The sequence below is a fragment of the Mobula birostris genome, chromosome 13 (assembly GCF_030028105.1).
Source record: "Mobula birostris isolate sMobBir1 chromosome 13, sMobBir1.hap1, whole genome shotgun sequence".
NCBI classification, from domain to species: domain Eukaryota; kingdom Metazoa; phylum Chordata; class Chondrichthyes; order Myliobatiformes; family Myliobatidae; genus Mobula; species Mobula birostris.
The window spans coordinates 56,734,385-56,878,563 of record NC_092382.1 but is presented as its reverse complement, the minus strand read 5'-3'; the positions used below and the strand labels follow the sequence as shown (position 1 = coordinate 56,878,563).

Here is a 144,179-nt window from a genome sequence, read left to right as displayed (position 1 = left end):
CACCGTACCCACACAAACCAGGGTTTGGGGTGGCAGAGCCATCTCACGGGATTGACGGGAGCAGAGTGCGTATTTCGTAGACTTAAACAGACAAAGAAACAGGGTCGGTCAGCGATAGTGTTATCGTTTTATGGGTCACGGTTTTATATGTAGTTTAAACTTTGTCCATCGTGAGACTCGAGTAGCAATGGAATTACCAGTATACTGAGAGAATGTTCTGAATAAGAAGTGGTATTCTCTGTGCGAGAGACCGGGTGACCGAATAAGCTCTGATAATTACATTGCAGTATTGACGGAACTGGACAAGCAATGACATTTTCTATGTTGCCGGTGGCATGTCAGTGAAAGCACTGATAACACCAGCGAGGTCTATGATGGCCCTATAGGACAGTGACAGATTTTCTCATTGCTGTAATGGACCCATTGGAAAGAGGAAAATACGGCACTCATCTCCTCACGTCGCACAGAAATCATAAAAGCATCTGTCTCATATCTCTTGTGTTTCTCAATCTATGGTGAAGTATCATTATGTTCTTTGGAAACGTCCTTCTCATTTGTACAATATATCTGTATGAATTATTGTTATTTTAAACGAACATGAACCGCCATAACAGAAAAGGAACAGATATTTTTGGGAGTACTCGACAGACATCTCACAGCCACTACTACTCCACTGCCCCTCAGTGATCATATTGGTTATTGTACCAGAGAAAGTGTCAGACCTGGTGCGAAAACACTCAGAGGATGCGCAATTCCAAAAAAAAAACACTAATAACTCCTTAACGTTTACCTTTGACGCGTAAGGAGATGTGCAGAAGAATGGGAAAATATTGAATTTGGGGAGGGAAGGAACTATGCGATTGCGTAAAATCGTGAGATCATAAAATGGGAACAGATGTACGGGGAAATGCACTAAATTAATATAGAGATTGTTAATGGAGAACTTGTATTGGGCTTTTCATAGATTTGACTCAATGGAGAAGGAAAGGAATGATAGGATATGGAGACATGGTTCATAATAAATATGAAAACCCTACTCAAGAGGAAGACGAAGCGCACTTTACGAAGCAGGGGTCAGAGAAGGCTCGAGTATTACAAGGCATCTAGGAAGGGAGCTGGAAATGGACCTAATATTGCGTGAAGGGAATAGCAGAAGGCGTTGCTGAGTAGGATGAAGGAAACAATCAGGAGGTATAGACGCACATGAGAATAAGGAGGACTGATCATGGGTAAAACCGGGAACGTGCTGGAGTGACAGGGGAGCAGCAGCTGTCAGTAATGAATAATTTGCTTCAGTATTCACACATGGGAGAGGCATTAACCGCTGGGAAAGCCAACTTGTATAGTGTTTAAAGCAGGGGTAAATAGGTTCTGATTAGACTGGACATCAAAGGGGACGGGAAGAAGCTGGCAGAATTGAGTTGTGGGAATGGTAAATCAGTCATGATGGAATTTTGGAGCAGAATGGTCCGAATTTTCTAATTCTGCATCAATTAGAGGAGGACTTGGAAGTTTAAAAGACAATGCAGAATAGATTTACCGAGATGCTACTCAGGTAAGAGATCAAGTCTAGTGAGGAAACGTTGAGGGTTCTCTGGATTTTGGATTTTGTGCGAAGGAATATGGCAGAATTCATGATAGAAGAGTATAAGGTGTAAGCGGTATTCAGGGATTGTGCAGCAAGACATTATCTTGGGAGTAAGTGTCTAATAGGAGGGCCATAACATTAAGATAATCGGAGGAAATTATAGCGCGCTGTGACATGTAACCTTTTTTTTCCACGCACAGAATGTGCTTCGAGCCTGGTGTTCGGTGCTGAGACATTAGCGATATTTCAGACATGCATGAGTGAAAGCAAAATAGAGGACTAACCTATGGGAGTCATTATGTTGAACTTGGAGTATGTTCTAAGGAAGGTGGTTTGCACCTGAACTGAAAGGGGACTGATATCCTTGCGCGAACAGGACTGCCCCAGAGCAGAGAGTGGAGAGATTGTAGAGACAGATGTTGTTATGACGATAGTCAAAGTCAGGAAGGAAAATGTTCAGCATGGGTCGACAACTGTGCTCACCTGCAGATATTCCAATACAAAAAGCATTGCATGAAAGCCAGCTGAGCTCAGGGCTCGTGTAACTACTATATTTAACCATTAAGAAGCAAAGGGGACGCATTAAATGAACTTGTAGGGCACTACATAACAACCATCAGTCCGATTGATTTAGAAGATGACATTTGAAGAGAAATTGCAGAAAATTGCAGGAAACATAGGTTGTGATAACAGCTGATTTTAACTTCCCAATTTTTGACTGCGACTTCCATAGTGGAACTAGATGGAATATTGGTTGTGAGATATATTATGGCAAGTTTTTATTTTTTAAGCACCGGATAAAAGTCCCAAATGAACGACTGGACGATACTTGATCTGCATTTAATGAACGAGACAGGGTAGGTGGCAGAAGTTTTTCTAGCGGAACACTTTGTATCCAGTAGTCCGCAGGCCATTAGTTTGAAAATATCTATGCAAAAAACAGGCCTTGATCTTGGATTGCGATTTTAGATTGGACATATTTTAATCTTGCTGGTGTCAGAAACGATTTTGCAAGTGTTGACTGGGACAGGCCGTTTTCCGTCAAAGGTGTACGTGGTAGGTGGGAGTTCTTCAAAAGTAAAATTTTGAGAGAACAAAGTTTGTACGGACCTGTCACAATAAAGAGTAAACCTAACAGGTGTCGAGTACTTGGAATTTCAAGTGATATGGAGGCTCAAGTGAAGAAAAAACAGGAGATGAATTACAGGTGCAATGAGGTGCGTATCGAGTGCAGGGAATGCAAGAGAACACTTTAGAAAGAGAGCAGAAGAGTCAAGAAAGGATGATTTTGCCCTAGTTCAATCGTAAGGAATGCTGCACGTAGTTTCAGAGCAAAAGTATTTCAAGAGACATAATTAGACCACTGGAAGTTGACAATTGGACAATAGCGAATCCAAATGTGGTGCCAAAAGCGCTAATTTTTTTGCATCCGTACTTATCTAGGAGTCGGATGCAGTTTATCGAGGTAAAACAAAACTGAATCAACTTCCCGGACTCTATACAGATTACAAAGGTGGAGACGTTTGGATGAGGCACATTAGAGTGGATAAATCACCCGAACCTGACAAGGTGTTCCTTCGGACCTCGCGAAAGGAAAAACTTGCAGGAACCCTAGCAGAGATATTTACGTCATTCTTAAACAAGGTAACTGGAGGATAGCAAATGTTGTTCCGTTTGTTTAAAAATGCTCTAAAAATAATCTATAATTTTATTGTCTTTTGAGCCTGACATCATTAGTGGGAAAGTTGCTGGAAGGTATTTTAATGGGCCGGATACATGAGTTTCTTTTTAGATATTGACTGATTAACGATAGACCACATAGCTTCGTTTGTGGCAAATCGTGTCAAAGAAGTTACCAGGAATGTTGTTGAAGAAAAAATATAGGCTGCTGTCGACGTGGTATTTTGCAAGACATTTGACAGTTTCCCGCAATGTTGAGTCATTCTGCTATGAAAATGAGGTAGTAAATTTATGAGACATTTGCTTTGTGAAAGGAACCAGAGATTGGTAGCAGTTGGTTGCCTCTCTAACTGGATACCTGTGAAAAGCAGAGAACTGCACAGACCGGTGCTGGTTCCTTTGCTGTTTACATCTGTATCAACGATCTGGATGATAATGTGCTAAGTTGCATCAGGAAATTTGTGGATGCTGCCAAGACAGGGAGAATGATATACAGAGAGGAATAGTATCATGGTGTGTGGTCGAATATAGAGCAGCTGGGAGCAAATTGGTTAAGGGTAATACTGCCGTAAAGAAAGCCGTTGGCATATTATCCGTCATAAATCAAAGTACATAATACAGGTGATAAAATGTCATCTTCAGGTTGGATAAGATATGGCTGAGGCCACACATGAATTATTATGAAGTATGGTAAACTTCCTACAGGGAATGTGTACGTAAATACGTTGAAAAGGGTGCAGAGAAAATTTACAAGGACTTTGGCCCGACAGGTGGACCTGAGATACAAGGAAATCGATCATGAGTTTTGACTTCAATCCCTGATGCATAGAAAATTAAAATTAGACTGCTTTCATTACTCTCTATATCTACACCCATCTTAATTTTATATACCTCTGTCGCTTCTTTCTTCTATGCTCCAGGGAATAAAGTCCTAACCAATGCAACCTTTCTCAGTAGCTCAGTTTCTCAAGTCCCGGCAACATCCTTGTAAACCTTTTCTGCACTCTTTCAACCTTAGTAATATGCTTCCTGTAATTTGGTGACCAAAACTGCAAACAATTCTCTAAACCTGGCCTTACCAATGCATTATACAACCTCACCATAACATTCCAACTCTCATACTCAATACTTTGAATTATAAAGGCCTTTGAGATAAGGTTGGAAGCTCTCTTTACGACCCTATTTATCTGTGACACCACTTTTAGGGAACTTTGTATCTGTATTCCCCGGTCCCTCTGTTCTACAGCACTCCTCAGTGCCCTACCATTTACCTTGTATTTTCTACTTTGGTTTGTCCTTCAAAAGTGCCATACCTCACACTGGTCTGTATTAAACTTCATCTGCCATTTTTCAGCCCATTTTTCCAGTTGGTCCAAATCCCTCTGCAATCTTTGAAATTCTTCCTCACTCTCCAGTACACCTTCAATCTTTGTATCATCAGCAAAGGATACTTTAGATGTGTGGGTATGGAGGGCTATGCCGACTGAAGTAGGCAATTTAAATATCTCGGCCGAAGGGCCGGTTTCTGTGCTGTTCTTTCCTAAGGGACCATGTCTACCTGACCACTGATTCATAACACAGAAACAGGTTGATTATATCGAAATCCGAAATGACTATAGTTTGATTTATTCACCGAGAATATTCTAACAGCGTGGATAATTTTGTAGGATGTCAGCAGGTCCCGCAACAACAACAAAACGAATAACATACAGAGGTTTCGTGCCGTCACACTTTAGTGCAACTGGAATGTGAGGGTTGTTTTTCTGTGAGAATCTGATCTAAGAGTCTGTCTACAAGCAGTCACATTCCTCAGAATAAGGAGTGTACGTTCTGTTAAAATGAAATCGAACTGGTTCGACATTCCAATGTGACCAAAGTAATTTAAATTATGCTTAGCGACAGGTAAGGTACCGGAGGATTTGAGTTCGCTTACGAAAGGCTCAGAGACTCAGCCAAGTAATTACAAGCCAGTGCTCCTGACATCAGTGGTGGGAAAGTTATTTGAAAGACCGAATTTGTGAGAATTTCAACAAACAGAATGGATTGGGTATAACTTTGTGTATTCATGGCAATCTTATAGAGTGTTTCGAAGAGGTTACGAATAATACTATTCAGAACTTTGATGAAAGCAAGGCAGGGTACATTGTTTAATTGTACTTTATCAAGATATTCAACAAGTTGCCGCGTGGGAAGTTTGTCAACAAAATCCTCGTTATTCAAGATGAGGTGGTAAATTGGAGTGGACATTGAAATTGTGGGAGATGGTGGATAGTGCTATTGACTGGTTGCCTCCCTGACTAGAGGCCCGTGTATAGTGGAGTGCCAGATGGATCGGTGTTGGATGCATTATCTGTTACCAATAGGAATGCTCTGGATGATCATGTAATTAATTGGATCTGTAGATTTGCCGATGACACTAAAATTGGAGGTGTAGCCAACAGCCAGGAAGTCCATCAGAACTTTCAGCAGGATCTGTTCTAGGTGGGAAAATCTGCTAAAAATAGCAGAAGTAAAATTAATGCAGGCAAATGTAGGGTATTGCACTTCGGTTCGACCAACTAAGGTAGGTCTCACACATTAGAAAGTAGGGCACTGAGGTGTGTCGTAAAGCGAAGTGATTTAGGATTACAGGTTCAGAATTAATCGAAAATTGAGGCATAGGTATATAGGGTGGTAAGATAAGCTTTTGGCACACTGGCCTTCATAAGTCAAATTATTGAGTCTAGGAGATGGGATGTTATGCTGAAGTCATATTACACATTGGCGTGGCCTAATTTAGAATATTGTGTGCAGTTTTGTTCACCTACCTACAGGAAACATGCAACTATGGTTAAAATAGCACAGTGAAATTTAAAAGGATTTTGGCGGGATTGGAGTACCTGGGTAAAACAGAAAGTTGGAATAGATTAGTTTTTTATTCCTTGGAAAGAATAAGATCTAAAGGAGATTTGATATAGGTATACTAAATTGTGAACGGTGTAGGTAGGGTAAATGGAATAGAGGAGTGGAGAGAGAGGTATCGATGAGGGCGAGAGAGGGGATTAAAGAGAGGGAAGACAATGGAGCGAGAGGGAGAGAGAAATTATAGAGGGGTATGCAGCCGTTGAAAGAGGGGTGCAGGACAAGAGTTGGAGTGCGACAGGATAGTGTGAGGGGCTCAAGCAGGGAGCGAAAGCGAGGGATACGTGCAAGAGTGTGCTAACGAAGCTTACGGAGTGGCAGAGTCGGGGAGATGGTATGCAGATGGAGAAAACAAGCGTGATGACTGTTTTAATCATCTTCTCCCTCTCCTGCCCTTCTCTTTTCACACTGCACCTTACCTAGACTCTGACTGCTGTCCCCTCTTCACTCGCCGTTCCCCAGGACAAGGATGGTGATGATCGACGCTGACCAGTCCGAAGGCTTGGCCCTCAACACCAGTTTGTCCAGAAAGCCAGCCAGCTACCCATCTTCCCTTTGATGCGGCCTGGTTATGACACCTTTCCAGCTCTATGGCCTGTAAGGGTCAGTGATCCATTCCATCCCGGGTGCCATTTTAAAACCACGCGTCACTTCTACCCTGCCAACCATTTTAAATTGGAATATCAATCCTTTCCCGACTCCCATTTGTAATCAGGACACAATTCCTTCCCTGGTGATCATTTTCAATTAGTACGTCATTCCATCCCAGTCGGACATTTTAACGTAGGTGCAAGTCAGTGAAGAGAATACTTCAGAATGAAAGCAGAAGTGTCATCGAAGGCCTTCTGTTGCCTTAGCAGACAAGTTGAAGGAGAATCCTAACGGATGCTACAGGTATGTTCAGAGCAAAGGGATTTCAGGGTCAGAATGGGTTCTCTGGAATATCACAATGAGAGTATAGCCAACCCATATGTGGAGACAAAACGGATGATTATTTTTTGTACATCTGTATTTACTCAGCAAACAGAGACAGAGTCTATAGAAACACCGTTTTCACAGAATCTATACAGATTACAGAGAAGGATGTGTCTACTGTCCTCTGGCTAATTCCCTGGGCCTGGAGAGGTGTTCACTAGGACACTACGGGAGAAAGAAGTTGTCGGATCCCTAGCAGAGATGTTTAAATCATCCTCAGGCCAGAGGGCTGAATGATAGCCAATGCTGTTCAGCTGTTTAAGAGCGGCTTTAAAATAATCCAAGAAATTATAGGCCTCTGAGCTTGACATCAGTAGAGAGAAGGTTATTGGGAGGTATTCTAGCGGACCAGAACTATGAGTGTTTGGATAGATAATGGCTGATTAAGGGTACTCAGCAATTCTTCGTAAGTGGTAAGTCGTGTCAAGGAAGGTACCAGGAGTGTGGATGAGGGCACGGCAGTGGATGTTGTATACATGGATCTTAGCAAGGCATTTGACAAGGTCCTTCATGGAAGATTTGGTCTCTCGGCTTTGAAAATGAGGTAGTAAATTTGATGAGACCATTGGTTTGAGGATGAAGCCAGAAAGTGGTAACAGATGGTTGCCTCACTGATTGGAGACCTATGAGTAAGGGCGTACTGCAGGGATTTGGAAATTTTAAACACTATGCGGAATAGATTTACTGAAATGCTACTTAATTAAGAGAAAAAAAGAATATGAGGAAACGATAAGGGATCTCTGGTTTCTGCCTCTGGAGAGGACTATGATAAATTTCTTGATAGAAGACTATAAGGTAATAGGAGGTATTGAGAGATTGGACAACCAGAGATGATCGAGGCTAATAGGAGACACGTGAGTGGAAGAAAAAAAGTAAAGGGTTAAACGGAGGTTATAACCTGAAAAAAGACCAAATTGTGCTAATAGCTCTAAAACAGCAGGGATGGATTTTTGGGGATTAGAAATACATAAAAGTAAGTCATCTGCATAGAGTGATATTTTATGGGACTTTAAGCCCCGAGTTATCCTAGTAATATTTGGATATTCTTGAATGGCAATTGCAAGAGGTTCTAAGGCAATATCAAATAATAAAGGACTAAGAGGACACCCTTGTCGAGTACCTCGAAAAAGAGGGGAAAAAGGTGAGCTTAAAGAGTTAGTACGGACCGAAGCCACAGGAGAATGATATAACAATTTAATCCAGGATATCAATTTCGAGCTAAAATTAAACATTTCAAGCACCTTAAATAAATAAGGCCATTCTACTCTATCAAAAGCTTTCTCAGCATCTAAAGAGATAACACACTCAGGAACATTTTGTGAGGGGGTATAAACAATATTTAACAGTGTGCGAATGTTATAAAACGAGTAACGACCTTTAATAAAACCCGTTTGGTCTTCCAAAATAATAAAAGGAAGTATTTTTTCTAATCTATTTGCTAATAACTTAGAAAAAACTTTAGAATCAATATTTAATAAAGATATTGGTCTATAAGTTGCACATTGAGCAGGATCTTTATCCTTCTTTAATATTAGAGAGATTGACGCTCTATTGAACGATTCAGGAAGTTTACCAAGTTTTAATGAAGCCTCAAAAACCCTACAGAGCCAAGGGATTAATGAAGGTGCGAAATATTTATAAAATTCTACAGTAAACCAATCAGGGCCAGGAGCTTTCCCCAAATTCATAGAGAAAATAACATTCTTAATCTCATCCGTGGTAATTCCATAGAAGACATATCCTGTGAAATCTCAGGGAAGTCTAGATTATCTAAAAAATCATTCATATATTTAGAATCTCGAGGAGACTCTGATTGATATAAGGAAGAATAAAAATCACAGTAAGTTTGATTAATCCCCACATGGTCAAGTATCAATCGGTCATTTTGGTTATAAATCTGATTAATTTGAGATTTAGCATAATTAGACTTCAATTGATTAGCCAACAGTTTGCCAATTTTGTCACTGTGTACATAAAATTCACTTCGTTTTCTTGAATTGGTTTACAATCGAGGACGAAAGTAATAAACTGTGTTCCATTTGAAGTTCAGTGCTTTGTTTATATAACTCCTCAGAAGGAGCCATAACATATTTCTTATCAATTTCCTTAATCTTGTCCACGATTACCAACTCCTCCTGCTTCAGCTTCTTCCTCAAAGCAGCAGAATACGAGATAATCTGACCACGAATATAAGCTTTAAAAGTATCCCAAAGAATGTTCACAGAAATATCCTCTGTATAGTTAATTGTAAAAAAAAGATCAATCTGTTCACTCATAAAGTTAACAAAGTCCGAGTCCTGAAGCAACAACGAATTAAAACGCCACTGTCTATTATTTTGTGTATTGGCCTGAATTTTAATAGAAAGCTTAAGTGGAGCATGATCCGAAATGGTTATAGAGTCAGAATCACATTTAATCACTGCAGAAATAAGACGAGAATCAATAAAGAAATAATCAATTCTTGAATAAGAACGGTGAACATGTGAGAAAAAAGAAACATCTTTTTCCTGAGGATGCAAAAAACGCCAAATATCCGTCGACCCAGAATAAGAAAGGAATGAATCAATCAAAGTTGCAGATTTATTAGGTAAAGTCCGTACAGGAGCCGAACGGTCCAAAGCTGGAGATAAACAGGTATTAAGTTGAGGGGAAGAAAGAATCAAAAGGAGAGTGGAGGGGTAAGCAGGGCGGCCGGAAAAGGCATAGTGTTTATAGAAGCTGGAGAATGGGAAGCTCAAGTTCTTCGAGTGTGTGGGAGGAATAGGGGATAGTGGAGAGATGGACTGAGAAGAAAAAAGTAGTGTTAAAGAGAGAGGGAAAGGGTGAGAGACAGAGGCTGGAAGGGAGACAGAACGTTTGAGTGAGAGGGAGAGCGCGAGGGATGCGGGAAAGGCTCAGAAATAAATCATGGAATCCTAGGCCGGTGCTCCTGACATCAGTAGTGGGAACGCTTTGGAGCACCGTATGTATGAGTATTTTAATAGACAGGACAGTCTAGAGATAGTCAGCATGGTTTTGTGTATCCCACGACATGCTATAGAGTTTCTTGAAGAAGTAACGAAGAATGTTTCCAAGAGAGTTCATGAAGGCACTGCAGAGGATGATACCTAAATGGACATTTTCAAGAGATTTTATCAAAGATCCGCATCGGAATTTTGTCAAGAAAATCCACGAGCTTTGCATTCAAGATGAAGTAGTACATTGGAGTAAACATTGGCGTAGTAGCAGGAGGCAGAGAGTGGTGGCAGATGGTTGCCTTTCTCAGTAGAGGCCTGTGACTGTTGGAGAGCAGCACGTTTCGGTGCTGGGCACGGTAGCACTGAGGCCATGTCCATGTTGCTGGAGCAACAAATTTTGTTCCGTGTGGTTAACCTCAGACATGATGGTATGAGCATGAATATCTCGAACTTCCTGTAACGACCCCTTCCATTTCACTATTCCCCATTCTCATTTCCCTTTTTCACTTTTTCTGCTTACGTTCAAACCCAACTGCTGGCGGTGCCAAAAATCGGAAATAAAGCGCATCTCGTCTGGAGATTCACAGACGGCCAGAGATGATTCTGATTTTTATTCAATTACTGCTACAAAGAGAAATTAGTAAATCTCTGTTATTATTTGTCAGCCCACTGTCAAATCCAAGCTATTGGATTTAGGATTGAAAGCGGAGGCTAATATGTTCTCGATCAGTCAGAACTTCACATTTAATTGTTGAGCATAGTGCGATTAATGTACACAGCAGCAAATACATCAGTGTAAGAATTGTGCCATATGGCATAAAAGAGCACGTGGATTTACAATATTTTCGCCATTAGTGAGACGGGTGTAGTAGGAGCAGGACTGGCAGCTCAGGATTCCACCGCTCCACTGTCAAAATGAAGCAGAGGGGGAAAGAATAAATGAGGAGGGGTGGCGTTACTAGTTAAGGAAGATGTCACATCAGGCTGGACTGGTGCAAGGCTGTAATAAGTAAGGTATGCCCATGCTGAATGTACTTTAGCTTTGGAGCGATGGTGTATGATACGTGTATTACAGGCCATTACAGCCCATCCTACAGACCGAGGGATTTAGAGGAACAAATTTGATGAGAAGTTGCAGAGAATTCCAGGAAACATCAGTTTGTTATGGAAGCTGACTGTTTATTCTTTTCTAGAGATGCTGCCTGTCATGTTGACTTCCTTCAGCATTTTGTGCGTTGGTCTGGATTTATAACACATGTAAGATCTCTAGTCTTTAAGTATTTGCGACATTGCCAGAATCTGTATTTGAATTGAGTAAGATCACGTTATTTCTTTTTTTTCTTTGCTTCTGCTCTTCGTCCGATCTTTCAGGAAACGTTTTATTTATTGGTGCTTATTTTATAAAATTTCCAACTGTATTACAAAATAATATCTCCAGAGAAACAACACCAATTGCATTCTAACAAATTGTAATCAACTGTCGTCACGATAACTGCACGATAGATGCACACTTAAGGTAAAAGCGGATGAACGGGGTGAGCAGTGATTCTGGATTTGAGCTTGTCAGCACAGCTGCAGAACAGTAACATCTGGAGTAATTATGCCCCTTGGTTCTTCGCTCTATCGCTCAGGGCCGCAATGCCATCACAGCCTATGTCGACAACAACCAAAACGAGTAATGTGCAGAATAGAGGGCTGTAGTTTCTTGATCCGATCGATATCAGCTATTACCTGATTGCAACGATCAGTAAAGGCGTTGGATAAATTTCCATCTGAAGCTTGTACATAGAGGAGAAATTTAAAATGTGGATGCCGGAGAAATGTATTTCAGTGCATGACCAGTTTTCGCCCTGACGTCCTCACGTTGCTCACTTGAGACTGCACAAGCGACAACATTATCGGCCGGATGAGTGAAGACGCCATCATCCTGGCCAGCAGTGTATATTAATTTTAGCTCAGTGATGGTTCAAGCGAAGCAGTGTTAACATCGGCGTGGTCAGTGACGTGTTAGTAAAAGCGCAGACTATGCTGTTTACTAAAAGGAAGTGTATCTTTGAACAATAAGCCAGGCCCATATTTCTTTGGGTCTGGAACATTACAGTCAAACTGTCTGCTTCATTTCTGCTATCGTCCAATCCCAAACCAGGTCTTAACTCTGCAGTAGCTGAGACAAATGACCACGAGTGCGCTAAGTGGAGATTCACATCGGCCTGTCTTTCATATTACTGCCCATCTGCAGAGACAGCTTTAGCCTGTTCCTTGCAATGTTGGGTCTCATTCGAGCATTATTTACAAAATATTACGAAACCTGTTCGAAGAAATGTCCTGTTTTTATCGCACACAAACATACATCTTACGTATTTTGTAACTCTGCACGTGCCGAACAATAACATTTTAACCACATCTCATTTGACAGTAATTAATCTGTTCAATAATGTGCAATAATTCTCCCTTGTTGTTCCACACGGTCTGGTTAAAGCAAACAAAACAAAACATAATCTCTGCATTCAGCACGTTTCCTAAATGTGTAAGTATGTCAAACGCATGTTTACATGTATACGGAGATTTTCACAATTAGAGTGACTATTTTATTCCTGGTGTAGGACATCAGAGAAAAAACATATCTGTCCTGTGAACATGTTAGACCGTGAGGCAGAGGAACCGGATTAGACCCCCTGTCCTATCGACTCTGCTCCGCCATTTACTTATGGTTGACCCTTTTTTCCTCCTCTTCAACCCGAGTTGCCGGCCTTCGCCCATAATCCTTGATGTCATGCCAATCGAGAACCTACCAATCCCTGACTTAAATAAACCCAACGACGAAGAAATCTCGCTTTTCCTATGTTCACCGCTAGTTTGCCTTATCGGAACCTGCTGCATATAGGCTGAACCAAATTTCATTTAGATATGTAAAAAAACAAAATATGCCGATGACTTGGAATGTGAACACGGCCCAATGTGATGATAAAAAAATAAAAGGATGTACAGGAATATTGTTATGGTTTTATGGGCTCATGGTCTGACATGTGGTTTTCGCTGCGTCCACCGTGAGACTGTACAGACAATGAACTTACCAGTACACTGAATAAGCAGTGGCATTCTCTGTGTGAGGGATTGTGGGACCGAATGAGGTCTGATAATAACATTACGGTGCCAGGGCTGCAGGGTGATCATTTCTCCCTAACTGCCGTGTCACTCCAGATTTCTGTCCGGAAATAATAATAAAAGCCCAGCGCCAATACCATTATGTTCCACTGTTATTTTGGTCACTCGTTGGTAAATATTTCCTCTGAAAATTTGAGCAGATATAAGCAAGTCCATAACGATACGTTGAACTGAAAAAACTGTCCACGACACTTCACAAGTCTCTCGCTGTGCAGGGCGCTATAAATATAATTGATAATTGCATATTTGAAGCATTGATTCTGCGGTATGTAAGCGGTGGCATCTTTATTTGTCGCAGAAGAGCGCGCACTGAGAAGAAAATATATGATCAATATTTTCTGACATCCAGTGACAGTGTGCTCGGTGATGACTGGTCATTATCTATGACAGTGTGATTGTGCTGAGGAACATTTTTATAAAGAGGGATTTAACACCCTAAGAAAGGTTTCACTGCTAACGTAGTGGCTTTTCTGTAGAAGCAGTCTTTGGTTGAAATTTAGAGATTTCGGATGCTTTGGAATGTGAACCGTCCAACCGGGGTGGGTGGGTTCTGTTGTGTTCTGACGTCGGAATGAGCTGGGGCCTTTTGTCCAGTGGGAGACGAAGTGAGAAGACACTGGGGAGAACAAATCCTCGGGTAGGACCCGGTGGGAGACCCGTTTGTTCGAAATGGTTTGCGAGCGAATATCGGAAGATGCTGTGTGCTTCCACGCAAAGCGAGGGCCCCAGAGCGTGAGTTCAGGATGAGATCCAACTTGTGCACATTTGGCTGGTTAATTACAGTGGGCCGATTTCCTTTATTTCTTTCTATGCCTGAATGACTCTTCAGTTAATTAACATTCATAAAGATAATTCCTTTAATCGTATGCAGTGTGTTGTCTGTTATAACGTGACGCTGAGTTATAAAAGGGTAGTAAATTACACAACACACACAGAAAGCGGAGTTTGGGGTGACAGAACCATTTGAATCTCACGGGTCAGGCGGGAGCAGTGAGTGTATTTCCTGGAATCACGCAGACTCGGAAATCAGGATATTTCAGGGATATCGTTATAGCTTTATGAGGCTATGGTCTGACGTGTAGTTTTCACTGCGTCCTCCGTGAGACGGGACAGACAATGAACTTACCAGGACACTGAATAAGCAGTGGTATTCTCTGTATGAGAGGTTGTGGGACCGAATGAGCTCTGATAATAACATTACGGTGCCTGGGCTGCTGTTCGGGGCTGAGAAATTAGGGGCGTTTGTGAGGCGCGTGAGTGAAAGTAAAATAGAGGACTAAGGTCAGGGAATCATTAGGTTGATCTTGGAGTAGGTTCCAAGGAAGGTGGTTTCAATTGAACTGAAAAGGGACTGATATCCGAGCGGGAAGGTTTCCTACGGCTGCTGGCAGGGGTGGGGCGGGGTGCACAGGTGAGGGTTAAACTAGACCTGACACTGGATGGGAAGAGGACTGCCCCAGAACAGGGAGTGGAGGGGTTGTGGAGACAGATGTTGTAAAAACCACACACAAAGTCAGGAATGAAAAGGTCCAGCATGGGCCGACTGGTGATCTTACCTGAAGATATTTCAATGCACGAAGCATTGTATGGAAGGCAAATGAGCACAGGGCCGGAATAGGAAAGTGGAATTACTATACTTTAGCCATGAGTGAGACGCTTACGGTAGAAGCACGACTGCCAGCTCAGTATTTCGCCGCCCCGTTGTTTAACACGAAAGAGTGGGGGGGGGGGCGGTGTTGGGGGGCGGGGGCGTATTAAATGAGGAGTGGTGGGTTACTAGTGAAGGAAAATATCATAGTCATGCCGGACTGGAGAACTCAGCTGGTAAGACGCTCTATGTACAACGTAGTAAGAAGAAAGGTATGCCCTTTGGAGCGATGGTGCACGATGGGTGTGTTACAGGGCACTAAACACCATCAAACAGTCCGATAGAATTAGAGAGTCACATTTGAAGAGAAATGGCCGAAAACCTCACGAAACATAAGGTTGTAATAACAGCTGGTTTGAACTTTCCAAGTTTTAACTGGGAAACTGGGAACCCATGGTGTGAAAGGAATAGATGGAATAGAGGTTGTGAATAGATGTTCTGGATAGTTTCTTAAACAGTAGATAAAAACCTGAAATGACGAAGACTGCGATTCTTGATCTTCTCTGAGGGAACGGGAGAGGACCGGTGGCAGAAGGTTGCCTCGGGGATCACTTTGCTTCCACTAGTCCGCAGGCCATTAGTTTGAAATTAAACAGGCAAAAGCAGGCCTGGTTCTCGGGCTGCGATTTTAGATTGGAGACAGAAAGAATCTTGTTGGTATCAGAGAGGATTTTGCAAGTGTCCTCTGGGACATTCTATGGTAAGTGGAAGGTCTTCAAAAGTGAAATTTCGAGAGCGCAAAGTTTGCACGGGCCCGTCAGAATAAATGGTAAACATAACAGTGCCGGTAACCTGGAATTTCAAGTGATATGGAGGCCCAAGTGAAGAAAGAAAATGAGGTGAATTGCAGGTTCAGTAATGTGTTTATGGGGTGTAGGAAATGCAAGAGAGCGTTTATCAAAGAGAGGAGGAGGGTGAGAGAATGATATGACTTTGTCCGAGTTGAATCGAAAGGAATGCTGCACATATCTTAAGAGCAAAAGGATTTCAAGAAACGTAATTAGTCTTCTGGAACTGGGACCATAGCTAATTCACATGTGGTGCCAAATGAGCTGATGTTTTGCATCTGTATTTATCCAGGAAACCGATACAGTCTATTGAGGAAAGCAACATTGAATCATCTTCGTGGACTCTACAGAGATTGCCGAGGAGAAGGCCTTTGCTGTCTTCAGGCAGATTAGAGTGGATAAATCCCCAGAACCGGTCAAGGTGTTCTTTCGGGCCCAGCGAAAGGATGAACTTGCAGTAAGTCTAGCAGAGATATATACATCATTCTTAAACCAGGCATAGCCAATGTTGTTCCTTTGTATAAGAAAGGCTCTAAAAATAATCCATGAAATAATAGTCTTGTGAGCCGGACATCATTCGTGGGAAGGTTGTTGGAAGGTAGATTAACGGGCGGAATATATGATTTTCCTTTTAGATATGCACTGATTAACGATAGTCCGCATGGCTTCATTAGTGGTAAATCGTGTCAAAGATCTTACCTGGAATGTTGATGAAGAAAAAATATAAGGTGCTGTCGACATGGAATTTTTCAAGACATTTGATCGTTTCCGGTAAGGTTCAGTCTCTCCGCTCTGAAAATCAGGTAGTAAATTTATGAGCCACTTTCTTTGTGAAAGTAACCACGGAATGGTAGCAGATGGTTGCCTCTCTAACTGGATACCTGTGAGTAGCGGAGTTCTACAGAGACCGGCGCTGGTTCCTTTGACGTTTACATCTGTATTAACGATCTGGATGATGATGTGCCTCAGACAGAATCAGTAATTTAAATCACACACATCCAAGTTTCTGGTGAACTTTGACGTGTGTTGCTAGAATTTCCAGCATCTGCAGAATTTCTCGTGTCAGGAATTTAATTGTTGATCATGGTGCGAGTAATGTACTCAGCTGCAGATACCTCAATGTAAGAAGTATTGTATTGAAAGGCGGATGAGACCATGGCATGAATGAGCACGTGGATTTACTATATTATCGCCATTAGTGGGATGGTTGCAGTATGAGCAGGACTGGCAGCGCAGTATTCCACCGCTCCGCTGTTTAAGATGAAGCAGAGGGGGAAGGAATAAATGAGGAGGGATGGCGTTACTAGTTAAGGAAGATGTCACATCAGGGTGGATTAGAGAACTCACCTAGTGAGGCGTTCAATGTGGAACGTCGTAATAAGACAGGTCCGGCCGTGTTAAAGGGGCTTTGGCTTTGGAGCGATGAAGTATGATAGATGTATTACACGGCATCACAGCCCAGACAAGTGTCCGTGGGAGTTAGAGGAACAAATGTGAAGAGAAATTGCTCAGAATTTCAGCAAACGTCAGTTTGTTATAGGAGCTAGGCTTAAATTTCCAGGTTTTGACTGGTACTCCCAAACAGTAAAAGGACAAGATGGAATAGACGTTGTCATCTATTTTCTGGAATGTTTTCTTAATCAGTACATAAAAGTCCCAAGTGCGGGAGTGTGCGATATTGATTTGCATTTAGGGAAGGAGGGAGGCCAGGTGGGACCATTTTGTACAGGGGAACACGTTGCATCCAGTAGTCCGAAGGAAATTAGCTTTCAAGTAAATGTGCAAAAGAAAAACAGATCGGGTCCGCAGTTTGCGTGCTTAAACCAGCGGACCCGAGGAGAGCCCAGCGTTCTTCCGTTGCTTAAGATAGGCTCTAAATTAATCTGTGAAATTTCAGCCCTCTGAGCATGCTATCAGTCGTGGGAAAGTTATTAAATATATTGTAAGGGACCAAAGAATTTAATTGTATCGGCTGCGGCCCCACCAATTTCCCCACTTACCTCCCACGGTTTTTTGACCTATTCCTAATCGGAGTCTACAATTCGCCTAAGAAACAGAAAGAAACATTTCTAAGCTTTATGAAATATCATGTAGGCTCATATTTTATTAATTACACAGTAATTGTCGAATTTATATTCTGAGCAGTATTTGAGCTCCCCGAAATTGCATAGTTGGCAATAAACTGCACTGGGCCTCAGAGAATCCGATGAGATTCGAGCAGCGATGGTGTTCTGTGGATTCAGCTTGGGAGAAGCAACCGGTCAGATGGAGTCCAATGTTAGAAAGGAGGTCACTCACCTCGGTCGAAGAGGCGGTAATGGTGAAGAGCTGACGTGCTGAGGGAGATTTTGAAATGTTGTAGGCAGTGAAGAAGGTCAAAGGTACAATGTATATAATCCAAGCGTTATTGGGTATACGACTGGAAATAACTTTGCAGGATTATTTCTGACATTACTGAGATTGCATAGTTTTTCGAACATTGCATAAATCAATACATTGAGCACAGGAAATGGGATTTTTGTTGGTGTGGTATAAGGCATTGCTGAGGCTGAATTTGGAGTATTGTGTGTAGTTTTGGTCGCCTACCTACAGGAAAGGATACAGAGTAAGAGTACAGAGAAAAACTACCAAGAGGTTGCCTGGTATGGATGACCTGACTGATAAGATAACCTTTCAGAGTATTGGACTTCATTCCTTGGAACTTGGAGCACTGAGCGAAGCTTTGAGAGTGGTGCACAAAATTATGGGTGTATAGATATAACTATATAAACATACAACAATTACAGCACGGAAACAGACCATGTCGGCCTTTCTAGTCCGTGCCGAACTCTTACTCTCACCTAGTCCCACCGACCTGCACTCAGCCTATAACCCTCCATTCCTTTCCTGTCCATTATCTATACAATTTAACTTGAAATGACATCATCGAATCTGCCTCAACCACTTCTGCTGGAAGTTCGTTCCAAACAGCTACCACGCTCTGAGTAAAGACGTTCCCCCTTATGTTACCTCTGAACTTCTGCCCTTTAAATAACAAATCTTGTTTGAATTGCCCCCACTCTCATTGGAAAAAGCCTATCCACTTCAACTCTATTTACCCCCCTCATAATTTTAAATGCCTCTATCAAGACCTCCCTCAACCTTCTACGCTCCAAAGAATAAAGACCCAACTTGTTCAACTTCTCTCTGTAACTTAGGTGATGAAACCCAGGTAACATTCTAGTAAATCTTCTCTGTACTCTCTCTATTTTCTTGACATGTTTCCTATAATTCGGTGACCAGAACTGTACACAATCCTCGAAATTTGGCCTTACCAATGCGTTGTACAATTTCAACATTACAACCCAACTCCTATACTTAATGCTCTGATTTATAAAGGCCAGCATACCAAAAGCTTTCTTCACCACCCTCTCCACATGAGATTCTACCTTCAGGGAAGTATACACCATCATTCCTAGATCCCCCTGTTATACTGCATTCTTCAATGCCCTATCATTTACCGTGTATGTCCTATTTTGATTAGTCCTACCAAAATGTAGCACCTCACAATTATCAGCATTAAACTGTGTCTGTCATTTTTCAGCCCACTCTTCCAACTGGCCTAAATCTGTCTGCAAGCTTTGAAACACAACTTCATTTTCCGCAGCTCCACCTATCTTAGTATCATCTGCATACTTACTAATCCAATTTACTACCCCATCATCCAGATCATTAATGTATACGACTAACAACGTTGTACCCAGTACAGATCCCTGAGGCACACCCCTCATCACCGGACTCCAATCTGACAAACAGTTATTCACCACTACAGTCTGGCGTCTCCCATCCAGAAACTGCTGAATCCATTTTACTACTTCAATATAAATACCTAATGAGTGAACCTTCCCAGCTAACAGTCCACGTGGAACCTTGTCGAAAGCCTTACTGAAGTCCATATAGAAAACATCCACTGCTTTACCCTCGTCAACTTTCCTAGCAACGTCTTCAAAAAAATAATTAAAAAAAATTATCAAACATGACCTTCCACGTACAAATCCATGTTGTCTACTCCTAATCAGACGTTTTCTATCCAGATAATTATATATACCATCTCTAAGAATACTTCCATCAATTTACCCACAACTGACGTCAAACTCACAGCCTGATAATTGCTAGGTTTACTCTTAGAACCCTTTTTAAACATATCTTCTTTTATCTTTTCTAATTTCTTTCTTAAGATTCTTTTTATATTCTTTATATTTCTGCAGCACCTCATTTACTCCATGCTGCCTATATTTATTGTAGATAGCTCTCTTTTTCCGAACCGTGTTTCCAATATCCCTTGAAAACCATGGCTGCTCAAACGCTTAACCTTTCCTTTCAACATAACAGGAACATAAAGATTCTGTACCCTGAGAATTGCACCTTTAAATGACCTCCATTACTCTATTACATCCCTCCCATGAAACAATTTGTTCCAATCCACTCCTTCTAAATCCTTTCGCATCTCCTCAGAGTTAGTCTTTCTCCAATCAAAAATATCACCTCTGAATCCAGACCTATCCTTCTCCATAATTATATTGAAACTAATGGCATTGTGATCACTGGACCCGAAGTGCTCCCCAACACAAACCTCCGTCATCTGCCCTATCTCATTCCCTAACAGGAGATTCAACACTTCTCCCTCTCTGGTTGGTACCTCTATGTATGGCTGCAAAAAACAAAAAATCCTGCACACATTTTACAAACTCCAAACCGTCCAGCCCTTTTACAGTACTTTTACAGTATGGGCTTCCCAGTCTATGTTTGGAAAATTAAAATCTCCCACAATCACAAGCTTGTGTTTACTCCAAATATCTACTATCTCCTTACAAATCTGCTAGGGTAAATGCAGGTTGGAATTTTCCACTGAGTTTGGATGCACTAACAATTAGAGTCATATGTTAATGGTGGAAGGTTTAAGGGCAACATGAAGCAGTTTGCAGTTGGAAGGTGGGGCTGAAGCGCCTGTTTCCATATTATACTGATCTACAACTCGCTGACTCATTCATCATTGATTGATAACACAGATATCTGGATTAATGTCCAAATAAATATCATAAGTTAAATTTTTCACAACTGAATTCTCCCAAAATACTTTAACAGCGTGCTTATGTTGTGAAGTCCACTCATACTGCCCAACTGTTGATCCCACACACTCCCTCTCGCCGATCATCCATAGATATTGTAATACACAAAATGATGGAGGAACTCAGCAGGTCAGGCAAAGTCTATGGAATTGAATAAAAATTCGACTTTTCGAGCCGAGACGCTTCAGAGAAATTAGAAATGAAGAAGCAACATTGATTGATTAGGAAGGTTTTGGTTGTTGTTCTGTGAGATTCGCAGCTCAGTGTCTCTGTCTAATCAGCTGCCTGGACACGCAAATTTTGTTCTGCTGAAATCAAATCCACCATCACCCTTGTTCAGTTGTGAATACTGAGTCTTTAATACATTAAACCATTTCTACTAAAGAGAAGACTGATGGAACCTTTAACAGTCTAAAGAAGGTTACCAGGGCCCAGAAGCTGCATAGTTATTTTTAACCCTAATCCAATCATCCACAGTTGTTTTAAAACATTTTTTTTTTTTTGCCATTTGAACAAATCAGACCATATCATCCTTAACCTTTGCCACCTTTTAACTGATGTTGATGTGCGTCTGAGAGTGCGATGGGGAGTGTTGGTGACGGGAAGGAAGAGGCAGAAGGAGAGTGCATGGGTGAGCATGGAGAGGGGATGGGGCACGGTGTGTGTGAAAGGTGCAGATAGGGAAGCTGAAGGTGGATGAATATGTGGGCAAGAAGAGGGATCGAGAGTGTGCAGAGTGGAGAGAGTGAGGAGAGGGGTGAGATAAAGAGATATAGACAGTACAGACAGAGCGAAATTGTGAGAGAGGGGGAATAGGAGGTAGAGTGCACGGGTAAGTGAGAGGTATAGAGCGTAGGATGTGGGAAACTCTCACAAATCAACCAAATAATTATAGGCCACGCTAATATTTTGAAACAACGACTTATATTTCGTCTTCGAAACAAAAGAGTGTAACAAGATTTACAAATAAATGACTCCGAATTGCTTTTACATATACGAAAAACAAAATGGACCAGTGACTCGGAATGTAAACCCGGCCCAATGTGATGACAAAAAATAAAGCGTGAACGTTTATCCCTGACCGCCGGGTCACCTGTGATATCAATCCACAAATAAGTACAAAAGTCCAGGGCGAATAATGTACCATCATGTTTCACTGTTATCTTATTCATTCCTTGGTAAATATATCCTCTGAAATGTTTATCAGGTATAAGCAAGTCCCCATAACGTTATGTTGAAAGGAAATCCGGTCCACATCACTTCAGACATATCCCCCTGTGCAGGGCGCTTTAAATATCATTGATAACAGCACATTTGTGATAGTGATTCTGCAGCATGTCAGTTGTTCCGGTTTTATTTGCTACAAATGGCGAGCACTGAGAATTAAACATATGGCCAATATTTTCTGACAACCAGTGACAGTGTGGTGGGTTATGACTGGGCATTATCACTGGCAGTGTGATGTGCTGACGAGCATTTTTATAAAGATGTGTGTCACGCCCTGGAAGGAGACTTTATTGCTATTGTAATGGTCTATATGGAGAAGTCGTGTTTGTAGAACATAGAACATAGAATAGTACAGGACAGTACAGGCCATTCGGTCCACAATGTTGTGCCGACCCTTAAACCCTGCTTCCCATATAACCCAACACCCCACCTTAAATTCCTCCATGTACCTGTCTAGTAGTCTCTTAAATTTCCCGAGAGTATCTCCTTCCACCACTGACTCAGGCAGTGCCTTCCACGCACCAACCCTCTCTGAGTGAGAAATCTTCCTCTAATATCTCCCTTGAGCTTCCAACCCTTTACCAGAAAGCCATGTCCTCTAGTATTGAGCAGTGCTGCCCTAGGGAAGAGGTGCTGTCTGCCCACTCTATCTGCTCCCCTTAATATCTTGTACACCTCTATCATGTCTCCTCTCATCCTCTTTCTCTCCAAAGTGTAAAGCCCGAGCTCCCTTAATCTATGATCATAATCCATACTCTCTAAACCAGGCAGCATCCTGGTAAATCTCCTCTGTACCCTTTCCAATGCTTCCACATCCTTCCTATAGTGAGGCGACAAGAACTGGACACAGTACTCCAAGTGTGGTCTAATCAGAGTTTTGTAGAGCGGCATCATTAACTCGCAACTCTCAAATGCTATCTCTCGACTTATGAAAGTTAATACCGCATAAGCTTTGTTAACTTCCCTATCTAACTGTAAGGCAACATTCGTTTAGTTTATAGCTGGAGATTTCCGATGCGTCGGAATGTGAGCCGTCCAATGAGCGGGGTGTGCTTTTCTGTTGTGTACTGACGCCGTTGTGAGCCGGGGCCTTTTGTTCGGCGGGAGACGAAGAGAGAAGACGCAGGTAAGAACCAGTGTCGGATAGGACCCGGTGGGAGACCATTTGTTCGAAATGGATTGCGAGCGACGATCGGAAGGTGGTGAGAGCTTCCACGCAGACCGAAGTCCAGCGCGTCAGTGACAGAAAAGTTCAAGATGAACTCCAACGTGTTCACATTTGACTGGTTAATTATAATACGCCCTTTTTCTTTCTTTATTTCATTTCTTTAATGACCCTTTAGTTATGTAACATTAAGTAAATATGATTCCTTTAATCACATGCAGTGTGTTGACTGTTATGTCTTGGCACTGATATACAACAGCGTAGCAAATTACACCGTAACCACACAAACCAGGGTTTGGGGTGGCAGAGCCATCTCACGGGATTGACGGGAGCAGAGTGCGTATTTCGTAGACTTAAACAGACAAAGAAACAGGGTCGGTCAGCGATATTGTTATCGTTTTATGGGTCACGGTTTTATATGTAGTTTAAACTTTGTCCATCGTGAGACTCGAGTAGCAATGGAGTTACCAGTATACTGAGAGAATGTTCTGAATAAGAAGTGGTATTCTCTGTGCGAGAGACCGGGTGACCGAATAAGCTCTGATAATTACATTGCAGTATTGCTGGAACTGGACAAGCAATGACATTTTCTATGTTGCCGGTGGCATGTCAGAGAAAGCACTGATAACACCAGCGAGGTCTGTGATGGCCCTGTAGGACAGTGACAGATTTTCGCATTGCTGTAATGGACCCATTGGAAAGAGGATAATACGGCACTCATCTCCTCACGACGCACAGAAATCATAAAAGCATCTGTCTCATATCTCTTGTGCTTCTCAATCTATGGTGAAGTATCATTATGTTCTTTGGAAACGTCCTTCTCATTTGAACAATATATCTGTATGAATTATTGTTATTTTAAACGAACATGAAACGCCATAACAGAAAAGGAACAGATATTTTTGGGAGTATTCGACAGACATCTCACCGCCACTACTACTCCACTGCCCCTCGGTGATCATATTGGTTATTGTACCAGAGAAAGTGTCAGACCTGGTGCGAAAACACTCAGAGGATGCTCAATTCCAAAAAAAAACACTAATAACTCCTTAACGTTTACCTTTGACGCGTAAGGAGATGTGCAGAAGAATGGGAAAATATTGAATTTGGAGGGGGAAGGAACTATGCGATTGCGTAAAATCATGAGATCATAAATTGGGAACAGATGTACGGGGAAATGCACTAAATTAATATAGAGATTGTTAATGGAGAACTTGTATTGGGCTTTTCATAGATTTGACTCAATGGAGGAGGAAAGGAATGATAGGATATGGAGACATGGCTCATAATAAATATGAAAAAACTACTCAAGAGGATGACGGAAGCGCACTTTACGAAGCAAGCGTCAGAGAAGGCTCGAGTATTACAAGGCATCTTGGAAGGGAGCTGGAAATGGACCTAATATTGCGCGAAGGGAATAGCAGAAGGCGTTGCTGAGTAGGATGAAGAAAACAATCAGGAGGTATAGACGCACATGAGAATAGGGAGGACTGATCATGGATAAAACCGGGAACGTGCTGGAGTAACAGGGGAGCAACAGCTGTCAGTAATGACTAATTTGCTTCAGTATTCACACATGGGAGGGGCATTAACCGCTCGGAAAGCCAACTTGTATACTGTTTAAACCAGGGGTAAATAGGTTCTGATTAGACTGGACATCGAAGGGGAAGGGAAGAAGCTGGCAGAATGGAGTTGTGGGAATGGTAAATCAGTCATGATGGAATTTTGGAGCAGAATGGTCCGAATTTTCTAATTCTGCATGAATTAGAGGAGGACTTGGAAGTTTTAAAGACAATGCAGAATAGATTTACCAAGATGCTACTCAGGTAAGAGATCAAGTCTAATGAGGAAACGTTGAGGGTTCTCTGGATTTTGGATTTTGTGCGAAGGAATATGGCAGAATTCATGATAGAAGAGTATAAGGTGTAAGCGGTATTGAGGGATTGTGCAGCAAGACATTATCTTGGGAGTAAGTGGCTAATAGGAGGGACATAACATTAAGATAATCGGAGGAAGTTATAGCGCGCTGTGAGATGTAACCTTTTTTTTCTACACAGAGAATGCTTCGAGCCTGGTGTTCGGTGCTGAGACATTAGCGATATTTCAGACATGCATGAGTGAAAGCAAAATACAGGACTAACCTATGGGAGTCATTATGTTGAACTTGGAGTATGTTCTAAGGAAGGTGGTTTGCACCTGAACTGAAAGGGGACTGATATCCTTGCGGGAACAGGACTGCCCCAGAGCAGAGAGTGGAGAGATTGTAGAGACAGATGTTGTCATGACGATAGTCAAAGTTAGGAATGAAAACGTTCAGCATGGGTCGACAACTGTGCTCAGCTGCAGATATTCCAATACAAAAAGCATTGCATGAAAGCCAGCTGAGCTGAGGGCTCGTGTAACTACTATATTTAACCATTAAGAAGCAAAGGGGACGCATTAAATGAGATTGTAGGGCACGTCATAACACTCATCAGTCCGATTGATTTAGAAGATGACATTTGAAGAGAAATTGTAGAAAATTGCAGGAAACATAGGTTGTGATAACAGCTGATTTTAACTTTCCAATTTTTGACTGCGACTTCCGTAGTGTAAAAAAAAAAACTAGATGGAATATTGGTTGTGAGATATATTGTGGAAAGTTTTTATTTTTTAAGCACCAGATAAAAGTCCCAAATGAACGACTGGACGATACTTGATCTGCATTTAATGAACGAGACAGGGTAGGTGGCAGAAGTTTTTCCAGCGGAACACTTTGTATCCAGTAGTCCGCAGGCCATTAGTTTGAAAGTATCTAAGCCAAAAACAGGCCTTGTTCTTGGATTGCGATTTTAAATTGGACATATTTTAATCTTGCTGTTGTCAGAAACGATTTTGCAAGTGTCGACTGGGACAGGCCATTTTCTGTCAAAGGTGTACGTGGTAGGTGGGAGTTCTTCAAAAGTAAATTTTTGAGACAACAAAGTTTGTACGGACCTGTCACAATAAAGAGTAAACCTAACAGGTGTCGAGAACTTGGAATTTCAAGTGATATGGAGGCTCAAGTGAAGGAAAAGCAAGAGATGAATTACAGGTGCAATGAGGTGTTAGCGAGTGCAGGAAATGCAAGAGGACACTTTAGAAAGAGAGCAGAAGATTCAAGAAAGGCTGATTTTGCCCTAGTTCTTTCGTAAGGAATGTTGCACATAGTTTCAGAGCAAAAGGATTTCAAGAGACATAATTAGAGCACTGGAAGGTGAGAATTGGACAATAACGAATCCAAATGAGGTGCTAAAAGCGCTCATTTTTTTGCATCCGTATCTATATAGCAGTCGGATGCAGTTTATCGAGGTAAAACAAAACTGAATCAACTTCCTGGACTCTATACAGATTACAAAGGTGGAGACGTTTGGATGAGGCACATTACAGTGGATAAATCACCCGAACCTGACAAGGTGTTCCTTCGGACCTCGCGAAAGGAAAAACTTGCAGGAACCCTAGCAGAGATATTTACATCATTCTTAAACAAGATAACTGGAGTGTAGCAAATGTTGTTCCGTTTGTTTAAGAATTGCTCTAAAAATAACCTATAATTTTATTGTCTTGTGAGCCTGACATCATTAGTGGGAAAGTTATTGGAACGTATTTTAATGGGCCGGATACATGAGTTTCTTTTTAGATATTGACTGATTAACGATAGACCATATAGCTTCGTTTGTGACAAATCGTGTCAAAGAAGTTACCAGGAATGTTGTTGAAGAAAAAATATAGGCTGCTGTCGACGTGGAATTTTGCAAGACATTTGACAGTTTCCCGCAATGTTGAGTCATTCTGCTATGAAAATGAGGTAGTAAATTTATGAGACATTTGCTTTGTGAAAGGAACCAGAGATTGGTAGCAGTTGGTTGCCTCTCTAACTGGATACCTGTGAAAAGCGGAGAACTGCACAGACCGGTGCTGGTTCCTTTGCTGTTTACATCTGTATCAACGATCTGGATGATAATGTGCTAAATTGCATCAGGAAATTTGTGGATGCTGCCAAGACAGGGAGAATGATAGACAGAGAGGAATAGTGTCATGGTGTGTGGTCGAATATAGAGCAGCTGGGAACAAATTGGTTAAGGGTAATACTGCCGTAAAGAAAGCCGTTGGCATATTATCCGTCATAAATCAAAGTACATAATACAGGTGATAAAATGTCATCTTCAGGTTGGATAAGATATGGCTGAGGCCGCACATGAATTATTATGAAGTATGGTAAACTTCCTACAGGGAATATGTACTTAAATACGTTGAAAAGGGTGCAGAAAAAATTTACAAGGATTTCGGCCCGACAGGTGGACCTGAGATACAAGGAAATCGATCATGAGTTTTGACTTCAATCCCTGATGCGTAGAAAATTAAAATGAGACTGCTTTCATTACTCTCTATATCTACACCCATCTTAATTTTATATACCTCTATCGCTTCTTTCTTCTATGCTCCAGGGAATAAAGTCCTAAGCAATTCAATCTTTCTCAGTTGCTCAGTTTCTCAAGTCCCAGCAACATCCTTGTAAACCTTTTCTGCACTCTTTCAACCTTAGTAATATGCTTCCTGTAATTTGGTGATCAAAACTGCAAACAATACTCTAAACCTGGCCTTAGCAATGCATTATACAACCTCACCATAACATTCCAACTCTCATACTAAATACTTTGAATTATAAAGGCCTTTGAGATAAGGTCGGAAGCTCTCTTTACGACCCTATTTATCTGTGACACCACTTTTAGGGAACTTTGTATCTGTATTCCCCGGTCCCTCTGTTCTACAGCACTCCTCAGTGCCCTACCATTTACCTTGTATTTTCTACTTTGGTTTGCCTTCAAAAGTGCCATACCTCACACTGGTCTGTATTAAACTTCAGCTGCCAGTTTTCAGCCCATTTCTCCAGCTGGTCCAAATCCCTCTTCAAGCTTTAAAATCCTTCCTCATTCTTCACTACACCTTCAATCTTTGTATCATCAGCAAAGGATCCTTTAGATGTGTGGGTATGGAGGGGTATGCCGACTGAAGTAGGCAATTTAAATTTCTCGGCCGAAGGGCCAATTTCTGTGCTGTTCTTTCCTAAGGGACCATGACTACCTGACCACTGATTCATAACACAGAAACAGGTTGATTATATCGAAATCCGAAATGACTATAGTTTGATTTATTCACCGAGAATATTCCAACAGCGTGGATAATTTTGTAGGATGTCAGCAGGTTCCGCAACAACAACAAAACGAATAACTTATAGAGGTTTCGTGCCGTCACACTTTAGTGCAACTGGAATGTGAGGGTTGTTTTTCTGTGAGAATCTGATCTAAGAGTCTGTCTACAAGCAGTCACATTCCTCAGAATAAGGAGTGTACGTTCTGTTAAAATGAAATCGAACTGGTTCGACATTCCAATGTGACCAAAGTAATTTAAATTATGCTTAGCGACAGCTAAGGTACCAGAGGATTTGAGTTCGCTTACGAAAGGCTCAGAGACTCAGCCAAGTAATTACAAGCCAGTGCTCCTGACATCAGTGGTGGGAAAGCTATTTGAAAGACCGAATTTGTGAGAATTTCAATGAACAGAATGGATTGGGTATAACTTTGTGTATTCATGGCAATCTCATAGAGTGTTTCGGAGAGGTTACGAATAATACTATTCGGAACTTTGATGAAAGCAAGGCAGGGTACATTGTTTATCTGTACTTTATCAAGAAATTCAACAAGTTGCCGCGTGGGAAGTTTGTCAACAAAATCCTCGTTATTCAAGATGAGGTGGTAAATTGGAGTGGACATTGAAATTGTGGGAGATGGTGGATAGTGCTATTGAATGGTTGCCTCCCTGACTAGAGGCCCGTGTATAGTGCAGTGCCAGAGGGATCGGTGTTGGATGGATTGTTTGTTATTCATAGGAATGCTCTGGATGATAATGTAATTAATTGGATCTGTAGATTTGCCGATGACACTAAGATTGGAGGTGTAGCCAACAGCCAGGAAGTCCATCAGAACTTTCAGCAGGATCTGTTCTTGGTGGGAAAATCTGCTAAAAATAGCAGAAGTAAAATTAATGCAGGCAAATGTAGGGTATTGCACTTCGGTTCGACCAACTAAGGTAGGTCTCACACAGTAGAAAGTAGGGCACTGAGGTGTGCAGTAAAGCGAAGTGATTTAGGATTACAGGTTCAGAATTAATCAAAAATTGCGGCATAGGTAGATAGGGTCGTAAGATAAGCTTTTGGCACACTGGCCTTCATAAGTCAAATTATTGAGTATAGGAGATGGGATGTTATGCTGAAGTCATATTACACATTGGCGTGGCCTAATTTGGAATATTGGTTGCCGTTTTGTTCACCTGCCTACAGGAATCATGCAACTATGGTTAAAATAGTACAGTGAAATTTAAAAGGATTTTGGCGGGATTGGAGTACCTGGGTAAAACAGAAAGTTGGAATAGATTAGTTTTTTATTCCTTGGAAAGAATAAGATCTAAAGGAGATTTGATAGAGGTATACTAAATTGTGAGCGGTGTAGGTAGGATAAATGGAATAGGGGAGTGGAGAGAGAGCTATCGATGAGGGCGAGAGAGGGGATTAAAGAGAGGGAAGAGAATGGAGCGAGAGGGAGAGAGAAATTATAGAGGGGTATGCAGCCGTTGAAAGAGGGGTACAGGACGAGAGTTGGAGTGCGACAGGATAGTGTGAGGGGCTCGAGCAGGGAGCGAAAGCGAGGGAGACGTGCAAGCGTGTGCTAACGAAGCTTACGGAGCGGCAGAGTCGGGGAGATGGTATGCAGATGGAGAACACAAGTGTGATGACTGTTTTAATCATCTTCTTCCTCTCCTGCCCTTCTCTTTTCACACTGAACCTTACCTAGACTCTGACCGCTCTCCCCTCTCCACTCGCCGTGCCCCAGGACAAGGATGGTGATGATTGACGCTGACCAGTCCGAAGGCTTGGCCCTCAACACCAGTTTGTCCAGAAAGCCAGCCAGCTACTCATCTTCCCTTTGATGCGGCCTGGTTATGACACCTTTCCAGCTCTATGGCCTGTAAGGGTCAGTGCTCCATTCCATCCCGGGTGCCATTTTAAAACCACGTGTCACTTCTACCCTGCTAACCATTTTAAATTGGGATATCAATCCTTTTCCGACTCCCATTTGTAATCAGGACACAATTCCTTCCCTGGTGATCATTTTCAATTAGTACGTCATTCCATCCCAGTCGGACATTTTAACGTAGGTGCAAGTCAGTGAAGAGACTACTTCAGAATGAAAGCAGAAGTGTCATCGAAGGCCTGCTGTTGCCTTAGCAGACAAGTTGAAGGAGGGTCCTAACGGATGCTACAGGTATGTTCAGAGCAACGGGATTTCAGGGTCAGAATGGGTTCTCTGGAATATCACAATGAGAGTATAGCCAATACATATGTGGAGACAAAACGGATGATTATTTTTTGTACATCTGTATTTACTCAGCAAACAGAGACAGAGTCTATAGAAACACCGTTTTCACAGAACCTATACAGATTACAGAGAAGGATGTGCCTGCTGTCCTCAGGCAAATTCCCTGGGCGTGGAGAGGTGTTCACTAGGACACTACGGGAGAAAGAAGTTGCCGGATCACTAGCAGAGATGTTTAAATCATCCTTAGGCCAGAAGGCTGGATGATAGCCAATGCTGTTCAGCTGTTTAAGAGCGACTTTAAAATAATCCAAGAAATTATAGGCCTCTGAGCTTCACATCAGTAGACAGAAGGTTATTGGGAGGTATTCTAGCGGACCAAAAGTATGAGTGTTTGGATAGATAATGTCTGATTAAGGATACTCAGCAATTCTTCGTAAGTGGTAAGTCGTGTCAAGGAAGGTACCAGGAGTGTGGATGAGGGCACGGCAGTGGATGTTGTATACATGGATCTTAGCAAGGCATTTGACAAGGTCCTTCATGGAAGATTTGGTCTCTTGGCTCTGAGAATGAGGTAGTAAATTTGATGAGTCCATTGGTTTGAGGATGAAGCCAGAAAGTGGTAACAGATGGTTGCCTCCCTGATTGGAGACCTATGAGTAAGGGCGCACTGCTGGGATTTGGAAATTTTAAACACTATGCGGAATAGATTTACCGAAATGCTACTTAATTAAGAGAAAAAAAAATATGAGGAAACGATAAGGGATCTCTGGTTTCTGCCTCTGGAGAGGACTATGATAAATTTCTTGATAGAAGACTATAAGGTAATAGGAGGTATTGAGAGATTGGACACCCAGAGATGATCGAGGGCTTAAGTGGTTAAGAGGAGACACGTGAGTGAAAGAAAAACGTAAAGGGTTAAACGGAGAGAATGGTTTTGTTGATCTTGGAGTCGACTGCAAAGAAATGAAGGTACTAGTCGCTTTAGCGGGAAGGTTTACTAGGACTGCTCGAGGTGGGTGGGCGGGAATGGTGGGAGGTGGGAGGGTAAAAGTAGACATTGAAATGATGGGAACAAGACTACCGCGGAACAGAGAGTGGAGAAGTTGTGGAGACAGAAGCTGTGAAGGCCTCAGACAAAATCAGCAATTTAGATGTTGAGCATGGTTCGAATAATGTCCTCAGCTGCAAATTATACAATGTATTGTATGAACGGCGAAAGAGCCATGGGCATGAATAAGCACGTCGAATCGCTATATTTTCGACGTCAGTGAGAGGGTTGAAGGAGGAGCAGGCCTGGCAGCGGAGTACTCCACCTCTCAGTTGTTTTAGATAAAGCGGATGGGGAAGCATTGAATGAGAAGAGGTGGCGTTAATAGTTAAGAAAGCTGTCACAGTCCCGTTGTGTCATAACGGGGGCTGTGGGAGCAGACGCAAAAACAAGACACAGACACAGAAGTATCAGGAACAGGATTAGGTATGCAAAGAAAACGGGGGAAGTGGGGAAGAAACGACGCTGGACGAGACTAAGATACAGGACCTAGTCTAGGACGAGACTAGGGAAACGGGATCAGGACAAGGAAAAAGGAACTTGGAACGTGGCTGGAACTCCGAGCAGGAGACTAGACAAGGACCCAGAACCTGGGTCTTGACTCGGGCTCGGACCCCGGAACCAGGCGAGGACATGACGTGGCTACAGAACAGGACGTGGAATTCCAGAACAGGACGTGGAACTCCTTCACAGGACGAGGCATATGGACAGTACGAGAACTCAAAGCCTTGACTTGGACAAGACGAGGTTCCCAACTCAACGATAGACAGTTCCTTATATTGACACTGCAAAGCTCCGGTTACGCTCCGGTGGTGGAACTTGACAAGGTTGCCGGGCAAGGCTCCGGGCAAGGCTTCAGGCAGAAGGTGAAAGGAAAGGGAAGGGAAGGGAACAGTCCAGCAACTGCAGCGGACCCCAGGAGCTGTTTATGTAGCATGCCCAAAACCAGAATCATGTGCCTCAATTAAAGCACAGAAAAGGACAAGGGAAAACCGGATAACCTGGAATATGGATCGCTGGAACGGACCGTGAAACTGAATACGGACTTCACGGACCGGACCATGAGAGGTTGGAGTGGAAAACTAACCTAGTGACCCGCTCTATGTGGAACGGAGTAACAAGAAAGGTATGTCCATGTTGAAGGATCTTTGGCTTTGGAGAGATTGTGTTTGATGTTTATGTTACAGGTTATTAAGCTATCTACAGTCCACAGTCCGAAGGAGTTAGAGAAATATACTTGAAACTAAGAAAACATAACTTAGTTATATAACGTGATTTTAAACTTCCACGTTTTATTTCAGACTCCCACAGTAAAAAAGGACAAGATGGAGTAGAGGTTGTCAAAAATCTACTGGAAATTTCTCATAAAGAAGTCGATAAATGTCCTGAACGATACCTGATCTGTATTTACAGAATGAGAGAGGGCAGGTGGCAGAAGTTCGTGCAGGGAAGATTTTTCATCTGGTCGTCCTAAGGACATCAGTTCGAAGGCGGTTGTGCTTTGCGATGCTTAGGTTTTTTTCACTGTTGCTTCCCTTAGTGACCGAGCTATTCCCAAAATATGTCCACAATTCGCTTAAGGGAGCTTAAGCAACATTTCCATGTTTTTTTTTTTATGTGCTCACTGTTTATTAATTAAAGAGTATTTGTCGAATCTATTTTCTAGACGTTATTTGAAACTACAGTACCTCCCCGAATTGGCGCAGTTGGCAATAAACTCCTCTGGGGCTCAGAAAATCCAATGAGGTTCCTGAATTGATGGACAAGTTGTAGGGATTCAGATTGGGGAGAAGTAACAGGTCAGATGGAGTCTAATGTAGGAAATGAGTTCACCCAGTTCTGTAGAAGAGGCAGAATTGGTGGAGGATTGAGGTGGTGAGGGAGGTGTTGAAATGAGGTAGCTACTGGGTGATAGCAAAGTAAAATGTATATAATCGAAGCTTTATCGGGTATACGAATGGTAATAACTTTCCTACGTTATTTAAGACTTCACTGAGATTACATTGCTTTTGACACATTGGTCTTCATAAACGAATACTTTGAATACAGGAGATGGGAAACATGTTTGAACCTATATGAGGCATTTCTGAGGCCGAATTAGGAGCATCCTGTGCATCTTGGTCACCTACCTACAGGAAGTTTACAGTAACGAGAAGAGAGAAAAATTACTGGAAATTTGCCCAGAATGGAGGACATGAGCCATGAGGAAATTTTGAATAGGATCGGAATTTATTTTTTGGAAATCAGAACAATGAGGGACGATTTGATAGAGGTACATGCAAAGATGAGTGGTAGTTATAGGGTAAATGCAAGTAGGTATTTGCATTGAGTTTTGGGGGACTTACAATCAGAGCTCAAGTGTTAAGTGGGGAAGGTGAAAAGTTTAATGGGAACATGAAAGAAAACTTGTTCATACAGAGGGTTGTAAGATTGTAAAAATAGCTGCCTGAAGAAACGGTACAGGCCCGCATGTCCGACAGAATAGGGAGTGGCCTTTCTGCTGAAATTAACTCCACTCTCACTCTCATTCACCTGCGAACACTGTCTTTAACATTGCAATTAACTACCTCTGCTGCAGGGAAAAGCGTTATAACTTTTAACCTTATAAAGAAAATTTCTCAGAGTGAGAATATGCATTTTATTTTAAATTCAGACTCCAATCTACAGCAGTTGTTTTTAAAAAAATATTTTTACGGTTCATTCAAATAAATCAGGCAACTGCATTCGTAACTCTTTGCCAGTAACATATTAAATGAAGTTTATGTGAGGTTGAGGGGAAGAAGGAATCAAAAGGAGAGTGGAGGGGTAAGCAGGGCGGCCGGAAAAGGCATAGTGTTTATAGAAGCTGGAGAATGAGAAGCTCAAGTTCTTAGAGTGTGTGGGAGGAATAGGGGATAGTGGAGGGGTGGACTGAGAAGAAAGAAGTAGTGTTAAAGAGAGAGGGAAAGGGTGAAAAGTTTAATGGGAACATGAAAGAAAACTTGTTCATACAGAGGGTTGTAAGATTGTAAAAATAGCTGCCTGAAGAAACGTTACAGGCCCACATGTCCGACAGAATAGGGAGTGGCCTTTCTGCTGAAATTAACTCCACTCTCACTCTCATTCACCTGCGAACACTCTCTTTAACATTGCAATTAACTACCTCTGCTGCAGGAAAAAGCGTTATAACTTTTAACCTTATGAAGAAAATTTCTCAGATTGAGAATATGCATTTTCTTTCTTTCTTTTTAAATCTTTTTATTAAATAAGTATACAAAAAGGTAAGCCATATAGGCACTAATACACTGTTAGAATATAATAAAATTACAGGAAATATTGATACAAAAAAATACAAACAATGCAATTTAAACATAACATACCAAGGTAACGTAACAGTATACTAATTTTTATATATATCAATAGAGAAAAGGAAAAAAAAAAACCAAAAAAACCCACCGTGCAACTAACTAAAAGCAAAGCAAAGCAATGGGCTAACTTGAAACCAAATAGAGTTAAAAAACTTAAAATCACGTCCTCAATCCCGACCTCCATTAAAAACAGTAAAAAAAAGCAAGAAGGATATATATTACATTAAATGAAAATACCGAATAAAAGATCTCCAAGTCTGTTCAAATTTAAATGAAGAGTCATGAAGATTGCTTCTAATTTTCTCCAAATTCAAGCATAATATCATCTGAGAAAACCAAAAAAAGGTAGTTGGAGCATTAAGCTCTTTCCAATGTTGTAAAATACATCTTTTTGCCATTAAAGTAAGAAATACAATCATTCTACGGGCTGAAGGAGAGAGATTACTGGAAATTTTAGGTAGTCCAAAGATAGCAGTGATAGGGTGAGGAGAGATATCTATATTCAATACCTTGGAAATAATATTAAAAATGTCTCCAAAAAGTTTCCAGAGTAGGACAAGACCAAAACATATGAGTTAAAGAAGCTATCTGCCCCGTACATCTATCACAAAAAGGATTAATATGAGAATAAAAGCGAGCTAATTTATCTTTGGACATATGTGCTCTATGAACAACTTTAAACTGAATTAGGGAATGTTTAGCACAGATAGAGGAAGTATTGACTAATTGTAAAATCTGCCCCCAGTCATCCACGGAAATAACAGATCCCAATTCTTGTTCCCAATCTGACCTAATCTTATCAAATGGAGCTTTCCTAAGTTTCATAATAATATTATAAATAATAGCCGATGCACCTTTCTGACATGGATTAAGGTTAATTATAGTATCTAAAATGTATGTAGGAGGAAGCATTGGAAAGGAAGAAAGTATGGTACTTAGGAAATTTCTAACTTGTAGATATCTAAAAAAATGTATTCTTGATGAGTTATATTTATTAGATAATTGTTCAAAAGACATAACGGAACCATCTAAAAATAAATCCAAAAACCATGAAATACCCTTAGTCTTCCAAATTTGAAAAGCACGATCCGTAAAAGAGGGAGGAAAAAATATGTTACCTAAAATAGGAATCGCTGGCCCAAATTGGTTAAGATCAAAACATTTTCTGAATTGAAACCAAATACGTAAGGTATATTTAACTATCGGGTTAGACACCTGTTTAAGGCGTTTCAAATCAAAAGGAAGAGAGGAACCTAAAATAGAGCCAAGTGTATAGCCCTGAACAGATTGTAATTCCAATGCTACCCATTTAGGAATGGATAGTATATCCTGGTCAAGTAACCAAAATTTCATATGTCGAATATTAATTGCCCAATAATAAAATCTAAAGTTAGGTAATGCTAAGCCTCCATCTCGCTTAGCTTTCTGTAAATGTATTTTACCCAGTCTCGGGTTTTTATTTTGCCAAATAAATGAAGAAATTTTGGAGTCAACTTTATCAAAAAAAGATTTTGGAACAGAAATTGGTAATGCCTGAAATATATATAAAAATTTTGGCAAAAAAAAAGAAACATCTTAACTGCATTAATACGACCAATCAAAGTTAAATATAAAGGAAACCATTTAGATAAAAGTTGAATAATATGATCAATTAAGGGTAAAAAGTTAATCTTAAATAAATCTTTGTTTTTACAAGTAATTTTAATCCCAAGATATGAAAAATAATTATTAATCAATTTAAAAGGAAAGTTATGATATAAGGGAAGTTGTTTATTAATCGGGAAAAGTTCACTCTTACTAAGATTTAATTTATAACCTGAAAAAAGACCAAATTGTGCTAATAGCTCTAAAACAGCAGGGATGGATTTTTGGGGATTAGAAATATATAAAAGTAAATCTTCAGCATAGAGTGATATTTTATGGGACTTTAAGCCCCGAGTTATCCCAGTAATATTTGGATATTTTCGAATGACAATTGCAAGAGGTTCTAAGGCAATATCAAATAATAAAGCACTAAGAGGACACCCTTGTCGAGTACCTCGAAAAAGAGGGGAAAAAGGTGAACTTAAAGAGTTAGTACGGACCGAAGCCACAGGAGAATGATATAACAATTTAATCCAGGATATCAATTTCGAGCTAAAATTAAACAATTCAAGCACCTTAAATAAATAAGGCCATTCTACTCTATCAAAAGCTTTCTCAGCATCTAAAGAGATAACACAATCATGAACATTTTGTGAGGCTGTATAAACAATATTTAACAGTGCGCGAATGTTATAAAAAGAGTAATGACCTTTAATAAAACCCGTTTGGTCTTCCAAAATAATAAAAGGAAGTATTTTTTCTGATCTATTTGCTAATAACTTAGAAAACAACTTTAGAATCAACATTTAATAAAGATATTGGTCTATAAGATGCACATTGAGCAGGATCTTTATCCTTCTTTAATATTAGAGAGATTGACGCTCTATTGAAAGATTCAGGAAGTTTACCAAGTTTTAATGAAGCCTCAAAAACCCTACAGAGCCAAGGGATTAATGAAGGTGCGAAACATTTATAAAATTCTACAGTAAACCCATCAGGGCCAGGAGCTTTCCCCAAATTCATAGAGTAAATAACATTCTTAATCTCATCCGTGGTAATGGAAGTATCTAACATAGAAGACATATCCTGTCAAAATCTCAGGGAATTCTAGATTATCTAAAAAATCATTCATATATTTAGAATCTCGAGGAGACTCTGATTGATATAAGGAAGAATAAAAATCACAGAAAGTTTGATTCATCCCCACATGGTCAAGTATCAATCGGTCATTTTGGTTATAAATCTGATTAATTTGAGATTTAGCATAATTAGACTTCAGTTGATTAGCCAACAGTTTGCCAATTTTGTCACTGTGTACATAAAATTCACTTCTTGTTTTCTTTAATTGGTTTACAATCGAGGACGAAAGTAATAAACTGTGTTCCATTTGAAGTTCAGTGCTTTGTTTATATAACTCCTCAGAAGGAGCCATAACATATTTCTTATCAATTTCCTTAATCTTGTCCACGATTACCAACTCCTCCTGCTTCAGCTTCTTCCTCAAAGCAGCAGAATACGAGATAATCTGACCACGAATATAAGCATTAAAAGTATCCCAAAGAATGTTCACAGAAATATCCTCTGTATAGTTAATTGTAAAAAAAAGATCAATCTGTTCATTCATAATGTTAACAAAGTCCGAGTCCTGAAGCAACAACGGATTAAAACGCCACTGTCTATTATTTTGTGTATTGGCCTGAATTTTAATAGAAAGCTTAAGTAGAGCATGATCCGAAATGGTTTTAGAGTCATAATCACATTTAATCACTGAAGAAATAAGACGAGAATCAATAAAGAAGTAATCAATTCTTGAATAAGAATGGTGAACATGTGAGAAAAAAGAAACATCTTTTTCCTGAGGATGCAAAAAACGCCAAATGTCCGTCGACCCAGAATCAAAAAGGAATGAATTAATCAAAGTTGCAGATTTATTAGGTAAAGTCCGTACAGGAGCCGAACGGTCCAAAGCTGGAGATAAACCGGTAATAAGATCTCCGCCCCAGATCAATGAAAGCTCATTCAAATTCGGGAACTGATCAAATAATGATTTATGAAATTCCGGACAGTCCATATTAGGAGCATAAACATTAACCAAATCTACCTTTTTATTAAATAGTAGACCACTAACCAGTAGAAATCTACCATTCGGATCAGAAATAATATCATGTTGTATAAAAGTAACTGAGGAGTCTATAAAAATAGAGACGCCTCGAATCTTAGCGTTGGAGTTTGATGAAACTGTTTACCCTTCCAGAATTTAAAAAAAACGTAGTCTGTCCCCTCTCCGCACATGGGTCTCTTGTAAAAATAAAATTTGTGGTTTAAGTCTCCGGAACACTTTAATTTTTTTTTTTTTTCCTTTTAATAGGATGGTTAAGACCATTAGTATTCCAGGAGACAAAATTAATAATAGACTCCATAAACCCTAAACTCAACCCGCAAAAAGGAGGATTGACGATAGGCTCGACCCACGAACCCGGAAAGGGAACAGAACAAATAAGAGATACCGGGAAAGAGAACGCAACCAATACTTCAATAGTGTACATAGCCCAAGAAGAAAAAAAACTAAAACGTGAAGCCCCTCCCACCACCCCCCACCCCCCACCCCATGACCCCAAGGCTAAATCTAACACAGACCAGCCAGAAAGAAGCAAGCACTAAAACTACCCCCATGACTTCCGGTATACGCTCCCTAAAAAAAAGTGTAAATATAAAAAAGATCAGCAAGTTATAAAACAGTAAAAGAATAAAAACAGGTAAATCAATTAAAACAAACACTTAATATAACAGAGAAAAAGCCAGAAAATATAAAAAAAACCACAACAAACCCCAGACCCTATAAGTAAACAAAACAAAACCAAAAAACAAATTGAGATTATTAACATAAACTAGTTACAAAAACCAACAAAACAAAGTTGATTTAAAAAACTACAAAATTTAAGGCCACAAAGGAAATACGTAAAATGACGGTGAGGGAATAACCACCCAGAATCCCCTGGGAAAAAGAAAGGAATGACGCAGTTGAAAGGAAAGTTTAGCAACCATATTAAATAATCAAAAATAAACTTTTCTGCCCATATAGGACACAAAAAAATTAAGACTGACAAATTCACAATCTCCGCTCAACGGAGATAGTTAAAAAATTACGATTAAGATGTTGAAGGTGAAAGTTGATCGAGATAACTCCGGGTATCCGAAAGAGAATCAAAAAAAAGGAGGGCTCCATCCAACGTACGAATCCTTAGACGTGCAGGGTAAAGCAGCGCTGGTTTTAAATCCATCTTGTAGAGTTCCGACATCACAGATCTGTAACGAACCCGTTGATCCCGGATCGGTTTACTGAAATCCTCCACGAATCGGAACTTAAGATCCAGAAAATCAATATAACCTTTAGATCGAACAAAACGAAACAGTTTCTCCTTGTCTTCAAAGTAATGAAAACGTAAAATGACATGTCGAGGTTTATCTGACCTAAGCGAGTATGATGGAACTCTGTGAACACGATCCAATAATGGTGGTTGGTTAGGAAATACAGCAGGAAATGCATCTTTTAAAAGTTGAGAAAAAATACTTCATAGGGTTATCAGATTCAACAGGTTCACGCACCCCAATCATTCGAATATTCTGCCGTCGCATTCTGGATTCTAAGTCAGAGTTTTTAAAGGTCAGAAAGTCGAGTTTCTTCTTCATTACATTAATTGTTTCTTCGATTTTCTCCATCTTGAGCTCACTTTGTTGCGTGGATTTTTGAAGATCAGATATAGCCGACTATGCATTTTATTTTAAACTCAGACTCCAATCACCAGCAGTTGTTTTTAAAAATATTTTTTACGGTTCATTTAAATAAATCAGGCAACTGCATTCGTAACTCTTTGCCAGTAACATATTAAATGAAGTTTATGTGAGGTTGAGGGGAAGAAGAAATCAAAAGGAGAGTGGAGGGGTAAGCAGGGAGGCCGGAAAAGGCATAGTGTTTATAGAAGCTGGAGAATGGGAAGCTCAAGTTCTTAGAGTGTGTGGGAGGAATAGGGGATAGTGGAGAGATGGACTGAGAAGAAAGAAGTAGTGTTAAAGAGAGAGGGAAAGGGTGAGAGACAGAGGCTGGAAGGGAGACAGCACGTTTGAGTGAGAGAGAGAGCGCGAGGGATGCGGGAAAGGCTCAGAAATGAATCATGGAATCCTAGGCCGGTGCTCCTGACATCAGTAGTGGGTACGCTTTGGAGCACCGTTTGTATGAGTATTTTAATAGACAGGACAGTCTAGAGATAGTCAGCATGGTTTTGTGTATCCCACGATATGCTATAGAGTTTCTTGAAGAAGTAACGAAGAATGTTTCCAAGAGAGTTCATGAAGGCACTGCAGGGGATGATACCTAAATGGACATTTTCAAGAGATTTTATCAAAGATCCGCATCGGAGTTTTGTCAAGAAAATCCACGAGCTTTGCATTCAAGATGAAGTAGTACATTAGAGTAAACACTGGCGTAGTAGCAGGAGGCAGAGAGTGGTGGCAGATGGTTGCCTTTCTCAGTAGAGTCCTGTGACTATTGGAGAGCAGCACGTTTCGGTGCTGGGCATGGTAGCACTGAGGCCATGTCCATGTTGCTGGAGCAACAAATTTTGTTCCGTGTGGGTAACCTCAGACATGATAGTATGAGCATGAATATCTCGAACTTCCTGTAACGACCCCTTCCATTTCACTATTCCCCATTCTCATTTCCCTTTTTCACTTTTTCTGCTTACGTTCAAACCCAACTGCTGGCGGTGCGAAAAAATCGGAAATAAAGCGCATCTCGTCTGCAGAATCGCAGACGGCCAGAGATGATTGTGATTTTTATTCAATTACTGCTACAACGAGAAATTAGTAAATCTCTGTTATTATTTGTCAGCCCACTGTCAAATCCAAGCTATTGGATTTAGGATTGAAGGCGGAGGCTAATATGTTCTCGATCAGTCAGAACTTCACATTTAATTGTTGAGCATAGTGTGATTAATGTACACAGCAGCAAATACATCAGTGTAAGGATTGTGCCATATGGCATAAAAGAGCACGTGGATTTACAATATTTTCACCATTAGTGAGACGGGTGCAGTAGGAGCAGGACTGGCAGCTCAGGATTCCACCGCTCCGCTGTCAAAATGAAGCAGAGGGGGAAAGAATAAATGAGGAGGGGTGGCGTTACTAGTTAAGGAAGATGTCACATCAGGCTGGACTGGTGGAAGGCCGTAATAAGTAAGGTATGCCCATGCTGAATGGACTTTAGCTTTGGAGCGATGGTGTATGATACGTGTATTACAGGCCATTACAGCCCATCCTACAGACTGAGGGATTTAGAGGAACAAATTTGATGAGAAGTTGCAGTGAATTCCAGGAAACATCAGTTTGTTATGGAAGCTGACTGTTTATTCTTTTCTAGAGATGCTGCCTGTCCTGTTGACTTCCTTCAGCATTTTGTGCGTTGGTCTGGATTTATAACACATGTAAGTTCTCTAGTCTTTAAGTATTTGCGACATTGCCAGAATCTGTATTTGAATTGAGTAAGATCACGTTATTTCTTTTTTCTCTTTGCTTCTGCTCTTCGTCCGATCTTTCAGGAAACGTTTTATTTATTGGTGGTTATTTTATAAAATTTCCAACTGTATTACAAAATAATATCTCCAGAGAAACAACACCAATTGCATTCTAACAAATTGTAATCAACTGTCGTCACGATAACTGCACGATAGATGCACACTTAAGGTAAAAGCGGATGAACGGGGTGAGAGTTATTCTGCATTTGAGCTTGTCAGCACAGCTGCAGAACAGTAACATCTGGAGTAATTATGCCCCTTGGTTCTTCGCTCTATCGCTCAGGGCCGCAATGCCATCACAGCCTATGTCGACAGCAACCAAAACGAGTAATGTGCTGAATAGAGGGCTGTAGTTTCTTGATCCGATCGATATCAGCTATTACCTGATTGCAACGATCAGTAAAGGCATTGGATAAATTTCCATCTGAAGCTTGTACATAGAGGAGAAATTTAAAATGTGGATGCCGGAGAAATGTATTTCAGTGCATGACCAGTTTTCGCCCTGATGTCCTCACTTTGCTCACTTGAGACTGCACAAGCGACAACATTATCGGTCGGATGAGTGAAGACGCCATCATCCTGGCCAGCAGTGTATATTAATTTTAGCTCAGTGATGGTTCAAGAGAAGCAGTGATAACATCGGCGTGGTCAGTGACGTGTTAGTAAAAGCGCAGACTATGCTGTTTATTAAAAGGAAGTGTATCCTTTAACAATAAGCCAGGCCCATATTTCTTTGGGTCTGGAACATTACAGTCAAACTGTCTGCTTCATTTCTGCTATCGTCCAATCCCAAACCAGGTCTTAACTCTGCAGTAGCTCAGACAAATGACCACGAGTGCGCTAAGTGGAGATTCATATCGGCCTGTCTTTCATATTACTGCCCATCTGCAGAGACAGCTTTAGCCTGTTCCTTGCAATGTTGGGTCTCATTCGAGCATTATTCACAAAATATTACGAAACCTGTTCGAAGAAATGTCCTGTTTTTACGTATTTTGTAACTCTGCACGTGCCGAACAATAACATTTTAACCACATCTCATTTGAAAGTAATTAATATGTTCAGTAATGTGCAATAATTCTCCCTTGTTGTTCCACACGGTCTGGTTAAAACAAACAAAAAAAAAAACATAATCTCTGCATTCAGCATGTTTCCTAAATGTGTAAGTATGTCAAACGTATGTTTACATGTATACGGAGATTTTCACAATTACAGTGACTATTTTATTCCTGGTGTAGGACATCAGAGAAAAAACATATCTGTCCTGTGAACATGTTAGACCGTGAGGCAGAGGAACCGGATTAGACCCCCTGTCCTATCGACTCTGCTCCACCATTTACTCATGGTTGACTCTTTTTTCCTCCTCTTCAACCCGAGTTCCCGACCTTCGCCCATAATCCTTGATGTCATGCCAATCGAGAACCTACCAATCCCTGACTTAAATAAACCCAACGACGAAGACGTCTCGATTTTCCTATGTGCACCGCTGGTTTGCCTTATCGGAACCTACTGCATATAGGCTGAACCAAATTTCATTTAGATATGTAAAAAGCAAAATATGCCGATGACTTGGAATGTGAACACGGCCCAATGTGATGATAAAAAAATAAAGGGATGTACAGGGATATTGTTATGGTTTTATGGGCTCATGGCCTAACATGTAGTTTTCGCTGCGTCCACCGTGAGACTGGACAGACAATGAACTTACCAGTACACTGAATAAGCAGTGGCATTCTCTGTGTGAGGGATTGTGGGACCGAATGAGCTCAGATAATAACATTACGGTGCCAGGGCTGCAGGGTAATCATTTCTCCCTAACTGCCGTGTCACTCCAGACTTCTGTCCGGAAATAATAACAAAAGCCCAGCGCCAATACCATTATGTTCCACTGTTATTTTGGTCATTCGTTGGTAAATATCTCCTCTGAAAATTTGAGCAGATATAAGCAAGTCCATAACGATACGTTGAACTGAAATAACTGTTCACGACACTTCACAAGTCTCTCGCTGTGCAGGGCGCTATAAATATAATTGATAATTGCACATTTGAAGCATTGATTCTGCGGTATGTAAGCGGTGACATCTTTATTTGTTGCAGAAGAGCGGGCACTGAGAAGTAAATATATGATCAATATTTTCTGACATCCAGTGACAGTGTGCTCGGTGATGACTGGTCATTATCTATGACAGTGTGATTGTGCTGAGGAACATTTTTATAAAGAGGGATTTAACACCCTAAGAAAGGTTTCACTGCTAACGTAGTGGCTTTTCTGTAGAAGCAGACTTTGGTTGAAATTTAGAGATTTCGGATGCTTTGGAATGTGAACCGTCCAACCGGGGTGGCTGGGTTCTGTTGTGTTCTGACGTCAGAGTGAGCTGGGGCCTTTTGTCCAGTGGGAGACGAATGAGAAGACACTGGGGAGAACAAATCCTCGGGTAGGACCCGGTGGGAGACCCGTTTGTTCGAAATGGTTTGCGAGCGAATACCGGAAGATGCTGTGTGCTTCCAGGCAGAGCGAGGGCCCAGAGCGTGAGTTCAGGATGAGATCCAACTTGTGTACATTTGGCTGGTTAATTACAGTGGGCCGATTTCCTCTATTTCTTTCTTTGCCTTAATGACTCTTCAATTAATTAACTTTCATAAAGATAATTCCTTTAATTGTATGCAGTGTGTTGTCTGTTATAACGTGACGCTGAGTTATAACAGGGTAATAAATTACACAACACACACAGAAAGCAGAGTTTGGGGTGACAGAGCCATTTGAATCTCACGGGTCAGGCGGGAGCAGTGTGTTTATTTCCTGGAATCACGCAGACTCGGGAATCAGGATATTTCAGGAATATTGTTATAGCTTTATGAGGCTATGGTCTGACATGTAGTTTTCACTGCGTCCTCCGTGAGACTGGACAGACAATGAACTTACCAGTACACTGAATAAGCAGTGGTATTCTCTGTATGAGAGGTTGTGGGACCGAATGAGCTCTGATAATAACATTACGGTGCCTGGGCTGCTGTTCGGGGCTGAGAAATTAGGGGCGTTTCGTAGGCGCGTGAGTGAAAGTAAAATAGAGGACTAAGGTCAGGGAATCATTAGGTTGATCTTGGAGTAGGTTCCAAGGAAGGTGGTTTACACTTGAACTGAAAAGGGACTGATATCCTAGCGGGAAGGTTTCCTACGGCTGCTGGCAGGGGTGGGGCGGGGTGCACAGGTGAGGGTTAAACTAGACCTGACACTGGATGGGAACAGGACTGCCCCAGAACAGGGAGTGGAGGGGTTGTGGAGACAGATGTTGTAAAAACTACACACAAAGTCAGGAATGAAAAGGTCCAGCATGGGCCGACTGGTGATCTTACCTGAAGATATTTCAATGCACGAAGCATTGTATGAAAGGCAAATGAGCACAGGGCCGGAATAGGCAAGTGGAATTACTATACTTTAGCCATGAGTGAGACGCTTACGGTAGATGCAGGACTGCCAGCTCAGTATTTCGCCGCCCCGTTGTTTAACACGGAAGAGTGGGGGGGGGGCCTAGTAAATGAGGAGTGGTGGGTTACTAGTCAAGGAAAATATCATAGTCAGGCCGGACTGGATAACTCAGCTGGTAAGACGCTCTATGTACGACGTAGTAAGAAGAAAGGTATGCCCATGGAAAAGAGGCTCTGCCTTTGTAGCGATGGTGCACGATGGGTGTGTTACAGGGCATTAAACACCATCAAACAGTCCGATAGAATTAGAGGGTCACATTTGAAGAGAAATGGCCGAAAACCTCACGAAACATAAGGTTGTAATAACAGCTGGTTTGAACTTTCCAAGTTTTAACTGGGAAACTGGGAACCCACGGTGTGAAAGGAATGGATGGAATAGAGGTTGTGAATAGATGTTCTGGATAGTTTCTTAAACAGTAGATAAAAACCTGAAATGACGAAGACTGCGATTCTTGATCTTCTCTGAGGGAACGAGAGAGGACAGGTGGCAGAAGGTTGCCTCGGGGATCACTTTGCATCCACTAATCCGCAGGCCATTAGTTTGAAATTAAACAGGCAAAAGCAGGCCTGGTTCTCGGGCTGCGATTTTAGATTGGAGACAGAAAGAATCTTGTTGGTATCAGAGAGGATTTTGCAAGTGTCCTCTGGGACATTCTATGGTAAGTGGAAGGTCTTCAAAAGTGAAATTTCGAGAGCGCAAAGTTTGCACGGGCCCGTCAGAATAAATGGTAAACATAACAGGGTCGGGAACCTGGAATTTCAAGTGATATGGAGGCCCAAGTGAAGAAAGGAAATGAGGTGAATTGCAGGTTCAGTAATGTGTTTATGGGGGTGTAGGAAATGCAAGAGAACGTTTATCAAAGAGAGGAGGAGGGTGAGAGAATGATATGATTTTGTCCGAGTTGAATGGTAAGGACTGCTGCACATATCTTAAGAGCAAAAGGATTTCAAGAAACGTAATTAGTCTTCTGGAACTAGGACCATAGCTAATCCACATGTGGTGCCAAATGAGCTAATGTTTTGCATCTGTATTTATCCAGGAAACCGATGCAGTCTATTGAGGAAAGCAGCATTGAATCATCTTCGTGGACTCTACAGAGATTGCCGAGGAGAAGGCCTTTGCTGTCTTCAGGGAGATTCCAGTGGATAAATCCCCAGAACCGGTGAAGGTGTTCTTTCGGGCCCAGTGAAAGGATGAACTTGCAGTAAGTCTAGCAGAGATATATGCATCATTCTTAAACCAGGCATAGCCAATGTTGTTCCTTTGTATAAGAAAGACTCTAAAAATAATGCATGAAATAATAGTCTTTTGAGCCGGACATCATTCGTGGGAAGGTTGTTGGAAGGTAGTTTAACGGGCGGAATATATGATTTTCCTTTTAGATATCCACTGATTAACGATAGTCCGCATGGCTTCATTAGTGGTAAATCGTGTCAAAGATCTTACCTGGAATGTTGATGAAGAAAAAATATAAGGTGCTGTCGACATGGAATTTTTCAAGACATTTGATAGTTTCCGGTAAGGTTCAGTCTCTCCGCTCTGAAAATCAGGTAGTAAATTTATGAGCCACTTTCTTTGTGAAAGTAACCACGGAATGGTAGCAGATGGTTGCCTCTCTAACTGGATACCTGTGAGCAGCGGAGTTCTACAGAGACCGGCGCTGGTTCCTTTGACGTTTACATCTGTATTAACGATCTGGATGATGATGTGCCTCAGACAGAATCAGTAATTTAAATCACACACATCAAAGTTTCCGGTGAACTTTGACGTGTGTTGCTAGAATTTCCAGCATCTGCAGAATTCCTCGTGTCAGGAATTTAATTGTTGATCATGGTGCGAGTAATGTACTCAGCTGCAGATACTTCAATGAAAGAAGTATTGTATTAAAAGGCGGATGAGACCATGGCATGAATGAGCACGTGGATTTACTATATTATCGCCATTAGTGGGATGGTTGCAGTATGAGCCGGACTGGCAGCGCAGTATTCCACCGCTCCGCTGTTTAAGATGAAGCAGAGGGGGAAGGAATAAATGAGGAGGGATGGCGTTACTAGGTAAGGAAGATGTCACATCAGGGTGGATTAGAGAACTCACCTAGTGAGGCGTTCAATGTGGAACGTAGTAATAAGAAAGGTATGGCCATGTTAAAGGGGCTTTGACTTGGAGCGGTGAAGTATGATAGATGTATTACACGGCATTACAGCCCAGCCAAGTGTCCGTGGGAGTTAGAGGAACAAATGTGAAGAGAAATTGCTCAGAATTTCAGCAAACGTCAGTTTGTTATAGGAGCTAGGTTTAAATTTCCAGGTTTTGACTGGGACTCCCAAAGAGTAGAAGGACAAGATGGAATAGACGCTGTCATCTATTTTCTGGAATGTTTTCTTAATCAGTAGATAAAAGTCCCAAATGAGGCAGTGTGCGATATTGATTTGCATTTAGGGAAGGAGGAAGGCCAGGTGGCACAATTTTGTATAGGGGAACACGTTGCATCCAGTAGTCCGAAGGAAATTAGCTTTAAAGTAAATGTGCAAAAGAAAAACAGATCGGGTCCGCGGTCTGCGTGCTTAAACCAGCGGACTCGAGGAGAGCCCAGCGTTCTTCCGTTGCTTAAGATAGATTCTAAATTAATCTGTGAAATTTCAGCCCTCTAGCCCTCTGAGCTTGCTATCAGTTTTGGGAAAGTTATTGAAAGATATTGTAAGGGACCAAAGAATTTAATTGTATCCGCTGCGGCCCCACCAATTTCCGCACTTACCTCCCACGGTGTCTGACCTATTCCTAATCGGAGTCTACAATTCGCCTAAGAAACAGAAAGTAACATTTCCAAGCTTTATGAAATATCATGTAGGCTCATATTTTATTAATTACACAGTAATTGTCGAATTTATATTCTGAGCAGTATTTGAATTCCCCGAAATTGCATAGTTGGCAATAAACTGCACTGGGCCTCAGAGAATCCGATGAGATTCGAGCAGCGATGGACACGTTCTGTGGATTCAGTTTGGGAGAAGCAGCCGGTCAGATGGAGTCCAATGTTAGAAAGGAGGTCACTCACCTCGGTCGAAGAGGCAGTAATGGTGAAGAGCTGAGGTGGTGAGGGAGATGTTGAAATGTTGTAGGCAGTGAAGTAGGTCAAAGGTACAATGTATATAATCCAAGCGTTATTGGGTATACGACTGGAAATAACTTTGCAAGGTTATTTCTGACTTTACTGAGATTGCATTGTTTTTCGAACATTGGCCTACATAAATCAATACATTGAGCACAGGAAGTGGGATTTTTGTTGGTGTAGTATAAGACATTGCTGAGGCTGAATTTGGAGTATTGTGTGTAGTTTTGGTCGCCTACCTACAGGAAAGGATACAGAGTAAGAGTACAGAGAAAAACTACCAAGAGGTTGCCCGGTATGGACGACCTGACTGATAAGGTAACGTTTCAGAGTATTGGACTTCATTCCTTGGAACTTAGAGCACTGAGCGAAGCTTTGAGAGTGGTGCACAAAATTATGGGGGTATAGATATAACCATATAAACATACAACAATTACAGCACGGAAACAGGCCATGTCGGCCCTTCTAGTCCGTGCCGAACTCTTACTCTCACCTAGTCCCACCGACCTGCACTCAGCCTATAACCCTCCGTTCCTTTCCTGTCCATTATCTATACAATTTAACTTGAAATGACATCATCGAATCTGCCTCAACCACTTCTGCTGGAAGTTCGTTCCACACAGCTACCACGCTCTGAGTAAAGACGTTCCCCCCTTATGTTACCCCTGAACTTCTGCCCTTTAAATCTCAAATCTTGTTTGAATCGCCCCCACTCTCATTGGAAAAAGCCTATCCACTTCAACTCTATCTACCCCCCTCATAATTTTAAATACCTCTATCAAGACCTCCCTCAACCTTCTACGCTCCGAAGAATAAAGACCCAACTTGTTCAACCTCTCTCTGTAACTGAGGTGATGAAACCCAGGTAACATTCTAGTAAATCTTCTCTGTACTCTCTCTATTTTCTTGACATGTTTCCTATAATTCGGTGACCAGAACTGTACACAATCCTCGAAATTTGGCCTTACCAATGCGTTGTACAATTTCAACATTACATCCCAACTCCTATACTTAATGCTCTGATTTATAAAGACCAGCATACCAAAAGCTTTCTTCACCACCCTATCCACATGAGATTCTACCTTCAGGGAACTATGCACCATTATTCCTAGATCCCCCTGTTATACTGCATTCTTCAATGCCCTATCATTTACCGTGTATGTCCTATTTTGATTAGTCCTACCATAATGTAGCACCCCACAATTATCAGCATTAAACTCTGTCTGCCATTTTTCAGCCCACTCTTCTAACTGGCCTAAATCTGTCTGCAAGCTTTGAAACCCAACTTCATTTTCCACAGGCCCCACCTATCATCTGCATACTTACTAATCCAATTTACTACCCCATCATCCAGATCATTAATGTAAACGACAAACAACGTTGTACCCAGTACAGATTCCTGAGGCACACCACTCATCACCGGACTCCAATCTGACAAACAGTTATTCACCACTACAGTCTGGCGTCTCCCATCCAGAAACTGCTAAATCCATTTTACTTCTTCAATATAAATACCTAATGATTCAATCTTCCCAACTAACAGTCCATGTGGAACCTTGTCAAAAGCCTTACTGAAGTCCATATAGACAGCATCCACTGCTTTACCCTCGTCAACTTTCCTAGCAACGTCTTCAAAAAAATAATTAAAAATGAGATTTGTCAAACATGGCCTTCCACGCACAAATCCATGTTGTCTACTCCTAATCATACGTTTTCTATCCAGATAATTATATATACCATCTCTAAGAATATTTTCCATCAATTTATCCACAACTGACGTCAAACTCACAGCCTGATAATTGCTAGGTTTACTCTTAGAACCCTTTTTAAACAATGGAACAGCATGAGCAATAAAACAATCCTCCGGCACCATCTCCGTTTCTAATGACATTTAAGATATTTCTGTCAGAGCCCCTGCTATTTCCACACTAACTACTCTCAAGGACCTAGGAAATATCCTGTCAGGACCCGGAGACTTATCCACTTTTGGTATTCCTTAAAAGCTCCAGTACTTCCTCTGCTTTAATCATCATAGTTTCCATAACTTCCCTACCTGTTTGCCTTATCTTGCACAAGTCAATATTCTTCTCCCCAGTGAATACCGAGGAAAAGAAATTGTTTTGCATGGCCCAAATCTCTTTTGGCTCCACACATAGCTGTCCAGTCTGATTCTCTAAGGGACCAATTTAATTCTCCACTATCCTTTTCCTATTAATACAACTGTAGAAACCCTTTGGTTTTATTTTCACCTTACTTGCCAAAGCAACCTCATATCTTCTTTTAGCTTTTCTAATTTCTTTCTTAAGATTCTTTTTATATTCTTTATATTTCTGCAGCACCTCATTTACTCCACGCTGCCTATATATATTGTAGATATCTCTCTTTTTCCGAACCGTGTTTCCAATATCCCTTGAAAAACATGGCTGTCTCAAACGCTTAACCTTTCCTTTCAACATAACAGGAGCGTAAAGATTCTGTACCCTCAGAATTGCACCTTTAGATGACTTCCATTACTCTATTACATCCCTCCCATAAAACAATTTGTCGCAATCCACTCCTTCTAAATCCTTTCGCATTTCCTCAAAGTTAGTCTTTCTCCAATCAAAAATATCAACCCTGGGTCCAGACCTATCCTTCTCCATAATTATATTGAAACCAATGGCATTGTGATCACTGGACCCGAAGTGCTCCCCAACACAAACCTCCGTCATCTGCCCTATCTCATTCCCTAACAGGAGATTCAACACTTCTAATTCTCTGGTTGGTACCTCGATGTATGGCTGCATAAAACAAAAATTCATGCACACATTTTACAAACTCCAAACCGTCCAGCCCTTTTACAGTACTTTTACAGTATGGGCTTCCCAGTCTATGTTTGGAAAATTAATATCTCCCACAATCACAACCTTGTGTTTATTCCAAATATCTACTATCTCCTTACAAATCTGCTAGGATAAAAGCAGGTTGGAATTTTCCACTGAGTTTGGATGCACTAACAATCAGAGTCATGTGTTAATGGTGGAAGGTTTAAGGGCAACATGAAGCAGTTTGCAGTTGGAAGGCGGGGCTGAAGGGCCTGTTTCCATATTATACTGTTCTACAACTTGCTGACTCATTCATCATTGATTGATAACGCAGATATCTGGATTAATGTCCAAATAAATATCATAAGTTAAATTCTTCACAGCTGAATTCTCCCAAAATACTTTAACAGCGTGCTTATGTTGTGAAGTCCACTCAAACTGCCCACCTGTTGATCCCACACACTCCCTCTCGCCGATCATCCATAGCTATTGTAATACACAAAATGATGGAGGAACTCAGCAGGTCAGGCAAAGTCTATGGAATTGAATAAAAATTCGACTTTTCGAGCCGAGACGCTTCGGAGAAATTAGAAATGAAGAAGCAACATTGACTGATTAGCAAGGTTTTGGTTATTGTTCTGTGAGATACGCAGCTCAGTGTCTCTGTGCAGTCAGCTGCCTGGACACGCAAATTTCGTTCTGCTGAAATCAAATCCACCGTCACCCTTGTTCAGTTGTGAATACTGTGTCTTTAATACATTAAACCATTTCTACTAAAGTGAAGACCGATAGAACCTTTAACAGTCTAAAGAAGGTGACCAGGGGCCAGAAGCTGCATAGTTATTTTTAACCCTAATCCAATCATCCGCAGTTGTTTTAAAACATATTTTTTTTGCCACTTGAACAAATCAGACCGTATCATCCTTAACCTTTGCCACCTTTTAACTGATGTTCATGTGCGGCTGAGAGTGCGATGGGGAGTGTGGGTGAGGGGAAGGAAGAGGCAGAAGGAGAGTGCATGGGTGAGCATGGAGAGGGGATGGGGCACGGTGTGTGTGAAAGGTGCAGATAGGGAAGCTGAAGGTGGATGAATATGTGGGCAAGAAGAGGGATCGAGAGTGTGCAGAGTGGAGAAAGAGAGGAGAGGGGTGAGATAAAGAGATATAGACAGTACAGACAGAGCGAAATTGTGAGACGGGGGAATAGGAGGTAGAGTGCACGGGCAGGTGGGAGGTATAGAGCGTGGGATGTTGGAAAGGCTCACAAATCAACCAGAGAATTATAGGCCACACTAATATTTTGAAGCAACGACTTATATTTCGTCTTCGAAACAAAAGAGTGCAAAAAGATTTACAAATAAATGACTCCGAATTGCTTTTACATATACGAAAAACAAAATGGGCCAATGACTCGGAATGTAAACCCGGCCCAATGTGATGACAAAAAAATAAAGCGTGAACGTTTCTCCTTTTCCGCCGTGTCAGCTGTGACATCAATCCACAAATAAGAACAAAAGCCCAGGGCGAATACTGTACCATCATGTTTCACTGTTATCTTAATCATTCGTTGTTAAATATCTCCTCTGAAATGTTTATCAGGTATAAGCAAGTCCCCATAACGTTATGTTGAAAGGAAATCCGGTCCACATCCCTTCAGACATACCCCCCTGTGCAGAGCGCTTTAAATATCATTGATAACAGCACATTTGTGATAGTGATTCTGCAGTACGTCAGTTGTGACGGTTTTATTCGCTACAAATGGTGAGCACTAAGAAGTAAACATATGGCCAATATTTTCTGACAAACAGTGACAGTGTGGTGGGTTATGACTGGGCACTATCACTGGCAGTGTGATGTGCTGACGAGCATTTTTATAAAGATGTGTGTCACGCCCTGGAAGAAGTCTTTATTGCTATTGTAGTGGTCTATATGGAGAAGCCGTGTTTATAGAAGATAGAACATAGAATAGTACAGACAGTACAGGCCATTCAGCCCGCAATGTTGTGCCGACCCTTAAACCCTGCTTCCTATATAACCCCACACCCCACCTTAAATTTCTCCATGTACCTGTCCAGTAGTCTCTTAAATTTCCCGAGAGTACCTGCCTCCAGCACTGACTCAGGCAGTGCATTCCGCGCACCAACCCTCTCTGAGTGAGAAATCTTCCTCTAATATCCCCCTTGAACTTCCAACCCCTTACTAGAAAGCCATGTCCTCTTGTATTGAGCAGTATTGCCCTAGGGAAGAGGTGCTGTCTGCCCACTCTATTTGCTCCCCTTAATATCTTGTACACCTCTATCATGTCTCCTCTCATCCTGTTTCTCTCCAAAGTGTAAAGCCCCAGCTCCCTTAATCTATGATCATAATCCATACTTTCTAAACCAGGCAGCATCCTGGTAAATCTCCTCTGTACCTTTCCCAGTTCTTCCACATCCTTCCTATAGTTAGACGACCAGAACTGGACACAGTACTCCAAGTGTGGCCTAATCAGAGTTTTACAGAGCTGCATCATTACCTCGGGACTCTCAAATGCTATCTCTCGACTTATGAAAGTTAATACCGCATAAGCTTTGTTAACTTCCCTATCTAACTGTAAGGCAACATTCATTTAGTTTATAGCTGGAGATTTCCGATGCGTCGGAATGTGAGCCGTCCAATGAGCGGGGTGTGCTTTTCTGTTGTGTACTGACGCCGTTGTGAGCCGGGGCCTTTTGTTCGGCGGCAGACGAAGAGAGAAGACGCAGGGGAGAACCAGTGTCCGGTGGGAGACCATTTGTTCGAAATGGATTGCGAGCGACGATCGTAAGGTGGTGAGAGCTTCCACGCAGACCGAAGACCAGCGCGTGAGTGACAGAAAAGTTCAAGATGCACTCCAACGTGTTCACATTTGACTGGTTAATTATAATACGCCCTTTTTCTTTCTTTATTTCATTTCTTTAATGACCCTTTAGTTAAGTAACATTAAGTAAATATGATTCCTTTAATCACATGCAGTGTGTTGACTGTTATTTGTTGGTACTGATATACAGCAGCGTAGCAAATTACACCGCACCCACACAAACCAGGGTTTGGGGTGTCAGAGCCTTCTCACGGGATTGACGGGAGCAGAGTGTGTATTTCGTAGACTTAAACAGACAAAGAAACAGGCTCGGTCAGCGATATTGTTATCGTTTTATGGGTCACGGTTTTATATGTAGTTTAAACTTTGTCCATCGTGAGACTCGAGTAGCAATGGAATTACCAGTATACTGAGAGAATGTTCAGAATAAGAAGTGGTATTCTCTGTGCGAGAGACCGGGTGACCGAATAAGCTGTAATAATTACATTGCAGTATTGATGGAACTGGACAAGCAATGACATTTTCTATGTTGTCGGTCGCATGTCAGAGAAAGCACTGATAACACCAGCGAGGTCTATGATGGCCCTGTAGGACAGTGACAGATTTTCTCATTGCTGTAATGGACCCATTGGAAGGAGGAAAATACGGCACTCATCTCCTCACGTCGCACAGAAATCATAAAAGCATCTGTCTCATATCTCTTGTGTTTCTCAATCTATGGTGAAGTATCATTATGCTCTTTGGAAACTTCCTTCTCATTTGAACAATATATTTGTATGAATTATTGTTATTTTAAACGAACATGAACCGCCATAACAGAAAAAGAACAGATATTTTTGCGAGTACTCGACAGACATCTCACCGCCACTACTACTCCACTGCCCCTCAGTGATCAGATTGGTTATTGTACCAGAGAAAGTGTCAGACCTGGTGTGAAAACACTCAGGGGATGCGCAATTCAAAAAAAAAACATTAATAACTCTTTAACGTTTACCTTTGACGCGTGAGGAGATGTGCAGAAGAATGGGAAAATATTGAATTTGGGGAGGGAAGGGACTATGCTATTGCGTAAGATCGTGAGATCATAAATTGGGAAGAGATGTACGGCGAAATGCACTAAATTAATATAGAGATTGTTAATGGAGAACTTGTATTGGGCTATGGGAGCAGACAGCTGAATGGCTCGGCCGAAGAGCATGGTTTTGTTCTGTCCTTTTAGACAATGCAGACAGCCTATTGGAGCCTGCTGCTGGATCTGGGCTGACTGACTGAAAACAGCAGTTGGAATCTAATGCAGGCAAGTGCAAGGTGTTGACCGTCGCTGGCCTAAGCAAGGTGGGTCTCACACAGGAAGAGGTAGGGAACTGAGGTGTGCGGGAAAACAAAGGGATGAGGGATTACATGTCCCTAATTCGTTGAAAGTAGCGTCACAGGTAGATATAGTCGTAACGAAAGTGTCTGCACACTGGCCTTCATAAGTCAAAGTATTGAGTGCAGGACTTGGGATGTTATGGTGAAGTCGTATAAGACACCAGTAAGGTCTAATATGGAATATTGTATGCAGTTTCGTTTGCCTACCTACAGGTAACGTGGAATTGTTGTTTAAAGATTACAGCCAAAATTTAAAACGGGCGATTGGAGTACATGGGCAAACAGGTCAGGTTCAATAGGCTTGGACTTCGTTACTGGAGATTTGCAGATTGCTTGTAGATTTGATGCAGGTATTCAAATGTGTGAGGGAATAGACAGGGTAAAATGGGTGGAGGGATGTGTGAGAGCGGGTTTAATGGGAGCGAGAGAGGGAATTGGGGAGAAGGGAGAGGAGGGAGTGAGTGGAGAAAGGTTGTGCAGAGGGGGGGTACGTATATATTCCCAAACCAAAAGCCGTGGATGAACCAAGAGGTACAACGTCTACTGAAGGCCAGATCTGTGGCGTTCATGTCCGGCCACCCAGGTCCGCACCGAAAAAGCACGTATGACTTTCAGAGGTAATTTAAAGGGCACAGAGGTACTTTCGAAATGGCTTCAGGCAACATCGGATGTACAGCAACTCTGGAAGGGTTTGTACGTCATTACTTCCTATAAAGCGAAACCCAACAGCATGAATGGCAGCGATGCTTCACTATCGGATGAACCCAACACCTCCTGTGCCGGCTTTGAAAGGATTAATGTAACTGCAGCTGTTAATATCCCCGATGGCACTGTGACCTCGGTCTCGGAGGTCCGTATTAGGCTGTATTTAAAGAGGGCAAAGCTTCGCAAGGAGGGAGACCCAACGGAATACCTGGAAATGTTAAGAAAACGTGTGCCAACTAACTGGCGAGAGCATTAAAGGATATTGTCCAACTTTCACTGCTGCGGGGTGGGGGATTTCCCACTTGCTCCGAAGGGGCAACAATTATACCAGTGCCTAAGAAGGGTAGTATGAACTGCTTTGATGTGTATCGCACAGAAGCACTCACATCTACAGTGAGGAAATAGCTTAAGAGTTTGTTTTTGACTGGACTGAACTCTTGCATGGGCAAGAACCTGAAGCCATTGCAATTTGCCTATCGTCACAATCGGTCAACAGCAGGTGGAATCTCAATGGCTCTTCACAAGGCCTTCTACTTCGACAATACAAACAATTATGACAGGAAGCTGTTCATCGACTACTGCTCAGCATTTAACACCATCATTCCCACAATCCTGACTGCTAACTTACAAAATCTGAGCGTCTGTACCTCCCGCTGAAATTGAATCCTCAACTTCCTAACTGGAAGACCACAATCTGTACGGATTGGTGATAATATCTCCTCCTCGTTAATGATCAACACTGGAGTACCTCAGGGGGCTGTGTGTGTTAACCCACTGCTGTACTCTCTCTGTACCCATGACTGTGTGTCTAGGCATAGTTCAAATAGACCTATCAATTTGCTGAGGATACAACCATGGTTGGTAGAATCTCTGATGGAGGTGAGTGTGCATACAGGAGCGAGATATACCAACTGGTGGCGTGCTGACGCGGCAACAACCTTGCACTCAGCATTAGGAGACCGAAAGTTCTGATTGCGGACATCCGGAATGGAAACACGAAGGAATGAAGACCAATCCTCATAGAGGGGTCAGAAGTAGACAGAATGAGTAGTTTCAAGTTCCTGGGTGTCAAGACGGCTCGGGACCTAAGCCGGCCCAGTACATCGATGTAGCTTAAACAAGGCAAGACAGCGACTTCGTCAGGTGGGTGACAGATTTGGTATATTAACCTTTGTATACTGTTCGGGTCAAATTTGACCGGTTTTGACATTAGACAGCAGTAAAAACACCCTAATTGACATTTTTAGCCGAAATTCGATGACTTTTCTTAAAGTGACCCAACATGCGCAAAAATGAAAATAATTTTTAAAAAATTAAACACGGGGAATCTGCAGATGCTGGAAATTCAAGCAACACAAACAAAATGCTGGTGGAATGCAGCAGGCCAGGCAGCATCTCTAGGAAGAAGTACAGTCAACGTTTCGAGCTGAGACCTTCGTCAGGACTAACTGAAAGAAGGGATGGTAAGAAATTTGAAAGAGGGAGGGAAAGGGGGAGATCTTAAATGATAGGAGAAGACAGGAGGGGAGGGATAAAACTAAAAGCTGGAAAGTTGATTGGCAAAAGGCATACAAGGCTGGAGAAGGGAGAGGATCATGGGACCGGAGGCCTAGGGAAAAAGAAAGGGAGAGGGGAGCACAAGAAGAAGATGGAGAAAGGTCAAGGAGTTATTGTGAGGGGGACTGAGAGAGGAGGGGGAAGGGAGGAAAATAAGCAAATAAAGAGGCAAAGAAACAAATAAATAAATAAGGGATGTGGTAAGAGGAGGAGAAGGGGCATTAGCGGAAGTTAGAGAAGCCAATGTTCATGCCATCGGGTTGGAGGCTACCCAGACGGAATTTAAGGTGCTGTTCCTCCAACCTCTGTGTGATTTCAACTTGACAGTAGAGGAGGCCGTGGATAGACGTATCAGAATGGGAATGGGACCTGTAATTAAAATCTGTGGCCAGTGGGAAATCCTGCTTTCTCTGGCGGACAGAGCGCAGGTGTTTAGCGAAACAGTCTCCCAGTCTCTTCGGGACTCACTAATATATAGAAGACAGCACCGTGAGCACCGGACGCAGTATATCACCGTAACCGACTCACAGGTGAAGTGTCGACTTACAGGCGAATGACTGTCTGGGGCCCTGAATGGTCACCCGCAACGGGATCTCACGACCAAGCAGATCTTTCTCTCTTCCCCCTCCCTTTTCTGCTTTCTGCAGGGATTGCTCCCTACGCGACTCCCTTGCCCATTCTCCCCCCTCCATCCCTTCCTACCAATCTCCCTCCCTGCACTTATCCTTGTAAGCGGAACAAATGCAACACATGCCCTTACACCATCCTCCCGCACCATTCAGGGTCCCAGACGTGTATACCTATATTGACAAATACGGAGATATGTGTCTCAGGGATAGACAGAAAGGGAGAAAGAGACGAAAAAGAAAGAGAGATAGGGAGAGAGAGGGGAGTGGATACAGAGGGAGAGAGAACATAGATGATATAGTGAGAGCCTGGAGGAAGAGTGGGAGAGAGAAGACAGGTAACCTTGAGAGCGGAAGTCTGTGCATTAGGCAGAAAAAGCAAAGCGTGAAACGGAGAAAGAGAAGGGGAAATAACAAGCAACACACATCAAAGTTGCTGGTGAACGCAGCAGGCCAGGCGGCATCTCTACGATCCTCCCCCTCCTGTCTTCTCCTATCATTTTGAATCTCCCCCTCCCCCTCCAACTTTCAAATCTCTTACTCACTCTTCCTTCCGTTAGTTCTGACGAAGCGTATCGGCCTGAAACGTCGACTGTACCTCTTCCTAGAGATGCTGCCTGACCTGCTGCGTTCACCAGCAACTTTGATGTGTGTTGCTTGAATTTCCAGCATCTGCAGAATTCCTGTTGTTAGGGGAAATAGCAATATGTGGAGTGTAATCACTCTCTTATGTAGAGACTAGTGTTTTACTACAGAGACGGTGAGTGGTCCACATTGTCTCTGTGTTGACTTGCTGTATTAAGTGTGCGCTTGTCCGGAGCCTGTACATAACGAGAGATGACACGAGATATTGACATCCACAAGAGCCAATGCTTGAGAAGAAAAACAACTCATGAGTTTAAGGACTCCAATCGGAAATGTTACATCCTCTAGTGTAGCTACCTTGTGCAAACAGAAGCTCATTAATTCATCTGGACACACTGCATCAAGAACAACATCAAGAATGAGTCTAGAGAGCATCTGAAGCTGCCACCTACTTTGCCTACTGGGTAGTTAGTTGATGAAGCCCCTCGCTATTCTCCGCAAAGTTTCCAACTCAACATGAATCACACATGCAAATATAGGAAGCCATCTGCTAGCTCGGTGCTTTGATCACCCCCGCATTTATAAAGTTAGACGGAGCTGCATCTGGCTTGTTAGCAACCAAATGACCCTCAGTGTGTGTTCCAATAAGACTATAAGGCCCTAAGACATGGAAGCAGAATTCGTCCATTCGCCTGTCAACTCTGCTCCGTCAATCTATCATGCCTGATGCAAGATCCCACTCAGCTGCATAAATCTGCCTTCTCGCCATAACATTTCATGCCCTGACTAATGAGGAAACTATCAATGTTTCCTTTAAATATATCCACGGACTTGGCCTGCACATTTGTTTTTGGCAGAGCATTGCACAGATTCACAGCTCTCTGGCTAAGCAACATCATTCTTCCTTTTGCTCTAAAATGATTCCCTCAAACTTCAGGCTGTGTCCTCTTTTTCTGGAGACTCCTACCATGTGAAACATCGTTTCCACATCCACCTAAACTAGTACTTTCAACATTATGTACGTTTCCATGCGATCAATCTGCATTCTTCTAAATTCCGCTGATTACAGGCACAAAGGTGCAACACCCTCACATGTTCACCCTTCCTTCCCGGAATAATCCTCGTGATCCTCCTCTGTACTCTCCCCAATGAGAACACATCCCTTCTGGGATATGGGTGGCAGCGCTCCAAGTGCGGACTGACCTGTGTCTCACACGTCGTCAGCAATATCTCCTGTTTTTTTTTTTTTTTTAATATTCTATTCCCCTTGAAATAAATAGAAGCATTACAATTGTTTTCTTTACCATAAACTCAATCAGTAACTTGACCTTCTCGGAGATTCGCAAGGGTTTCTTAAATCCCTTTGCACCTCTCATGTTTGAATTTTCTCTGAATTTAGATAACAGTCTGCACTTTTCTTCCTTAACCATTCGATACTTTTCGATCTCTCTCTCTCTCTATCCCTGTATCTATCTGTCCATCTATCTATATGCTGCCACAAAGCCAGTAGTTTTAACTCATATTGAATAACAGTGATAATAAACCGTATTCTGATTCTGATTGTTAATGTTTACTCCAATGGACAGAAGACTGTTCCTCCACAGGAAGTCTTCCTGCACTCTCTGAGACCAAAGCTACCCACAATACACCGGGTACATCAGCAAAAACAACACGTGAAATTGGAAAGGACATGCCCGGAAAAATAGAGCAGTGGCCTATAGACCTTAATCTACAGATTAAGTCAGCAATTGTTCCCCACTTGCATGGTGGTACAACTGCTCAATCTGGAATTAATCTCTCTTCATTTAATAATGACAGTTGTCTGCACCGCAGTGGACGTATTATATTTAACATTACGATATTCCATCTACACTTTCTCACCCAGTCTTTCAAGTGATCCATCACCCCTTATGGCCTCCCAAGACCTGCTTGGCACTCACAGCTACACACTGATGAGTATGGGCAGAAACCACGGGAATTGGGCATGTGCCCCTCCCCCGTTAAAGGACTTTCATTGTTGGGACCTGAGCACCACTGCCGTGATTTCCCACTGTTCACAGCTTGCCAGCGTGGCAATGATTACATCAATCCCACTCTACATTGTATGGATATTAACCGAGACTCCGCCTTTAATCTCAACAACATCTCCAACACGGTGTTATGTCTGATACTGAGTTCCTTTGGATGGGATGAAGACGAAGTGCGAGGCAAAGCGAAGGATGGGTCTCTATATACCAGACCAATATCGAGGGGTATGTGTAAGAGATTAGATTACATTATGAGAACATAAAGTCCTCTTTAATTGTTATTTCGTCATGCATGCATTAAGAAATGATACAATGTTCCTCCAGAATGATATCACAGAAACACAAATCAAGACTGAAAAACTGACAAAAACCATGTAATTATAACATATTGTTACAACAGTGCAAAGCAATATCGTAACTGTATAAAGAACAGACCACGGGCACGGTAAAAAAAAAAGTCTCAAAGTCCCTCGAATGTCCCATCATCTCAGGCAGACGGTAGAAGGAAGAAAATAAAAACTCTCCCTCCAGCGCCGCAAACTTGCCGATGCAGCACCCTGGAAGCACCGGACCACAGCCGACTCTTGAGTCCGTCCGAAAACTTCGAGCCTCCGACCAGCCCTCCGACACAGAGCACCGAGCGCCATCTCTGCCGAGTGCTTCGAACTCAGCCCCGGCAACAGGCAATAGGCAAAGCCGAGGATCTGGGGCATTCCCCTCCGGAGATTCTCGATCGCACACTAGCAGCGGCAGCGAAGCAGGCATTTCAGAAGTTTCTCCGTGATTCTCACGTCTTTCTGATAGACAGAAGAGAGAGAGAGAGAGAGAGAGAGAGAGAGAGAGAGAGAGAGAGAGAGAGAGATACAGAAAGAGAGAGAGGGGCAGAGAGAGATACAGAAAGAGCGATTAGGTGACAGAAAGACAGAGAGAACAAGAGTGCATAGCTGAAATACTAAGAGTTTAAGAGGCTGCAGGAAGAATGAGCAAGGGAACAGATTATTGAGAGCGAGATTGGATTGTGTGCCTTAGACAGATACAGCAAAGCGTGAAACCGAGAGAGAAAGGGAAAGAACAGTAGATGCAGTATAGTCTCTTGACTCTCATACCTAGAGACCGCAGTTTCACTGCAGAGACAATGAGTAGTCCGCATTACATCTGTGTTGCAATGATGCACTAGGTGTGTGCTTGTCCGGAGCCTCTGTTTACTGAGAGATGACACTGGATATTGACATCCACAACAGCAAATCAGCAAGTACATGACAAGGAAATCAACTCCTGCATTGGCTGTTCTGGATAGCAACAGCCCGCATCATCTTGCCGTATATAGAGGCTCCGGACAGGTTCACACCCAGTACAGCAAGTCAGCAAGTTAACAAACGAGGTAAGTCTGTCTACTTATCGTTTTTGCAGCAGAACTTTAGTTTCTGGATATTAGGGACAGGGGATTATACTGCAAATATCGTTCTCTCTCTCTTTCTCTCTCTCTCTCTCTCTCTCTCTCTGTCCCTCTTTTTCTCTCTCTCTCTCCACTCTCCTCTCTCTCTCTCGCTTTCTCTCTCTCTCTCCCTCCCTCTCTCTCTCTCTCTCTCTCTCTCTCTCTCTCTCTCTCTGCTTGTCTCTCCCTGTCGATCTCACTCCCTTTTGTTTGACTGTATTTATCTCCTTCCCAGCCTCCTTAACGCACACACTCCCCACCTCTCTGTCTGCCTTACGGACCCTTTCCTGCTCTTCCTCCACCCCCTCCACCCCATACTGTTCCTCTTCGTTCAGTCTCTATCTCACTAATTCAGCTCTGCTCTCTCTCTCTCTCTTTTCCAATCTCTCCCTCTAGCCTTGTCGCTGTTTCTCACCCCCATCCCTCGGCCTCTGGAGAATTCTTACCCACCTCCCACCCTACCTGCCGGACCGTCTTCATTCCACTAAAATAAACTCGGTATTGGGCGGACAACAGTGTTAGAGATTTGGGTGGGATTAAAGGCCAAGACTCGGTGAATGATTACACAACAAACAATGGGATTAAATTCATCTCTGGCGGGTTGGCAGACTGGGAGTCTCGGGAAATGACGTTCAGTGGTGCTCTGATCGCAAAGACCAGGCCATTAACTGAGGCTCGTGAGGTGTGGTCACTGGTCCTATTTCCGTGATGTCTGACCACACTCTCCAAGGTGTAGCTATGAGTCAGTGGGTGACGATAGCAGATACATAAACATAAGCCCATCTGGCTTGGTGCCGAAAACTGAGTCATTACTAAATGAGCAGAGACCTGTTGACAGTGATGTCCAGAGTGTGTAGCTGTGCCAGCACGTCACAGACCATCCTGGAGTAACAAATCCCGAACTCACTGCTGGTCTTTATACCTAGGCAGCCTGATTACTGAAGTGAGCAAAGTTCATTCCAGTTGAACGCGCCATTGTTGCAGATACACCAGAGTACTGTTGACAGTTTTGGTCTTCCAAAGTGCAGGGACAATCCCCTGTGGAAGGATGCTGGTCTGTCCTTTTAAGGAGGAATTAACAATCAGAATCAGAATCAGGTTTATATTCTCTGAGATACTGCGTGATTGTGAAATTTGTGTTTTTGTGGCAGCAGCACAGTGCAAAGGCAGAAAGAATGGCAAAAAAATAAATAAAAATGGTTGGATAGATTTACATATAGATAGATAGACAGATAGACCGATATATAAACAGATAGATCGATTCATTCATTCATTCGTAGATTGAGATAAATGGACAGATAGATAGATAGATAGTCAGACAGTTAGTTATAGAGATTGAAGCGTATCCAATTGACAAGCACTCAGCAGGTTGGAGACAGGGAGCATATTTTCCTTGCTTCAAGTGTTTTGGATCAGGGTTCCAAACACACTCCGAATGATGTAAAATATCACGGACATATGGGCGATATGTTTTGCTTGTTGCAACAGTGCAACATGAAGACAGAAAGGTTGTAAATTAGAATAAATAAATATTTCGCTCGGGCACCAGCTGTAGGAAGAGGAAGTGGTGACAGTTTAGTTCCAGTGAGCTTCACTAGAACTGAGGAGAGAGAGGAAAGCAGTGAGCTTGGGCAATGGAGAATGTGGATCAGCTTTGTAGGAACAAAATAAATGTCTCATTTCCGCTGAGATTGGATCATCTCATGCGGCAGAGAAATTATTTTATCTCAAATACGGAGATTCAGGGAAAAAAAAAAACTTGCTATGAAGCCCATATAAAAGGGTATCTCCGTCCCGCAGTTTCTTTCCCAATAGCCCACCTCTTCCAGCACCCATCCTTTTCCGCCTCTCTCCGCCCCTTCTCTCGCCCTTCTTCATCCCCTTCCCCACAGTGCTGTGTGCCCTTATTTTTCTAGTGTGGAGGAGATTAACTAAGACGTTCGACCCGATGGGAATTATATCCCGTGTATCAGATATTTCAATAGAGCACAATATAGATCCAAGATGCGGGTGAGCGGTTCGGCAGGATTGTGTAGAGACCAGTTTTTAACTATATATATTTGCTGGGGGTTCTGGAACCTGGAATACGCCGCAGAGTGTGTTAGGTGGAACGGTGCGTGGATGTTGAGACCATCGTACTCCCTAGCATCAGGACCAACACACTGAAGTTGTGGCTTTGTAGCCTGGTATTAAGTACTAAAATGGTTTCAGTGTGTTAAAGGGTTGCTTGCTATACAACCAAGTGAACGGTCTTAATGCATTGGCAAATTCTGGGCAGTGACTGATTCTATTTCCCACAGTGTGATCATGCTGTCTCTATTTCTGCTGGTTGCCGCACTTGTCATCGAGGAGGGGTTGGGTGACAGGTAAGGTCTAAGCCAAGTTCCATTCCGTCCGCAACCCTACATCTGTCGGTCTGCCCGATTCCGTGTCCAGCTCCGCACCCTCCTCAGCCACGTCGCCGTCCCTGTCCCGGCTCTGTCCGTGTCCTGGTTGCCTCGCCTTCTTCCCCAATCCCACGTCCCTGCACCAGCTCCGCCTCTCCAAACCGCCCCGCGTAAATCCCTTTCTCTCTGCTACGTATCCCGGGACAAGAACGACAACAGGGTATAAGGATTGAACATTTGCGCCCAGTCACGTCAGTAACAGGAGACGCTTTGTAACATGCACTACAAGAGCTCCTAACGGAGCTCCTTTGATTAAAAAAAAAAGAAAATAAAACAATCGCAGTCAAAAGCCGAAAAAGGAGAATTACTCTCGCACGTCCGACGACCAACCAATTCAACACGTCATCGAGGGGCTGCATACGCCTTTGCCACATGATCGCAATCGACCTGATATAGTCCCACCACTCCTCAGCCGCGTTTCCCTCGGCGCGACCTCGTGTTTTCAGTCCCAATCTCTCCCAGCCGCATTCACTTTCTCAACTCAACACCTCTGTCCAGCTTCACTTGCTGTGTAGACTCTCTGGCATTCCATACGTCCACACTCACTAATCCTCTGTCCTAGCCCACCTTCCGCGCATCTCCCCTGAGGACTCCTTCTGCCCCATGCTGTCTACAGAGTCCCCTGTGGCATTCAAGCTCTGCCTACCTTACTGATAACCGCAGCATTTTCTATCGCTGCTGTACCCAGCGCCGCATCATACCTTTGCCCTGCTTTGCTCTTCAGCACAGCATACCTCACCAACCCAAACTCCTTCCCAACAACCCGCCTCCCACTTGTCCAGTGCACCCCACTCTCAGTGTCGCTTCCTCTTACACTGGTGGTTTTTGGTCTGTGAGACTCCGTTGGCTCACTTCTGATGATCCATTGCCCTGTGAACTGTGTGGGATGACTGATTCCTGTGCTGCAACTGAGCTGTTTAATTCTCTCAATGTGTTTCTGCTTCCAGTCATTGTCTGGATTCGGATGTCCTGTGCACCACTGCGGATTATCAGGTAACGTGTTCGCGAACATCACTGTTCCCTCCCTCCTTCAGACCGAGCCACCGTCTCTCCTTCAGCCGGATCTGTTCATTTATCGGATAACCCATCTCATCTCCAGGCAGCCACCTAGTCGCCTATCATAGCTCAGCATCTTCATCTGTGTATCCAATTAGCAGCCGGCGACTTGCATAAACCACACTCTTCAGGAACAGCCATGAGCATGCTCCTTCTCGTCACGTTGCATCAGGACCTGGGGTGAATCACATACGATCTTTCGTCACTGGTTCGGAACCCTGGAAATCCTTACCCCTCATACAGTGGTATCTGTAGCAACAGAAGGACAACAGACAATTAACCCCCACTTTGGCCTGGGAGGGAATGTGTGAAGGGTAAAGCAACAATTATAGGAAGGTTGCGCATTCTTTGGAGCGGGTATAGAAGCGCTCTACTAGATTACTCTACCTGGTTAGAGGGGAATGAAAGCATACGGACAGTGAGAAGGAAAGGGATATTAGTTCACTTAGCCATTTGATTACGAATTTAATAGACTAGACGCAATACGGTGATCCGAGGGACCCGTTCCTGTGCTCTGGTGTTCTATGTTCTATATTCTATGCTATATAGAACCATAGAACTATAAAACACTACAGCACAGAAAAAAAGGTCATTCGTCCCTTTTAGTGGTGTGGCTTTGCTAGTCAGGAAAATGTCACAGCAGTGCTCAGGCAGGACAGATTAGAGGGCTTGTCTACCGAGGCCATATGGGTGGAACTGAGAAACAGGAAAGGTATGACCACGTTGATGGGATTGTATTCTAGACCACCCAATAGTCAGCGAGAGTTGGAGGAGCAAATCTGCACAGAGATAGCAGACAACGGCAGGAAACATAAAGTTGTGATAGTAGAGGATTTAAACTTTACACATATTGCTTGGGACTCCAACACTGGTAAAGGTCTAGACGGGTTCGAGTTTGTAAAATGTGTTCAGGATTTTTTTTTTTCTAGTCAATATATAGAGGCAACAACTAGAGAGAATACAATATTAGATTTCCTATTAGGAAACGAGTTAGGACAGGTGACAGAAGTGTGTGTAGGGGAATACTTTGGTTCCAGTGATCATAACACAATTAGTTTCAACTTGATCATGGATAAAGGTAGATCTGGTCCTCGCGTTGAGGTTCTAAACTGGAAAAAGGCAAAATTTGAAGAAATGGGAAAGGATCTAAAAGGCGTGGATTGGGACAGGTTGTTCTCTGCCAAGGATGTGATTGGTAAGTGAGAGGCCTTCAAAGGTGAAATTTTGAGAGTGCAGAGTTTGTGTGCTCCTGTCTGGATTAAAGGCAAAGTGAATAAGTGTAAGGAACCTTGGTTCTCAAAGGATATCGGAACTCTGATAAAGATGAAGATGGAGATGTATGACATGTACAGGAAACAAGGAGGAAGTAAGGTGCTTGAGGAGTATAAAAAGTGCAAAAATAAACTTAAGAAATCAGGAGAGCTAAAAGAAGACATGAGATTGCCTTGGCAGTCAAAGTGAAGGATAATCCGAAGAGCTTTTACAGGTATACTAAGAATAAAAGGATAGTAAGGGATAAAATTGGTCCTCTTGAAGATCAGAGTGGTCGGCTATGTATGGAACCAAAAGAAATGGGGGAGATCTTAAGTCGGTTTTTGCGTCTGTATTTACTACGAACACTGGCATGAAGTCTATGGAATTGAGAGAATCAAGTAGTGAGATCATGGAATCTATTCAGATTGAAGAGGGGGAGATGCTTGATATCTTGAGTCAAATCAGAGTAGATAAATCCCCAGGACCTGACAGAGTATTCCCTCGGACCTTGAAGGAGACTAGTGTTGAAATTACAGGGGCCCTGGCAGATATATTTAAAATATTGGTATCTACCAGTGAGGTGCCGAAGGATTTGAGGATAGTTCATGTGGTTCCTCTGTTTAAAAAATGCTGTAAAGATAATCCGGGAAATTATAGGCCGGTAGTAGGTAAATTATTGGAAGGAGTACTAAGAGAAAGGATCTACAGGTATTTGGGTAGACAGGGACTTATCAGGGAGCGTCAACGTGGCTTTGTGCGTGGTAGGTCATGTTTAACAAATCTGTTGGAATTTTTCGAGGAGGTTACCAGGAAAGTGTATGTTGTCTACATGACCTTTGACGAGGTCCCGCATGGGAGGTTAGTTAGGAAGATACATTCGCTAGGTATACATGGAAATGTAGTAAATTGGATTAGACATTGACTCAATGGAAGAAGTCAGAGAGTGGTAGTGGAGGATTGCTTCTCTGAGTGGAGGCCTGTGACTAGTAGTGTGACTCAGGGATCAGTGCTGGGTCTATTGTTATTTATTATCTATATCAATGACCTGGATGATAATGGGGTAAATTGGGTCAGCAAATTCGCTGATGATACAAAGATTGGTGGTGTAGTGCACAGTGAGGAAGGTTTTCAAAACGTCCAGAGGGATTTAGGACAGCTGGAAAAATGGGCTGAAAAAATGGCAGATGGAGTTTAATACAGACAAGTGTGAGGTATTGCGCTTTGGAAGGACAAACCAATGTAGAACATACAAGGTAAGTGTTAGGGCAATGAGGAGTGCAGTAGAACAGAGGGATCTGGGAACACAGATACAAAATTCCCTAAAAGTGGCGTCATGGGTAGATAGGGTCGTAAAGAGAGCTTTTGGTACATTGGCCTTTATAAATCAAAGTATTGAGTATCAGAGTTGGAATGTTATAGTGAAGTTGCACAAGGCATTGGTGAGGCCGAATTTTGAGTATTGTGTGCACTTTTGGTTACCAAATTACAGGAAGGATATAAATAAGATTGAAAGAGTGCAGTGAAGGTTTACAAGGACGTTGCCAGGACTTGAGAAACAGAGTTACAGAGAAAGGTTGAATAGATAGAGGTATATAAAATTATGATGGGTATAGATAGAGTGAAGGCAAGCAGGTTTTTTTTCCACTGAGGCTAGGGGAGAATAAAAAAAAAAAACACAGGACATGGGTTAAGGATGAAAGGGGAGAAGTTTAAAGAGAACATTAAGAGAGGCTTCTTCGCACAGAGAGTGGTGGGAGTGTGGAATGAGCTGCTAGATGAAGTGGTAAATGCGGACTCACTTTGAACATTTAAGAAAAACTTGGACAGGTGCATGGATGAGAGGTGCATGGAGGGATATGGTCCAGGTGCAGGTTAGTGGACCTAGGCAGAAAAAAATGGTTCGGCACAGCCAAGAAAGGCCAAAAGTCCTGTTTCTGTACTGTAATGTTTTATGGTTCTATGGTTCTAGTCTGTGCCGAAACTTCATTGCGCTGCTGCCATTGACCTGCATCCAATCCATAACCCTCCAGAGCTCTTCGATCCATGTATCTGTCCAAATTATTCTTCAAACTTAAGAGTGAGCCCGCATTTACCACGTCAGCTGGCAGCTCGTTCCACACTCCCACCACTCCCTGAGTGAAGACGTTCCCCCTAATGTTCTCTTAAAACCTTTCCCCTTTCACCCTAATGCCATGTCCTCTCGTATTTATCTCTCCTAATATAACTGGAAAGACCCTAATCGCATTTACTCTGTCTATACCCCTCATAATTTTGTAAACCTCTATTAAATCTCCCCTCATTCTTCTGCTCTCCAAGCAGTAAAGTCCTAACCTGTTCAATCTTTCCCTCTAACTCAACTCCTGAAGACCCGGCATATCCTAGTAGACCTGTTCTGCACTCTTTCAATCTTACTGATATCCTTCCTATTGTTAGGTGACCATAAATGCACAGAACACTCCAAACTTGGCCTCACCAATGTCTTATACAACCTCACCAAAACATCCTAACTCCTATATTCAATACTTTGACTTATGAATGACAGGATGCCAAAAGCCTTCTTTACTACCCTGTCAACCTGTGACGCCACTTTAAGGGAATCATGTACCTGAACTCCCAGATCGCTTTGTTCCTCCGCACTCCTCAGTGCCCTATCATTTACTGTGTATGTCCTACCTTGATTTGTGCTTCCAAAATGCAACACCTCACACTTGTCTGCATTAAATTCCATCTGCCATTTTCTGGCCCATTTTTGCTGTTGGTCCAGATCCCTCTGCAAGTTTGAAAGCCTTCCTCGCTGTCCACAACGCCTCGAATCTTAGAGTCACCAGCAAACTTGCTGATTCATTATAATCTAGATCACTGATATAGAAAACAAATAACAATGGTCTCAGCACAGATCCCTAAGGCACACCACTAGTTACAGGTCTCCAGTCTGCGAAGCGATCATCCACTTCCACTCTCTGTCTTCTCCCACACAGCCAATTTCGAATCCAAATTAAATATTGAAACATACAGTAAATCCGGCGTTTGCATCGGCGCCCAATATATTCTAATGTTGAGTGGCGGGCAGTTTGCAAGGATCGGCACACTTCTGCTGCCGCCTTCGGAGCTCCACAAATTTCTAAGCCTGACACGTACGTCCACGGAATGTACAAGGCCCACCGGAGCACCCGAACTAACCCACGCGATTACAGAGAGAACACCGATACTCTTTACAGCCGGGAGTGCAGTGATGGTCGTGTGCATAGAGCTATAAATCTCTACGCTAGTCGCTACATTACGCTACCGCCCTGCCGGAAGTCCCAGAAGAGACTGATGCAACACACACAAAATGGTGGTGGAACTCAGCAGGCCAGGCAGTATCTATCATAGATGCTGCCTGGCCTGCTGCGTTCCACCAGTATTTTGTGTGTGCTGCTTGAATTTCCAGCATATGCAGATTTTCTAGTGTTTGCGTTTTTAAAGGGCTGATGTCACAGGTGCGGAGTACCTGTTGTACCTGCTCAGAGTTACTTGTGGCACGTTGAGCCCTTCGCCTCGTCAGTGCCGTGTGGCTGTACTATTTACCTTGAGGTTATGGTGCCACTTCACTGTCTGCTAATCTTGCTTCCCACCCCTCTCCGAGCCCCACACCACAGTCCCAGACTTCCAACTCCGCACACTAACAATAGCATCGTATATCGACAGATCCGGCGTTACAAGGAATCGGTCTGGGTTGGAACACACGTGGATGCTAGCATCAGTCGCGTAGTTGACACTTTCATGCACATCCTAATCGACTATACAGTGCGGGGCAATTCCGCAGGTAGGTTGGGAGTGTGGGTGGGTTGGGATGTCAGGAAAGAAGTGGTGACTGTCACAACCCAGCTGTTTCGCAGCTGTCCGCTCTGCATCTTCACCATTGCAGGGCGACCCAGTCTATGTGGCAGCGAGCAGCTGCATACCGCTCCCCCTCGCGATGTGCCTGCACAGTCATGTGGAAGTCTTTATCAAGTAATCGATCAGTTGAAAACAGCGGCATTTTTTTTTCCAGAAGGTTAAGAGTGTTTGCAGTCCAAAGGCCTGAGCCATAATCCATGATGAATTCAGCTTTACTGGTAGCACCATATTCCAACAGAGTGTTTGTGAATGTGGAACGGTTATGGTAGATCAGCAAATCGGAGAGGATTGAAATCACAGCCGTGAATAAATTTCAGTTTAATAAAGAGAAAATTACAGTATCACCGAACATAAGAGTACAACGTGGCACAGACTCTCCGGGGCACGATGATGTCCTGACACTTTATCCAGCGTGAGATCAATTTAACCCTCTGTCCTGCGTAGCCTCCCTTTTAATTTCTCATCCGTGTGCCCATTTTGGAGTTTCTTCAATTCTCCGAAAGTATCTGTCTCATTCTACGCCCTTGGCCGCGCGTTCCACACACCCACCATTCTCCACGTACAGGAACCTGCATCATATTTCACATATATACCCCTCCAATAACCCTCCCATCTGCTCCCTAGTGCTAGTCCTTATTATGCTCGGCAAAAGTCCAAGTCGTTTTCGTCGTCGTTGTCGTCGTCTTCTTTTCTTCTTCTTCTCCTACTTCTTCTTCTTCATCTTCCTCTTCCTTCTCTTTCTTCTTCTTCTCTTCTTCTTCTTCTTCTTCCTCTTCCTTCTCTTACTTCTCTTCCTTCTCCTCCTCCTCCTTCTTCTTCTTCTCCTCCTCCTCTTCCTCTTCTTCTTCTTCTTCTCCTCCTCTTCCTCTTCTTCTTCTTCTCCTCTTCCTCTTCTTCTTCTTCTTCTCCTCCTCTTCCTCTTCTTCTTCTTCCTCTTCCTTCTCCTCCTACTTCTCCTTCTTCTTCTTCTTCTCCTCCTCTTCCTCTTCTTCTTCCTCTTCTTCTTCTTCTTCCTCTTCTTTTTCTTCTTTTTCTTCTCCTTCTTCTTCCTCTTCCTTCTTCTTCTTCTCCTCCTTCTTCTTCTTTTTCTTCTCCTTCTTCTTCCTCTTCCTTCTTCTTCTTCTCCTTCTTCTTCTTCTTCTCTTCTTCCTCTTCTTCTTCTTCTTCTCCTCTTCCTCTTCCTTCTCCTCCTTCTCCTCCTCCTTCTTCTTCTTCTTCTTCTCCTCCTCCTCTTCCTCTTCTTCTTCTCCTCCTCTTCCTCTTCTTCTTCTTCTTCCTCTTCCTTCTCTTCCTTCTCCTCCTTCTCCTCCTGCTTCTTCTTCTTCTTCTTCTTCTTCTCCTCCTCCTGTTCTTCTTCTTCTTCTCCTCCTCTTCTTCTTCTTCTTCTTCCTCTTCCTTCTCCTTCTTCTCCTTCCTTCTCCTTCTTCCCCTTCCTCTTCCTTCTTCTCCTTCTTCTTCTTCTCTTCTTCTTCTTCTCCTTCTTCTCCTTCTTCTCCTTCTCCTCTTCTTCTTCTTCTTCTCCTCCTCTTCCTCTTCTTCTTCTTCTTCTGCTTCTTCCTAGTTGCCCAAACAGGTTCACAGGTCACTGACAGGAGCACGGAGAAACCTTTATCCTGGGTTTTTACAACTACCTTTCAGCCATGATTCAGTGATGGCCACAACATCATAACTGACAATTAGCAACTATGGAACAATATCATCTACCTTGTTTCTTGTACTCCGTGAACTGAGATATAGCACTTTGAGTGCCGTATTTGTTATCGCTTTTGATTGTGCATTCCTAATGCACTGATGTTCACCCTGCTGACTGCAATTTTGGCTTTTCATCTGCTGCTCTTCCTAAGAGTCTGACAGCACGCTTAAATAAAAAACATCCGTCCTACCGTGAGTCCATTCATCAAGGTCCCACACGCTGTCAAATTAGATTAAATCCTCCCGAACAGTTCCATCAAATGGGACAACGAGAATATTGCCCCTCCCTGCGACATGTGCAACTTTTCACTTTTCTACAGGTCATTAATTCCCCAGATGAAATCCCAAATGTAAAAAATAGCGAGCCCAATAGACTCCCAATTGGAACACAACTGGGTGCCTGCATTCAACAAGAAACGGCTTACTTTAGTCCCACTCTTTGCGTCCGACCAAGTAGCTACTGTTCTATCCATGCTAGAATGTTTCCTGTAATACCACAGGCTCGTAGTTTGTTCACCAGACTCATAAGTGGCATCTTGTCAAAGGGCTTCAGAAAATCTATGTACACTGCATCATCGAATTCTCCTTTGACTACTCTGCTTATTATTTTTCAATTATTTATGCAAATTGGCATAGGAACAAAAAGATCTGATCGCAGTTCAAGGATTAGTGTGGGAGCAGTGGGTTTGAATTCATGGGAAATTGACACCAGTATTGGGGAAGAATGGAGATGTGCCTATGGGACGGGCTCCAGCTGAAACGTGATGTGACCTGGATACATAATTAGGGCTGTGGACATGGCTTTAAACTAAATTGCAAGAGGGTGTGTTCAACAATTTGGATAAGTATGCATAAAGTAATAAAAAGAAAAGTGTCGATAAAATAAGTAAATGCAAAAGATAAAAAAGGGAAAAGTATGGAGTATCGAACAGTCAAGCACAAAAGAGCAAATGATTAAAATATCAGTGTCAGGGCAATTCATTGGAATTCCCGCAGTATTCGAAATAAGGTCAATGAACTTGCGGCACAGAACCAAGGGGTACTATTTAGTGTCTGTCACAGAGACTTGGTTGCAAGGTGATGAGGATAGGGTATTAAATATCCAAGTATATAAGGTAATACGGATGGATAGACAGAAAAGTACGGGAGGTGGGATAGCGCTCCTATTCAAAGATGAGTTCAGGGCTATAGTGAGAGGCGATGCAAGATTTGAGGAGCAGAATATTGAATCCATCTGGGAAGTGATTAAGAAAGGGAAAACATCACTCGTGGGAGTTGTCTGTCGGTCACCGAATAATAACATTACAGTGGCAGAGCAATAAACAGAGAAATATCTGAGGCATGTAAGAACGGACAGCAGTTATCATGGGGGTATTTTACTTGCACGTAGATTGAGCAAATGATTGGGCGAGGCAGTCCTGAGGAAGATTTCACAGAGTGCAACCTTAATGGTTTTCTTGCACAATACCACACAATGAAAAAAAAAAGAACAGAAAGAGTGTTACTCTTACTAACTCATCTTTCAATTAGTCCTGACGAAGGGTCTCTGCCTGAAACGTCGATTGTATCTCTTTCAATAGATGCTGCCTGGCCCGCTGCGTTCACCAGAATTTTTTTTATGCTTTGCTTGAAATTCTAGCATCTGTAGATTTCCTCGTGTTTGCAATAGAAAAAATGTTGTTTTTTTTTGATAATTTTATAAATCGGAAAAGGTTAGCTAAAGTGAATGGATGTCCCCTGGATATTGGGAAGGGGGAATTGATGTCGGGTAATCAGGAAATACCCGAGGCTTGGAATGAACATTCTGTGCCTGTCTTCACCGTTGAGCACACATCTAATATACCAAAGAGAGCTGTTATGGATGAGATAGGAGGTAAGGACCTCGATATAACCGATAGCAAGAAAGAGGTGGTGCTGAACAAACTTGATCAGGGTCCCTCGGAACTGAAAAAAATAGTAGAAGTTATAGTAGATGCTTACCAAAATGTACTGGACTCTGAGCAGCTCCCCGTAAAACGGAAGACGGCAAATGTCACGTCACCATTAAAAAAAAAGGATATAGGCAAAAGACATGTAACTATAGGCCAGTTAGATTAACATCCGTAGCTGTGAAAATGTTTGAAGCCATCATTAGCAAAGAAATAGCGAAACATCTGGAAACAGATGGATCCATCAGGCAGACACGGCATGGATTCAGGGAAGGTAGGCTTCGCTTGAGAAACTTACTGGAGTTATTTCATAATTTAACGAGCCCAGTGGATAGAGGGGGACAGATGGACGTTATTTACTAGGAGTTCCGGAAGGCGTTTAATAAGGTAAAACATGAAAGACATACATGGGATAAGGATGCATAGAGTTGGGGTGCTGTATTAGCATGGGTAGAGGATTGATTAACTCAGAGGAAAAGAGAGAGTCGGTATACGTAGATATTACTCTGTTTGGCAATCAGTTGTTTGCATTTTGCCGCAGGGGTCGGTGCTGGGTCTGCAACTGTTCAGGATGTACATTAGCGATCTGGAAGAGGGGAACGAGTGCAGTGTGTCTACGTATGTTGATAATACTACACTGAGAGGAAAATACAATTGTGCAGAAGATACGGAGAGTCTGCAGAGAGATATAGATAGCTTATGTGAGTCGGCAAGGGTCTGGCTGGCGGACTACAATTTTGCTAAATGCGAGGTCATCCAATTTGCAAGGGAAAATGGAAGAGCAGATTATTATTTAAATGTAAAAAAAAATGCAGCAAGCTGCTGTGCAGAGGGACTTAGGAGTGATCGGGCATGAATCAGAGAAGGTTGGAGTGCAGGTGAAACAGGCTATCAAGAAGGCAAAAGGAATGCTGGTCTTCATTGCAAGAGGGATTCAATTTAAGAGCTAGGAGGCCATTCTGCAACTGTACAGGGTATGATCAGCTTCACCTGGAGTACTGTGTGCAGGTTTAGTCTCCTTATTTGAGGAGGAATATACTGGAGTTGAGCGCCCTGCAGAGGAGATTCCACAGATTGAATCCAGAGATGAGAGGGGTGAGACGATGAGGCGAGATTGAGTTGCCTGGGACTCTACTAGCTGGAATTATGAAAGCGGCTAAATTAATCCTCTATAAGATAAACAACAGGAATTCTGCAGATGCTGGAAATTCAAGCAACACACATAAAAGTTGCTGGTGAACGCAGCAACTTTTATGTGTGTTGCTCTATAAGATAAAGGCGGGATGGTTGTTTGCACTGATAAGCGAGAGTACAACGAAGGGATATAGCCTCAAATTCGTCGGAATAATTTAGAACAGGATGAAGAGGAAATGTTTTTTCCCAGAAAGTGGAGAATCTGTGGAATTCTCAGCACAATGGAGGCGCGGAGTCTACCTCAGTAAATATTCTTTAAAACAAGTTTGGATAGATTTTTATATAGTAGGGGAATTAATTGTTATTGCAGAAAGACAGGTAGGTGGAGATGAGTCCATGAACTCATTGAATGGCGGAGCAGGCTCGACCATCAGAGGCCGACACCTGCTGCTATTTCTTATCTCTTTATGTTCAAAGAATCCAACAGATTTTTAGGCAAGATTTTCCATTGAGAAAACTATTTTCTGACTAAGGCGTTTTTTTTTTCATGTGCCTTAAAGTACCCAGAGACCTTATCCTTATTAATCGACTCCAACGTCTTGTCAAGCCCTGAGGTAAAAGTAATCACCTACAGATTCCTTTCTTAAGCCTCTCTCTCCCTTTTTGAAGAGTGGTTACGATTTGCCATTTTACAGTCTTCCGCAACCATTGCAAACTTTACTTATTCTAGTACTATATCATTACTAATTCCTCCACAATCTCTTCAGCCACCTTTTTCAGAACCCTAAAGTATGCACCATCTGGTCTAGACGATTTATCTACCTTCAGCATTTTCAGCTTCACCAAACCCTATTCTCTGTCAATGGCAACTTCACGCACCTCATGACGCCTGAGAAATGGAGCATCTAGCAAAGTGCTACTGTCTTCCACAGTGACAGTAGAGACTTTGTGCATCTCCCATCAGCTATTTTTCACCATTGCAGTTCCTGAGTTCTATCCACAATGATTCAACACCTTCCGACCATATGTTACTCCTTTCAATTCTACTTGCATATATTCGCTGCCCCCTCTGCGTTTCTGTCTCTCCTCTGGATACAATCTGTAACTTGGACATTTAGTTCACAGTTGTCAACTTCTTCCAATCATGATTCATTATGTCCATAACATAAGACCAGAGGACCATAAAGCATCGGAGCAGAATTAGGCTATGTGGCCCATCGAATCTGCTCGGCTATTCAAGAATGGGTGATCCTTTCATTTGTCTCCTCCTCTACACCAGTTCCCGGCCTTCTCCCCATAACCTTTGACGTCATGTCCAGTCAAGAACTTATTAATCTCTTCCTTAAATACACCCCGTCAGCTGAGCTCCACAGTCTGCTGGTAACAAATTTCGCAGATCCGCCACCCTATAGTTAAAGAAATCTCTCCGACTCTCTGCTTTGAAAGCGCTCCCATCTAATGAGGTTGTGCCCTGTAATTCTAGACTCTCCCAACATGGGAAATATCTTTACAACGTCATTAGGACCAATCATCGTAAGTCTTACACAGTGAGCAGTACCACACTGAGGAACAAAGTCATCTGGCAACACGGTTCTTAATTTATTGAAGCTGGTGTCACAAGTTGATAGGGTGGAGTGCCTGAACTGTGCTACCGCTTTCTATTGAAATTCCTGTTTGAGATTCTAGTGAAAGGAATACATATTTACAACTTTCTTTATCACCCCCCAGGATATCTGATGCATGGCAATGGACTATTTCTCCTTTCACTCACCAGAGATGGAAATATTACAATGTACTTGATGCTTCCCGAAGAACATTGGGAAAATCCTCCAACACCAACGAACCCACAAGTGAGGACCATCTGCTAGCTGATCAGACGTTATATTGTGTCCGGCCCGCAGGCCGAGGGCGGAATGTGGTCGGGAACTAGATGAGGATGCTTTCACTGTAGGATGATGGTTAATTGATTGCATGTGTTTCCGCTACTGAAGTTAGGGACAAGATTGCGGTTCGAGGAAAGCTAGCGGCGGCCCAAGTGTGGGATAATCAATGTTTTCCAGTCCGGTGAGGAATTCTGCACCACATAACGCTTTTGCTATTCATTATTAAGGGAAAGGATTTTGGTTCAATGAAAGGCAAACGATAAAGGACGCCGAATTCAGCACCGTTACCTTATGGGGAAATTACACCTGACAAATCAGTTGGAATTCTTTAAACAGGCAGGTTTAACAAAGGCGAGTCAGTGGCCAGACTAGGGTCAGTGGCTGTAGTGAACCAGAATGGTGGGGGCGTTGGGGGGTTCGGTCTCATCTGGAATATCCCGGGATGCCGAAGAGGCGAAAAGGAAACGTGTCGCCGTTCAGTAGAGTGGGATGTATGTGAAAGAAACCGGAGGGGATCTCTGATATAACCTTACATCTGACTGAATGGCAGTGCAGCGTCGATAGACGGGTGTGTATCGGAATTTTTCTGTTGCAATTTCTACGATGTTTTTATCTTGCAGGCATTTATAACTCGTTTACCGACAATGGACGTTTTTGTCAAAAAGATTCGTCGGGATTTCCTGAATCGGGCAAATTACTTCAATCGTACACTCACTGAGCAGAAAGCCAATTTCAACAACTCCTTCTTCTTCGTAGCTTTCTGCAACAGGTAGGTCACACACCGAGGCGTATAGTTGAGTATGTTGTGCAGCTAATGCATAACGGGGCACAGAACATTCTCTCCTCGCCGTTTGGCAGAAGGGAGGGTGAGCTTCTCAAATTTTCCTGGCAGAGTTCTGAACAATTGTGCTGACTTCAATTTTTGTGATTCGGTAATTCAAAGTACTTCCAAATGTCATCCTCAATAAACTCTTGTCAGTGACTAAGATAGGCGAAATGACATCTAATCTGTCGTCGATAACCAGAAGATATGGGAGCTTTTGTGTCATTCAGCGCTTCGGTTCTGTCCACCGATAATGACTGATCTATTATCTTTCTATCCTATTCCACTACCTTCTTCCTGTAAACTTTGATATCTTTGCTGAACAAGAGCCTATCAACCTTGACTTTATACTCGGCCTTTTCTCCTTGGAGCGACGGAGGATCAGAGGTGACCTGATAGAAGTGTGTAAGATGATGAGAGGCATTGATCGTGTGGATAGTCAGAGGCTTTTTCCCAGAGCTGAAATGGCTGCCACAAGAGGGGACAGGTTTACGGTGCTTGGGAGTAGGTACAGAGGAGACTTCAGGGGATAAGTTTTTTTTTTAACGCAGAGCGCAGTGAGTGCATGAAATGGGTTGGCGGCAACAGTGGTGGAGGTGGATACGAATCGGATGTTTTAAGAGACTTTTGGATAGGTACATGGAGCTTAGAAAAATAGAGGGCTACTGTTAACCCTGGTAACTTCTAAGGTAGGGACACGTTCTCCACAACTTTGTGGGCCGAAGGGCCTGTATTGCACTATAGGTTTTCTATGTTTCTATGTTAAATGTCCACGAGTACATGTACTCCATGTCCACCTATGGCAATGAATTCCTTGGATTTAACACCCTCTGGTTGAAGAAATGCTTCATCATATCTCGTCTAATTGGACACTCCTCTATTCTTAGGTTTTGCAATCTGGTCCACAATATCTCGGCCATTTAATACTCCGTGAGATCCCAGCTCATATTTCTAACCTCCTGTGAGTACAGGACTTGACCATCCAACACTTCTCTGAAGATATCACTTGCATTCCGACAGCATTCTAATGATCCTCCTCCTCACCCTCACCAGCTTCAGCTCACCCTGTTCTCTATATGGGGTCCACCCCTCAAAGCAATACGCTTAATGTGGTATGGCCAATGATTTATAAATCTTCAGCATTGCATCCTTGTTTTTACTTTCTAATCCTCTCTACATGAATGCTAACCCAGTATTTTCCATCCTTACTATCAACCGAAACTGCATGCTAACCTTTAGAGAATCCTACACGATAACACCAACATCTCTTTGCACATCTTATGAATGGATTTTGGCACCGTTAAGGAAGTGATTTGCGCCTTTAGTAATTCTACCAAAGTGCATCACCATCAATTTCCTGACACTAAATTCCATCTGACAAATCCTTGCCCAATTTCCCAATCTGTTTTCATACTTGTGAATTCTTCTGGCTTCCTCAAACGAGGCTCCCCCTCCACTAATGTTGGTATCGTATGCAAATGTGGAAGCAAAGCCAGCTATTCACTCATCCAAGTCATTTACATATTACGTGTAACGACGCGATCCCAACACCACTTCCTGAGGAGCAGCACTATTAACCGCCAGCTAACCAGATAAGTCCCAGTTACTTTCTTTGTCTGCGGTCTCACGTAGGAGACAATATTCACCTTCAAGGATGGACCTTCTGATATTTCATTCTCCCGACCTACCTCCAGTCCAGTCAGCCTCGGAATCTACATTCAGGCCTTTCAGATTCCCGATCTAACTTAAGTCCATTCAGCTTCCAACCTATGTTCGGCTTCCATATCAAACTTCAAACCCTTTCACCTCCCAATCTATCTTCAGTCATTTTGACCTCTCAATTTAACTTCAAACATTTCAGCTTCCCGATCTACCTTGAGGCCTGTCACAGATCAATCTACATATGCAGACTTTTCTGTCTCTCCATTTAACTTCAGATCTCTAAACTTCCGGATCGAACTTCGGACGTTTCAGGTTCTCTGAAGACCATAAGACGTACTAGCAGAACCGGGTTAATTGGCCCATCGAGTCTTCTTCACTATATCATCATGGAAAATCTTATATTCCTCACAGCCCCAATCTTCTGCCTTCTCCCCAGATTACTTCAGACCTTGATCAAAGAAGAAAGAATCCTTTGCAATCGATTCCGGCATCTTCCCATTCAATGAGGTCAGCTTAACTGGCATATAATTTCCTTTCTTCCTCTTGAGGAGTGGAGTGACATTTCCAATTCTGCAGTGCTCTGGACCCATTTGAGAATCTATTGTTTCTTGAAAGGTCACTGATAATGCGACAAACAATCTCTTTAGTGATGTCTTTCAGAACCTTGGCGTCAGATCCTGGTGCCTTGTCTACGCTCAGACCTTCTAAGTTTCCCAAGAACTTTCCCTCTGTTAATGGTAACTTCATACACTTCATGACTGCTGACATTTGGAACATCCAACGAAGACGGGTGAAAAATACAGTTTTCCCGCTATTTCCTTATCCCCAATAACTACCTCTAAGGCATCGTTATACAGCGGTCCAATATCCACTGTTGACTGTATTTTACACTTTATGTATCTGAAGAAACTTTTGCGATTCTCTTTAAGATGATTGGCTAGTACACTTTCGTATTCCATCTTTACAGTCTTAATGTGGTTATTAGATTTTTTTTGTTCTGTTGGTATAAGAAAGCTTCCCATTTGTCGAATTTCCCACTAATACTCTGTTTGGCTATTATGTTGGTTTTGCTTTCTCTTGGTAGTAACGGTTGTGTCATGTTGCTTTTAGACTACATCCTACTCTTGGGAATGCATATATCCTGTGCCGTCGGAACTACTTCCAGAAATTCCAGTCTTTCCTGCTCTGTCGTCCTCACTGTCAATGTTCTTTTCCAATCAATTCATGCCAACTCCCCTCTCTTGCCTCTGTACTTCTCTATACTCCTCTGTGTCGTGATACATCTGACTTTACCTTCTCTGTTTCAGATTTCAGGGAAAATACGATCATATTATGATCAATTGTTCCATAGGATTCCTTCACCTTAATCTCTCTAATTTAGTCCTATTCATTGCACAACTTCCAATCCAAAATAGCTGATCCCCTAGTCGGCTCAACCAGGAGCTGCTCTAATAATTCAAATTCTAAACATCCCACAAAATTCTCCTCTCGAACTCCAGCACCAACCGGATATTCCCAATCTACCTGCATTAAAAAAAAACTCATTGAATATGCGCTTTTGGCATGATTTTTTTCTCTCTCGTTGTAATTTGTAGATTACATCCTTACGACAGCTTGGGGCTCTGTATACAACTCCAATGAAGTCTTTTCACCTTTGCTGTTCCTTTGCTCTATCCATAATGAGTAAACAGTTTCCGAACCTGTATCATATCTTTCTAATGATCTGATTTCCCCTGTTTACCAACACAGCATTGACAACCGCTCTGTCTTCCTGCCTATCTTTCGATATAATGTGTATCCTTTGGACATTATGTTCCCAGCTGCAATCTTTCTCCAGCCGCGATTCAGTGATGCCTGCAACATCATACTCGACAATCTGTAACCGTACTTCAAATTCATCTACCTTGTTGAGTAACACCTCAGTACTGTAGACACGCTTTTCAATTTTACATCGAGCTGATCCTGTTGAATGCATTTTTGCCCTATTATCATAATTTCCTTGCTAACAGTCTCACTACACACTGCTTCTGTTTGTAAACCAACTACTTCATGTTTGGCACTGTCACTTCGATTCACATCACCCTGCTAAACTAATTTAAACATATCCGTATTAACTTTTTTACCCTGCCCGTAAGGACTTTCGAATTCCTAAGGCTGAGGTGCAACTGTCCCTGTTGTACGGGTCACGCCTTCCCCAGAAGAGATCCCAATGATCAATAACTTTAACCCCTGCCCGCTGCATCATTCCTCAGCCACACATTCACCTGCCAAATCAGTCTGTTCCTACTTTCACTGGCACGTGGTACAGGGAGCAAGAGATAATCACCCTTGAAGTCCTGTTTGTCAGCTTCCTACATAGCTGCCTAAAAACTCTCTTCATGACCTCTTCACCTTGTCTACCTATGTCATTGGTGTCGGTGTACAACAGGACTACTGGCTGCTAATCCAGTCCCGTGGGAATACCTTAGACTCGACACCAGACATCCCTAATTGTGACACCAGGAAGGGAAAATACCATTCGGATGACTCTAGCGCGACAGCAAAATATGGTTTCTGTTCTACTGAGTGATGAATCTCCCATCCACACTTTAGTCATAGAAACATAGAAACATCGATAACCTACAGCAGAATACAAGCAATCTGGCCCCGCAAAGTTGTGCCGAACATGTTCCTACCTCAGAAATCACTAGGCTTACCTATAGCCCCTATTTTAAGCTCCATTCCCTATCCAAAAGTCTCCTAAAAGACCCTATTGTATGCGTCTCCACCATCGTTGCCGGCAGCCCATTCCACGCAATCACCACTCTCTGGGTGAAAAACTTACCCCTGACATCTCCTCTGTACCTACTCCCCAGCAGCTTAAACCTGTGTCGTCTTGTAGCAACCATTTCAGCCCTGGGAAAAAGCCTCTTACCATGCAGACGATCAATGCTCTCATCATTTTATACACCTCTGTCAAGTCACCTCTCATCCTCCGTTGATCCAAGGAGAAAAGGCCGAGTTCACTCAACCTATTCTCATAAGGCATGCTCCCCAATCCAGGCAACATTCTTGTGTATCTCCTCTGCACCCTTTCTATGGCTTCAATATCCTTCCTGTAGTGAGGCGACCAGAACTGAGCACAATACTCCAAATGGGGTCTGACCAAGGTCTTATAACACTACCTCTCGTCTCCTAATTTCAATTCTACGATTGATGAAGGCCAATACACCGTACGCATTATTAACCACAGAGTCAACCTGCACAGCTCCTTTGAGCGTCCTATAGACTCGGACCCCAGGGAACCTCTGATCCTCCACACAGCCTAGAGCCTTACCATTAAAGCTACATTCTGCCATCATATTTGACCTACCAAACGGACCCATTTCACACTTATCTGGGTTGAACTCCGGACGCCACATCTCAGACCAGTTTTGTATCCTATTAATGTCCCGCTGCAACCTCAGATAGCCCTCCACACTATCCACAACACATCCAAGGTTTGTGTCATCTGCAAACTTACTAACCCATCCCTCCACTTCCTCATCTAGGTCATTCATAAAAATCACAAAGAGTAAGGGTCCCAGAACAGATCCTTGAGGCACCGAATTCCATGCAGAACATGACCCATCTACAACCACTCTTTGTCTTCTTTGGGCAAGCCAGTTCTGGAACGACAAAGCAATGTCCCCTTAGATCTTATGCCTCCTTACTTTCTCAGTAAACCTTGCATGTGGTACCTTATCAAATGTCTTGGTGAAATCCATATACACTACATCTACTGCTCTTCCTTCATCAATGTGTTCAGTCACATCCTCAAAAATATTCAATGAGGCTCGTAAGGCACGACCTGCCTATGACAAAGCAATGCTGACTATTTCTAATCATATTATGCCTCTCCAAATGTTCGTAAATCCTGACTCTCAGGATTTTCTCGATCAACGTGTCAACCGCTGAAGTAACATTCAATGGTCAGTAATTTCCCGGGCTATCCCTACTCAATTTCTTCAATAAGAGGAAAACATCATAAACCTCTGATCTTCCGGAACCTCTCCCATCCCTATTTATGATGCAAAGATCATCGCTAGAGGATCAACAATCTTCTCTCTCGCTACCCACGGTAGCCTTGGGTACATCTCATCCGGTCCGCGGGACTTATCCAACTTGATGCTTTCCAAAAGCGCTAGTACACCCGTCTCCTTAATATCTACATGCTCAAGCTTATCAGCCCGCTGCAAATCATCCCTACTATCGGCAAGATCCTTTTTCCTTGGTGAATACTGAAGCAAAGTATTCATTAAGTGCCCTCCGGTTCCATGCACACTTTACCACTCTCACATTTGATTGGTTCTGTTATCTCATATGTTATCCTCTTGCTCTTCGCATACTTGCAGAATGACTTGGGGTTTTCCACAATCCTGTCCGCCAAAGCACTCTCATGGCCCCTTCTGGGTCTCCCAATTTCTTTCTTAAGCTCCTTCCTGCTAGCCTTATAATCTTCTAGATCTTTACCATTAGCTAGTTCTTTGAACCTTTCGTAAGCTCTTCTTTTCTTCTTGACGAGATTAACAACAGCCTTTATACACCACGGTTTCTGTACACTACTACCCTTTCCCTCTCTCATTGGAAGGTACCTATGCAGAACCCCACGCAGATATCCCCTGAACATTTTCTACATTTCTTCCGCACGTTTCCCTGAGAATATCTGTTTCCAATTTATGCTTCCAAGTTCCTGCCCGATAGCCTCATGTTTTCCCTTATTTCAATTAAACGTTTCCCTAACGTGTGTTTTCCTTTCCCTCTCCAATACTACGGTAAACTAGGTACAATTGTGATTACTATCTACAAAATGGTCAACCGCTGGGAGACCTGACACTTGACCAGGTTCATTTCCCAATAGCAGATCAAGCACGGCCTCTCCTCTTGTAGGCTTAGAGACCCATTTTGTCAAGAAACCTTCCTGAACACAACTAACAAACTCCAAACCATCTAATCCCTTCACTGTCGGTAGATGCCAATCAATATTTGGGAATTTAAGATCTCCCACCACAACAACCCTGTTATTATTACTCCTTCTCAGAATCTGTCCCCTACCTGCTCCACGATGTCCCTGCGACTATTGGGTCGTCTATAAAAAACATCCAGTTGTCACAATAGCGGGCGTTGGGAACGAGGGTGGACCCAAATGCAAGAAGCATCTTGAGAGGTTAGCAGGCTGGGGTCTTGGCTCTTGAGTCTAGCAGGTCGGGACTAAGGGTTTGGGTTAGGACTCGGAATCACAGACCACCAGGGAAAGGACTTGACATGAGACTCGGATGCTGCCAGGGCCAGGACTTGATTTGGTACTTGGATGCCGCCAGGGCCAGGACGTGGTAGTTGCATGCCGCCAGGGACAGGACTTGACTTGCTACTTGGATGTCGCGAGGACCAGGACTTGACTTGGTGCTTGGATGCCGCCTGTGCTAGGACTTCGTGCTTGGATGCCGCCGGTGCCAGGACTTGGTACTTGTACGCCGCCAGGGCCATGACGTGGTACTTGGATGCCGCCAGGGCCAGGACGTGGTACTTGGATGCCGCCAGGGCCAGGACGTGGTACTTGGAGCCTCTGGGTAGTGGCGAGCTCTAGACTCGGCCCGGGAACAGAAGACAGCGGCTCTTGATTCCCTCCGGCGGGTTAAGGGACTGATCCGCCTCGATGAGGAAACTTTGCAGGCTCGCTTTGGCGAGGTAACTTGACAGGGTTGCTCCGGTGAGGAAAGGCGACTTACTGGCACTCGCTTCGGGCGGAGACTAAGCTTGCTCCGGCCAGATGACGTTGGCGCGCCGTACCTTTAGTGACTTTGCAAACGCTCTCGCACGAACGGCAGAAAGCCGGAGACTATAAACTGCCGGTTCAGCCGAGAGTAAATTGCCTCGTATCACCAAGCCTGAGGGACACGGGAAAACTGGGAACCAAAGGGAAACAGGGAGTCAGCGGTCCGCATCGTAACGTAAACAAAGTAAATTTAAAGGGACCCCGATCCGGACCATGACATCAGTAGAGTTATTGACCCCTTACAATTCATAACCTCCAACCACAGAGACTCCGTTGTCAACCCCTCCTTGAATTCCCCCTTTTCTGCAGCCGTGAATCTATCTCTGATCAATATTTTCACGCCTCTACCTCTTTTACCTCTCTCCCTGTCCTTTCTGAAACATCTAAAGCCTGGCACTTGAAGTAACCATTCCTGCTCCTGAACCATCCAAGTCTCTATAATGGCCACAACATCATAGCTCCAAGTGCTGATCCATGCTCTAAGCTCATCCGCTTTATTCATAATCCTCCTAGCAGTAAAATAGACACATCTCAAACCATCGGTCTGAGCGTGTTCCTTCTCTATCACCGGCCTATCCTCCCTTTCACACACTCTCCAAGCTTTCTGTATTGGTGAGCCAACCTCCCTTTTATTCATCCCTTCAGTTCTGTTCCCACCCACCAGCAATTCTAACTTAAACTGTCCCCAATAGCCTTAGCAAACCTCCCCTCCAGGATATTAGTTCCCTAGGGGAGATCAACCACTGCTGTGCTACACGCAAACTTGTTGGTGCGCTTAGTTCTCCAAACCGGTAGCTCCGATCGATCACGTCGTCTTCTGGCCCTTCTCCAATGAATCCCACTTTCTGAGTGGTTGCTCCTAAAATCAGATAAAAAGCCTGAAAAAAAAAAAGACAGACTTCCCTCAAAATCTGAATCGTCACCGGATTAAATAAAAACTCTTTTGCTGCGCCCCTGTCCTCAGGAAAAAATGGCTGGAAAATATGTTCATTTTTAATCTTTTGCCTGTCCCTGACTGAAAAGTATCACTGCTGACGCACTACTGCTTGCTGATTGGTCGCTCCTCGATTCGGAAAACATAAACAACTGACGAGAAACTCTACAATCAAAGTCTCAGTCGCACTGATGAAAAGCTATCTCTATTCACGCACTGGATTGTGCAGGGATTGCAGCCCTGGAGGTTCGGTTTGTCAGCTTTATATCGAGCTCCCTAGAAACTCTCTCTGGTCCTCCTCACCTTGTCATTGTTGCTCACGCTTGCCCTCGGGGATCCCTTGCACCCGAGCTGAGACATCTCTGCCGAATGAGTTGTGGATCATTAACTGCTGCTCCAGTTCCGTCAAACTTTCCCTCAGAAGCTGCAGCTCTGTGCACCGGGGCAGACTTGATTATCCTGGTGTTTCTAATTTCCCGCATTGCAAACACAGAACACTGCCCATGTAGTAATTCTCGCCAACAGAATGGAGAAATAGGAACACAATGATAAAGTTGTCAGATGCTTTGCCCTCGCCTGAGCCTGGGGATCTTAGACTGGAGCTATTTAAAGCCGAGCACACTCAAATATTCTGTCGTGACACCTGAATTTGAATTTTCTGCCTTTTCTAATGAATCCACCTCTGTTGATTGAAAGGCCACACAATGCATTCCCCTTGAAAATTGGTCAAGTTACTGGTGCCTTCTGCAGTGAAAACGGATGCAAAGTATTTATTGCGATCATGGATCATTTCCCTGAATCATATTCAAACCTCTCCAGCATTATGTTCAATTTGAATGTTTTGTCCCTTCTCCCCTATCGCTTATTGTTTCCTTATCCACAAAAGAGTTTTTCCAGGGTTATTTTTCTTTTTCCGTCTAAATCGCACAAAGTGAAGTGCTGAGATCTCACGTGATCATTCACGGCCAGCTCTTCAACCCAGTTCATGTGCTCAGCCTTTTGCCCTGTTTAATAATCACCCGAGCTCTGGAATATCTCCAAGCTCCTCTCTCTGCACCAGCTCCGAACTCGCCTCTCTGCACCCTGCCCGTCGTAGTGTTGCGTCGCTGAGCATCCTGCTTTGCTGGCACGTCCTCTAATTCTTTGTTTTCCTCACATTCTTCAAACTCATTTATTTTCAAACTGACATGCTCGAAAGTTTTTAAAGCGAATCACACCAGTAGGACGCTCACGCAGGATCGGGAAACGAACGAAGTAATGGTTTGATGAGCCGGGATATAATTATTTCTATTTTTGAACACAGGTACGGCGTAAAAGGAATTCCTTCATCTCAGGAAGCGTTTCGTTACAGGTAAGTGGATATTGAAGATTGTGACTGTGCGCGGGGCGATAAGTGAGCCAAAAGAGCTGCTGTATTGGGTGGGTGCTCAAGCTGACAGAAGGGTTGGGAGTGCTCCAGTAATACCATGTGACCTTAGCTCGTTTAGCAGCCTCATGTGCGGCACCTTGTGAAAGGCCTTCTGAAAATCTAAGAAAGCAACAGCAATTGACTTTCTCAGATTTAGTAGAGCTGTCGAAAGTGGTGTGAAACAACATGGCAGTGTAACGGAAAGCAAGATGTATTGTTGAGCATGATCCCGCGGGTTTATATACAGATGATGGGTTTAACGGGCATGTAATGGAGGAGAAGTTAATGATTGGGTAGAAATGTAGACAGAACAAAGAGTTAAATTCTGCCACAGAGGCAAAATTCAAAAGGACTAAAACTGCTGAACTGAAGGTGCTGTACGTATTGCACGTTGCAATCAAAATAAGGTGGACGAACTCGTAGCGCAATTAGGGATGTAATATGTAAGTCGTGGCGGAAAAAGAGCATAGCTAGGAGCTTAACATCAAATGATATACTGTGTACTGAAAGGAAGGTATCGGCGATGTTGTGGATCTGTTGCTTTCAGACGGTGTTATATCATTATAAAGAGGTGACATTGGGTCAAAGTGTGTTGAACCGTTGTAGCTGGAGTGAAGAAACTAAAACTGGGAAAAAATATTGTGGGAATCATATACAGGCCTCAAATTAGTAGCCAAGATGTGTGCTTCAGATTGCAAAATGAGCTGGAAAAGGTATGTAAGAATTGTAATGACACATTTGTAATGCAGGACTGCAATATGCAAGGGGATTGTGGAAAAAAAAAAGATTGGTGTCGGATTGCAACACAGGGAATTTGTTGATCGCCTACAAGATGGCTTTTTCTCGCGGCCTGTGCTCAAGTTTAGTCGGGGAAAGACAATCTTGGATTGGTTGTTCTGTAATAACACAGGTCGCATTCGGGAGCTTAATGTAAAGCACCTTTAGGAGGCAGTGACCATAATATGATTAAATTAGTTCTGCAATTTGAGAGGGAGTAGCATGACTCACATGAATCAATATCGCAATACATGGGCAGGAGGAAAGACTTTGCCGAGGTGGATTGGAGGAGGATACTGGCGGGGTTGACAACAGAGCAGTTGTCTGAATTACTGGGAATAATTCACAAGGCGCAGGATAGATATGTGCCGCAGAGGAAAGTGTTCTCAAGCGGCAGAGATAGGCAACCGTGGCTGACAAACGGCGGTAAGGATTGTATTAAAAAAAGGAAGCACATATAAGGTAGCGAAAGTGAGCGGGAAGTTGGATGTTTGGTAAATTTCTTATTTAAATATCCAGCAAAAGGCAACTAAAAAGTGATGAGAAGGGAAAAGATGAAATTTGACTGCAGAGTAGCCGATAATATATTGTAGGATATGAAAAGTTCTTTTTTTTTTCAATTATCTTGAGTAAAAGGGAGCTGAGAGCTGGTAGTGGGCCACTGGAAAATTATGCTGGTGATGTAGAAATGGAAGGCAAATCAATGGCAGACGAACTGAATTTGGGTTTACATCCGCTTCATTGACGAAGACACCAGCAATGTTCCAGTGGTCCGTGAGCGCCAAGGAGCAGGCATGAGTGCTATAGCTATTGCAACGGGAAACTGCCAGACAAACCCAAAGAACCCAATATGGGTAAGTTCTTGCGATTTTCATGCGAAAGTTGATCTTTCCCTGATTAGTGAGAGCATCAAAGGATATTGAGAAGGCCGGTTTATGGGGTGAGTGTGGTCCGGGATCAGCCGTTATGGAATGGTGGATCAGACTCGGTGAGATGAATGGCCAAAGTTTGCTCATGTGTCTTATATGTTTATGCTTTTCTTGTCTTATGATCAAGCCTTCCTTTATTTCCTCAAAACATACTAACAGATTTTTCAGTCATTATTCCCCTGAAGGAAACTATGCTGAATTGAGCCTAACACATAACGTGAGTCCAAGTACATCAAAAGCGCACTCGTAATAGCAGCATCCAACATTTTACCAACGACTGAAATAAGGGTCACAAGCCTGTAACTTTCAGAATGTATCGCCTCACCACCTCCGCTGTTAATATGGTGATTTTAAAATGGTTTCGTTACCACTTCCAATGCCCTTTTCCTTCTCGCAACATATGTCCTTTGCCGCACGTCGCCTCTCTCTGGAGCTACAAATCACCCCTCCACCACCTTCATTCCCCAATGGCTTTATTTCTCTTTCACCAATCAACTTCCCAGCTCTGCACTTCACCCTTCCCCCTTGTTTCACTTATCACATTGTCTTTCTGTCCTTCACTCCCCGCAACACACCTTTTCCATCTGGTGCTCAGTTTTTTTTTTCCCTCCAGTCCTGCCGAAGAGTTTCAGCCTGAAGCTTCGAGAGCACGTTTTTTTGTATAGATGCTGCCTCCTCACCTGAATTCGTCCAGTATTCTGTGTGTGTTTCTTGGATTCCAGAACCTTCCTCTTGTTCGCAAGATTCTCTTTGATACTTAATTCTTGATTTCCCGTCTGTTATGGAACAATAGCGGGAATGGCTGCACGGCAGTGTTTCGTACGGTATGTGCGAGATGGAAACTCTGGGAGATCCCCAGTCTCCCGGTGCACATCTGCACCAGGAGAACCGAGCTGCAGATCCGCAGTGTCATAACGAACTGGAGCTGCGGGTCTATGACCTTCGACTCAAACTTGAGAATGGGAAGCTGATAGCTAGGATCTATAGGCAGTTTATCACCCTGAGGTTGCAGGAGAAAGGCAACTAGGAGACTGTCAGGAGAAGGAAAGGAAGTGTCGTCGCTTCCCCTAATGAACAGTATACCAACTTGGATGCTGTTGAGAGCGTGGACGAGCAGCACTGACCGGCCCTTGGCGCTGTATTTGGTGCTGTGGCTCAGAGAATAAGAGAGCTGAGGAGACTGCAGTGGTGATAGGAGAATCCATAGTCGGAGGAACAGAGACAAGATTGTGTGGGCGCGATAGCCAGACTCGGATGGTATGTTTCCTCCCTGCTGACAGGATCAGAGATGTTTCTGATCAGGTCCAAGACATTCTGCGGGGTGAAGGTCAGCATTCTGGCACCAATAACGTAGTTATAACAAGTGAGGAGGTCCTGAAGAGAGAATTGAGGGAGCTGGATAAAAAGCTGAAAAAAGGACCTGCAGGATAGTAATAGCGTGATTAATGTCTCGATATCGCCAGTGGGGGAAGAATACGATGACTTGACAGGTGAATGCGTGGCTGCGGAATTGGTGTAGGAGTCAGTGCTTCAGATTCATGAACGGTTTCAGCTAATTTGGCAAAGAAATGGCAGCCAGAGTGCGAGTGCCGAACATGAGGTATTTGGTTTCCAGACAGAGACAGTATGCAGTGAGACTGCGAGCACGGAGTGCTCTGACGATGCGACAGAATGACAGTGGACAACATGAGTTGCAATGCACAAACGTTTGTAAAAGGGTGAATTCCGTATTGAAGGTGATATACGGAATAAGTGAGATGGTCTTGTGTCACAGTTGACGCGTATGACGTTATGGCATCACTAAATCTTTTTTTGAAAGATGACAGCTTGGAGCTTACCATCCAAGACACAGGTTGTATCGAAACGACAGACAGGTAGGCGCAGGGGGTGGCATACCTCTGCTGATAAAAACTCAAATCGACTAATTAGAAAGGGTTACCAAAGGGTCTGAATGTTTTGATTCATTGTGGGTAAATCTAAGGAACAGCAAGGGTAAAAAAAAAACGCTGATATACAGACTGGCAAGCCCTTTCGATACAAACTGTCTCTTGGGCGGTAAGGATATGGTCTACAAAGGAAAACGGGATAAAAATGCATGCAAAACATGGAATGTTAGAATAGTCATAGGGGATTTCAATATGCAGATAGATTGGGAAAATCATTTTGGTGCAGGATCCTAGAGTGGACATTTCTAGAATGGCTGCAAGATTGCTCTTTAGATCAGAGAGTTTAAGGTAATAGCCGTCATGGGGAAAGTGATCATACTATAATACAATTTACACTGGCATTTGAGACGGAGAAGCTAGAGTCAAATGTATCATCATTACAGTGGAGTAAAGGGAATTGCAGCGGCATGAGAAAGGAGTTTGCTAAAATTAATTGGAAAAGACCACTGGGACGGCTGGAGACAGAGAATCAATGCTGGAATTTCTGGAAACAATCAGGAAGGCGTGAATGTATACAACCACAAGTGGAAGAAGCCTTATAAAGGAAATGCGTCATAACGTTGGCTGAAAAGAGATGTCAAAACTAGCACAAAAGCAATTAGTGCGAAGTTAGAGGATGGGGAAGCCCTTTAAAAAAAACAACAGAAGAGAAATAAAAAGTTATTAAAAAGGAAAATATGGAATGCGTAGCAAACTACTAAATAATATTACAGACGATGTCAAAGGTTTGTTCAGATACATAATGTGTACAAGAGAGACGTGAGTGGATATCGGACTGTTGGGAAATGATACTGGAGAGCTAGTAATGGGAGACAATGAAATGGCAGACGAACTGAATATATATTTTGCATCAAACGTTACTATGGAAACTCCAGCAGATAGAGAGTCTCTGTGGGCAGAAATGTCAGAAGTTGCCATTTCAAGGGAGAAAGTTCTTGGAAACTGAAAGGTCTAATGTGGATGTCTCCTGGACAGGATGGCATACATTGCAGGCTTCTGAGAAGGTGACTGAAGAGATGGTAGAGGCATTAGTTGAGATGTTTCAAGAAAGAAATCCTGGCACTGTTGCGAAGGAATGGAAAATTGCAAATGTCATACCCCTCGTCAAGAAGCAGGAGAGGCACAACTAACGAAATTGTAGGAAAGTTCGTTAGACATCAGTGGTTGGTAAAATGTTGGAGTAAGTTGATAAGGATGTGGTTTGGCGTTTTGGAGGCGCATGTAAAATAGTCACTTGTCAGCATGGTTTCCTCAACGGAACCTCTTGCCTGAAAATCTGTTGGAATAATTTGAGAAACTAACAAGCAGGATAGAAAAACGGTATGTTGTGTACATGAGTCTTCAGAAAGTACCGCTCGTGAGGTTGCATAATAATGTAAGAGTCCATGGTATTACAAAAACTACACTAGCATTGATTTGCAGAAGGCAAATTGTGGGAAAGAAGGGAGACTTTTCTGTTTGGTTGCCGGTGACTAGGGTTGCCCTCAGGGATCTGGGTTGGGGCAGCTTCTTTCTTACGTTACATGTCAATGATTTTGGATGAGGTAACTGTCATTTTCTTTCGGGGAAAATTTGCAGATGATACGAAAATAGGTGAAGTTTCAGAAAGTTTGGAGGAGGATGAGACCCCACAGACAGACCTAGACAGAGTAGGGAAATGCACAAAGAAGTGGCAGATGGAGTACTTTTCAGAAGGTTGATAGTCAGGCAATTGGCAGAAGAAATAAAAGGGCAGATTATCTTCCAAGCGCAGAAACAAAACCAAAAATCTGAGGAGCACATGATTTCGGGTGCCCTCGGGCAAGAATGTGAAGTTAAGTTTCCCGGCTGAATCGGTGGTGAGGAAGGCAAATACGATGTTAGGCATCTATTTCCAGAGGAGTAGAATAAAAGAAAGCAAAGACGTATTATTAAGGCTTTATACAGCAGAGATGAGAACTCACTTAGAGATTGTATACAGTTTCGGGCCCCTTTTCTAAGAAAGGATGTGCTGACATTTTTGAAAATTCAGAGGATGTATGAGGTTCAGGAAAACAAGTCCAGGATTGGAAGGATTATCATATGAAGAAGATTGGATGGCTCTCGGCCTCTACTGTCTAGAATTCAAGCCCTTGCAACGCTGAATGGCTTTGATAGGGAAACTCTGGAAGGCTTGCATCCCATTGTGCGGGAATCTGAGGCCAGAGCCAACAGGAGAATAGAGGGATGTCCTTTAGAAAGGGGATGTGGCGGAATGTCTTCAGCTAGACAATTGTAAATATGTGGAAATTGTTGCCACGGGCAGCTGTGGGGCAGAGTTATTTAGTATATTTTAGGCACAGCTTGATTGAACCCTGATTAGTCAGGACATGAAAGGATACTTGAGAAGGCAGGAGATTGTGACTGAGAGGGGAAAAAAATGGATCAGCTATGATAAAATAGTGCAGCAGACTTCATGTGCCAAATAGCCGCATCCTTCTCCTATGTCTTATGATCCTAAGCTCTTCTGATTTTATGGTATTGGCGACCAATGTACCAGATACAACAAAGTATTGGAAGGCAAAATGGAAAATAAGAAATAATAATAATAGCTGAATAAGCAATAAATATCAATATCGAGAATATGAGGTGGAGAGTCACTTTCAATTGGTCCAATATGCCCTGAAATCTCTCGTTTGTTCTCCTTATACCTTAAAATATGGTCTTCTTGGAAATGTTGTGCTCCCCTTGTCTGCACACGTCGCGCAGCTATAGTCTCGCCTGGTTATTAGAGCCAACACTCCCAGTCCCTGCAGATACTATACGGGAAATGTGCTCACACTTTTGTCCTGTTTTATGAGAACAAGGAGATCTGACCCAGGATATCCTTCCCCCACTCTGCCCAAAACATTGACGCCTTCGTTTCCCGTGCTGTTATGTTCACTAACTCTGGAAAATAATCCAATGAAATACAGAGATGTCCGGGGTAACTTGTCTACTTATTGTTCTATTCGTGAGGTACTCACATATAACGTATTGCCATAATGGCGTATGCCATTCAGGTACCTCCTATATATAACTCACAATGAATTATGGAAATAAAGAAAACGTAATAACAATATATGCAGTGTTACGAAAATGCTTACAATCTATTCGGCCTCACACATCCTACAGTCCCTCACCTCACTTTAGTGCTGAGTGTCGGTAACATATGGACCCTCTGTACCGTCCCACTTAAAATAGCACCTCAACCCATAGTGCGCACAAAGAGAAGGCTGAGTGAACATTGCACCGTTTCTCAGAGAGTTTTTCACATAACCAACTTTTGTATCTTCTTCATATTCTTCAAATAGGAGATGGTTCTGGATAAACCAAGTCAATATCGGCTGGTAAGTGGAATTCGAAAGCTGTGTTTGTCTGGAGGCGTTAAATGAACCAGGCCCGTCGCAACATTGGGTGTGCTTTCATGCTGCCGGAAGGGTGGGAGGGAGAGAACAAAGAACATAGAAGAATACAGCATTGGAACAGGCCCTTCGGTCAACAATATTGTGCCGAACTGGAAAGTAAATGAACCACACCCCCCGCCAAACGAATCCCTCTTACTTACACAATGCCCATATTCTTCCGTCTTCCTCACAATCACAGGGTTTCCTATCTTACCATCTCCTAAAACCTCTGATGTATTTGCCTCTACCACCACGCCAGACAGCACAGTCCAAACATTCACCACTCTCTGGATTAAAAGTTACCCCTCACATCGCCTTCGAACATACCCTCTCTCATCTACAATCCATGACCTCTGTTATTAGATATATATACCCTGGGAAAAAGAAACTGCCTGTGTACTCTATCTGCGCCTCTCACAATTTCCAGTCAGCTTCCTTCGCTCCAAAGCAAACAAAAGTTGTCGTGTCTAATGTTAGCACATGGCTTCTAAACCAGGCAGCATCCTGGTAATCCTCTTCTGCTCTCTACCCAAACCCTCAACATCCTTCCTACGGTGGCATGACTAGAATTATATGCAATACTCTAGATTTTCATAAATTTATAACATAACCTATTGCCATTTGTACTAAATATCTTAACTAATAAAAGCAAACATTGCATAAGCTTCCTTAACCGCCTTATCGACCTTTGTAACTGTTTCTGAGGTGCTATGTACTTGGACTTCAAGATCTCTCTATGCAGCAAAATAATTAAGGGTTTTTTTTCAATAGCAGAGTACTTGCTCTTCGCATTTGCCCGACCAAGGTGCAACATTCCAAATTCATCGGGGTTACACTCCTTCTACCATTTTTCTGTCTATATCTGCAACTGATCTATGTTGCGCTGTACGTTTTGCAAGTTTTTCCTAAACTATCCACAACTCCACAAATCTAGGTATCATCCGAAAACTTACTAACAAATCTGTCGACATTTGCATCCCGCTTATTTATTCACATCACGAACAGAAGGGGTCCCAGCCCAGATCCCTGCTGAGCTTCACTAATTAGAACTCCAGATTCAAAAAGGCCCTTCAGCAACTAATTCTCTCTTGTAAGAAACTAACGTGAGACTCACGTGTAAATAGTTTCCAGCATTTCTCTTTTTTCCCCTTTTCATGTAGATGTAAAATGTTAGCCAGTATTCAGTCCTCTAGGATCTCTCACGTGGCTAGGGAGGAGATATTTGCCAAGGACCGTGCAATTCCTTCTCTTTCTTCCTTCTCTAACCTGTGGAAATTCCATCAGGTCCTGGAGACTTATCCACCTGAAAATTCATTCGGAGGCTCAACACTTCCTTCTCCTACTTCACCTCTAAACACCTAACATATTTATACACTGAGCTCCGATCTGTTGCTCCTCCATGTCTTTTACCTTGATAAATACGGAAGCAAAATACTCAGTGAATACTTCACTTACATTTTCCGCATTGAAGCAAACATAGCCTTCCCTAGCTCCCCAAAGTGAAATGATTATACACTGTCCATAGTTAGTCATTTGCTGTTGATGTTTCTATTGAATACTGCTTAATTAAATTCACTTTAATCCTGCTTGCCAGGGACTTTTCACGTCCCCTTTTGGTTTTCCTCGTTCGCATTTTTCGTTCTTTACTGGCTTCGTTATACTCTCGATTTCCACCGTTTGATCCGAATTTAGGGAGCTTTACATACGTTTGCTTTTTCACTCCAGCACCTCCTCTCGCTGGAGTGTGCACGTTTGGATTTAATAAAGCATCCTGGATACATTTAATACATTCTCCCCGTCTATTACTCTTGCACTGAGAATGTACATTTTTGTACCGGGGAAGTTGAAGATCCCCATGAGATCAAACTTGTAATTTTACACATGTTGTTATTCACATTACATGGCTGTTCATTAATGTTCTAGCAGCTATTGCAGAGCCTGTAGTGCAAACCAGTCAGTGTGATCGTACGCTTTCTATTCCAGAAGCCTCCGTCGTCACGCTACTCCTCCAAGAACTGATAAAGTGTGACTGCTGCATTGTGTGTGTCTGTGTGAGAGGGGAGATAAGCTGGGCCGGTGCCCCAGCGAACCGCAGTAGGGCTCCACGGTTTGGAGCAAACGGAGGAAAGGAGTTTGGTGGAAAATTTGAACTTGATGTTGAAGCTGGAGGGTCAACGTGTCCAAAGGGAAGGTAGTTTGATGTCCCGGTGCTGCCTCTGAGCATATCAGGAAGGGATCAGTGTTGAGTGTCAGTGAGATGTGGATTGTGGGTGACAATTAACTTCACGATGTCGGAGCATTAATTATTTTTCTTATTTTTCCACCCTCTCCATCAGGGTACCGTATTACTTCAGCTCGAAGCTGTCAGGGTAAGTGGCATCCGAATGCTCTGTCCGTGATTGCGTTAGTTAATGAACCAGAGACGTTACAGTACCAGCCTTGTGCTCATGCACGGTCGGGCGGGGAGCGAAGCGGCGAGAAAGAGAAGAAACTCTGCTCACTTTGCTCTTTCAAGGGAAGGAACGGTTTTGAACAGCTTCCTTCGGCTCCTGTAATGTCTCCACGACCCCGGTGTGGTCACTGATCTCTGTCCCTACCCTGAGCTCCTGAAACATTGCCCAGGCATGATCCTCTCTATTATAAACTGTGCGGACCATCCTAGTTTATCCTGTACATAGATAAGAAAACACTGAACAGTGCAGGTTTTTGTAGCCCCTTTGGACCTTGATGTTTTAGCGCCTCTAAACTTGTTCTCCGACAAAGCCGTCTATTGCTCCGTTATCCGTGTGCTAAGAAAATCTCTGAATTGATTCTAATGCATGTGTCTATACTACCACCATTGATACTGCGTTTCACACACTCACTACTATGCGTTAAAACACACTTTTGGCAGCCCCTATACATTACCAAAAAATCGCTTTAAAATTCCCTCCCCTTTTCAGATGTTTCCAATCTGGGGTGTAGCACAATTTCCCAGTGTGGTTTAACTCGAGTTTTATAGAGCTGCAACATTACCTCGCGGCTATTGAACTCGTTCCCCGAGCGGTTTATCCTAAACCATCCATAGACACTCTGAACCATTCTATTTAATGGCGCGGAAACATTAAGGGATAATGGACGTCAACGTTGAAAGTGCTTCTGCTCTTCAATATTTTCAATTACAGTAAACTGTCATTAACCATGGATTCTGCAATCAAATACGGCCTTTCAAAGTGTAATTCTTCACTCTTCCCATACTCAACTTGACCTGCCATTTCTCAACCCAGCTCTGCATCTATCAATGCCCAGTTTGTAACTTGAGATAACCCACCACATGATCCATAACAGCATCCATGTTTTGCCTGTTTACTCTGTCTATCCATTTCCTCATCCAACTCATTTGTAAAATTCAGAAAATCCAGGAGTCACAGAACAGATCGCTACGGATCACAGCATCTCATTGACCTCCAGGTGCAATAATCTCCAACTGCGAGCCCACTGTCTCTTGGGCACGCCCGTCCTACCTACACAGACAAGATTCTCTGGATCCCCTATCACATGACTTTCTGAGTGGGCCAACAATGAGGAATCTTATTAAACATCTTAATAAAATTCATGTATACACCATCCTCCTACAAACCATTAACGTGGTTTGCAGCATCAGAAAGAATTCAATCACATTCTTGAGACATGACCTGCACCTGGCAAGACCATGCTGACCATCTCTAATCAGACTCTATTTCTTCAAATGCCTGTATATACTGCCTGGATATCTACTGGAGCATTTTACACACAATGGCATAAGCTTTACTGTTCTATGAATCCCCATTAGATTCTTTGAACAAAAAATAAACATTTACTCCTTGAAATCCGCCGGTACGACTGAAGAGGGCAGTAGGACGCAAAGTCCATCGCCAAAAGCGCCTAAAGACCTTACTGCTCTTCCCTTAGAAAACTGGAGTAAACATCCCCCGGCACCAGAGACTTAACTATCCTCAGGTTCTTGAAAGGATTCAGCTCATAAGACCAGAAGATACAGGAGCAGATTCGGCCCATCGAGTCTGCTCCGCCATTCAATCATGGCCTGATCCAATTCTTCCAGTCATCCCCTTTCGCCCGGTTTCACCCCATACCCTTTGACGCCCTGGTTAATCAAGAACCTATCTATCACTGCCTTAAATACTCCCAACGACTTCGCCTCCACAGTCGCTGGTGGCGACAAATTCCACAGATTTACCGCCCTCTGACTGAAGTAATTTGTCCGCATCTCAGTTCTCAAAGGACGTCCTTCAATCCTGAAATCGTGCCCTATTTTCCTGGAGTCCCTTACCATGGGAAATAACTTTGCCATATCTTTTCACGCCTTTTAAAATTCGAAATGTTTCTCCGAGATCCCACCTCATTCTCCTGAGCTCAAGGGAATACAGCCGAAGAGCTGCCAGACGTTCCTCATGCGGTAACCCTTTCATTCCTGGAATCATTCTTGTGCAGCTTCTCTGAACCTTCTCCAATGTCAGAATATATTTCTAAAATAATGAGTCCAAAACTGCCCAAAATACTCCAAGTGTGTTCTCACGAGTGCCTTATAGAGCCACAACATCACATCCCTGCTCTTATATTCCAAGTGAAGTGAGGTACAATAATAGCAGGGGTGTTGTGGTGGGAAATTTTAATTTCCCAGATATTGATTGGCATCTTCCTAGAGTGAAGGATTTAGATAGGATGGAGTTGTGTGTTGAGGAAGGGTTCTTGACACAATATGTAGATAAGCCTACCAGAGGAGAGGTTGTACTTATTCAGGTATTTGGAAATGAAACTGGTCAATTGTCAAGTATCACAGTGGAAGTGCATTTTGGAGCTAGTTATCACAATTCTCTCTCCTTTACCACAGCATTGTGGAGGGATAGGAACAGACAAGTTAGGGAAAGGTTTGATTGGACAAGGCGAAATATGAGGCTATCAGGCAGGAAAATGGAAGCATAAACTGTAAAAAAAAAAAAAAAAAGTTCTCAGGGAAACGTACGGAAGAATTCTGGAAAATGTTCAAGGGATATTTTTGTGGGGTCCTACAGCGGTACGTTTCAATGAGACAGGGAAAGGATGGTAGGATACAGGAACTGTGGTGTACAAAGACAGTTATACTTCTAGTCAAGAAGAAAAGGAGAACTTGCGAAGGGTTCAAAAACTAGACCGTGATTGAGATCTAGAAAATTAGAAGGCTAGCAGGAATGAGCTTAAGAATGAAATTCGGAGAGACGGAAAGTGCCATGAGAAGGCCTTGTGGGAAAGGATTAAGGAAAACCCCAAGGCACTGAACAAGTATGTGAAGAGCAAGAAGATAAGTCGTGAGATAATAGGACTAATCAAGTGTGACAGTGGAAAAACTTGTATGAAACAGGAGGAGACAGTTGAGGTACTTAATGAATACTTTGCTTCACTACGGAAAAGGATCTTGACGATTGTAGGGATGACTTGCAGCCGACTGAAAAGCTTGAGCATGTAGATGTTAAGGAAGACGATGTACTGGAACTTTTGGAAAGATCAAGTTGGATAAGTCACTGGGACCCGAAGGAATGCACCCCAGGCTACTGTGGGAAGCGAGGGAGGAGATTGATGAGCCTCTGGGGATGATCTTTGCATCATCAATGACGGCGAGAGAGGTTTCGGAGGATTGGAGAGCTGCGGGTGTTGTTCCCTTTTTCAAGAAAGGGAGGTGAGATAGCCCAGGAGATTATAGACCAGTGAGTCTTACATTAGTGGTTGGTAAACTTATAGGGAAGATCCTGAGAGGCAGGATTTATGAACATTTGGAGAGGCATAATATGATTAGGAGTAGTCAGCATGCCGTTGTCAGCATGTCGTTGCCTTACGAGCCTGATTGAATGTTTTGAGGATGTTATGAAACCCATTGATGAAGGTATGACCGTAGCTGTAGTGTGCATGGATTTCAGCAAGGCATTTTAATAGGGTATCCCATGCAAGGCTTATTGAGAAAGTAGGTAGACATGAGATCCAAGGGGATTTTTCTTTATGAATCCAGAACTGGCTTACCCACAGAAGAGAAAGAGTGGTTGTAGACGGGTCATATTCTCCATGGAAGTCGTTGAACAGTGGTTTGCCTCAGGGACCCCTACTCTTCGTGATTTTTATAAATGACCTGGATGCGGAAGTGGAGGGATGGGTTAGTAAATTTGCTGATGACACGAATGTTGGGGTTGTTGTGGATCTTGTAGAGGGCTGTCACAGCGGGACCGTGATAGCATTCAAAACTGGGCTGAGAATTGGCAGATGGAGTTCAACCCAGATAAGTGTGAGGTGGTATATTTTGGTAGGTTAATAATGATGGCAGAATATTGCATTGACGGTAAGACTCTTGGCAATGTGAAGGATTCGAGGGATCTTGGGTTCCAAGTCCATAAGACACTCAAAGCTGCTACGTTGGTTGACTGTGCGGTTGAGAAGGCATACAATGTATTGGCCGTGTGTTTAAGTGCCGAGAGGTAATGTTGCAGCTATATAGGACCCTGGTCAGACTCCACTTGGAGTACTGTGCTCAATTCCGGTAGCCTCACTACAGGAAGGACCTGGAAACTATAGAAAGGATGCAGAGGAATTTTATAATGAGGTAGCCTTCATTGGGAGCATGCCTGATGAGAATCAATTGAATAAACTGGGGCCTTTTCTCATTGGAGCGACAGAGGATGAGAGATGACCATATAGAGGTGTACAAGATAATGAGAGGCTGTTTCCCAGTAGTGAAGTGGCTAGTACGAGAGGACATAGTTTTAGGGTGTTTTTAAGTAGGGACAGAGGAGATGTCAGGGGTATTTTTTTATGCAGAGAGTGGCGAGTGTGTGGAATAGGCAGCCGGCGGCGGTGGTGGAGAGGGAACCGATGGGGTCTTTTAAAAGGCTCCTGGATAGGTACATGGGGCTTCGAAAAAATACAGAGCTATGGGTAAGCCTAGGAGGTTCTAAGGTGAGGACATGTTGGGCACAGCTTTGTGGGCCGAAGGACCTATATCGTGCTGCAGGTTTTCTATGATTCTGTGTTTCTGTGCCTCGAGAAATGAATGCCAACATAACAATCGCCTTGATTAACAACCGACTCAACCTGGAGGTTAACCTTTAGGGTGTCCTGCACATGAGGTCCCAATTCCCTTGCAGCTCTGCATTTTGAATTCTTTCCCGATCGAAATAATAGTCTGTCCGTTTATTTCTTCCACCAAAGTGCAAGTCCATAAACTTTCGAACATTGTATTTCATTTGCCAATACTTTGCCAATTCCCCTAAACTACCTACATCTCTCTGCAGGCTCTCTGTTTCCTCAACACTACCCGCTCCTCCACCTATCCTGGTATCATTGGCAAATTTGGCCATAAATCCATTAATACTGTAGTCAAAATCATTAACGTGCATCGTAAAAAGTAACGGTCCCAACAGTGACAACTGTGGAGCTCCATTGGTAACCCGTAGACAACCAAAATACGATCCTCTCATTCCACACTCTGTTTTTTGTCGATCAGACTAGTAACCAAGCTAGTAACTTCCCTGTAGTTCCATTGGCTCTTATCTTGCTAAACAGACTCATGTGCGGCACCTTGTCAAAGTCCTTTTGAACATCCAAGTACACCACGTCTACTGCATCTCCTTTGTCTACGCTGCTTCTAATTTCCTCAAAGAATTGCAGTATGTTTGTCAGGCAGGATTTTCCTTTCAGGAAACCATGCTGGCTTTACCTTTCTTGTCATGTGCCTTCACGTACTCCGTAATCTCATCCCGGACAATCAATTCCAACAACTTCCCAACCACTGATGTCATGCTAACAGGTCTATAGTTTCCTTTCTGCTGCCTCCCACCCTTCCTATATAAAGGAGTAACATTTGCAATCTTCCAGTCATCCGCTACCATGCCAGGATCTATCGATTCTTGAAAGATCATCGTTAATGCCTCCGTATTCTCTCCAGCTACTTCTTTCAGAACACGGGTGTGCAATCCATCAGGTCCAGGAGATTTATCCACCCTCAGACCATTAAACTTCCTGAGCACCTTTTCAGTCGTAATTTTCACAGCACGTGCTTCACTTCCCTGACACTCGTGAATGTTCGGTACACTGCTGACTCTTCCATTGTGAACACTGATGCAAAATACGCATTCAGTTCCTCTGCCATCTCTACATCTCTCATTGCAGTATCTCCAGCGTCATTTTGTATTGATCCTATTTCTGCCCTCGACTCTCTTTTACCCTTAATGTACAATAAACAGCTTTTGGTGTCTTCTTTGATATTAGTCTCCAGCTTCCTCTTGTAATTCATCTTTTCCTTCTTAATGACCTTCGTATTTTACTTCCGCAAGTTTTTTTAAAGCTTCCCAATGCTCGATCTTCCCACTAGCTGCGGCTTTATTTTATGGCCCGTCTTTTGCCTTTACATCGGCTCTGACTCTACTTGCCAGCCGCGGTCCCGCCCTTCTTCTTCTTGAAATTTCTTCTTCTTTGTCTTTCCTTCAAATGTCCCTTTCCAGTCAACTTCGGCCAGTTTCCCTTCCATGCCATTGCAATATCCTTTATTCCATTGAAATTCCACACATTAGATTTTATTTTCCCTCTCAAATATCAATATGAACTCGATCATATTGCGATCACTGTTCCCTAATGGTTCCTTAACCCTGTGCTCTCTTACCACCTCCAATCATTGCATAACACCCAATCCAGCACAGCCGATCCGCTAGTTGGCTCAGCAACAAACGGTTTCTAAAATGCTATCCCTTAAACATTCTACAAATTCTCTCTCGAGGTTCAGTACTGACCCAGTTTTCCCAATCCATTTTCATGTTAAAATCCCCAACGATTATCATGACATTGCCTTTCTGACATGAGTCTTCTATCTCCTGCTGTAATTTGTAAACCACATTCCGGCTGCTGTTTGGAGGCCTGTATACAACTGCCATTAATGTCCTTTTACCCTTGCTATTTCTTAACTCAACCCATGGAGATTCTACGCCTTCCAATCCTATGTCACCTCTTTCCAATGATTTAATATTATTTCTTATACACAGAGCTACAGCACCCCCCCCTGCCTACTAACCTATCTTTCCGATATACCTTATATCCTTGGAGGCTCAGATCCCGATGGCAGCCATCCCTTAGCCAAGTTTCAGAGGTAACCTCAACGTCATATTGGCCAATCTGCAGCTGAATTGTCAGATCGTCCATTCAATGCACTCATCCTACTTAACATTGACCTGTTCAAGCATATCAGCCTGTTATAGTTGTGCTCACATTTGTCAAGGTCTTTCTGAATCATGAATACTGAGAGAAATATTCATTAAGGACCTTTCCTACCTCTCCGACACCAGGCTCTGTTATTCCTGATCAGTCCTGTCGTGACACATGTCATCCTTCAGGTCCCCACATCCGTGGAAAATACCTTAGATATTTAGTCTCCTTGCTGGCGATATTTTTACCCTGTCTGATCGTAGATCCCATGCTCTCTAACGGTAGGAATGCGTTTCTCAGCGCATCTGTGCCGCCGGCTCTCCACACTCAGCCGGCCAAGCACTGCCGATTTTTGGGGCCGGTTCTCTGCTGATGAGGACGATCCCGTCAATAAAGGGACAGCGGTTGCACTCAGGAAGTTTCCCCTCACCTTTCTCTTACACCTTTCAGTGCGGAGATCTGGTTCGTTGCCACTGGCAGAGCGGATTGCCCACGCATGTGAGGACGACGGAAATCGCTTTGGATCCCCCCACCTTGCTTCGTATCAATCACCGCTTTCGGCACGCACTCCGCTACTAACGCATTCCCATACCGTTATTCAGTAATCAAAGCACTGGCCTATTCACCCAGCCTGGCCTCGGCACCCGATAACCAACACGTGACCGATCATCACCGACCCCCACAGTAACCGCAATGTGGCTGACTGAGGAGCCCAGTTCTAGGACTTCCGGCCACCATGATCCTCCACTGACCCAAGAACATCGGGCCGCGTTGATAAGGGAAGCAACCTTGAGAAAACTTTGCCCATGTTGGTGTGGGGCGCCGCGTCACGGTGAACATTCAGATGAGTCCTTCCCCGGGCTCTTTTGCATTCCTGGTGAAAGAGTGAGATCGGAAATACATCAAAAACCGCGGGCCACGCAGGTTGACGCTTGGGGTTGGAGGGGATGTCTGTGTCTCCTCGGGGAACGCACTGGGGAAGATGAAGGCCACAGACCACTTCTGTCTGGCCGCACGGGTTGTCGGCGCTGGAGCGTTACAGACACTGGGCAGAACAGGCAGTGGACGTTCGATATGATCCACCTCCTGTCTCCATGTAACTGCAATAATTCTCCTGTACTCTGATTATGGGAAGGGGTTAAAGTTTTCCGGTGTTCACACTCTCTGGTATCGGTACTGACTATACACTCTCCCGCTGATCGCTGTCCCGCCGTCGTATAACCGTTAATCCATCCAGCTGCATGACTCAATAAAACTGACGCTGTTTGCATTAAACTGGTCTCCGTCTCTTGCTAAAAGCTCGCTGCCTTCGGTACCGGCGGGCCATTAAGAAGGTCTGTGCAGCCCCACCGGACGCATAGAGCAGCCTGCTCCCAGAGCAGACAATGCAGTGGCCTGAAACAGCCCATCCCAATTCCCTCCCAATGCCGAGTCACTCTGAGGCAACTGCAAGCTGCTGGTGAAGCCGCCTGGTGTGTGAGGGTGAGGAAATGGTGCGGCACACCGACGCAGGGACTGTCACCAGTGGGATTACTCTCTTGGGTCCGATAGGCAAAACAAACTCCCGTCGATATGATATCACTTGGCGTGGAAGTACTCTGGTCTGAAGCGATGGCTGAGGTGGGCAGACTGCAGGTGGGTGTTAGCCGGGTGACGGACAGGGTCTCCCCGACTCCGGGCAGACGGTTTTCCTACGCTTCTCCCCCTCCAATCCCAGGGCTGTAAATCACCACGGGGCGCGTCACTGAACCCCTATCGCTCGGAGACAGTAACACCAGGGATGGAAGACATGGCAGTCGGGTGTGTGGGAATCAGGGACATTAATGGTCACGGTGGGGAGTGGAGCATTCACTGCAGGACAAGCAGAAGGATGCCGAGTGTGAGGGTGGGAGGAGGGATGAATGACTGGTCGGTGGAGAGAAACGTTTGACACCAAAGTAAGGGTCGTTGAGGGTGGGTAGAGGGTGACATTTCTGGAGGTGACTCGTGCGGATAGATGGCTTTCAGAGAGAACAGCCATCGAGCTTTCGGGGGACGGGGGAAGGGGCGTGGAGGAGAACGGATTCAGCAGTAGGCTTAATATCACAGTCCGATGTTTGGAATTTGTTGTTTTACGGCAGGGGTTCAGTAAAATAAATACTGAAATGTGTTCCTAAAATAAGTGTTTTAAGGTAAATATGTAGTTCTTAAACAGAGGGTAAATATTAAGGTAGTGTAGAGGGGTACATTGTCCATTTAGAAATCTGGTGCTGGAGGAAAATAAACTTCCTGAAACTTGGTGTGTGGGGCCTCAGACACCGTCAATTCTTCATTGACGGCAGCAATGAGAAGAGGGCATGTCCAGGATTGAATATCTTTAATGATGGATGCCCCATTTCTAATCATCTATTTTCGAAGATGCCTTCGATGTCTGAGAGGCTGGTTCCCGTCATGCACTTGGCTGAGATTTCTGCGGGTTTTTATTAATATATATTTTCTGTGGAAATGATGGAAGTTCCGCTGGGTGATAATTGAAAGTTCAGGGAAGAGTTGCGGTTTTGGGAGGTTCGCCGCCCGTTAACACATGAGGGGCGCGGAAGTAAATGCAGACTGTAACCCTCAGTACACCGATTTCCCGACCAGTGGATGTCCTGTTTTTCCGTTTTCATCTCGCAACCTAACATTTTTCTTTAGTACCACTTTATCTTTTCTATCGATGTCATTGGTACTGATAGGTACCAAGACACCGAGCTGCCTACTGTTCCACGTCAGAATATTATGGTTCCGATCTGAGACATCCCTGATCCTGGCAGCTGAGAGTCAACATATCATCCAGGAGTCTCTATCGCGCCTACAGAATCTCGACTCTGCTCCTCGGACGTTTCAACCTCCTTCAAAACCTGTAGTCCTCTTCAATACTCTTCGTTTGTGAGCAGCAGCCGCAGATTCAGTGCCAGAAACCGGGCCACAGCGACCCCCGCCCCTTTCTTGTAGGCAGTCATCAACGGTATTTACAGTGTCTTAATAGAGAGGGGAAAGGGCACAGAAAACTCCGCACTGGCTCCCGTTTCCTTTCCTTCTGCTGACAAAAACCCAGTTGCCTCCCTCCTGCAATCTAGAGACGCCGGCCTCCCTGCAGCTCCTACCTGTCCACAGTCGCTTTTGTGAGCCAAAATTCATCGAGCGACAGCGCCAGTTGCTTAATGTGTTTACCGGGGAGCCACAGCTCGATGTTTCTGATGCTAATTTGGTTATCCGGAAGACCATATCTGAAGCACGGAACAAAACTCTGCCACTGGAGACATTCTCTCTGCGCCACTGTACCCTCATGGGCGAGGAATGAAAAATTAGGGAGAAAAAGAGAAATCGATCAGATAATTAGTTCACCTAAACCTGATCTCGCGGAGCCTGGTGATCCAAAGCCACTCCAAACACTGGCCCACTCGCAACAATGCCCTTTCCCAGAATGGCCGCCCCGCAAAATTATGCTATTTTAACTCAACGTTTCTGATGAATCCCGCTCAACTATTGGCCTCAGTCCAACTCCGAAAAGTTCTGTCTTTTAAAACTTGAGAGCGGACCTGATAGAAAAGATCACAGTCAAAATCTGAAATGCTCCCGCGAAGTTCCACCTTTTAAATCATGAACGCGCACCTGATTGTAATGGTAACTCAAAGTTTTCACACCGTTTCGTAAAATCACCAACTTCAGCTTCTCCACTACCACATTACCTTGTTCTCGACGACAGTCAGGGTTGGGAGGTGCTGTTCCGCACAGACTGTCTGGATAGAGAGATAGATGGAGATAGATAGGTAGATAGACAGACAGACAGACAGACAGACAGACAGACAGACAGATAGATAGACAGTCAGATAGATAGATAGGTAGATAGATAGATAGATAGACAGTCAGATAGATAGATAGATAGATAGATAGACAGATAGATAGATAGATAGGTGGATAGGTGGATACGTACATAAGCCGACAGAACCGCGTGTCAGGATTGCAGTGAGGCACTCTGGGATATTGCGGGCAAAGCGAGGCGAGAGGAGCGGTGGCCCCTCAATATTCCTGGATGCCATACGACCATAAGGCCATGTGATGTAGAGGCAGAATTTGGCCATTCCGTCCAGCGAGACGACTTCGCAATTTGTTTCCCGCTGATCCATTACCCTTTCAGCCTCAGACTCGTGCCTTCTCCCCATCATCCTTTATATGTTTATAAACTCTTGTCTTGAATATTCTCAATTTCCAGCCGCCTGTGGCAACGCAGTCTAGAGGTTCATTTCTCGGCCTATATACAATCCTCTTCTTCTGCATTCTAAATAGTTGGCCCTGTGCTCTGAGGTATCGTCTTCTGGTCCGAAATTCCCCCAGCGCGGGAACGTCATCGCCAGATGAACTCCATCGAGTCCTTTTGGCATCCGACAGGTCTAATGGCTCCATGTATTATCAGAGAATGTACATCCTGAAATTCTTGCTCTTCGCATACATCCTCGAAACAGAAGAAAACCCTGGAAAAATAATGAACCACGAAAAATATCACCAGCCCCATCTTCCGCCCCCACCCCCTCACTTGCTCCTTCAGGAAGCATCAGGGCTGACCACCCAACAAACAAACAAGTAACAGCAAACCCCACGAAGAGTGACGGAGGTAAACAAACCTATTAATCATCTGGTAATATCGGCATGTCTCATGTTCCCAATCTTAGAAACAGAGAGAGGTTTCACCCCTTTCCACAGAGAGAGAAGAATAAAACAAACGTCACGTATCAGGATTTTCTGAGGATTTGATGGCCAGCGTTAGAGAGAATAATTCAATAGATTTAGTCTCAACATTTTCATATGATACAATCTGACCCTTCTGAATCATTTTTTTAAACTTAAATTATATGATTAGAGGAGTGAAGTTGACGGCATTACTGAACGTGTCTGATACAAGATATTGGTCTAGCCCTGTTTTGTTCTTTTTTGGGGATTTTTTTGTTCATATATATTTTTTTCTTTTTATTTCTTTTTTTAATGACTAATTTCATTATGAGTTTTGAAGTCTTTTATATCTATGTTACTTAAAATCCGTTTTGTATTTGCTGATTAAGATTATTCCAATAACTTTGTACCAACTTTGTTATTAAGTTTATAATTTTGAAAATTAATAAAAATATTTTAAAAGATTTAGTCTCATCCAAACTGAGGCTTTTCTTCCTCAGGTAAGGTGGCACTGAAACAAGTAATCATAGACTAATGGAAAAAGTTGAAATATTTAAGCGGAACATGAAAGGAAACATCTTCACGGAGGGGTCAGTGGGAGTCTGGAATGAGCTGTAAGAAACAGTAGTAAATGCAAGTTGAATATCAACATTCAGAAGACCCGCTGATGGGTACATGGATGCGAATGGAATGAAAGCGACGGTTCTTGTGCAGGCAAATGGGACTGGGCCAGACAATATGCTGTCACAAATTAGAAGAGTGAGGCGGTCTACTTATGTGTGTGGTGTTCGATAGCTCTACGTCCTAACCCAAAGCGTCCTTTCCAGTATCTTTCCAACCCCTGACGTGAAACTCACTCGTCTATATTTTCCTGCATTATCAATTCCACGTCTTAATATTTATCACAGCTTTTCTAGGGTCTTGTTTGTGGCTGCAGAGAATGCAAATATACTGGTCTAGACCGCAGTAATCTCAACTCCTGCTTCTCGGAATAATATGCAGTAGAGCCCAGTGGGCCCTGAAAATTACCCAGCTCACTGCTCTTTAGCACTATCTCTTCATTGGCCCCGAGCTTCCAAAATGAATCAGTTTTGTTAAGTACAGCATAGGAAACGTTTCTTCACAGACTTTTACAGCAGGGAAAAGACCCTTCAGAGTGTATGCCATTACGATCTAGATGTACATTCAAACTAATTCATGTCCCAGAAGTGCTAGGTCAAAGGCAGGCAGATGTGACTAATTTAAATGGACAGCAGTACGGTATGGAACGGTTGGGCCGAAGATTCTGTGTCAACGCTGTAAAGGAAAGTTTCCTCCGAACAGTGACTCTATTCCTCTCAATAGATCCTGGCTGACCTGCCAAGTTTCTTCAACAGTTTCATTAATTTCTACTTAGTATTCTGTGCAAAGGATCTTTTGTGCTGTAAGACTGCAGAGAAGATTCATCATGAATGTGGGGGCTTGTTCCATAATACGATAAGACCAGAGGACTTGGGTGTAGAATTATGCCATTCAGCTCATCTAGTCTGCTCCGCTGATCCTAGATCCCACACTGAATCCCTTACACCTTGCCATATCTTTGGATGCCCTAACCGATCAAGTAATGATCAACTTCTTGATTATACACAAAAATATAGACGGAAACTGTGCCTCCGACGAAGTCTGGGGCAGAGCGTTCCACAGATACACTACCCTCCGACTAACAAAATTCCTCCTTCCCTCTCACAAATAAAGACGATGGAAATTCAAGTAAAAAGTGCTGGTAGATCTCAACATCGGTAAAAGGACAGTTGACGTCTTGGGACGAGACCAGTCAGCAGGACTGGAGAAAAAAGGTGAGGTGTAGATTTAAAAAGGGAAACACAGGGTTATAGGTGAAACCATGGGAGGAAGGGTTGAAATAAATAGCTGCGGAAGCTGATTGGTGAAAGAGGTCCGGAGCTGGAGAAGTCTGGCAGGTGAGAATAGAAGAGCATGGAAGAAAGAAAATCAGGTTGAAGCCCCAAAGGGAAGCGATTGGCGGGCAAGGAGATAAGGAGAGAGACGGAAAAGGGGATGGGGCTTGGTGAAGGTAGGTGGGAGTGCCATTACCGGAACTTTGGGAAATCGTCTTCATGCAATCAGCTCGGAGGCTGCCCCGACGGAATATAAGGTGTTGTTCCTCCAACCTGAGTATAGCCTCGTGGCGGTAGTCGAGGAAGCCACGCATTGACATATTGGAATGGGAATGGGAAGTGGCATGAAACTAGGTGACCAATGGCAGATATCGCCTCTTCTAGGACCATGTTGTAATAGAGTATCTTGTGAGCATGATGTAATGGCCCTGTGATGGTGTGGTGATGTAATTCTCCCGCCAGTGTGAGGTCACATGATGCAATTTTCCTGCCGGTGTGAAGTCACGTGATGGCCTGTTCCAACAGGTATAAACCGGGAAAACCTTGCTGTGACGCAAGAGTTTTGTGTTGGTTGGTTCGTCGGTGTTTAGTTTTGCTGCGTATTCGTCTCATGACGCAGTTTCACTTCAAAACGGAGCTTTACTTCATATTTTAAGATGGAAAGGTTGCTGCTGGCAGTTTCACCAATCGCTGCCAGTCTTTGTTTGTAGCATCTTTGATTCGCCTTTACAGTCCAGTATTGGAGAGTGAAAACCTTACCAATGTACGGGAACCCGAACGACTGGGGAAAGTTGCTGTCGTTTGGTAGTTTTCTAAAGGATCGACCTTATTGAATCTTCGTTCAACAATAGTGGCCTGCATCTGAGATAACATCTGCAAGAGCAGGAAAGTTTGGTGCAGTGTTCACCTTCCAGAGAAGAAGGTCAGTTCCTTTAAACCGTTTTATTTTCCTTCGTTGCGAATCCTTCATACAAGACATATTTCTGCTGGGATCAGCAGTAACGTCACGTGTTCGAGGAATTCTGTACTTCAGGGAGGCCTCTCCTAATTGACTGTATAAATCACTCGAACTTTCCAATTTGCCACTTTAAGACTGTGTTCGCATTTACCACTGTAAGGACAATTCCAGAGTTTGGCGGTTTGTTAAATTGCCGTAGAGCAGTGTACTTCCAGATAAGTTAGTTCTTTTTTTTAAATTTTCACTATTTTTGATCAGTCTTTAATAAAAGTTTATATTTGTTTATAAAAACCTGTCTCAATTCCATATCCATTGTTGTCGCCCACGTAACACTGGTCATACCTCCTCTTACTTTCCCGATTCTGCTTGGCGGCCGCCGCCCCAGCCTATTTCGTAAGCCCTTTTCAGCTGTCTCCTCATATCAGACATATACTTCAGATAAGACTTCGGCTACACCTCACCCGCGTCAATCCCGAAAAAGAGGTCAATGGGCAGCCTCGCCTCACGCCCAACCATCAGATAACAGGGCGAATACCCAGTAGCTTTATTGCTTGTACAGTTGTAACAGTGAAACAAATGTCCAATATGTTGACTCCTTCATTTCTTTTTGCTGACCTCCAGAGTCCCGAGTATGTCCAACAAGGTCTGATTAAACCTCTCCGCTTGGGGACCGGCCTGCGGATGATAAGGCGTGGTCCTCGATTCCTCAACTCCCAGCATGCCCAGTAACTCATAGATGAGCTTACTCTCAAAGTCCCGTCCCTGATCACTGTGTATCCGCCGGGGTAGGCCATAATGCAAGAAATACTCACCCATAACGCTTTTCCCACCGTAGTCACCCTCTGGTCCTTGGTCGGAAGAGCTGAGTATATCTGGTGTGGTGGTCCGTGATGACTGAGACATTCGCCGTGTTGCTGGCATCGGGTTCTATAGACAGAAAATCCATACACACCAGGTTCAAGGACCCTGCACTCTGCAAGTGTGAGAAAGGAAGAGCCTTCACTGGCAGTGTTTTCCGGCGTATGCAGCGAATACACGACTTGCAGTACTCTTAAAACTCCGACTTCATTCGACGCAAGTAACACCTGTCCTTGAGTAACCCATAGGTCTCCATCCTCAAATGTCTAGACTCACCGCGCAGTGACTTCAAGGCAATCTTCTGATACTTCTCAGGCAGGACCAACTGCCAACACCGAGGTCGGTCCGAGGATGACGTTACCCGGTATAAAACTTCTTTCCTCAACTTCAACCGAGGCCACTCCCTCAGTAACGGAGGCACTGAAACGTGTTTCTTCTTCACCGCCCAGGCCATATCCCCCTTATCTACCGCGTATCAAACGATGCCAATGCCCGGACCATCTCGCTGAGCAGCAGCCACTTCCCCCGGACTCAATTCCAGCAGCTGCTTGGTCTTCAGAGCAGTCAGGTCACAGTAAACAGGGGGTAGGGCGTCGTCAGAAGCCCCCAGTGGGTCCACTGCGCGAACCGGCATCTCCTTTTCGTCGGCCTTCACAGTCATAGCCAACTGAAGCATGGCCTTCACCGCAGGGTCAGTAATGCTCTCCCACTCCTGGTCACTCTCCAGTTCCTGATGCACCCGTCGGGACAAAGCGTCGGCATCGACGTTCTGGCTCCCCGGCCGGTAGTTCAGGCTGAAATCATAAGACGACAAGGCCGCCAACCACCGATGGCCTGCAGCATCCAGATTCGCGGACGTCAGGATGTAAAGTGACCATGTGACAACAGTCCGTCTTCATCTCAAACTTGGCCTCGTAGAGACAGTCACTCAGCTTATCGACCATGCCCATTTCAACGGTAGGAACTCCAAATTGTGGGCGGTATAGTTCCTCTCGGAGGGCGACAAGCTCCGGATGACAAACGCTACAGGCCTCAACCGGCTACCCTGATCTTGATACAAGACAGTCCCTAATCCCTCTCGGCTGGCATCGGTGTGTAGTACATAAGCTAACCGAGGTTCCACAAAAGCCAGCACCGGCGTCTGGGTCAGCAACTCTTTCAGCAATTTAAAAGCCTCCTTACATTTTGCATCCCACCTCTGTCCGAAAGGTTCCGCTCGGTAGAGATAATCTCTGGTCTGCATTCCCCTTTTCCTTTTCTGCCCCAAGGGAGGGTAACCAGGTCGAAGCTGGTTCAAGGGGTGACTCACTTTGGCGTAGCCCTTCACGAATCTCCGGCTACGTTGTCATCGCTTCTATCTTAGCCGGGTATTAACTACTCCATCTCGCGAGATTATGTGCCCAACATAGCTAACATACGTCTTGCAGAACTGGCACTTGTCCAGGGAGAGTTTTAACCCTTCCTCATTCAGTCGGCTTAGCACCTTCAGTAGCCTCGCTTTATGCTCTTCCAAGGTGTATCTAAATACTATCAAGTCATCCAAGTACACCAACACATCAAACAAATTCATATCCCCCACCTTCTTCCACATGACCCTCTGGAAAGTGACAGGGGCTCCTGATATGTCCTGGGGTATTCTTTCAAACTGGGAAAATCCCAGAGGGCATATAAATGCCGTCTTCTCTTTATCGACATCGCTCATCGGGATCTGGTAGTATCCACTCCTCAAATCCAGAACACTGAACCACTTCGCTCCATTGGGACAGGTCAGCGCATCTTCGACGCTCGGGACTGTATACTGGTCGGGGACAGTGCGCCGGTTTAGAGTCCTATTGTCCACACACATGCGTTCATTTCCGTTCTTCTTCCGGGCCATTACTATTGGAGATGCATAAGGGCTTCGTGATTCAGAGATGATCCCTGCTTCCTTCAACTTACGCAGGTGCTGGCGCACATTTTCCGCATCGGCAGGGGACAGTCGCCGCGACCTCTCTCTGATCGGCGTGTCCTCAGTCACCCGGATGGTGCGGCGAGTGCTCTTGAAACAACCCACAACGAAATCGCCAAGGGAAAAAACATCTTCCAGCTGCAACATCTTCTCCACCAGCCTCTTCTTCCAACCCGGCGACACCGGCGAGTTCCCAAAGTTAAAAGCCTCAGCAGTCAGCTTCTCTATGTTTTCCAATCGTATCCCTCCAGCAGGCCTCAAGGGGGCGCTCGACATTACAGTTACCAGGAACAAATGTGCCAGCGGCAACCCTCTCTTAAAGGAGATTTCTCTCGTTGTGCTGTTCTGACAATCACAGAAATCCTGTTCGCCTGTACCACGGAGAGCCTCTGCACTTCGGGCCTCACCAGCACCCCAGCCGGAAATCTTTACTCCCCCTCGAGGTCCACTAAAAGGCCTCACCATCAAGCACACAGGGAAATCTGGGGGTTCCCATCACCCTCGCTACTTCCCCGGACCTTATTGCCTTAGGCTTCGACTGGGTGCACCACACAGTCCCTCGCTTACGTTCAGTATCCGGCCCAGGGTGGCTCCGCACTGCCACAAAAGCAGCTCGAAACATTGGGTGCACAGACCGGGTCTCGAAAAAGTTCTCAGCTACCCTTTCCTGGCAGGCCCCCATGAGCCTCCGCACCACAGGGGTGTTGGTCCCCACAAGAATTGAAGCACCCCCCGTCTCAACCGGGTCCGGACAAACCAGCATTAACGTCTCCCGAACTTCGGACAACCCCACATCGGCTACTGAAAACTCCAGTCTCTCTGACAAATACGCGTCATACGCATAATCACCAGCACTGACGCGCCAGTTCTCCAGTGCACTGAATGGGGTCACGGACAAATGCTTTAAACACTGGTTGTAAAACCAACGGGATAGTAACGCGACCTGCGACCCCGTATAGCGGCACGCTGGATCGGGGACCCATTACTCCTTCTGGAATCGGGTCTCTCGCTTTCGAGGTTCCTTGGTACATCGCTGGGAACGTGTTCCCCCAGAGACACCAGACCGTTCCCTCACTGGGTCTGCTCTAAATTTCCCGACACCTCTCCCTGCTTGGATGCCCGGGGACTCCCCCTCGGAGGGATTCCCTGCTGCCCACATTTCTGCTGGAAGTGACCCTCTTCCCCACAGTTACGGCGCACCCCGTGCCACTCACATTCTCTCCAAAAATGTCCCTCTTTACCGCAGTTATAGCACACACTAACGGCCACCCCTCTTCTCGCGGACCCCCCACCACTCGCAGCCTTCTGACACAGTGAGAACTCTACACTCAAAAAAAATATATTTAAAAAAAACATAATAAAAGTCTAAGACTTGGAGACGATAAATGCATAAAATTCCAACAGAAACAAGGAACAGTCAAGCTTATTACATCATCCTGTAGTAGTTAAACTCATTCCGATTCCCTTCACAAGGATAATCAAGTGGAAATCATCATTCACGAAAATCTTGCATTAAAACATAATCTTTTACTCCTCTTCCAGCATTAATCTTGGTTATATCCTGACCACGCAAGAGGATATAACGCTGCCTTCACAAACTTCAAGACTACTCTCACTGACGAATACGGAAGTAAAGTCATCATTAAGGACTTGCCCCACCTCGCCGACTCCAGCGCATGTTTTATCTTCTATCCCTGACCCGAACTACCCTCACTCTCTTCATCCTCTTCACAACGTCTTGGGGGTTTTCATAATCCTACTCGCCAAGACCTGGCCTTCTGATGACGGAGAGGGAAGTAGGAGTTAACAGAGAGGGGAAGGGAGGTGATGGTCACGAAGACGGGCTGGCAGGAGGCAGAGCAAGGATACGGTTTGGGAAGGTGTGGGTTCAACGAGACTGGATTGGAGGGTTTAGCGAGACAGGAAGGGTTGAATGTTTCCGAAGGACTTTAGAATCGTGGAAATGCAAATCCCAGAAAGCCCTCGAGACACTCAAGGTACGTAAGCCTTTTCTTCGACTCACGTTTCCCACCTTCCCTCATCCCATTCTCTCTCAACCCCAGTGTCTATCACCCTCTCCAGTCTTTCCATCTCTCGTCTTCCTGTTTCCCCCAGATATTTCCGCTCTATCCCGCCTCTAAAACAATCTTTCTCTACGCTCACAAACAAGAGGAAAGCTGCAGATGCTGGAAATCGGAATAACACACACAAAATTCTGCATTAACTCAGCATGCCAGGCAGCACCTATGGAGAAGAGTATAGTGGCTGTTTCGGGCCGACATCCTTCGGAAGGAGTGGGGGAAAAGCTGAGGAGTAGATTTAAAAGGTGGGGGATGTGAGAGAAATACCAGTTGATAGGTGAACCCTGGAGGGGTAGGGATGAAGTAAGAAGCTGGGATGTTGATTGTTGAAATAAGTTGGAGGCCCTCAGCAATTCTTTACCTTACAACCCCTCCCCACTTTTTGCTTTCCGCAGCGATCGCTCCCTACACGACTCCCTTGCCCATCCGCCCATTCCCCTAATCTCCTCTGGCCACTTATCCTTGCAAGCGGATCAAGCACTACACCTGTCCATACATCTCCTCCCGCACTACCATTCAGGGCCTGAAACAGTACCTCCAGGTGAGGCAACATTTCGATTCTGTTGGATTCAGTTACTGTGTCCGTTGCGCCCGGTGTGGCCTCCTGCATATCGGTGACATATAACATAGTCTGGGAGACTGCTTTGTTTCGTATCTATGCTCTCGTCGCCAGATCAAGCGAGATCTCCCAGTGGCCACCCATTTTAATTCGTCGAACCCATTCCCATCCCGATATGTCCATCTATGGCCTCCTCCACTGTTGCGATGAGGCCACACTTAGGCTGAAGGAACAAAACCTTGTATTGCGTTTGGATTGTCTCCAATCTGATCGCATGAACATCAATTTCTCAAACTTCTGGCAATGCCCACGGCCGGCTTTCACCATTCTCCATCCCCTTTCTTTAGGTCAGAGGAAATGTCAGGGGTAAGTTTTATATATTTATATACTGAGAGTGGTGAGTGCGTGGAATGGGCTGCCGACAACCGTGCTGGAGGCGGAAGCGATGGCGCCTTTTAAGAGACTCCTGGATGGAGCTTGGAAAAAATAGAGGGTTATAGGTAAGCCTAGGTAGTTCTAAAGTAAGGACATGTTCGGCACAGCTTTGTGTACCGAAGGGCCTGTATTGTGCTGTAGGTTTTCTATGTTTCTGTATTTCTATGTTTCTATGCTTCTCCCCTCTCACCTTATCTCTTGCCAGCCCACTGCCTCCCTGTTGTGCTCCTGCTGTCTCTTTCATTCCTCAATATCCCGGTGTCACTATCACCAATCAACTTCCAGGCTCCTTACTGCAGCCCTCCCCATTCAGGTTTCACCTGTCACCCGGTGTTTCTCTCTCGCCGCCCTCCCCCCTACCTTTTAAATTTACTCCTCAGCATTTTTTACTCCAGTCTTGCCGAAGGGTTTCTGCCCGGAACGTCAACTGTACGTTTTCCCATAGATCTGCCTGGGCTGCTGAGTTTCTCCGGCATTTTGCATGTGTCTCTCTCCCGTTGTCAATCTCTCCACGCCCACTCTCCAACCCTGGTCCCTCGTTGTGCCACCACCCCACCCCCTTCTCGCCATCCTCCCACTCTCTCTTATTCTTACTTTTCCCGAAGTCCCTAACTCCCAGTCGCTCTCTACCAATCCCTCCCGCTGTCTCTCTCAGTCCATTCTCCCACACTCCTTCCACTCTGTCTCTCGCCTTCAGTTTCTCTTTTCCCACACTGTCACCCTCGACCATTCAAGCCCTGGTCTCTGTCACTCCGAATGTCCTCGTCCCTCTTTCCCTTCTCTCTCTCCCCCAGTCTGTCTCTCCACAGTCTCGCTCTTTCTCTCACTCAGTTTATCTCTCTCTCTCCCTTAGTCTGTCGCCCTCTGCCCTTTATCCTCACCTAAACTCTCGCCCCTGTATCAGTCTCTGCTTTTCACACTTCCCATCTCTCTCTCTCTCTCTTTCTCTCTCTCTCTCTCTCTCTCTCTCTCTCTCTCTCACTCTCACTCTCTCTCTCGTCACTTCCCCATCCCTGTAGTGCTAAGCATTTCTCCACAACAGGTTTATCTAATGCGAAGCGCATGTCCAAGGCTTACTCTAAATTCGTGAAGACTGCTAATTCTCTTTTTTTGTTTCATTCTTATACAAAAGACTGAAATAACAAATGAGTTGCTTTTATTACCGATTTGGTCTTGAATGCCGTCAGATCCTGACCTGCCCTAGCCGAGGGTGTTTTGGAAAACTACAGCGGAGATGGTTTTGCCCTTATCGAAGAGCAGGGAATCGAAAGGCCAGGAGGCAGCTGACGTTATATAAGGGATGCAGCGATGTGCCGGGGAACAATTGGGACATGAGTCAGCTCATGATGGGATTCAGATGACAAAGTTTACTTGCAGTGAGACGACAGAAAGATGTTCAATTTGACAGAGTAGGCAATGACGTAACAGGGGAGTGGGACATGCACTTCGGAGTAATGGATTGAAGGTTTTTTTTTAACCGGAGGGAAAACTCAGGAAGACGAGATGGACATTGACTTATGAGTTCAACTTCCGGATGCCGGGAAGGTTATTTCGGCTGTAACGAAAGTAAATTCAATGCTGGCTTGTATTTCAAGTGAGATCAAATTTAATTCCACTGATCGTGTGGGGCGTAAGCTCTCTGTACTTAAGAAAAAAAAAGTTGAATAGTTCTTGATGTTCAGAGTGTTAACGGTTTCTGGGACACGCGAGCAGACTGGGGTTGACAAACAGGTCACCCAGGAAAGAACGGCAGAGGAACTAATGACCCAATTATCCTTCGGTCCAATGGTCTTATCTCATGTCATTCGGCCGAGTTAATTAACAATGATCCCTTTTCTCAAAGTATTGATAAAGTGCCTAACGAGAGCTCCTACCGCGTTGCGTTCATTGAACGTCTTTCCTACCCGGTATAACACACCCTGGGAGTGTCCAAGGAAGAAAGGCGCCTTTCTCACAAGGACATCAATAGACCTTCAGAAATAGACTTTATGCAGATGTTAATTGGACCCTGGACAGTCATTGCTTGTGCGAGTAAACACACCACGATTTTGATGCCAGCTCATTGGACACCGTCAGTTGAAGTTAGGATATTTGTATACGTGGATGTGGCCTTTTCATAGTATGTTGGATGCAATCAGTTAAATCTTTTTGCGGCGCTGTCTCATCTCTCCCAGCACGTACCAGGCCCGATCAGATCACTGAGAATTCCGCCCGTTCACTTTGCGATGGAAAATTGACGGATGTGCATTTACGATAGCCGCAGGATACATTGTCGGGAGGTGCAGCGGTGACGAGAGCGGGAGTATGGTGAACAAATAAATCTAAACTTTGGATGAGTTTAATAACTGGTAGGAGGTGGATGTCGTGGGCTGCGGGCGCGGAAGGGTCCGTTCTCGTGCTGTGTCTCTCTCGGCCACTCAGCCAGTTTTATTCTCACGCTGCTACGTTCTCCAATGACCGGCAGTGTTGCAGTGTCAAGATGGAAAACACTGTGATTGCCAGGGAGACAAACTTAGATATTTTGTTTAATTAGTTTAACAATTGACGTGAGCGGATATTTCGCTGCGCTGATGAACTGCTCTCTGAACTTAGACTGAGTTACCCCATAAATAAAAGTGTTTGTGCAGCAACTTAATATCATCAGCATGTCTCCTGACTGTTCAAATATGTATTCCGAATAGTTGTAATTACTTGGATCCAACCGGGCAATGGTGAAGTAATGAAATTCGGCAACACTCACCGACCACAGGATGTTGAAGCTTCCGGAGATGGTGAGAAGTAAGATCACAGACCTCCTCCTGCTCTCCATCTCCGGGTCACTGCGGTTCTCCGCCTTGCTCTGACCCCTCAGCCCCTTACGGACACGACTAGTCACTAAAATGTGTCTGACTGTCAGAGCGTTGAACAGGAGTATTAGCACGAACGGGAGTAATGGCGTTAGGACGGTAGAAAACCACCGATATCCCACCCCCGCCCCCCGGGATCCGTATCGTGGCCCGGCTTTCGAATACAGTCCCAGGGTATATTGTTGATCACTTTCGCGGGACGATATATAAAGAAGTTAGACATATTTTTAAAACAGAGAAGGACGCCGGTTGCTGTCAGAACCGCAGCCGCAGTTTTCCCGGTGCAATACTTTGTTTTCCACTTCGAGCAGCATATGGCGACAATCCGATCAAACGTAAAAGTGACGGTGAACCAGACAGACCTTTCTGTTGCTGCCTCTCCCAGGACGGAGATCACACTGCACACGGGGGTGATGTCCAGGAAAGTCCCGGGGAAGTAATAATAACCGACCCGCCACAATATCACCGCAAACACGATGGTCAGTAGATCCGCCGCTGCCGTGGCCACCAGGTAGAGAGTGGCGCAGCTGGAGAGACCGCACTTTCCCCGGGACAGGATCACCATCGCCACTAAATTCACTGGGAAACAAGCAAAGATAATAAATGAATTACTGTCTCTCTGCTCCACGGTCCTCAGGGTAGAGATAAGCTGGAAACTGAGAATAACCAAACTTTTCAGATAGCTCATTTCTGGAGATTTAAAAATAGTAAAGTACAACTCGCAGATGCGTCAAAGGAGTGCATGCTTGTTGAAAGGGTACTGTACTCGGTACTGGGAGAAGAGCAGGATCTGGGAAACAGGCATTGTCAACTGAACGCCGAGGGAGCTTTAGAGCGATTAATATAAAACGGCCACCATCAGGGATTTGATTGATGGGTAAAGCCTCGATACCTCGGCGAATTTCTCAGTAATAGTGATTCCCGCCACCTTTATTCTGGCGCTCCCCTTACACAACAAATCCTGCTACCTCCACCTCTGTCCATTTACAGGTTTCAGACTCGAAAGCGAATTTATTTCCCCTTTCTGCATGTCTTCGTCTCCTTCTCGACTCCCTTTTGCCACCGCCCACGGAAGCTTGGCCTTGCTTCTTTTTAATTTCTGTAAATTTGGCCCAGGTTCCTTCACGCCGTGTCAAGGTTAACCAATCAGGAAGTTTCAATATTCGCTTTTGAAGATTTTGCCTGGCTCTTTGAAACTTACAGTTATTTTGAACGTTCATGGATAAACACAAAATACTCTGCAGATGCTGGGGTCTCCGCCAAAAACGTGTTGTGAGTGTAACTCTCAAGCGATGTCAACCGTTCTCCCCTGGATCTTACCGGTGATTCTTTTCCTACATTCCCTTCCAAATTGCGGCAAGTTCTTAAAACACAATGCAATACCTTTAAATTGGAACTTAAAACGTGTTCCATTATGGATCCGAAATAACAACAATAACCCGTAAAGGTGGCGAGCGCTCTGCATTATCAGCATTTACTTTGAAAGCGGTTTTGCATCGATAAATCAAAACTGCCTGCTATGAATCCACAAAATAAACCCCTAACCTGAAGTTTCTACTCTACATCTGTTTCAACTGTCGGTGTATTTCAGCTAAAGCCACGCGTTAAACTGCAAGGGAACGTCTGAGTGAACACAGGGATAGTCGCAATGTCTGCACCGCATTCACTAATACAACCGTGTCGCAAGGCTTTCGATAACTGAACAAGTCTCGAAACCGCGCACAAACAACAGCAAATGTTAGTTCACCTGTGTTCTTACCAGGGACACCAATGACTGCAATGATCATGAAGTATCTCTTTCTCACACGGTAAAATGCTGTGTGATTTTCAATCCGTCTTCCAGCTGCCCGCGATCTCGCTGAAGAATCTCTGAGCTGATGAATCTCCGCGGTCGTTAATTTATACTCGCTCCAGCACACCGAATATTCAATACTACACAAGGCTGACGTGTCTTCCAACAGCTGGAGTAAAAATAAACATGATGTCATTCAAGTAAAATCCCAATTGTGATGAGGTCTGGAGAGCTTGACAATAAATCACAAAATCTCAAAGACAAAGAAATGACGATTGGAGAAGTTGTTGCGAAACACACTCAGGCTCACCTCTCGGTTTCATGATTGCTATTGTTAATCTTGTCTATTCCTATGCTGCATGGACTTTGTCATCGCAGACCAATGACATACGGTCAGTAGGGTGCTCCGTTTCACTTTGTGAATTGCCTCGGTTATAGATCTTGTTAAGGACGTGATTACGTTGCCTCGGGAAATAGAACAATTCAGATAGTAACGGAGAATATGTAATTCTCTCCTTGAAGTGGGGGAGGAAGACGTGCTTCTCACAGACGTTTAAACTTTATTTCAAGTATTCAGTGGTGAAAGCATTTCCCGATGTCAGCTGAATCTAATACGAAAAGCATCGGCTAGTTGGAAGTGTAAGTTTGAGCGTCATTAGCATAAGGTGTCGGTGTGAGGAAATGACACAGAAATTAAATTGCAAACCTGCCGATCCAGGCGACTGCACTTCCGGTGTTCACAATTATGTCTCCACTACGTTAGAGAGGAAAACCAAACAACCGAGTTGAGTTTGAGTGTTCATTCCTCATGGTCACGTAGTTGGCCCTCAGCCCCTTGATTTTATCACTTTTTAATTGTTTAACACTGACTTTTTATGTCTCTGACTGTGGCTTTCTCCAGTACTAGCTTTTTTTCAAAATCTGTCATGTGACTCACGCTGGAATAAAATAGTGGGTATAAGATGCCAGAAGTTTATGGCCAAAGCAGGCCGATCTATAGAAAGAAATAAAGAGGATGTTTGAGCTGAAGTGGCAAAAATGGCAGGCGAATCACACCCAGCAACTACTTACCAGAGTCCCCATTGTCTAAAGCGGCCGTGCTATAGCTGTAGAGCAAATGCTTGTCTGTTAACCCACGAGGTTTCCCGTATTCTCCACAAATATTCAAACAATAGGAAAGGAAACACCCCCCCCCAAAAAAAATAAGTTCCCCTCTACCACCACTCTGCTCCGTCTAGCAGATTTAGTCCTTACTCTTTATAATTTCTCCTTTGGCTCCCCACACTTCCTCCAAACTAAAGGTGTAGCTATGGGCACCCGTATGGGTCCTAGCTATGCCTGCCTTTTTGTTGGCTTTGTGGAACAATCTATGTTCCGTGACTATTCTGGTATCTGTCCTCTACTTTTCCTTCGCTACATCGACGACTGCATTGGCGCTGCTTCCTGCACGCATGCTGAGCTCGTTGACTTTATTAACTTTGCCTCCAACTTTCATCCTGCCCTCAAGTTTACATGGTCCATTTCCGACACCTCCCTCCCCTTTCTAGATCTTTCTGTCTCTGTCTCTGGAGATAGCTTATCCACGGATGTCTACTATAAGCCTACTGACTCTCACAGCTATCTGGACTATTCCTCTTCTCACCCTGTCTCTTGCAAAAATGCCATCCCCTTCGCGCAATTCCTCCGTCTCCGCCGCATCTGCTCTAGGGTTGAGGCTTTTCATTCCAGGACGAGGGAGATGTCCTCCTTTTTTAAAGAAAGGGGCTTCCCTTCCTCCACTATCAACTCTGCTCTCAAACGCATCTCCCCCATTTCACGTACATCTGCTCTCACTCCATCCTCCCGCCACCCCACTAGGAATAGGGTTCCCCTGGTCCTCACCTACCACCCCACCAGCCTCCGGGTCCAACGTATTATTCTCCGTAACTTCCGCCACCTCCAACGGGATCCCACCACTGAGCACATCTTTCCCTCCCCCCCCCCTCTGCATTCCGCAGGGATCGCTCCCTACGCAACTCCCTTGTCAATTCGTCCCCCCCATCCCTCACCACTGATCTCCCTACTGGCACTTATCGGTGTAAGCGGAACAAGTGCTACACATGCCCTTACACTTCCTCCCTTACCACCATTCAGGGCTCCAAACAGTCCTTCCAGGTGAGGCAACACTTCACCTGTGAGTCGACTGGGGTGATATACTGCGTCCGGTGCTCCCGATGTGGCCTTTTATATATTGACGAGACCCGACGCAGACTGGGATACCGCTTTGCTGAACACCTATGCTCTGTCCGCCAGAGAAAGCAGGATCTCCCAGTGGCCACACATTTTAATTCCACATCCCATTCCCATTCTGACATGTCTATCCATGGCCTCCTCTACTGTAAAGATGAAGCCACACTCAGGTTGGAGGAACAACACCTTATATTCCGTCTGGGTAGCCTCCAACCTGATGGTATGAACATTGGCTTCTCTAACTTCCATTAATGCCCCCCCCCCCTTACCATACCCAGCAGGCCCCTAGTTCTAGCTGTTTGGCATAGGCATGACAGAGAGACAGAAAGGTGTTAACATGGGGGACCCCAGATGCTGGGGTGAGCCTTCTCAAGGACATAAACACAAATACCACCATCAACCAATACATTCTCCTTTAGTCCGAGAGAGTCCTGCTACTCAGTTCCTTCAGTAACACGTTTGCAGTCTGTTCGATGTAGTTCGAAGTTTAGTGTGATGTTCCTGCCCTTCTCTCCTATCTAGGCCGGCCATGGTTTGCTTGTGTTGTTTTTCCTGCTCTCGTTTCCGGTGCCCATCCACCCATTCACGCTCCGTTTTTAGCGTCTCCCAACCTTTGGCGTTCCTTCTGCAGTACATACCTCTATCCCAATCTCACATGCAGTTTTCCTCCAACTTGCTAATAATATACTGTTCCTCTTTACATCTGCCTTTTCCTTCCATTCCCATTTCAACAATTTCCACTTCTTTCCACAGTTCTTTTTCCATATCGAATTTACTGCTTGTTCTCATGAGGCAATATCCCAGGTTCCCCCCTTCCCCCCAGTGGCCACATTTTGTTCCCCAATTTCTTATTCAGCTCTGCACTCAGCATTCACAAATCCTTTTCCTTGTCTGGAAAACTCTCACACATACTGTGTAGGGCTGCTCCTGGCCCACTCATATCAATCGACTGTAATTGACCCATGTTCTCTAAGTAATTTACCCAGCACGTCTGCCTCCTGCCCACTCAGTAAAATTTTGACTTCCTTATACGAGTCTCCCGACAGATTTTTTCCCAATCCCGTCAACGTATGAGATCAGCCTTGGGCGAGGGACGGAACCTCCAAAGGAACTAACGGAGAGTGACAAAAGGTAAAATACCTATTGGGCGCCCGGTCGGTCTCTGCAGTCCCCAGAGTGGTCCAGCCACTTACTCAGCCTGTCTGCTTGGCACTCCCTGTATTGGGATCCTGTTCGTGACACCAAATGTTAAAGTTGAATCTGAATAAAACTTGGGACACCAGCTTCTTATTGTCTCCACAGTTTATTGCATATTCTCCTGCAGGATGTTTGAGACCCAGTTGTCAAAGGGAAGGCATGTAAGCACTGCCACCATCTGAAAAGTGGACTGACTTAGTCGGGTTACAGCCATATACTTATATATAGTAAGCCGCATACATTACTCTCGCAAGACGTTATTTGAACTGGTACGCCAACCAAGTCTGTTGGTGCAAAACTTAATTACTTAGATAAGAGAGTTTGCTAAATAAAGTTTTTGAACGAGAACTGAGTGTCCTCATAATCTAATCTAAAAAAATCTAATCTAATCTAATCTAACTACAGACGGATGTACTGTTCAGTACTTCCCAGATATTCCCTTTGCAAAGCCCTGACTTAATTACAGACAGATGTTCATTCCTGTCCTTATCAGTGAGTCCTCCTCCCTTTACTCAAACGAGGGTACAATGTATAATGTTGTCAACTAATGAGAGTACAATGTATAATGTTATCAGCTCTCAGTTTGTCTCTCTGCAAGCTGCAGAGAACTAGTAATGAGCCTGTCTTAGCTAACCGCTGAAGACAGAGTTTACTTCAGTTAAAAAAATTCCTATTCAGTCCCAATTATTCTTTCAGCCAGAGGTTACATAAGTTCAAAATGATTTTTTTTATATATCCTCAATTCCTCAGGAGGATTCAGGGGAAATATTTATGTACAATATAGAAACTGGTGTTACCTGTGTGTATTGTGGTGATACAGAAGTTGCTGCAGAATTTACAAGTGGGAAGAAGTGGAGTGATATTTGGAAATCTGGCTTTTTAAAGCATAATTTAGCAAGCAAACCACATGGACAATGTGCAAAATCTCTGGTAAGAAATTCCTTCATCACCAGTAACAGGCCTGCTAACATAGGCTGTGTGAGAGAGCAGATGAACTTGATCAAACCCAGAGGATATCAAAGTTCTTATCAACAGTGAATTGCGAGCTGTTAAAATGAATACCTCTCTATATAAGATTCACTGTGCACGTGTTGTCACTGGGTAAAAAAAATGCACAGTACAAGATTTATGTGCACACTGGTCATTACAAATTAGAGAGGACATTGGTGGGAAGGTGGGGCGACCTTCAGTGTCCCTGATGCCCTCACCAACAAGATGTGCATCCAGCTGCAGCTTGTAACCCTGCACTTTAAGGAGTTGGAACTTGAAATGGATGAATTCCAGATCATCTGGCAGTCAGAGGGGGTTATAGATATGACATGAAGAAAGGTGAGTTACACCCAAGGTGCAGGACACAGGGAACTGGGTGAGAGTCAGGAAGGGGAATGAGTTTAAATAGCCATCGCAGAGTACTCTTGTTGCTATCCTGCCCAACAACAGTTGGACCACTTTAGAAGCTGTTGGGGTGGGGGGGGATTACCTGGCAGAGGAAAGTCAGAGGCATGATAGGAGATTTGTTAGTTAGGGGAAGAAAACAAGAGGGGACTAATATCCCAGTGGTAAGGCTTGCTAGTGCTCGTGTGGGGGGAGGGGGTGATGTGGTTAAAATAAGTTGTAGGAGGAATGGGAGCCAGAATGACAGAACAGATAGTGGAGAGGGTGAATTGAATTGAATTGACTTTATTCCATACATCCTTCATATACATGAGGTGCAGAAATCTTAACGTTACGTCTCCCTCTAAATGTGCAATGTGTAATTTATAATAACTTATAATAAATAGTTTGTACATAGGACAGTCAATTGTATCAGCATGAATTAATCAATCTGATGGCCTGGTAGAAGATGATGTCCCGGAGCCTGTTGCTCCTTTTGCTGTGGTACCGTTTCCTGGATGGTAGCAGCAGGAACAGTTTTTGGTTGTGGTGAATTGTGTCCCCAATATCCTTTGGGGCCTTTTTACATACTTGTCTCTGTAAATGTCCTGAATAGTGGAAAGTTCACATCTACAGATGTGCTGGGCTGTCTGCACCACTCTCTGCAGGTTCCTCCAATTAAGGGAAATACAGTTCCCATACCAGGCAGTGATGCAGCCAGTCAGGATGTTCTCAATTGTGTCCCTGCAGGAAGTTCAGAATGTGGGGCCCCATCCCAAACTTCTTCAACCGTCTGAGGGGAAAGAGGTGCTTTTTTCACAACACAGCCGGTATGTAGAGACAATGTGAGATCCTCGGTGATGTTTATGCCAAGGAACTTAAAGCTGTTCACCCTCTCAACCCCAGATCCCTTGATGTCAATAGGGGTTAGCCTGTCTCCATTTCTCCTGTTGTCCACAATCAGCTCCTTTGTTCTTGTGACAATGAGGGAGAGTTTGTTTTCTTGACACCAGTCAGATGTTGTTCAGACCTCAGATAGAGTCAGCAATCAAACGGTTGAGCATGGTGCGATGAATGTGTTGAGATTCTAAATTGGAGAAAGGTCAATTTTGATGGTATCAAAGGATCTGACAAGTGTGGTTTGGGACAGGCTGTTTTTTGACAAAAGAGTACTTGGTATTTGGGAGGACTTCAGAAGTGAAAGTTTGAGGGTGTAGAGTTTGTATGGGCCTGCCAAATTAAAAATTGAAAGGTAACTGGCGCAGGGAAAATTGGTTTTCAAGAGATATTGATGCCCTGGATATTTTGTTCCTCTAAGTGCCTCAGACTGTTAGTCAATGCTGAAAAACATTTAAGCTGTCTAATGCAACTACCTGCACCGGGACCATCGCCCTCCATACCCCTACCATCTAGGCTCCCATCCAAACGTATCTTAAATGGTGAAACCGAGCTTATATTCACCACTTGTGCTGGCATCTCATTCCACACTCTCTTGACCATTTCAGTAAAGAGCTTTTTCAAATGTTCCCCTTAAATTTTCACCTTCCCCACTTACCAATGAACTTCGTTGTCATCTCACCCAACCTCAGTGGAAAGAGCTGCTTGCATTAACCCTATCTATACCCTCATAATTTTGTATACTGCGAACAAATCTTCAATGTATAATTTCCTTGTTTATGTTTAGAGCCTTTTTTAGGTGTATAAGATGATGAGGGGCATTGTTCGTGTGGACAGCCAGAGGTTTTATTCCCAGGGCTGAAATTGCTAATACGAGGGGCATAGTTTTAAGGTGCTTGGAAATAGATACCGAGGGGATGTCAGGGGTAAGTTTTTTTACACAGAGAGTGGTGGGTGCGTGGACTGCATTGCCGGCTAATTTGCATTTGATTGTTTCAGTTACTGTGGGGCCAGGCACCCATGCAGCCAGCAGGAACATGGAATAATACCAATGGAGAGAGTCAAGGTGAGCCAGGACACAGATTGGAGATGGCAGAAATGCTCCATTCTTATACAGACAGGAAGAGCATCAGAGAATTTGATGGTCATTCCAGATACCAGTTCTGTGCCCACTCAGAAGATGATTTCTCTCTCCAACTTAGGTTGAACTTCACTGTAACAGTGTGATGTCAGATCACACCTTGACAACTCAAGTGATCTCATCTGAAATGTTGTCCAACACCCATTGATGGATTTTGTAAATCTTTTTACAGGTTAAAAGTGACAAGGAATTTGTCTACGGTAATCCAGAACACAACACACAAGTTTTGCTGTCTCTGTCCAGACATTTAAGAAGTGGACCAAGGGATTCACTCGATCATCTGACCTACTGACTTGCCCATAATTTTACACAGGGGAGAGGCTATTCATCTGTTCAGACATTGGGAATGGATTCACTCGATCATCTCAACTGAAGGTACATCAGCAGTTCACACAGGGCAAGGCCATTAATCTGTTCTGTGGGTGAGAAGGGATTCAGTCGGTCTTCCCACCTGTGGACACACCAGTCAGTTCATACTGGGCAGAGGTTGGTTATCAGCTGAATTCGTGGTGAAAGATTCACTCGGTCATCTGGCCTCATGGCTCACCAGCGAGATCACACTGCAGAGAGGCCGTTCACCTGCTCATACTGTGGGAAGGGATTCACTTAGTCATTTAATCTGCAGGTACATCAGAGAGTTCACACTGGAGAGAAGCCACTCACCTGCTCGGACTGTGGGAAGGGATTCTCTTGCTCATCCCAACTGAAGGTGCATCAGTCAGTTCACACTGGGGAGAGGCCGTTCACCTGCTCAGACTGTGGGAAGGGATTCACTTTCTCATCTCGATTACTGAGACACCAGTCAGTTCACACCGGAGAGTGGCCATTCACCTGCTCAGTCTGTGGGAAGGAATTCACTTTCTCACCTCCACTACTGAGACACCAGTCAGTTCACACCGGAGAGTGGCCATTCACCTGCTCAGATTGTGGGAAGGGATTCACTGAATCATCTCAACATAAGGTACATCAGAGAGCTCACACAGGGGAGAGGCCATTTACCTGCTCAGTCTGTGGGAAGGGATTCATTAGGTCATCTATTCTGAAGGTACATCAGCGAGTTCACACTGGAGAGAGGCCATTCACCTGCTCAGACTGTGGAAAGGAATTCACTTTGTCATCACAACTGAAGGTACATGAGCGAGTTCACACAGGGGAGAGGCCATTCACCTGCTCAGTCTGTGGGAAGGGATTCATTAGGTCATCCAATCTGGAGGTACATCAGCGAGTTCACACTGGGGAGAGGCCATTCACTTGCTCAGACTGTGGGAAGGGATTCACACGGTTCGCTATCTTACAAGCACACCTGTCAGTTCACACTGGGGAGAGGCCGTTCACCTGCTCAGACTGTGGAAAGGGATTCACTCGGTCATCTCAACTGAAGGTACATCAGCGAGTTCACACTGCAGAAAAGCCTTTCACCTGCTCAGACTGTGAGAAGGGATTCACTCAGTCATCTCAACTACAGAGACACCAGCGAGTTCACACTAGGTAGAGGCCAATCTCCTGTTTAGACTCTGGGAAGAGATGCTCTCCGCCAAACCAACCAAATGTGCATCATTGTTCACACTGAGGGGAGGCTGTACACCTGCTGTGAATGTGGGAAAGGATTCATTCAGTTATCTAACCTTCAGCTGGCAGCTTAATATAGGGGGAAATAGCCGCCCAGCTCGGCCAAGCTTAAGAAATCTTGTTTGGGTGGATGCTGCATGATGTGTCCCCTGTTACAAATCAGTACTCCGAAATAACAAATGCTACACAATATGTGATTAAACGATTCAGCTTTATAATTCTTTCTTTGACTACAGGGTTAGTGAAGTAAACAAAAAAAAAAGGGCCCACTCTCTCCATTCGTGTCTTCTCATCTCTCCCCAGCAAAATACCATGAAAATCTCTCTTCCACACTCACAAGAAAGAACAACATCTCTGTCATTGGATAGTGCCGCATTCCAAAACCCTGTTATCTCTAGTCATAACCTAAACATTGCTGCTACAGAAAAACCATTACCTCAGATGTGAAACATTACAGAGAGGCCATTACATTAGCAGTGAAACCTTGCAGGGTGTTACACTTGTGACACACTACTGGGTTCACACCGGGGAGAAAGTTTCAATAAGCTGCATGCTGGATATTTGTCCATCACCGTTGCTGAAAACAATTTTGAGAGTGACTGTCGGTGCTGAACTCTGCAATTATTGCTGCTGCTCACCACACCCAGTTCTGCACCCTGGTCGCTGGGCATGGGAGGAATTTCTTCTGCTGCATGTTCACCTTTAATAGGACTGGAGTTTAATATTCTGGATCTGAGACAAACAAATCAGTTCTATTTTGAACTCTGTCTCCAGTACTTAGTGAATTTATAACACACCTAGTATACAGTAGAGAGTCAACTCAGGCTGGCTGGACCCTGCCAGTGATTCTGTTCCATGCCAGTCCTTTTAAATCCACCCCTGTTGTTCATCTCTTGCTCCCCCTGTGCTGATGGGTTCCAAAACAGTCACCACTCTGTGGGTGAAGAGGTTTCCCTTGAATTCTCTGCAAATTGAAAAAGTCGAGCTGACTGCAGTTCTGTCTGAGATGTTCTTCGCCTCTGAAATCTCTGGGCTGAGGAAGAATGACATTGGGAGTTAACCTCCTTATTCAGGGCTCATTTCCACATTATGGGTTATTTTCCCTGCTTCTAAAGGATTGCTTGCAAACACAACTCCTGACCTCCAAAGACTGAAATCAGAACGGGAAACCATCAGTTGGATGTTTAATGAAGCAGGGGCAGAAACCAGAGGCGGGTCTGCACAGGGCAGAGTTTGGGGCTTTGGATCAATGTCAGGTTAATAATGTATGATGAGGAGAAGGGAATCAGCAGCCAGGCGTGGCAACAAATGACAGAGTAGCAACATTTAGAAGCTAATTGGCAAAGAAAATAATTTGTCTAATGACACAAACAATGCCTGTTGTGAGGTGATGCACTGGTCGAGGAACATGTATGTGTTGGGATGATTTTATCTATTGAGGGAGTTGTTCCAGTAATAATATATCTGGATGGTTATTTTAGATTATCCTATCTGTAATAATGTATTGCTTATCATGTAAATTGTGAGATACTGTCCCTATCTGGATCAGGCCTGAATTTATAGTGCCTTAATGAAGTTACGGTGGTCATTCATGAGTTTGTATGTTAAAGCAAGATTTTGGTGAAATATATTTGCCACTTGATTGTACCTGCATAAGTAATCAGATTGAGTTAAACTGCTGCAGGATCCTGGAATGTGTTGGATAGTGTCTGGTTTCTCTTGGCATTTTCTGTATTTATTGCCTTGTTTGTTTGTATTTCATGTATTTTCGATTTTTTTTCATATTGTTGACCACCTTGTCCTATATTTCTGCAAAGAACCCCTCTGTTTCTGGGAAGAGGGATCCAACTCTCAGTCAGGTGTTCGATGCTTCCTTGTCACCATCTCGTCTGCTCAGATCATTGGGATGTCTCCCATGGAGGGTCATACTCATTCCACTGGTTAATGTTTTCTTCCATAGTGATGATTCATTTTTCTGAGTTGGCCTCTCATTTAAGTTTTCTGGTCTGTATTTCTTACCACGATTGCATATACACACATGGAGCAATGAATACTGTTCATTTTTGATGAAAATATATACTTAGAAGTTTTATGTGTTATTCCCCTTCCTCCTCCTGTCCGAGGTAGTGTTAATCTAACTGAGTCTGAGTGTAAATAGTCTTTTCTAAAGCTGTCATTTCAGTTCTGTATCTTTGTAAATTTTACTGATTGAAATGGGACAAAGATATTTTCACTTTAAAAAAGTCAATGTCGGTATTGATGAAAGTGTTTATTGCCTTTGTTGTATTTGTTAACTATTGAGCTCTGTTTGGCAGGTTTTTTTAAGCCTTGAACTAAATTTTGACAAAGGTTCTCCCTATTTCGCACTACTTTCTATTTTCTTTGCTTGTTGATATTCCAGATACGTGGGTGTCAAGAGTCCCGATGAAGGGTCTTGGCTGGAAATGTTGATTCCCATCCGTGGATGCTGCCTGACATGCTGAGATCCTTCAGCACTTTGTGTGTAGTTCTATAGATTTCTAGCATCTGCAGGTCCACTTGTTTCCCAGATACTTACATGCTTCTTGAAAGAACAAGCTGGTGGTGGGATGTGTGGCTGTGTTGGTAAAATAGTAAATAGAATCAGTAGAAAGAGTTGGCATAAGGTTGGAATGTGTGGAATTTGTGGGTAGAATTAAGGAACAGCACATGTAAAAAAAAAAAAAAAAAATCCCTGATGGGAATTGTACAGAGACCTCCAAACAGTAGTAAGTATGTGGTCCACAAGTTACAATGGAAGTTAGAAAATGTGTGCCAAAAGGGCAATGTTACAATAGTCATGGGGGATTGTCATGCAGGTGATTAGGAAAATTAGGATGGTGTTGGTCTCAAGAGGAGGAATTCCTAGAATGCCTACAAGATGCTTTTTTAGAGCAGTTCATGGTTGAGACCACTTGGGGATCAGCTATTCTGGATTGGGTGTTGTTATGAACCGGAATTAATTAGGTCACTTAAGTTCAAAGAAACCTTAGGGGCAAGTGATTTTAATACGATCAAATTCACCCTGACATTAGAGAAGGAGAAGCTAAAGTCAGATGTGAAATAAAGAGAATTAGAGAGGCATGAAAGAAAAATTGGTCAAAATTGATTTGAAAAGAACATGGGCAAGGATGAAAACAGAGCAGCAATGGCAGTAATTTCTGGCAGCAATTCGGAAGGCACAGGATATATACAGTGGCGTGCAAAAGTTTGGGCACCCCTGGTCAAAATTTCTGTTGCTGTGAATAGCTAAGTGAGTAAAAGATGACCTGATTTCCAAAAGGCATGAAGTTAAATATGACACATTTCTTTAATATCTTATGCAAGATTACTTTTTTATTTCCATCTTTTACAGTTTGAAAATAACAAAAAAGGAAAAGGGCCCGAAGCAAATGTTTGGGCACCCTGCATGGTCAGTACTTAGTAACACACCCTTTAGCAAATATCACAGCTTGTAAACGCTTTCTGTAGCCAGCTAAGAGTCTTTCAATTCTTGTTTGTGTAAATTTCTGGGTTCAGCCATTGGCAGCAAAGCAGTGACTGTGGAAATTACAAATCAGAATATTATTAGAGTCACAGAGCCTAGCTGCACTGAAACAGGCCCTTTGGCCCTTCTAGTCAATGCCGACACTGAATTTATCTCTAATGTGGGGGTGAGAGGGCGGACGGGGCAGAGAGGGAGGCAATAAGGGGAGGGGATGGTCGAGTGCGGAGAAGGAAACAGAGCAGAGAGTTTATACTTAATATCTTTCAGAAAAGGTACTTGTTTGAATTTACTTAGCTGCAAACCTACTATCCATACCCTGTAGTTCTCAACCAAATTATTGATTTAGATGACAAGTAGCAATGTTCAAAGTTCAAAACGAATTTTATTATGAGTACATATGTCACTACAAACAACCCTGAGGTCATTTATCCAACAGGAACACTTAGCAAATCTATAGAATAGTAACAGGATCAGTGAAAGATCAAGTAGAGCATAGAATTCAAAAAACTGTGTAAATGCAAATAAAATTAAATATCAATGAATAATGATAGCAATGGGGTGTAACCCTGGGGAACCCCACTGGGCCGGGCCTTGAGTCCAATAAACGGCCTCCCACCATCACTCTCTGCTTCCTACCATCAAGACAACTGTGCATCCAGTTAGCCAGCTCTCCCTGGATCCCATGTGATCTAACTTTCCACAGCAACTTACCATGCTGAACCTTGTCAAAGGCCTCACTGATACCCATGTCGGCCACGATCCTGGGACAGAGGTGTCACTGATCAGAGGGCACAGATTTAAACAGAGGACGAAGAGGTTTAGAGGGATCTGAGGAAGTGATGTTTCACTCAGAGGGTAGCTGAAATCTGGAACACACTGCCCGAGGTGGTGGTGGAGACAGGTCCCTTCACAACATTACAAAGTGTCCTCTTTCCTCCATCTCCAGGGAAGCTGCATCTCCACACAAACTCCTCACTTGAGATGACTGTCTGTACCCGTGACACAGGAAATCACATCACTGTCACTCTCCTGATACCATACGGGAAGTGGTACAGCAACATAAAAGCCAGGACCAACAGGCTCCGGGACAGCTTCTTCCACCAGGCCGTCAGACTGATGAACTCACACTGATTTGAGTGTACTCTATATTACATTGTCTGTTTTATTTATTATAAACTATTATAAATTACTATGATTGCACGTTGCACATTTAGATGGAGACGTAATGTAAAGATTTTTACTCCTGATGGATGTAAGAAATAAAGTCAATTCAATTCAATTCCTGATCCCGTGTCTGAGCTGCTCGCCTCCGGGTATCCTCCGTCAACAAGCTTCGTCCTCAGTCACCATCTGTCAGATTATAAAAACAATTAAAACGATCTATCAGACAGCTCCTGTACCCCTCCACCCCTGTTAAAACTCTCTGCTCAGCCCCTTCCCTATTCCCTTTCCCTTTCAGACTCCCGATGTGCCAGCAGATCCGAATTCACCGTGTGGACATTTCTACCCCACAGGAGGCTGTACAAACCCGTGTCCTTCTCTGATGCACAGCTCAGTGACCCCAATCCCTGTCTGCACTCGCAGCCCATGACGGTGACAGCTGTCCTAGACTCTGTAACTCACAATCTTGTAACACAGAATCTTGTTCACAGCAAGTTTAGACAGTCATTAATATGAAGAGAGAATTGTTGTTTCCTGAAAGACAGGCGAGCGAAGCTGTCTGATCCAATTCACCAGATGGTCCGGTGTTTACAAGTTAATGTGTCCCGGGACCCACTCATAACCCCGACCCACACAGACAGACAGACAGACAGACTGTCCCTTCTCCCCAAACCCCCTGCAGAACCACAAGGAATTGATCCACGGCCCGGGCTTGGTCGCAAAGTGAAAACCGGGGCTGAGGAGAGCCCGGAGACAAACACCCCGCTGCCCACTCCACCAACAACACGGCACAGCCGGACACATCTCACAACACCGGATCCGCTCCCGATGAAACCCGAATTTAATTTTGTTGTTCCAGATCGGACCCAACAAAAGGTGTTTTAAAATTGAAGCGCTCCCCCTCACCTGACGTCACACATCAGCTCCCCCACGCGCCTGACGTCACCCATGGTCTCCCCGTATCTGCATCTGCTGTCACAAGCACAGTGCCTTACGTCACACACGCGCTGCTGTGCTCGAGCTTTTTCGGTTTAACGGCTAAGCTACTCAGCACGAGCCACGCCCCCCCCCCGAACAGTCAACAGAGGAATTATTGAATTGATTGCAAAGCTGCGCTATTCCCATTGGTGCGATGGGATGTCAATCACTGATTACACCCAATAGTGGAGGCGGACCAGCCGAGAGGGCGTTACCCCGTCTCCTGCAAGCGGGACAAATCCCAAAGTAAATGCCCGCTTTCTGATTTATTTCCATTTCCCTCCGAGGGAAGTTGGGGCGTTTGTGAAGCGTCTCCTGCGGCCGGAGTCTGATGTATCGCTGAGAGGTAGGAGGAGACCGCTCGGCCCGTCGGTTTGATGCCGGTTCCCCGGGGAGGGAGAGGATGAAGACGGTGAGAGAGGGGGCGGACAGGATGTTTGTCCCGGTGGGGACAGGAGGGGCTCATCTGTGGAAATGTCTGAGCCCACGGTGGTGGCGATTCACCACATTGGTGGGCAAACACCGGCAGACTGTTGCCCTGCAAGCGGGGCCAATGGTCCGGGAAAAGTGGGGATGGGAGTAGTGTTGGGGACCCGGGGTCTTATTGAACGACAGGACGGTGTGGAGGGGCCGAGTGGCCTTCCTGGTCTCTGTGTGTTTAAATACAAGGAATAACCAGGCCCTCCCCAGGCCTGCAGGATGTCCCAGTCGGTGTTGTAGGGACCGGTGCTTCGAACCCAGTTGTTCCCAAACTGTGTCAACTATTTGGCTGAGAGACCAAATCCAACATTTCCAAATCTGTTACTGACACAAAATATATGTTCATAGAAACATAAAACACAATACAAGCCCTTCTGCCCACAAAGTTCTGTCAAACATGTCCCTACCTTAGAAATTACTAGGGTTACCCATAGCCCTCTATCTCTCTAAGCTCCATGTACCTATCCAAAAATCTCTTAAAAGACCCTATCATATCCGCCTCCACCACCATTGCCGGCAGCCTATTCCATGCACTCACTGCCCTCTGAGTAAAAAATTTACCCATGACATCTCCTCTGTACTCCCCAGGACCTTAAACCTGTGTATTCTTGTGGTAGCCATTTCAGCCCTCGGGAAAGCCTCTGACTATCTACAAAATCAATGCCTCTCATCATCTTGTACACCCCTATCAGGTCACCTCTCATCCTCCAGCTTGAACTCCATCTGTCACTTCTCAGACATGTTTTGCATCCTATCAAAGTCCCGCTGTAACCTCTCCTCCGTCGCTCCAAGGAGAAAAGGCCAAGTTCACTCAACCTATTCTCATAAGGCATGCTCCCCAATCCAGGCAACATCCTTGTAAATTTCCTCTGCACCCTTTCTATAGTTTCCACATCCTTCCTGTAGTGAGGCAACCAGGACTGAGCACAGTACTCCAAGTGGGGTCTGACCAGGGTCCTATATAGCTGCAACATTACCTCTTGGCTCCTAAATTCAATTCCGCGATTGATAAAGGCCAATGCACCATATGTCCTTTTGAATGCCTTTTACTAGGTTTCGGCAAACTAGCAACAGAGGAGCTGAAGGCAGTGTGGACAGGGCCAACGAACTTATCCTATTCTTTAACGGATTTGACATTGTGACCCCTGCCCATCCCCCACATGAGCCATCTGTTCTCGGCCCCCAACCAACACATATTCCACTCTCCCCTCCTACCCCTCCTCACAGTCCCCCACCCTGCTGTCATGACCATACCCCACCCCCACAAAAAACCACCACAGCGGGCTTCACAACTGAACAGGTGAGAAGACAGCTGAAACGTCTCAACCCAAGCAAGGCTGCAGGACCGGATGGTGTCAGTACCAGGGTGCTCAAAGCCTGTGCCTCTCAGCTATGTGGAGTACTTTGCCATGTATTCAACATGAGCCTGAGGCTCCGGAGGGTTCCTGTACTGTGGAAGATGTCCTGTCTCGTCCCTGTGCCGAAGACGCCATGCCCCAGCGGCCTCAATGATTACAGACCGGTGGCATTGACCTCCCACATCATGAAGACCCTGCAGAGACATGTTCTGGAGCTGCTCCGGCCTATGGTCAGGCCACACTTAGATCCTCTCCAGTTCACTACTAGCCTCGACTAGGAGTTGAGGATGCCATCGTCTACCTGCTGAACCATGTCTACACCCACCTGGACAAGCCAACGAGCACTGTGAGGGTCATGTCCCCAGGTATTTTTAATCCCCCACCATTTCCACACTGACCCCCTGGATGGACACAGGGGTCACCGGTACCTTAGCTCTCCTCAGGTCTACCACCAGCTCCTTAGTCTTTTTCACATTAAGCTGCAGATAATTCTGCTCACACCATGTGACAAAGTTTCCTACCGTAGCCCTGTACTCAGCCTCATCTCCCTTGCTGATGCATCCAACTATGGCAGAGTCATCCGAAAACTTCTGAAGATGACAAGACTCTGTGCAGTAGTTGAAGTCCGAGGTGTAAATGGTGAAGAGAAAGGGAGACGAGATAGTCCCCTGTGGAGCCCCAGTGCTGCTGATCACTCTGTCGGACACACAGTGTTGCAAGCACACGTACTGTGGTCTGACGTACTGTGGTCTGCCAGTCAGGTAATCAAGAATCCCTGACCCCAGGGAAGCATCCATCTGTATCACTGTCAGCTTCTCCCCCAGCAGAGCAGGGCGGATGGTGTTGAACGCACTGGAGAAGTCAAAAAACATGACCCTCACAGTGCTCGCTGGCTTGTCCAAGTGGGTGTAGACACGGTTCAGCAGGTAGAGCAAGGCTAGGCTACCGTGGCTGATGAAGGAAGATAAAGACTGAAAGACTGAAGAGTGCCATGTTAGGCAATGATAATGAATATTCCAGCTCTCAAATTCAGCTGCATGCACGGAGTGCTGGAGGAACTCAGCAGGCCAGGTGGCACCCATGGAAACGAGGGGCACCCATTTAGAACGGAGCTGAGGAGGAATTTCTTTTGCCAGAGGTTGGTGAATCTGTGGAATTCATCGCCGCAGATGGGAGTGGAGGCCAAGTCATCGGGTATATTTAAGGCAGAGCTTGATAGATCCTTGATTAGTCAGGGCATGAGGGGTTATGGGGAGAAGGCAGGAGATTGAGGCTGAGTTGGGAAGGGATCAGTCATGATCAAATGGCAAAGCAGCTTCGATGGGCCAAATGGCCTAATTCTGCTCCTATATCTTATGGTCGTAAGTTAAGGACTGTACAAAAACCAAGGAAAGTGCATATAAGGTAGCAAAAGTAAGTAGGAAGTTAGATAATTGGGTATCTTTTAAAATCCAACAACAGGCAAAAAAAAAAGCTATATGAAGGGGAAAGGTGAAATATGAGGGCAAACTAGAGAATAATATAAACCATTATAAAAATGCAAAAGGGAGGCGAGAGTTGATATTGGACCACTGGAAAATGATGCTCATGAGGTAGAAATGGGGAAGAGATGGTAGATGAACTTGATAGGTACTTTGCATCCGTCTTCTCTGTGGAAGACACTGGCAGTGTGCCTGAGATGCATGAGTGTCAGAAGCAGGAGTGAGTGCCATTGCTATTACAAAGGAAAATGAGCTGGGCAAACTCAGGTTCTTAAAGTGGATAAGTCGCCTGGATCAGATGGACAACATCCCAGAGTCCTGAGAGAGGTTGCTGAAGAGATAACAGATGCATTGGTCATGACCTGTCAAGAATCACTTGACTCTGGCATGGTCCCAGAGGACAGGAAGATTGCAAATGTCAATCCACTCTTTGAGAAGGGAGGAAGGCAGAAGAGAGCAAATTATTGTCCAGTTAGCCGAACATCAGTGCCTGGGAAAACGTTGGAGTCTATTATAACAGATGAGCTTTCGGGGTACTAGGAGACTAATGATAAAATAAGTCAAAGCCAGCATAGCGTCTGTACAGGGAAATCCTGCCCGACAAATCTGTTCGAGTTCTTCGAGGAAGTCATAAGCAGGATGGACAAATGAGAGACAGTGGATATCAGTTATTTGGATTTTCAGAAGGCATCTGATAAGCAGTCTCGTGTGACTACTTAACAGGATAACAATCAGAAGAAATACTGGCATGGATAGAGGAATGGCTGACAGTCAAGAGGCAGCGAGTGGGAATAAAAGGAGCCTTTTCCGGTTGGCTGGCAGTGACTAGTGGTCTTCAGGGGTCAGTATTCGGTCTGCTACTTTTCACATTGTTTGTCGGTGATGTGGATAATGGAACTGATGGATTTGTGGCAAGATTTGCGGATGATACAGAGATAGGTGGAGGCGTCGGTAGTGCTGAGGAAGGAATGTGATTGCAGCAGGACACAGACACTTTTGAAGAATGGGCAAAAAATTGGCAGATGGATTACAATATTGGGAAATGTACGATAATGCATTTTGGCAAAGGGAACAATAGTGAACTATTATCTGATTGGGGAGAAGGTTCAAACAACAGAAGTACAGAAGGAAATATGAGTCCTTGGGCAGGAGTTCCAGAAGGTTCAATGCAGGTTGAGCCTGTGGTAACGGCGGCAAATGCAATGCTGGCATTTAAACTGAAGTAGAATATATGAGCAAGAAGATAATGCTGGCACTTTATAAGATGCTACTTAGGCCGAACTTAGAGTATTTGGGACCCGTATCTCAGAAAAGGTGTGTTGTCATTGGAGAGAGTCCCGAGGATGTTCAAGAAGATTATTCCAGGAATGAAGGGGTTAAGATATGCGGAGCATTTGCCAGCCTTGGGCCTGTACGAAGATTATTCCAGGAATGAAGGGGTTAAGATACGCGGAGCGTTTGCCAGCCTTGGGCCTGTACGAAGATTATTCCAGGAATGAAGGGGTTAAGATACGCGGAGCGTTTGCCAGCCTTGGGCCTGTACGAAGATTATTCCAGGAATGAAGGGGTTAAGATACGCGGAGCGTTTGCCAGCCTTGGGCCTGTACGAAGATTATTCCAGGAATGAAGGGGTTAAGATACGTGGAGCGTTTGCCAGCCTTGGGCCTGTACGAAGATTATTCCAGGAATGAAGGGGTTAAGATACGCGGAGCGTTTGCCAGCCTTGGGCCTGTACGAAGATTATTCCAGGAATGAAGGGGTTAAGATACGCGGAGCGTTTGCCAGCCTTGGGCCTGTACTCCTGCACTGAGCTATGTTTAGTAAATGCGGGTGGGGGTGGTGTTAAATCCTCAAAACGGAGGAGCAAACTTTTAGAGTAGTTAAGGAGGATTTTATTTAGTCAGAGAGCAGTGAATCTGTGGAATTCTCTGACACATACGACGATGGGGCCAAGTCTGTGGGTACATTTAAGGCAGAAGCTAATAGTTTGCTGATCAGTCAGGGCATTACAGGATATGCCGAGGAGGCAGGTGCATGGGGTTGAGTGAGAACCGGGATCAGCCGTGATAGAACGGCAGAGCAGACTTGATGGGGCTGAATGGCCTAATTCTGCTCCTATGTCTTATGGTCTTATACTGCTAGTGTCTTACACAGTGAAGATTGACGGAAAATACTTATTACATTCAGTCGCTGTTTCTTTGCTTTATTACTAACTCGCCAGCATCATCTTCCAGAGGTTCAATATCAGCTCTTGCCTCTCTTTTACTCTTTATATATCTGAAAAACTTTGGATACTTGATATTATTGGCACACATACCTTAATTTTTCATCTTGTCTCTCCTGTGTGTTTTTTTTTTAAGTTGTCTCTTGTTGGGTTTGTAAAACCTTCCCAATCCTCTAACTTCCCACAATTTTCTTGCTATATTATATGACCCCGCTTTTGTTTTTATCAAGGACGGGAGAAGATCCGTGGATGCTGGAAATCCAAGCAACACATACACAAAATACTGGAGGAACCAAGGAGGCCAGGCATCATATATGGGAAATAGTGAGCAGTCAATGTTTCGGCCAAGACCCTTCATCAGGACTGGGAAAAAAAAGATGAGACGTCAGAGGAAGAAGCGTGGGGGTAAGAGCGGTTGAAGAAGTGGTAGGTGATAGGTGAAACTGGGAGAGGGGGAGTAGTGAAGGAAAAAACTTCTTAGGATATAATTTCCTTAACGATTCTTGAAAAATCATTGCTAATGCCTCCACATCTCTTCAGCCACCTCTTTCAGATCTCTGGGGTGTACACCATCTGGTCCAGGTGACCTATTTACCTTCAGGCCATCTCTGTTTCCTGAGAACCTTCTCCCGAGCAAAGTAACTACACTTTCTGACCACTGGCATCTGGGACTTCCATATTCCTGCCAATGTCTTCCACAGATAAGAGTGATGTACAATACTTATTCGGTTTATCTGCCATCACCTTGCACCCCCACCCCATTACTACCTCTCCAGCATCATTTTTCAGTGGTCCGATATCCACTTCTGCCTCTCTTTTACACTGCATGTACCTGAAGGGACCAACAACTGCTTCAAAATTTATATTGGAATCAAACAGCGGTAGTGAAAATTGATGGTAATATAAGCAGTTGGACTAAAATTCAATGAGGAGTTAGACAGGGATGTGTTGCCTCAACAGAATTATTTAATACCTATAGTGAAATGATTCTCAGAGAAATAGAAGACCTAGATGGGATAAAATTGGAGGTGTTAATTAACATCAACAATATAAGATATGCAGACGATACCACCTTAATAGCAAGTGCTGCAGAAAACCTACATATCGTCCTAGACAAAGTAGTCCAAAGAAGTGCAGATTCTGGTCTAACCATCAACTGTATAAAAACAAACTGTATGGTAATATCAAAACAGCAGGATACTCCCAACTGCCAATTGTACATAGGAAACAAAGAGATTGAACAAAAGACCAGCTTTAATTACCTTGGTAGTTTTATATCACAAGATGGTAGAAGTAAAGTAGAGACAAAAAGAATTGCCATTGCCAAAACCAACTTCCAAAAAATGAAACCTATTTTTACCAACAGACACATTTCTATGACAACAAGACTTAGGCTACTAAAATGTTACATCTGGTCAATCTTGCAGTATGCTTCTGAAACATGGACATTTACACCAGAACTCCAAAGAAACTTAGAAGCAACAGAAATGTGGTTTCTTAGAAGAATGCTGAAAATATCATACAGGGTAACTAATGAGTCAGTACTCCAACGTGCCCATACAAAAAGATATTTCATGAGAACATTAAATAAGAGGAAATTTGGATTCCTGGGCCATGTCATCAGAAATAGAATGCCTCACATTACAAGTCCATGTGCCTGGGAAACACGGTAGAGGAAGGCAAAGAAGAAAAT

General features: G+C 43.8%; 1 protein-coding gene across 1 annotated transcript; it reads left to right on the top strand.

The window, feature by feature from the left end:
• Positions 1 to 44,609: 44,609 nt before the first annotated feature.
• Positions 44,610 to 105,519, top strand: LOC140207947 (uncharacterized). Its single transcript, XM_072276484.1, has 11 exons — positions 44,610 to 44,671; positions 64,987 to 65,052; positions 66,081 to 66,126; positions 71,131 to 71,248; positions 77,805 to 77,926; positions 78,580 to 78,728; positions 88,476 to 88,523; positions 95,544 to 95,579; positions 97,973 to 98,005; positions 105,163 to 105,329; positions 105,434 to 105,519. The coding sequence occupies exons 1-11, from the start codon at positions 44,610 to 44,612 to the stop codon at positions 105,517 to 105,519; spliced, it is 933 nt and encodes a 310-aa protein (XP_072132585.1).
• The last annotated feature ends 38,660 nt before the right edge of the window (positions 105,520 to 144,179 follow it).

Excerpts from the sequence above, each read along its gene's own strand:
- LOC140207947 (XM_072276484.1), top strand. The coding sequence starts at position 44,610 with ATGGTTTGCGAGCGAATACCGGAAGATGCTGTGTGCTTCCAGGCAGAG. Across the intron at positions 66,127-71,130 it reads GCACCACTGCGGATTATCAG|ATCCGGCGTTACAAGGAATC; the intron begins GTAACGTGTTCG and ends GTATATCGACAG. Across the intron at positions 88,524-95,543 it reads CAGGAAGCGTTTCGTTACAG|GAGATGGTTCTGGATAAACC; the intron begins GTAAGTGGATAT and ends TTCTTCAAATAG.